Genomic DNA, 144179 nt, shown 5'->3' on the forward strand with positions numbered 1-144179 from the left:
ACCCACAACATAAGCAATCTTAAAGACACCGAGAAAAATATAAAAATAGATCCGATTGTTGGTTCTCTTAGAGGAAGCAAGATCTATTTAGGTTCGACTCCACCCCACTCCTTCTCAGGTGTATGACCTGAGGTGACACAGTTGACTTCTCTCAAACTCCATTTCCTTATTTATATTGGAAGAAGAATTACATCACCTCCCTTGCGAAGCCGTGGAGAGAATGAAAGAAGAGATGGTTTACAAAGTTTATAAAGATCGTTAAAGGGCGCATGTTCTAGTCACTTGAGGGCCGGTGGCTATCGCTGCATTTGTTACCAATCAAGGAGCCGGTTTTAACCACAAACAACTCATCATTCCTCCATGTGGACTCTCAACACCTGCTTTGAATAAATATTCTGAGAACTGACTAGAGCACCACGCACCTTGTACATGACGCCACATGGAATCAAAGCCTTTCCGGGGCAGCTGGCGGTTTCATCAGAGGCAGCAGTGATGCAAGGCACCCGTCAGATGGCACCCTGCGAGGCGAGGCCCGGCCAAGTGGTGACACTCTCTCGGAGGAGAGAAGACTCGCACGAAGGGCCCTGGACACGCCTCCTTGCGAATCTGGGGAAAGAGACAGAAGGGACCCAAGATGCGAACATCCCCAGGCACGTCCACCATGGGCACAACCACCCCTAACTGGTCCTGGAGGGAGCTAACGCCGGAGGATTTAGCCAAACCCAAAACATCAGGAGGGAAATAGGAAGAGGAAGGGAGGGAGGAAGAAAGCAAGCTCTTACCCTGCTTTCTTGCTTCACTAGGCTCCTGGAATCATATATACATATATGACGTACATGTCTGTGTGTGTGTGTGTGTGTATACATATATACAGAGTCAGTGTTTCACTCAAGGTATCAGTACTTTGATGCCTGCCCCCACCCCTCATCGTAATATCTCAAGCTGCTCCAATGTGAGTTCTCCAACCAAAGCAATGTTGAACAATGGGACCCTTGCAGTTGAAGAGGGCATCATGGAATCTCCAAACTCGCCACAGAGCCTGACCCGTCCTGGCCGCTGTAGCCCCAGACATTCCTCAGGGCGTGACTCAACACGTCCCTTTCAGACCCAGCCCTGGTGGCTGGCCGCTGCAGGGCTTTGCAGGAGCAGCCTGTAGGCACGGCATCATCCATCAACCTTAGGCTCCCTGGGACTAAGTCAGAGCTCCGGACAGAAATCAGGGCTGGTCAGGGTGAGCTGCAGGGCTGGGTGGGAGTGCTTCCAAAGATAACTTGGGCTTAAGAAGCTTTCCAAATACAACACATAAAGCAAACACAGAGACGGAAGAACCAAGACAGCAGCCTGACGAAGCTGAAATAAGCTAAGACTGTAGAAAGAGCGGCGTACATTGGAATATACCTATATATACATATATAAATATATAATTTTTTTCACAATAAATGGCACGTTTAAGTATATACATTGTATGAGAAAGGATCATCTTTTTATTTGTGCCATCAGCCCTTAATAAGCTTGTGACACCATTCTACTAGTTTCTGACCACTACAGGTGCATCTTCTACGTTGCAATTAAAGTGATCACGAAAAGTAAGCTACTGTTCCCTGAGGAAAGCACAATTCTGCAAAAATAAATTGTAATTTGTAGAAGGAAATCCATCCTCCCTCTTCACAGAAGCTGTTCATCTTTGTTAGCAGAATTATGATAAGCCACAGGGCATCTAGTTACTTGCCTAGAAACCAATTCAATAGAACATTTTCACTTTTTCCAACCTAGCTTGTGACAAAGAAGCACTAGAGTACTCGGTTTTGTTTTTTAAAGTGAAAGGGTGTCTTCTATCTTATGCACGAGATGTTTCTGAAGAGTGTGGAAAATAAAAGAAACGATTTGAACCACACGTTCACGTCCACCGGGAGCAGAAGTCCACCAGGTTCCCCAAAGCATCTCTTCTGCAATTGCCATGTGGTTTTGCCAGTTCAGCCGTGGTGAAGGGGGAACTCCCTGCCAGTACCTTGCTTCCTGTACGTGAACAAACTGGATTCTCTGCCAGGAGCCAGGCCCAGAGCTGCAGTAGCCGAAACAGGGCGAGGGAGACCTTCTCCACATATCTCTGCCCAAGGAAGTCTGACGCCTTCATCACCTCCATCTATGCGTTTGCTTATTTTTGCAGCAAATCTCTAGGAGGCTTCAAAACCCAAGCAACCCCCAGAGCTCTTTCAAGGAGCCAACTTTCTGTGACACAGAGATCAACTACACCTCCTAGGCTATCCCTGCCGTTTCAAATTCTTAGTCCTGGCACTGGAGCCTTTTCTCTTTTAAAAATACTCCTTTCAGGGGCCAGCCCGGTAGCGTAGTGGTTAAGTTCGTGTGCTCCACTTCGGCGCCCCGAGGTTCACACCCCAGGACCTGTGCACCGCTCATCAAGCCACGCTGTGGCGGCATCCCATATAGAAAATAGAGGAAGATGGGCACAGATGTTAGCTCAGGGCTAATCTTCCTCAGCAAAAAGAGGAGGACTGGCAATGGATGTTAGCTCAGAGCCAGTCTTCCTCACACACACAAAAAATAAAATAGCACTCCTTTTATCTAAAGAATCAACAGAATTGTGATGTCGTACAATGGGAAAGAAAAATAACTCTCTTGTTTGCGTATCCATTTGTTTCCAGAGAATGGAAAGAAAGTGGGAAGGAGAATTCTAATGACTCAAGCAGATAAGCACTGGCATACTGCAGGTGCCCCACCAATGTTTATGGAATCAATCTATCAACGGTTGAATTGTGTCCCCCCCTAAAAAGACGTGCTGGAGTCCTAACCCCTAGCACCTCAGAACGAGACCTTATTTGAAGACAGGGTCTTTACATAGGTAATCAAGTTAAAAGTCGGTGATTAGGGTGGGTAGCAATCCGATATGACTGGTGTCCTTATAGAAAGGGGAAATTTGGACACAGAAGTAGAGGCATAGAGAGAAGATGATAAAAACAGATAGAGGGATAAGATGGCCGTGTACAAGCCAAGGGGAAAGGCCTGGAACAGATTCTTTTCCTCACAGCCCTCAGAAGCCATTAACCCTGCTGATAGCTTGATCTTGAACTTTCCGCCTCCAGAACTGAAAGAGAATACATTTCTGTTGTGGAGGTCACTCAGTCTGTGGTCTTTTATTACAGCAGCCCAGCACATTGTGGGTCACAGTCCCCTCACTAACTGGTTGATGAATTGCCTTCTCTGAGGTCCAGTGTCCTCAAAAGGAAATCGTGACTGGAGTAAACAGAGGAAAGTCTCTTACAAGCAACAGCTCTAAAAAGACACCAATTAGCTGAACACATACTATTTGCTCATATTAAGAACATGACCTGCCTCCGCTCATTTGACACCTCCATTTTTCACACGAGGAAACTGAGGCACAGCGGTTCACTGCCTGTCATGGTGAATAAGCAGTCTTGCTGAATCCAGGCGTGTCCGCAGTATACAGTTTTCGCAATTCGCCAGAAAGACACCCTCACATTTTAAACTCTCTGGAACATTCTTATTTCTGCTTCTTGAAAGGTCCCATCCTTACGTTTAAACGTGCATATGCAACATCAACTAACATTAAATAGAAACAAGGGCAAAAGGTATTTCTGAGAGTGGAAAAAAAAAAAAAAGCTATTCTGGTTGCATTCAAAAAACTTGGAAGAGGAGTAAAACTCAGAGCAACCAAAGACAGATGAAACATAGGATGGAAAAAAACGGCAAGGCATTTAAAAAATCCTTACTATTTCAGCCCTCTCCTATCAGATTTCGGCCGGGAGGAGGTGGGGGGAGGGATGCTCCGGGAAATGCAGACGCCTAGGCTGCAGACCCGCGCGCCACTGCGCACGCGCCTGGTGGGGACCGCGGGGAGGCGGGCGGGCAAAACTGAAAGAGAAACTTGCTGAGGGTCCCGGGCCGCCAGTCCCCCCACCGGGGGACTCCGTGACTAAGGCCACCTGCCTGCACGTTTACCTGGTGGCTCGCAGAGATGCCACCCTGAGCATCTTTGCACCCCTCTCCCCAACAACCCCATGCACCGTCCTTGTAGGATGTCCCACTTTCCTCAGGCGCCTTTCCAGATTCAAGCCATGCATTTGCCGCGGCCCGGGAACTCGGCTCTGCGCGGCCCTTGAATGAGCATCCCGACCCGCTTACGGGTGTGCAGCGAGCCGGGGGGAATGTGGGCTAACTCGTCGCGCCCGCCCGCGCCGAACGCAGGCCCCGCGGCGGTGGGCGTCCCGGGCGCGCGTGCGCGGGGCCGGAGCGCGCGTGCGCAGCCGGCGGGCACCGGCGCGGCCCCAGGGCCCGCGGGCGCGCTTTTCTTCTCCGGCCGCACTCGGACCAGAACACAGCAGCATGGCAGCACGCGTGTCCCCGCTCCGGCCGGTCACCCACCTGCTCTTTGACATGGACGGCCTGCTTCTGGGTGGGTAGCGGCGGCCGCCTCCGCGGGGGCTTCCCGGGGAGGGCGCGCGCGGGGCGGGGGGCGCGGGCGCGCAGGGCCGTGTCCGGGACCCCCGGCGGGACAGCAGCGGGGACGGCGGGGCCCGGGTCCGGCCGGCCGCGCGCGGGACTGCGGCCTCCTCGCCGTCCGGGACGCCCACTTCCGGTGGCCGCGCCGCGCGTGGGGACGGAGAGCGTGGGGGCGGCGCGCGAGGGCGCGGCGTCGGGGACCCCCGCGCCGGCCGCGGGAGCGCAGCCCGGCCTCAGTTTCCCCGTGTGCGCGCGAGCCTCCAGGCTCCCTGCCGGCCTGCGCAGAGCTGCAAGCGCCTCGCCTGCAGCATCCTCCAGGGCGGCGGTCCTCAAGCCGTCCACCTGGGGACACGTGGCAACGTCTGGAGGCACCTGGGGTGTCCTCCCTGGGAGCGGGGGCAGTTATACTGGCATCTTGGAGGTAGAGGCCGGGAATGCTGCTGAACCCCCCGCAATGCACAGGGCGGCCCATACCACCGCACAGTATCCAGCGGCCACTGTCTGGAGTGCGCAGGTGGAAGAGCCCTGCTAAGGGGTCCGGCTGCCCAGAGGGACCCCGCAGCACGGGCATCTCCTGGGAGCTGCCTGGCCATGCAGAACCCCAGGCCCCATCCCACACCTGCTCAAATCAGAATCTGCCTTTTAACCTTAGTGCCTGAAAGTTTGAGAAGCGCGCGTGGTATGGGTTTGAAGGATTATCACTCTTTGTACATGCACTAAACAGTCTGATAGTCGATCGGGGTAGGCACGAGTTTCACCAGCAAAGACGGATTCAAAGAAGAAAACGCTCCATTTATGAACTCAGGAGGGAACTGTCCTGAGCGCTCCCCAAAGCCTGACCTCTTAGCCTCCAGAAGGCTGCATGCTTTATGTGGACTGCTGACCTGGTGGAGGTGTACATGCGTTATTGCTGCATCTCATAAAATCCTGCAAGGTAGGAGGAAATATTTGCATTGACTAATTAAAAACAAAAATACTGACACTCAGAGAGGTAGAGTTACTTGCCTCAGGTTGCACAGCTAATAAAGTGCAAAGCTGAGAAATGATTCTAGATCCATTTGATTCAAAATATAAGTGATGTTGTGCTCATAGTACGTGGTGAGTGTGACCTTTCCTCTGCTGATGGTGGCTCTGTGGTTCAGTAGTTACGAGACTGATTTTTTAAAAGGCACACAAAAAAGTGTCTTCATTTTAGGGACCCAAAGATAGAAACGCATGAATTCCTAAGGAAAAAAAAAATCCCTATAGAAATCACTAATTGGGGAGAACAGTGTATGCAGCTAATAAGTGTGAAATGACTCAATTTGGGAAAGCTTCTGGGGTTCCTCAGTATAGTTGGTAGACATGAATTTTCCTGCTCAGATGGCCAAGAAGTGAAATTGTCAAATAAATTCCTTACCCTCTAAGGAAAGGTCCAGAGAACCTGTTGTGGGAGTCTTAGTAATTTTAATGCAAACCGGGATGTCTCATTAAAATTAAATTTATTAAACTTCTCAATGAGCTTGACACTTACTCCTGACTCTAGATTCACACATAGCCGTTCCCTGAAGCGGTGAATGCTTGACTTATGTGATGGTACCTGCAGGGGAAGTTATCAGCCAGGATCTCCTCTTTACTAGTTAGGACAAATTTAATGGTTTAGCTCCTGGCAGTGTTACCCAACTCCCTGAAGCGTCACAGAACCAAGAATTAGTGGCATTTGGGGAGATAAGACTTAGCCCTCCCCCCTCCGCCATTTTCTCCTTTCTTCCCTAACTCTTCTTTGAGGGAGTAAGGCCTTGCAGAACTTTCTCAGAAATTCACCTTTGCTTATTCCATTCTTTTACAAAATGTCTTGTATAAAACACCGCTTTCCAAAATGTACGACTTGATCTCCCTTAATCTACCCAATTATGCCTACTCTAACTCCTCAGCACCTCGCTTCGAGACATCTGTTGTCTGCATCACAATATATCATCAATTTATAATGATTCTTTTGCAGTAGGCCTGCTTTTGGGAATTTCGAATGCGTTCCCCCAGGAAGTTCTGTTTGTCAATGTAGCCACAACGCTCCAGTTCTCGGGGAAGTGCAATTGGAAACAAATAGTTTCTTGGGGAATTCCTACGTTACAGGAGAAGCTTGTTTAATCAGAAGAGAATCAAGAAGTCAATGGAGATTTTTGCAGAAATGTTGACAAGAACACCCGGGCTCTTCCCAGTGCTTTTGAAATGTATGATGCTGTTACTTGTCCTTTCAAACAGAAAAGATGCCTTTGGGTTCTGTTTTTGTTGACACAAGGTAACAGTCAGCTCTGATCTAGGTAATAATTTTGGCTCGCAAAGGCCATTTAAGAGAAAAGGGGACTGAGGTTATTTATGGACTCGGACAAGATTTTGAGGGAAGAAGATGACAAGGATTAAACAGTATCCCCGCTCCTGGCTAGGGAAGATTATCTAGTTCGTAAATAACTGAAATTAGGAGCACAAGAGGTGGGCCCGTTCTCTCTAAAAGACAAGGAAGTTTGCTGTCCAGGGCAGTGCTGTCTAACAGAAGTAGGACCATATACAATTTTCTGGACGCGACACTAAAACAAAAAGATAAATTAACTTGACTGGTACATTTTTTTCTATCCTAACATATCCAAAATATTATTACTCAACACATAATCAGTATAAAAATCATCGAGGCAGTTTGCATTCGTTTTTGATACCCAGTCTTTGAAATCTGTGTGTATGTTATACTCACAGCAGCACAGCTCAGCTTAAAATAGCCACATTTCTAGTGTTCAGTAGCCACATTTGGGGAGTGCCCGCGTGTTGGACAACCCAGGCCCAGGGCTTTAGGAAGCAACCCATGATGCCTGCTGTTGATAACCAGGTGGAGGGTGGATGTTAAGAATATTCAGAATTAGGAATTTCAGTACATGTAAAACGTATTTTCTAGGAGTCTGATACAGTAATTACTTAAAATCCTTAAAAAGTCAGCAAAGAAAAGTAAGCTTATTTTCACATTCTTAAAACATCAGCAGGAAATAATACAATAGATCTGTGAGGAGAATATTCTTGGTGGTGATTATATTTTGTCATGTCTCCATAAATGCACACAGATTGCGGGATTTCAGTGGGTGACACGTGGCTTCTACTTTACCTTCACGTAGTGCAATAGATAACCTGTTCTGTACCTGGTCCCAGTCCCAGAGCTTCCGACTGGCCACGTAACAGCACTTGAGACTGTTTGGAGGTGCCTGTGTCTCTGTCTGGGGCCCAGGAGACCCCATAAGCTCTGGGACGGGCGGGAGCTCTGTGGTGCTCACTGAGCCCAGGACATCACTGGTCGCCTGAACAGGCATGCCCAGTCTGTGGTTGGAGTCCCGTCACACATGGTCATTCTCCCGTTCACTTCACCTGGGATAATTTCTTTAGACACTGGGACATCCGTGAAGCTGATGACAAAAATAGGATTTTCTTATATAACCTTAGCACGTGCCCTGGATTAATTTTCGGAAGAACCGACATACGTTGTCAGTTGACCCCACGTAACACATAAGAGGTTTACAAGTGGAGATAGGAGCCTTTCAGTGTCCATTGGTTCTGATCACCTAATGTTACAGTACCTGTGCATTCCCAAAGAGCCATGGCACCTTCTCAGGAAGCTAGAGCAGAGGAAGGATCGTTCAGGATGCCTCCATATGTGGTGGTTGTCTACCCTCAGAACTCAGAGATCCCAGTTGAGTGAGATAAACGTCGCATGCTCTTTGTTTGAGAGACCTCTCCGCACTTTGTTGCGTGCACTGGGGTCTCTTTCTGGATGTGGGGACAGCTATGCTGTGGTACGTTCACCTTCAGTCTGCCCTGGCCCCCCGCCGGGAGCTAACAGCACGTACTTGGGTTTTATGTCACTTTGTTGGGTGAAATTTAGGTTCCGCCCATGTTTGCAAACGAGTTGGCTGAAATTTGGAGGCCGCTCTGAGGCCTTGACACAGAGCAGAGCCCACACTTAACGGGGCCCTGGCTTCAGCTCTCATTGCAGTGTAATCGATGGGTGATCATCTCTTCTTGTGGAAACTGGAAAGGTGTCTGGAATGTGGCGAGCGTAGAACAGGGTCCAGAAAGATGTGGAGTAAGATGCTGGTGGGGGTCTGGGGAAGGTAAGGGTAGACTGTATTGTAGATTAGAGGAAATTCATCTGTAATAAAAAGCAATCCAGTTATAGACTGAAGTTGGTAAACTCCACTCTCATAGGTTCTGCTTCCTAGCAGACCTGAACCACATCAGCCTTGTTTGTTCTTGTCGTTCGAGGTTAGATGTCCACCACAGCTGCTCCTGTTTCTAGCATAATTGAGAAGGGAGTGAGATGTAAATTGCAAAATTCTGCTGATAAACCAGAGTTTTGTTCAGCTGGCAATAGGACTAAGTATTCAGCGGATTCCCGTCCGTGCGGGTGTGAGATGCCCTTTCCTTGTTTTCTCGCAGCTTCCTCACCCTCACTGCCTGGTTTTGTTCAGCATCTTAGCTGTGCAAACTGGTCATCATCGTGGGAGAGCAGTCATCCTCTTTTCCTATGACCCGGCCGTGCCTTGTTCTTCCTTCTCCTTCAAAAGCTGTGTGCTGGGGAGTCTTAGGTCCCTTTGTTCTTTCTGATTATTTGCTGTTTACTCTTGATTCTTTTTTTTTTTTTTTTCATTTTTAAACTACTATAATTTAAATACCAGTTCTGCTGTGTCATTTTTCAGGGGCAGATGGAGATTTACTGTAAAAGGGGAAATGATGCCCCCAAGAAAGCGCTCGTTATGTAGATAGCCAAGCGATGGTCAGACCTTTGGATGGGATGTTTGGAAAGTGATCGATACACAGCCCGTAGCTGGAAGGGACACTAGTGTGATACCAGAGTGGATTACATTTGAAAATAATTTCCTACTGTCAGGTGCCCGTGAATACCAATGACTAATCGTTACAGCATTGGATATATTTAAATCTTCACTTAATTTTTTTAAAATGGGGGCGGGCAGTCTTTGTTTTATGGTGCAGACATCTATAGTTTAAACTTGCCTTCAGGGCGTGTAATGAGGATTTTCTTGAAAACGTAATAACTAACACATACGTTTCTGCTTATGGAACTTTTCCCCTGTGGCTTTGCAGAGGAGGAGATCATTCTCACACTTGTTAACATACTCTTCTGAGCGTTTGGCAGATGCTTAACTCCCTTACATTTTTCTCTGACTCCCTCATGTCCTTTGCTGTAATGCCTACGGTTAGTAGGTAAGCGTGTACCAAGCGGCTGTGCGGAAAGGGCCCCAGCCTGGGATGAGGGTGGTCACCTCTGCATGCCCTTACCGCCAGTTCCGTCTGTGTGGCTCGTGGCACTGGGCTGGGCAGTTGACGGCCGTTGACTCTCCTCTCCTAGGCCTAGGAGCTAAGCCAACATATATGCCCTTTTGTGATCGACAATGCTCTATTTAAAAATCTCGCAGCTCACATGGCTAGTGAGGGACAGATCCGGGAGCAAACCAAAGTTTGTGCAGCTCTCAATAGATGTGTCCAGTCTGTACGTGAGATGAGAGCACACGGTCATAGTTTGCACATCTGAGCTTGTTTGAGGCCGTGGAGACAGAAGCTAGAATCAGCACCAGGCTTCCCTCCCTCTCCTGTGCCCTGCCCCATGCACGTGTCAGAGAAGTGGAGTGTCGTTCATGAGGACTGCGCACCTGTTTACTCTCTGGACCAGCACTGTCCATCCAGCAGAACCACCTGTCATGCTGGGAACGTTCTGTATCTGCGCTGTCCTGGACAGGAGCCACGGGTGGCACCTGGACATGTCCAGTGTGGTTAATGCACCTGAGGAACTGAACGTGTCACTTTATTTAGTTGTACTTTATTTACATTTAAGTAGCCACCATGGTGGACAGCACAGCTCTAGAGGTGTGAATTTACTAATTCCTTATCTGTTAGAAAAGATTGTCAGCGGCAGTAGGGGCTTCAAAATGAGTCTCTTCCCTTAGTCGTCTTAGTAGCCCAGCTGGGACACAAAACATGATGGGTGAAATGTGTGAGTAATCGTTGGTAATAAACATGGTGAGGACATGCTATGGACAGAGCAGTGTTTTGAGTTGAAATGAGGGGGGAAGCTGTGCTGTCAAGTATAGAGAGGAGCCAAGACGAGAAACGGATATTTCAGACCAGGAGAAGACATGGCTGAGCAATAAACATGTTTTCTGAAGCAGAGAAGAGATTATTTTTGTCAAGCAGAGAGTTTGTGTTAAAAAAAGATGACTTCTTATTAATGATCATTTTAATATGATCATTAATCGTTTTAATCATTAATCGTGGAGGCAAGGATGGCCTCTTTGTGGGGCTGAGCTCACCCTAGTGTTTTCCAAACTGGGGTCCAGATGGTAGTTATGTCCCGTTAGCCTGGTTTAAACTAGAAAACCTCGTCCCATCTTCCAACCACATAACCTGTGTTTTCCCCCATGATGGTGACTTTTGGAAGACTCCAGGCCAGTTATCTTAGAGAACGTCCTACATTCTGGATTTGTCGGGTTTCCACATGGTGCCATCTTACTTGTTCCTCCATCCCCTGTATTTCCTCTGATCTGGAAGTTACGCCTAGTGCCTCCGTTGGGCTCAGCCATTCGTTTGTGGCAAGAACATCCTGCACTACCTCATCGCCTATTTGGGGAGATGTTACAGATGGTCAGTGTGTGGTCGGTGCCCTCACTCCAGTCCCAGCCCCACTGAGAAGTCTTGTCATCAGGAAAGCTGTCAAGTTGACTCTTGTCTTCCGTGCTGGTGTTTGGGACATTTTGCTGAGAAGTCAGTCCGGAGCCTGAGAGACCAGGTATAGGTGGTAGCCGTAATGCCTGTGTGTCTCAAAGGCCTGAACCATTAGGCAGAAGAATGGGCAGGGTGTGGTTGCAGGGGAAGCCGCAGCGCCCACTCTGAAGAGAGGGTGCTCCCAGGAACCTGGGGGAGGTCTGTCTGGACGGGTTCCTCTGCAGCCCTGCAGATCACACTGCTTCTACCTCTGCCTAACGCAGACCACATACCCTGATCTCTCTGAGTGGTGTTTGATGGTGAGGTCCAAGGGTGTTCAGACCTTTGCCGTCAGACTCCTTAGAAAGCATAGGTGCATTAAAAGCAAGTACAGTTGCCTGCGCTGTATCCACTTTTAAAGGGTAAGCTTAATATTTGAGACAGAGGTGCATAGTTTTCAATGTAGTTTTACATTCCACACCCCACAGAGCAATGTTCATGGGTACTTAAAGTGATTAAGTTCTTGATTTCTAAATACCATACCCAAGGAAAGGAACCAAGGCCAAGGAGAAGTGGCAGATTCCAGTCTGTGGCCCATAAAATACAAGATGAGCCTAGGGCACCTTCTTATGCCAGAATGCAAGGAAGGGCCCCACTGCCAGAATGCAGGATGGTTTGAAATCAAAAGAATAGTGACTGTAGCAGATTATAGTATTCTAAATTAAAAAAAGAAGAAATCCGTGTGTCATGATCCTCAAAAGAGAGAGAGAGAGACAGGGGTGTGGTGGGAAGGAGGACAGCTGCTTTACAGAAGAATGCCAGTTAACAAATACAGAACGAATGGTAGAATTAGTCCATTCACCATTTTGCAATCCCCAGCATAGATGGTTCAGACAAGCGTCACAAGTGGAAGCCAAGACCGTTGGGTTCAATGTGGAGGGGGGTGAGGGTGTCCAGATAGTGCCCGAGTGCCACGCCACAGGGTGCTGACAAATAGCACAGGCAGACGTACCTTCGCAATGGACAGTTCCAGGGGCCACTGCTTAACCGATGGTTCCCACTTAACTGTGCCAATGGTGGAGCGCCTTGTCACTGTGTGCCTTCCGAAGGGATGCCACAATGGTTAAGCTGAATCAGTCGAGCCTCTGGGAGTAGTTTCCGGTTCAGAGGGATACAGGAACAAGTCAGGTGACACCATGTGGAAACTACCAGACAAATCCAGAGTGTAGGACATTCTACACGGTCACTGGGCTGGACTCTTGAAAATGTCAGAGAGGCGACAGGGACGTAAGTGCAAAGCTCACTGGATATTAGATTGAGGGAAAACCTCGATGAGATACATTTTTGTGACAGTTGGAGAACAGTGATATGCACTGGATATTTACTTGATGTTCTCCCATTATTGTTAATTTGCCAGGGTTTGGTGGTACCCCAATGGCACAGCATTTTGGCTGTGTAGAAGAGGGTCCTTATTTTTTAGAGAAGCATGCAGAGGCATACAGGAATGAAGTGTCATGTTGTCTGCAGATTTTGTTTGTTGCATAAGGTGTAGGTTGTGTGGGTCTCTCCTGTACTACTTTCGACTTTTCTGTCTACTTGAAAAGTAAAACAAAAAAGGAATGGGAGGATTAAGCCTTAAGCATGAACCACTGAAAAGCAAAAATAAAAACAAATTATTAGGTAGGAATCAGTAGAGTCTATTTAAAGAGACAAGAATGTGAAACATACATCTTTAGAAGATTCACATTAGAACCCTAAAATGAACAGTTCCAGAACCTTTACCTCTCTGGAAAATTCAGTTGGCTGCGCAGTCCGTGATGTGTATGTCACTAGAGGACGTTCAGAAAGGAAGAGACCCCCTCACTGTTCTCATTCTCCAGCTCCTCGTCTTTTCCTCACAGTGCGGTTGGAGCCAGCCCTCAGGATTTGTAAAGACCATTTTGCACCGCATTTCCTGTGGGTGGTGTCTTAAAAGGAAGCTGATATTTTGTCAGGAGGTCACACTCAGGAAAGAGAGAGTAGCAGCCTCCTAAATTTCTTCCAAAAGTCGCCACCGACCCATACCTGCGTTTCACATGGTGTGGTGTGCTGATTAGACCTGATGATAGCGTTTCCTATTAACCTGACAGCTGAGTCCCTGAGCTCTCGTGACCAATCTCAGTGCACCGCTCAGCTGACTTCTGCAGCTCTAGGCATGCGTTTATTTCATCGCTTACTACCCGTGGGCTACCAAGGTTTAAGGGGACTCTGTGGAGCTAGAACTTGAGTGCAATAATGGGATGGTTCTTTTTTTTTTTTTTTTTAAGATTTTATTTATTTTATTTTTCCCCCCAAAGCCCCAGTGGATAGTTGTGTATCGTAGCTGCACATCCTTCTAGTTGCTGTATGTGGGACTCGGCCTCAGGATGAACGGAGAAGTGGTGCCTCGATGCGCACCCGGGATCCGAACCCGGGTCACCAGCATCGCAGTGCGCGCACTTAACCACCAAGCCACAGGGCCGGCCCTGGGATGGTTCTTAAAGGGATGCCCACGTGAAGGTAATACCTGCATGTCGTTTTCGTTCCGTTGGGCCCAGTGTTGTCCCTGGAGTCAGGGTCCTGGGGGTTACCTGTGCGTACGCATTCAGAGTTCTCTTTGTCTTGTTTACCTCCATTTCAATAGCTTAGAAACCCTTTAGCTCTCTCTTGCTTTTTAAAAAAATCACTTGGTTATTAAAGAAATTTTTTGCAGCAAGGCATTACTCATTTTTCTTCTGGCTACAAATAATCATAGATTTCATTAAATACTCAACGTTTTGCTGATTTCAGTATAGTCCTCTAGTGTGTTCCTATTTTCTTTCTGCATCTTGCTTCCCTCATTTATCTTATAAAGCATTTCCTTTGATTAAATTGATAACATTTTTTTTGTATGATTATTTTGGTTAAATCGATAACATTTTTTTTGTATGATGATTACATGTAATCAAGGTAAACTTTACGTCCGCCTGAGTTACTAACTTTTGCCACCTGATATTTTGACCTTTGCACGGACATTTTGGTGACTACACATTAGTATTTAGGTGACTGGCATTATAAAGTGGAATTAGAATTGAATTTGAGATTTGGAATTGAAGCATCTCATCCTCTCTACAAAGAAACTGACACAGGACCACCTGGTTAGCTAGTGGAAGAGCCCAGTGCAAGTCTGGCCCCCTGACTCCTACTTGGGCACCTCATCATGTGTCTCTGTGGGCAGTCTTGGAGCCACACATTGGAACCCATGGACGTGTCTGTTGCTGTGCCAACCCTCACTGGTACAGACGCAGGTGGAGGTCCTTCCTCAAAGATCAGCAAACTGATGTCTAGCGTTTCAGTCTTATCTCATAAAGGATCTATCGAGACGGCCGCCCAAGACCACTCTTGCTTATGAAACACTAGCTGCAGTCTCAGATGAAGCCCTGCCCATCTCAACGCCTATTTACGTGCTCTATGGGTTTGGTAAAATTACCCATCCCGGTGTTCCCACAGACCCCTGCACACTCCTCATCTTCAGCCTTTGTGCATGTCACAGGCAGCACGTGACATCTCCTAGGCCTCCAGAGGCGTATCAGGATATGAAAACAATCAGATTGAAGACCATGTTAATATCTAACCCAGGGCCCTTACTGCACTGTTGAACCTGATTTTGCAGAAGAGATTTAATCATCTGAATATATTGTGCAGCCCTTCTTTATGGCCATAGCGTCTATTATTAGATCGAGTAAAATAATGTCCCCGCTTAGTGAGGGGATGGCACTTCTGTGAAGTAGCCTAAAGGACTTTACCATCTTTATCTAATCAACTCTATAAAAATAAACGCAATGTACCTGTCTCGATAGTTACAATTAATTGTTTCTACTATTGGGTTGGGAATAGAGTTGGGGTCCTGATTTTGAGGGTGTACTTTAAAAGTGTCTCTTCATCAGTGTCCTAGATTGGGGTACGTTGACAGGAATCTGCAGGCATCATTTCCTCTTTCCCTTTGGGATGAAATGGTCCTCCTCCTGTTGAAGCTGGTGCCTCTGCCTCAGCTGGGGTCCTGGCCCTTCCTTCCTCAAGGATCTTTCTCTAAAATGCAAGCTTCTTGCTCCTTTTTTTCTGAATGTTAAGCTGATGCTCTTTCTTCTTGTTTCATGCTTATATACCTCTCATAAAGTATGTTAAGTCTGTCATTTAAACAGACGCGGAAACACTGCTTCAGCCTGGTGGTCCCGCCGTAGCCACAGCATAACTCCCTGTTTGCATCCTCGGCCAAGCTTCATGAAAAGGCAGACCACGTTCTCTGCCCCTGCTCGCTCATCGACCCAGCTTCCTGCAAACTCCTTTCCTCCCCACTGGCCACAGAAGTTGTGCTGACAAAGGGAGCAGTGATTTCCGTGCAGCCAGATCCAGTAGGCACTCTTTTCTTAGATTTCCAGAACTTTCTGCTTCGTTTCCTGCTTCCCCACTCTGCCCCTGGGAGTCTGCCTCATTGGCATCACTGCCTGTCCCTCTTCTGTCTTCCTCGTGGCTCTCTCTCCCTCCTCTCTTCTGTTTGGGGCCCCTGTGACTTGCCCTTGGACCCCTTCTCTCTGTGGAGATCTCTTGTGCACGCCTGGCTTCAGCGAATGCTCTTGCTCTCAAGACTCGACCTCTGTCGACTGCCCTCACCTCTCTCTCGAGCTCCAGCGACACTTCACAGGAACCACCGGGTGTTCTGACCTGAGCTGCCCAGAGGCAGCGCCGAACCCCGTATTTCAAACGGAGCCTAGAATTCTCTGCCAGATCTGCTCCTCTCCTGCATTCCCGGGGAGCCGCACACGTCAGAGACCAGAGTAGCCTTCGAATCTTCCATTCCTCACCCTCCCCAGTCCCCAACGTTCCAAGTACCTACTTATTTCTAAATATTTCAGAGTTGTTATTGTGTCATTCCAGCTGCCACTGCCTTTCTTTAGGCTCTCTGTCTTTTTCCTCATCTAATAACAGCTAATATTCGTCAAGAGCCTTTCCCGTGTGTCCAGAGCCATTGCGAGCACTGTGCCTGTGTCACCTCTTTTAACTCTCAGGGGGCCGAGGGTGCACGGTTAATGCCGTCATTGCCCATGTTGCAAAGGAGGGAAGCGAGGCTTCATGAGATCAAGCGGCTTAACTTCAGAGGCAGTGACTGTGACGGTTACCACCTCGTGCCTCTTCTCACAGCTTGAGGAAAAGAGGCAACAATTCAACAGACTCAGGTGTTCTCAAGGGCGGTTCTGTCACTTCCAGAAAGATCACTGGTGGTGGTTGGATTTTGGTGCCCGTGTGGGTGAACCTACAAACAGAGTGCTGGGGCCCAGGCATATTCGGATGGAGAAGGCTTTGGTGAGAAGGTAGACCTCACCAGGGGTTTTTTGCTAAAATGTCCCAAATTCCTTTGTCAGAGGAATTTGGCCATAAACCGGTCCCTAAATTCTTTCCAAGAGAAAGATCGTGTCTGCGGGTAAAAATAACCCTCAGCTCTGCCTGCGGTGTATCGGATGCCCTCTCCCGTCCCGTGTGCTGGGTTTTTGTGCTTGGATGTGTGGTTATAACACAGTTAAGTCATCTCTGGGTTTGCCGGGTGTAGCCCGATGAACTTGCTCCTTTCTGAAAGCTCCAGCCGTAACTCAGCACCCATCTTGTTAAACCAGTTGTGCTCACCTTGGCCAGCTGAGAGCAGCCCAATAAAAGCATTTACAGTCGCCCACTGGGTCATTTGAGCAATACAGGTAGCCAGGCATCTGAGGCAGCTAAAGAGGCTTAAGGCTGCCAGCCTGTAGGTGGGTCCATCCGGATGGCTGAAGACAGATGGTGTTTTCTGCTGTTGAGAGTTTGTTTCGGGGGAGAGCTTTTAAGTCCAAAAGGAATTGAAGAAAAGCATGATAGAACAGGTCCACGAGGGCTCTTGAGGAGAGAGAGAAATGCTCGGGGTGTTCCTTCAATTCATGAATCCCACAGCGTTTTATAGCATGCCCCCCAAATGCGCGGTACTGACACTGGTGCAGGGAGTGGGTACAACGCCGTCCCTGCGCTTCCCGGGACTAGAGCTGTGGGAGTTGGTTAGGTGGAGAAGGAAGTGCCAGGACTATTCCAGGCCAGGAGGGCACTGTGCAAATGTAACAGAGCAGACAGAGGTTGAGAAAAGGCGGCTCTTGCGTGACCAGAAAAGAGGTTACTCCCGTCGATGATGGGAGCAGAGGCAGGAAGGTATGCCCAGGACAGGGTACGGCGAGCCCTTGTGCCATACTCAGGAATTCAGATTCTACCTCACAGCTGTGGGGCAACCTTGTAGGCAGAGGATGCTGCAGACAGGTCTCTTTGATGATGTGTACGACTAAAGCTTGGACACTGGGAGTCTGGCTAGGAGGCTATTGTGATCGTCAGGGTGACTGAGATAAGGACTGTGTTAGCTTCCTAGGGCTGCTGTAGCAAGTTACCACAAACTGGCTGGCTGAAAGCAACAGAAATTTATTTTCTCACAGTTCTGGAGGCCAGAAGTCCAAAATCAGTGACAGCAGGGCTGTGCTCCCTCTGGAGGCTCTAGGGGAGGGTCCTTCCTGCCTCTTCCAGCTTCTGAGGGCTCCAGGAGTCCCGGGGCTTGTGGCCGCCTGCCTCTAGTTTCTCCTTCCTTCTTCACGTGGCTTCTCGCTTCTCTCTTATGAGGACCCCTGTCATTGGATTCAGGACCCTCCAGGATAATGCAGGAGGATGTCATCTCAAGACCCTTAACTTAATCACACCTGCAAAGACCCTTCCTCCAAATCAGGTCACATTCACAGGTACCAGGGGGTTACAATGTGGATGCATCTTTTGGGGGGCCACCACTACAAGGGCACAAAGGGTTGCATGAAAGAGGAGATGCCTGATTCAGAGCCTGTTAAGTTGACCTCTGGGTTTCAGGGACTGAGGGAGAAGGAGCTGGCGAAGATTCCCCTCTGGCTTGGGTGAATAGTACTGGCTTGTTCTGAAGTAGAGACCAGAGAGGGCAACAAGTGTTTAGACAAGTGATGAGTTCTGTTCCGGGCATGTGGACATGTTGAGTCTGAGTCGCCTGCAAGTCTGGGCAACTTTGTAGGTTGACATCATGGATGAAAACTACCATCGTTTCCCATTGAAAGCAAACAAAACCCTGGGTGCTGTCACCCTACAAAGAAACCTGAAATAGATGGCTATCAACCTAGACCCATCTTTGGATGGTGGTGGTACCTATAAGACATTTTAAATTTACGTTTTGAAGTCCCTCTTCCCACATATAATGCACACACTCATAGAGGTGGAGAGTTAGTCAAGGAAGGAAGGATCTAGAAGTTTAGCTCCATTGGCTTACGTGCCCACTGTGTTTTGCTGTATGTTTTGTTTTGTTTTCCATGGAAATAGAGAAAAGAAAGGGATTTGGAAGCCAGGAGGAGAACGTGCTACTCTGGTACGGAGGGAGCAGGTCGGATCCTTCCTCATTCTCAGGCTGCCCTTTAGCCCTCTGATTCCTCCTTAACCCCTGTGTGAAAGCCTGCCCTTGGGGGTTCAGTCTGTGGGATGTGTCGACGTGGGGGAGTTTTCACGACGTTGAAGTCTTCTCGTTCCCTCCCTTCCTTCTTGCTGCAGCTTGGCTGCGAACATCAGAGAGATGCTCTATTTTGTCACTCATAGCTTTACACCCAAAGTAATTCTTCACACTAGTCGATGCTTGCTACATCAGAAGGGCACAGCCTATGCTCTGTGCTGTCCAAATAAGACGTTTCCACTGGTAAGGAGGTTAGGATGGCACCTTCCTTTGCCTTCACCAAAGCTGTCTTACCAGAGGTGGGGTCTTGAAAGAGTTGGAGCCCTTGAAAAAGGAAGGAGATCATATTCTGAACTAAAAGTCCAGGCTGTTCTATGATGCAGTAATAAATAAGTGGTACTTCCCAAAGAGGCAGTCATTGCTGGCGACAGTGTTTGCATCCAGCTCCTCTTTTGCGGTGGGGACTTGGGGTAGGGAGAATGCTTACAGCCCTCTGAAGGCACGGAAGAGCTCCGCCTGACTCTCTTGAGGCTGGGAGCAGATCCGTGAGCAAAACATTGGCTTCCATACTATGTTCTCCATGAAGGTTGGATCTGGGTCAGTTCTGTAGACTGCTCGAGTCTGAGCACTTAGAACAGTGCGCAGACATGGTGTGTTTATCGTTGGAGAAACCCCAATTGGTGAACACCTGTTTGTTCGCGTGGATGGGTAAATGTTATATGACACGGCAGGGACGAGCTGGCTCCAATATAGGAGACCACTCCCATCTCTCCACATTTCATTTTCGGTACAGCACAGGCAGTACAAGAACAGAAACTAGAAGAGAACCAGGGAGGTCATTTGGTGTGTGCCCTGTGATCTGTACGTGTTGTTAATGAAATATCGGGGTATAACTAATGACATCCTGTCTCCTCCTTTGCACGTCCTTGGTTTCCCCAATTACGTTCAAAGCAGTGGTTGCCAGATCTGCCAAAGGCTAAGGCCTCTGTCCTGTCTTCCCACGTAAGAACTGGGCTCATCTTCTCATTTCACCTGCAAGAGCTCCAAGTCCAGCTGCATTTAAGTGTAATTATACTTAATAAAGAGTTGCCAATTACAGAAAAGAGGTGGTGGGGGCTTGGGCTGGGAACTTAGGATCTAATTATACATATTCTTGATTATTCGTGAGTGATCACCTTGGGCCCTGCTCTTTCATCTGACGGCTGTCTGAATATTGTCCATGTCGTCATTCATTTGCATCGACATTAGCCTGTAAACAAAGGGCCTAAAATAATTCAAGCGTGAGGTACGTGGATAATAGGAACACGTTTCCCAAAGAGAAATGTTGGAAATAGAAACTAGATACCCAGACCCATGTTCAGAAAACCCTTCCCATACCCGTGGAGCTGTCTTATTTCCAGATGTGCCTGGCCACCTGTTATAGATTAGAGGAAACTCCATTCTGGGTACCAGCATGGAGTGCCAGGAGCATAGTTCTGCCCCAGGGCAGTGACGCTGTGCCTGTGGTGCCGTTGGGTTCCAGCCCTTTCTCCCTCTCTGCTCTTCTCCTGTAGCTGACACACACACACGGGTGGGGCATCATGGGTGCGTAACATTACTGATGGAATTCTGTGTTCTGAGTTGGCTGCTGTACGCTTTGGTTTAAAAAATTTATCAGCTATTAACGTTAGAGGTTCAAAAACGTACCTGTTCCTTACACATTTAATTTCTGCTTATTCTGTTTACAAATCGCGTAGATTTTAACCCTACCTGTTAAGAGGCCATAACAGTATTTGACTCTATTGACAAATTTTTGATAATGCTAAACACCTTTGTGCTCGTTAAGCCACATTTATAAAACTAATATATTTTATTTCCTTGTTGAGTACTTTCCTCATCTGAATTAACAACCGAAACCTTTTTGTATAGCCAGTGATCACTTTAAGCCTAATAAATGAAGTTTACAAAAATGATAAACATAAAGTTCACTTGACTGTCCCAATAGAGTTCCCTAATGTCGTCTTAAATTGTGAGTGAAAATTAGTAATATAAGTGTGCGTTTAAAAGTTTGTTTACAGCAAGGTTGCCCCAATTCGCTTGAAGAGTACAAGTAATAAAATAATAAATAGCACACAAAAATTTATTCAGTTGCCGTCCTTCTCTTAAACATCTCTGAATGTTTGAGGAGTTGAGAGGTGCCTGTCCATTAGGGAAAACCAGTGCCCTCCCACGTACCTTCCATTCCCTTCCAGCTGACTAGATTTTCCATTTCTTAACGTATGTAAATGTATTTCTACCTAAATCCAATACTCTTTGAACCTGACAAGAATTCTGCATTCTTTTATTGTACTTCCCAGGTCCATGCCAATCCTAGAGAGGGCTATTGAAATATCTGATGGAATGCTGGAGATCTTTCATGTACTCTGTCTGACTTACGGTAGCAACTCATGAGGTCATATACCAACACGACTTGGAAAACGGACACGGAGCCACCCTTAATTCTGTGTCTGAGGAGCCTCTACATGTTCACAGAGAAGGCAACCTCATTCCATAAGAATATAAATTACCGACATTCACTAAAGGGAGGTGTCATGGTGTGTCCATACGAAATGGAGGGAAAAAAACCCCAGTGATTAATAAGATTTATGCATGTGCAGTAGGACAAGCCGAGGCTATGGTGTCCTTTAACGGCTGGTGGGTGGCCTCTGGGAAGTTGTCACATGTAGTTCTGTGAGCTGTCTGTATGTAGCCTGGACCTTTGGTTGTCAAGGCACTTGTGAATGAAATGTTAAGAAAGGTTTATTCTTATGTTGTGTTTTTGATCTGTTTGAGAGTCATTGAGAGAAGCCCAGTTAGCCAAAGAAAAAGAGATGGCTGAGAAAGTTTCCTTTTTTTTTTTTTTTTTTTTTTGTGAGAAGGATCAACCCTGACCTAACATGGTTGCCAATCCTCCTCTTTTTGCTGAGGAAGACTGGCCCTGGGCTAACATCTGTGCCCATCTTCCTCTGCATTATAGGGGACACCTGCCACAGCACGGCTTGATGAGCGGTGTGTAGGTCCGCGCCCGGGATCTGAACCTGCAAACCCCAGGTGGCCAAAGTGGAGCGTGCAAACTTAACCACAACACCACCGGACTGGCCCGGAAAGTTTCTTATTGTCTTAGTTTCTGTTGCTGCAGCAAGTTACCACAAACTGAGTGGCTTAAGACAGCACAGATGTATAATGTGTATAATGTTGCAGTTCTGAAGGTCAGAAATCCCTCATCAGTCTCATGGAGTTAAAATCAAGGCATTGGCAGGGCTGCTTCCTTCTGGAGGCTCTAGGGGAGAATCTGTTTCCTTGTCTTTTCCAGCTCCTAGAGGCTGCCCCCATTGCTTGGCCCACGGCCCCTTCCTCGTCTTCATACACATCAATGTTTCCCCTCTCTGACCATTCTTTTTTAATAGAGGCATTTTTAGCCATCAACTTCCCTCTAAGCACTGCTTTTGTTGCATTCCTTAGGTTTTGGTGTGCTGTGTTTTCATTTTCATCCATCCCAAAATATCTTCTAATTTCCCTTGTAATTTCTTCTCTGACCATTGAATATTTAGGCGTGTGTTGCTTAATTTCCACATGTATATGAATTTCCCCCATTTTTTTTCTGCTACTGATTTCTGATTTCATTCCACTGTTGATTGGGGATATGTTTCGGATGGTTTCAAGCCTTTGTAAATTTACTGAGACTTGTTTTCTGGCCTAGCAGATCGTCTTTCCTGGAGAATGGTCCACGTGTACTTGAGAAGAATGTGTGTTTTATTATGGTTGGGTGGGGTGTTCCATAAATGTCTGTTAAGTCTAGTTGGTTTATGGTGTTTAAATAGTTAAGTGTTTTAAATCAAGTCTTGTATTTCCCTGTTAATTTTCAGTCTAGTTTTTCTATCCATTATTGAAAGTATGGTATCGAAGTCTCCAACTACTATTGTTGAATCATTTATTTCTCCCTTCAATTTTGCCAGTTTTTGTTCCCTGTAGTTTGGGGCTCTGTTATAAGGTTCATATATGTTTATAATTGTTGCATCTTCTTGAGGGAATGAACTCTCCTTATAAAATGTTTCTATTAAATTTCTTTGTTTTGTTTCTAGTAAAAATGTTTGTCTTAAGTCTGTCTTATGTGACATATCCCTCTTTTGGTTACTGTTTGCATGGGATATCTTTTCCATCCTTTTACTTACAACCTTTTCCCACTTTTCAATCTAAAGTGTGTGTTGTAGACAGCATATGGTTGGAGCATGTTGTTTTTCTTTTTTTAATCCATTCTGCTAGTCTTTACCTTTTAATTGGGGTTCTGACCATTTACATGTAACACCATTATTGATTAGATAGGGTTTCTATATGGCATTTTGTTATTTGTTTTCTGTATGTCTTATTTTGTTGTTGTTGTTCCTTATATTCCTCCATTATTGCCTTCTTTTACATTAACTAGATATTTTCTATTGTACTATTTTAATTCTCTTGTCGTTTCTTTTGTTATATATATTTCAGTTACATTCTTAATGTTGCTCTGAGGATTACAGTTAACATCTTAACTTATAACAATCTCGTTTGCATTAATAGCAACTTAGTTTAAATAGTATACAAAACTTTGCTTCTATATAGCTCCATTCCCACCCCCCTCCTTTGTGCTGTTTTTGTCATAAAGATTACATCTTTATACATTATGTGCACATCAACAGAGATTTATAATTATTGCTTTATGCAGTTATCTTTTAAATTACATAGGAGAAAAATGATTTACAAACCAAAACACATGTATCTTGTCTTTTATGTCTGCTAGTGGACAAAATCATCCCCCATTTGTGAACCACTGCTTTAAGTTATAAAAAAAAAGTGCCAGAGTATCACTATTCTTCATCTCATTTTAAAGCAATTTAGCATGATTTAGAAAGGTGGCCAAAGAAATTTTTGAATTGGTCCTTGGATAGTGAACCAAAAAACAAACATTCATGTATAAAGGGTATTGCATTTTTTAGTGTTTCCAAACCTTGCTTGATGAAATTTTCCAAAACAAAAAATAAAGTAACGATCTATAATAATTCTTGGATTCATGCCACCTTCAGTTAGAACATTTTTTGGTTTGGTGAGCCCCGTTCAAAGACTGAAGTCATGTTGATTGAGAAGGAAATACATACCCAGTCATAGGGTGACTCGGGTAATAGTCTCGAGTAAATTTGACCTAGGGAGAATTCTTTTTGGAGACAGGCATTGAGTATGCCTTTACCCTGACATATTATCGCTGTTCCATGTGGGTTCCACGGTAAGGGAGCATTACGTACTCTCTGAATACGCTCTCTTACATTATCCCTTCTAATATACTTTGGTTTGCAAGTGGGTGATCAGAATGTGAATCCAAACGTGCTGTGTTGGCACAGTCTTTATAAATCATCCCGAGTGGAAAAGAGGAGGAAGATCTCCCGGAGTCCTGTACCCGCACCCTCAGTGGTGCTCGGGTGGTATTGGCCCCAGACAGAATCTGCAGCAGCATGACTCCTGCTGATGGAGCCCAGATTCAAAAAAAGGGGGGAGATAAATATCCTATTCTATAAAACATCTGCTGCCTCCTTACAGGAAATAGGAAAGCAAGCTTCAGTCAGCATCTGTACCTTCTGAGGTTCCGCTTTGAAAAATCCATGTAGGAAAAGTGAGAAGGCAAAAGATATAAAAAAGGGAGAGGTCATCAATATCTGGGACTAGAAAAAACTGATTTAAAAAGCCTGTTTTGTGCATGCAGACTCCTGCTAAAAGTATGCTTTTAGAAAGAGGAGAACAACATGCGTGTATATAGCATATAGTGAGTCATAGGGTTCAGTATCCATCGGGGCTCTTTCCTCTTTATTATGTATATCAGCTTTTTGCACAAATGAATGTAAAAACATTATTTTGATTCCAATATTTGCAGGATATAAGACTCACTCTCCTTTGGACAACTCAGCTTAAGATCTTGTAGCTCTCTTGAATTTGTAAATCCAGACCAACAACTCTTGATCCTCCCACCACCACCATTAAGGCTGCAGAAGGGCCCATCACAGAGCCAACCGCAGAGAAAGCCCTCGGAGCACAACAAGTCCCATCGTTCTGTCACCAGCAGGGAACCTCCACTGGCCCCAGCTCCTTCCACACCCCAGTCTCCCCCATCCCAGGCCACCTACTTGTGTGTCCTTTCTGTCTGAGGAGCCTCACTGTTTCCGTGGTTGGGCCAGGCCGTCACCCGTGGGAGCCAGGGTACCTGCTCTTCTCTTAAATTATCCCTTCCAGCCTACCTCCCCCATAATTAAAAGTAACAGAGGAGCGGAACCTGCTTTTAGCCAGGACGATATGGGCGTGGAGGGATGACTCCTGCAGCTCCCCAGGGTAAGGGGCGCCGTCCTGTGTTCCTGCTCCTCTGCGCCCTGTGCCCATCTGGGGAAGGCTGGGACTGGGGACAGGAGCTCCACAGGAGCTCCACATGTCTGAGGGGGGCATGCCCTCCCTCAGACAAGGCCCAGCCGGGGTCCCCTTCTCCTGTCACTTGACGTGTGTTTTCATTAGTGAATCTTCTCCTCCGTAGATTTTTACATGCACCCTCTTGAGACCCTCTCAGGAGCAGCACTGTCTCACCGTGGGCTTTCTTTCCAACCTCACTTGGGATAATCACCGTGTATCGAGCACGTGGTCTGTCTGGACAGTTTACTCCCAATACCATACCTCCTCCATGGGCAGAGCTTCCCGAAGCTTCCCCAGCGCTCACCCTCAACCCTCCCGTGCTTGATAAGGCACCTCTCACACTGAAGGAGGTTCAGCCAATGAAACCATTCCCCTTCCACACCTGGCTCTCACCCCTGATTCCCCACCAAGACAGAATGCGCTAACGTAACAAGGCAAGCTTGCCATAGTCTCAGATGCGAGAGTGATTTTTAAGTAGCCTCCATGGGGGGCAGACACCATCACGAGCGGGCATAACCCACTGTCACCTAGACAGGTGATGGGCATGGGAAAATCAAAGGCCCCCCTCATTGATTTCCTGGTGTTGAACGATGTGTTCCTTGTGGTTTTCAGATTCTAAACCTTTGTCACCCGTTTCTTAAGCGACTCTACCATATAGGAGTGAACACATTAGCTCCTTTCACTTTGTCAGTCATGGGTCCCATTAGATTTTGCTCGGCGCTGTTGCTTGTATTTATTCCACTAGGTGGAGGGGCTGAGGGCCGTGCTTGTAGAATTTTTTGGTGTAGAGTGAGGTGGGGCGGATAAAAGGAAAATGAGCCTTTGGGGAGAGAGGTTCTCTGTAGGAAAGGAATAGATGACTGTCTGTGAGCCGCTGGTCCCTGTCGGACTCAGTGATTTCATGGAACCCTCTGTGCTCAAATGCTGTCGCTTCTGCTCCAGGTCTGAAGAGAAATCTTAGAGAGAACTTCCTCTTGGGGAGCCCTGGGCTCACAGCTCGCTGGTTGCAAGACCCTGGTAATCATTTCACTTAATTCAGTTGCATAAGTTATCTTCAAATTCAGGGACTACCATACCAAAGCGTGACTGCTATAAGCTTCTAGATTAGTCTTTTCCACTGAGATGGAATTAAACAGGGACGAATGTGAAACCCAGAGTCTAGGTTTGCAAACTGAGGAAGTATAGGGTTTTTTGTTGTCGTTAGTGCCGTGGAGTGGATTCCGACTTCTGGTGCCCCCGTGGACAGCAGAGCAGAACCCTGCCTGAGATTTTTCTGCCATCCTCTCTCCTTCTGGCACTCGATCATACAGTGCTCTGCTGCTATTCATAGGGTTTTCCTGGCCAGTTTTTTTGGAAATGGGTGGCCAGGTCCTTCTTCTTATTCTGTCTCAGTGTGGAAGCTCCGCTAACACCTGTCCACCATGGGTGACCTGCTGGAAATACTGGTGGCATAGCTTTCAGCATCCCAGCAACATGCAGCCGCCACGGTATGACAACTGACAGACAGGTGGTGTGGTTCCCTGACTGGGAAACAAACCCGGGCCGCGGCAGTGAGAGCCCCGAATCTTAACCACTAGACCACCAGGGCTGGCCAGTAGAGGATTAAGGAGGTGAAAATCTCCAACACACGTGAAAATCTAGGTGTTGGCTAACGTGAGATATTCTTAGGAGCTATAAACCTATGCAAAACAGGTGTGCATAGTGACAGAGTAGGAGTTAGGACGTCAGAAGAAAGTAGGTTGACCTTCTACCTTCTATATGATCTTAGTGTACCCTGAAACATTCTATATCATGTAATTGCCACGGATGCTAATGAAATTTTAGTCCCGTGGTTCTCACACGTGAGCAGGCATTGGAGTCTTCTGGAGGGCTTGCTAAGACACAGATTGCTGGGGCCCCATGCTCACTGGTTCAGTAGGTCTGGAGTGGATCTGAGAATTTGCATTTCCCATAAGCTCCCAGGGGACACCAATGCTGCTGGTCTTGGTACCACACCTGGAGAACCACTGCTGTAGTCCCAGTGTGTGGAATTGATGAGGGATAAGGGGTGTGTGCAGAGGCCATGCCTTAAAATGAGAGCTTGTGGGATTTGTGTATACAAGTCTCAGTTTCAATCCTGCATGGTCCATAGATGAGCTCGGTGACCTGGAGTAAATCATCAGAACTCACTAAGCCTTGTTTTCTTATTTTTAAACTGGCCTAATCGCATTTATGTATCAGTGATGTATTGTTCAACATCAGAAAGTAATTGATAAATTTTAAAGGTTCTTCATGGATGAGTTTGGGAGATTTTTAACTTGAAAAGCACTTAATCATCACTACCACATTCCATACTTATTTTCCTCCCATTTTAGAGAATATTTGTCTCCTAATGTTGCATTTTGTCAGGGCTCAGTAAACGTCACACTCTCTGCTATTTGCCCCTCCGCCTCTGATTTCCCACTCACAGCTCCCTTCTGTTTCTTGGGACCCGTCTGTCTTCCCTCCCCTGCCTCTGGCTGCAGAGCCAGCGGTTGCCAGTATCTGCCCTTTCCCCATCACTTTTAGTCTCTCTCTGACCACTGGAAGAAGAGCAGTGGGTCGTGGTAGGTGATCAGACAGCAGAAGACAGTGAGCAAGGGGAGGCTGAGATGCAGGGAACACATCACCAGTTTTTGTTGGAAAAAGAACCATTTTGGAAAAAGAGCCGCATGGTATTCCTCTGTTACCTTGCCGCAGTCTGCTAAGTCATAATCTTCTCTTAAAGAAAAGCATGAGTTGCTATTCTTTATCTTCATGGTCCATGTTTTACCCTTTCTTTAAAAAAAACAAGGGGGGTATCATTTAGTTGCACCCTCTGGCTACCTGGGGACACCTGTGCTCAACCTGGTGGGTGTCCAGGGGCATCTGGGATTTACCTGGGAAGACTGTGATCATCATACACAGCCTCGTGCGTCCAGGGCCCGGGAACTGTTAGATGCTCTAAGCTACTCCAAGAGATCTCATCCTTCTTGACTGCTCCCTGCATGAGAGAGTGCCCACCTGCCCTCCTCTAATGCTCTTGTGTGTGAGTGAGTCCTGGCATCGCCACTGTCACCAGCACATTTGGTGTCTGGTGAGGGCCCGCTTCCTGATCCCCCCAAGAGACGGCTGTCTTTTCACTGTGTCCTCGTGTGGTGGAAGAGGGTGAGGGAGCTCTCTGGGGTCTCTTTATAAAGGCACTAATCCCATTCATTTGGTCTCCACCTTCATGACCTAATCACCTCCCCAAGGCCCCACCTCCAAATCCCATTACACTGGACATTAGCAATTAACATGGACTTTGGGGGGACATAAACATTGCAACTTCCCTGCTCCCCCATCTGTGCCCCCCAGTAGAGGACATGATGAGCATCGTCTTGTCGGCTTTCTTGGGACTGTCTTCCTGGCCTGTATCACTTGAGTAGAAGGGGCCTACGGACCTCCCACTGTGGCCTGCGGCCTTCTCATTTGCTTCAGTACTGAGGACAGAAGTAGGAGTGTTTCTGGTCTTATTTTTAAGAGGCCATTATTCACATCCACCAAGATAGTGTCTCCCCAGGGAAAGCCCATTTTACTGCTTAAATCCTGAGAAAGTCTTTGTTTCTGCCTAGGCCAAAGATACAAGGCAACTAATCTTTGTCCTTGGGCACAAATGTCATGGTTTCCAAGACAACTTTGATTTTCGTTGACAGAGAACCATCTTCATGCAACCTGTCATTTGTCCCCCACATTCTCGTCCTGATAGCCGTGGGCTGGCCGCAGGGACATCTACAAACCCTAGTTGTCAGTGTCTGTTCTACACAAGGGAAATCTTAATTTGTTTGTCTAGTCATACCACAGCTGGGCTTTTAATGCAGCTCTGAAATCGATGGCAAGGGCCGTGTTTTACATGTGGGGTGATCTTCGAAGTGTGTGAAACATCCCTCTCGACAGTGCTTCAGATTGCCTCCAGTCCTGGAGGGGCAGTCAGCTTTGTGCAAGATTGCCTATGTTTTGAGGACATAAAGATACGATTTTGATAGAATCAGCAGACTTCCTCTGCAACAATATAGAAATGACATTTTATGAAGGGAATGTGAGAAATCCCAGGAAGCTTTCATTCCACACTCCAAATAATGTTTCCACAACTCCTCCAATTTTCCTTGTGCCCTTCTGCACTTCCTCTCTCCTTCCGCCCCATCCCAAGGTAACTCCCAGTCTGCTTCTGAAACTACAGGTCAGTTTCCACTTCATAGAATTTTATATGGAATCGGACAGTATGTACTCCTTTTTCATCTGACTTCTTTCACTGGGCATAATTTTTTTGAAACACATTCATGTGATTGTGTGTACCAATAGTTCTTTTCGTTTTTATTGCTAGTGGTTGCACGGTAGGCACATACTTAACTTTTTAAGAAACTGTTTTCCAAAGTGGTTTTTATGTTGGGTTCTGTATTAGTTTCTTATTGCGGCTGTAAAAAATTATGACAAATAGTGGCTTAAAACAGCAACGTTTATGATCTTATAGTTGGGGCGCCACAAGTCCAAAATCAGTCTTGATGGGCTCAAGTCAAGGTGTTGACAGGGCTGCTTTCCTTCTGGAGGCTTTAGAGGAAAATCTGTTCTCCTGCCTTTCCAGCTTCTAGAGGCCCCCCACGTTCCTTGGCTTGCGGCCTCACATCACCCAACCTCTGCTTCTGTCCTCACACCTCCTCTGATTCTGACCTTCTGCCTCCCTCTTAGAAAGACTGTTGTGATGACTTTGGGCCCACCCACATAATCCAGGATCGTCTCGCCATCTCAAGATCCTTAACTTAATCACACCTGCAAAGTTCATTTTGCCGTGTGGGGTAGATGGTCACAGGTTCTGGGGGTTGGGGTGCGGGCATCTTTGAGGGACTGTTATTCCATATACTACACCTTGTTCATCTCATCATTGAGTTGTCAAGTTTGGTTCTTTATTCTGGATACAAGTTGTGTGTGTTGCAAATACTTTCTCTCAATCAGTGGCTTGCCTTTTGTTTTCTTACCGGTGTCTTTAAATTTTGACGAAAGCCCCTTTATCCAGATGTTCTCCAAGGCTCTTGGTTTTTGTGGTCTGTGTATGAAAACTTCATATAACCCACCATTACCAAGATGTTCTCCTACATTTTCTTCTAGAAGTTTTACAATTATGGTTTTGATGTCCACAACATCTAGGTTTATGGTACTAAGGGTTGAAGTTCTTTTTTTTTGTCCAGTCTTTTACATTCCTAAACAAAGGAAGCACTGCCTTTTACATGCAGGCCTACTTGTAAAGGTTCAACAGCTGCAGTGAAGACAATGAAAGGCTCGCTCCCGTGTGCATGAAGCACGGGGAGTGTTAGTGGCTGTGGGGGAGAGCACTTGAGTGCTGTCAGCGGGTCAGATCCTGCAGCGTTTGCTACAGAACCCGTCACCGCCCTTCTCATCATCTCAGGTCCGCATCCTCTTGTTTTCTTTCTCCTCCCCATACTGCTAGGACCGAGTGCGGCTCTGACATCCCTCTGCCTGACTTCTGTTTTCATGTCTGGGGAGTTTCTTGGACACCAGGTGGTCCGGGTTAGCAGAGGATGACATTTCAGTAGGTCTTCAGCTGGGAAAAACATTCTGGTTTATGTACTGGCATTTTCTTTCTTTTCTTTTTTTTTTTTTTTTTGGTGAGGAAGATTGGCCCTGAGCTAACATCTGTTGCCAATCCTCCTCTTTTTGCTTGAGGAAGATGGGCCGTGAGCTAATGTCTGTGCCAGCCTTCCTCCATTTTGTATGTGGGACACCACCACAGCATGGCTTGATGAGTGCTGTAGGTCCGTGCCCGGGATTCGAACCCACGGACTCTGCGCTACCAAAGCAGAGACTGCAAACTCAACCACTATGCCACTGGGCTGGCCCCTATACCGACATTTTCTTAATCACTCTTTTTGTAAAGTGTCCCTCTGTAGGTATTTGACTGTAGGTAAAGTTTCCCTTACCTTTACAGGTATTTGACTGTTCCTTTGTGTATTTTTTCAGCAAATGTTAATGAGCTTTTCAGTTCTGATCACTGATTCATTTAACTCAGCAAAGCCTGTTTTGGTCTCATTCCTGATGCTGCTGATCCATGGACCACACTTTGAGAACCAGGGGGTTAAGGAAATCAGTGGTAGACTATCTTAGAAGAACAAAATCAGTGAATTAAAAAAAAAAATCTATTCACCAATTACCAGTTACCTACCGTGTACTATCAAGATGGCTTAGAAAAATGACACCAGCCCTTTCATCAAAATGTACTGTATGCTCGGTTTTTATTATTGAAGCCATTGCACATTTAAAATATGTGGTTTTCACTGCATTCAGAAACACTGCTATATTTCTGGGTGAGAGAAGGCATGCAGTCTATACTATGTCTTCACTTCTGCCAGGTTGTGATCATTTGATTTTAGCTCAAGATGGGCCTTTCCCTGTGAAAACGTATTCTGTATCTTTACGGAACTAACTTGTCTGTTAACAACAAAACACTGGCTTTACATCAGCCCCTCCCATTATTTTTTTATAAGTGGAAATAATAAAAGTAAGACTATTTTCAAGATATACTAAGTTTTGAAAAGCATTAAATTGCTTTATTCAAGATATGCAAGGTATGACTTGACTAGGAAGCCGTAACCAATGTGGGTTCAGATTCCCTTTTCTGAAACCTGTGGAGGCAGTTGTATTTAGATTTTTTTAATTGTTGTTTTAAAGAGGTATTAGAATGAATATGTTCTGTGATGTATACAGTCTCGGGGGGTGGGGTCTGGGGCAGCACCCGTAATCAAACCCATTGGTATTTCTGTAGAGAAGTCTGTGAAGATTCACACACGGTGTGGTAAATATTAAACATTAAAACCACCACGTGCTAGTCCAAGTCAGGTTTTGCTGCTACATGAAAACTTATGTTTCCAGAAGTTTATGGATTATGGAACTGGGGACAAGGAATTATGTTCCTGTACCAGGCCGGACAGTTAACCAGCATTTATGAAGCTAGTCCCATGTGCCTGGAAGGTGCGATTTTTTTTTTTTTTCTTTTTTTGGTGAGGAAGATCAGCCCTGAGCTAACATCCATGCCAACTCTCCTCTTTTTGCTGAGGAAGACTGGCCCTGGGCTAACATCTGTGCCCATCTTCCTCTACTTTACATGGGACGCTGCCACAGCATGGCTTGACAAGCGGTGCGTCAGTGCGCGCCCAGGATCCGAACCCGAGCATGTGCACTTAACCGCCGTGCCACCGGGCCGGCTCCTGGCAGGTGCAATACTTTTGTGAATGAATTCCAAATAGTTAATAGTTTGGGTGTTTTTTTTTTGTTGTTGTTAAGTAAAATATTTGGTACAGGCACTTTAATTTGCCAGATTAAAGCTGTCTTTGCCGTTATTGGAGCCTGGGGGTACACAGAGAAAGCAGATCTTCTAACTTTCTCTTAACTCACAAATGACAACTAAGAGCGTTCCGCGGAGCAGCTACCAGGCAGATGCCCCCTGATAATTTCACACGCTGGAGCTAGGGGTTCACTCTGGCCAGGCACGGTGCTCAGGTCTCTGCATAGATGATGCCACTTAATTGACACAACTGCCTAGAAGGTGTGTGAGGGTATTCGTATTCCCACTTTACGGATAGGTAAACCGAGGCCCAGCAAGGGGCTGAGCACGTTTCAGCAGATGTCAGCAGCTGGTCAGCTGCAGAGCAGGGCCTCAAACCCAGGCCACCTGGCTTCAGAGCACCTGCTGCCCCACTACACCTAGTCTTCTGACCCCCCTCTTCTGCAGCCCAGTGGCTGCCATAGTTCCCCCGACAGAAACTACAAGTCAGAGAGGTTAAGAAACTCGTCCCAGGACACACAGCTAAAAAGTGGCTGAGCTGGAACTTCACTGCTCATCCCTCAGATTCCCGACACCTTGCTTTCTCCCAGTACCTCATTCTAGGCCTTGTATGGAAACAAAAACGGGAGTCGCCTGGAAAATCAGGTGTCATAACAGATGCTCGCTAGTGACAGGTTGATTTAAGGTGTTTTCCTATTAAATAATGTAACGGTTTTTCAAATTGGAATTAGGTGCCTGTGTGCACGGTCAGGGAGTACAGTTTCCTGCAAGGGAGACGTGGGGAAATGCCCTCACCCCTTGCTCTTTATGGGGTGACACGCAAACTGATGCCGTCCTCCGAGAGCCAGGGATGGACTCAGCAAACATTTAAATACGTGCTCAATGATAAAAGATGGTACTAATTACATTACAATTACAGAACCTCAGCCTTAGACAAAACTTAGCGGCCCCAGGCGTAGCCTGCCTCCAGGTGCAATGATGCCTTCTCTAATAGTTCAGTGAATTTAAACTCGAAAGCCTTACATTTCCCACCTGGGCACCACGCGTGCTGCTCATGATGAAAATGTCAACGTTGCGGCGTCTGGGCCCGGGTGGCCGAGTTTCCGTCTCGCATCTGATGCCCTCCCATCACCACCCACCTGATGGCTTCACCTGCAGCAGCTGCCCAGACTTCTGCCTGGGTTCCGTCAAGGTGTGAGGTTTGCCTTTACGCGGAATATTATTCTAACACGCCTAAGGAAGGTAGTTCTTATGTGGCTGTCGCATGTTCAAAACCATGTTGAGTTTCCTGTGAAAAATAACACTGAGGCAAGCTGAAAAGCCTGAAGCTCGTGAGCAAGGGAGCATATGCATTTGATAGCTTGGCACGGCTATTTTATCCTCCTTCATTTTAGCTTCTGGAGACTTGTTTCCTTTTAAAATGCTGTCCCTTTAATTCCAAGTTTGCTGTCATCAGCTGGCATAGCCAGCCTCGGATCTGAGGACCTTAATTGCTTGTTTAGATCCTTGCTTATTCGCTGAGGATTTGGGATGATTTTATCTAAATTGTGAAGAAAAGTGGCCGTCTGTGCAGTCTCCCACAGATTTAGAATCCCTCCAGTCTGTGTCTTTTAAATTAAAAGCTCTGTGACTTTCTAAGCTTCAGATAAACACTGTTTAAATCATTTTAAAAGGATATAGTTATTTCTCTGCCTTTGGAATTAGTATTTTTTCATGCCCCTTTCTTCTTCCTCAGCCACTTGCTTTAGCAAGGGGCCCGGAATACTACGTGCGTCTTCCTGCCTGGCCTCTGCTCCTTTTCCTCGCCCTCTTGTCTTTCAGACCTGACACTAGTTTCTCACTCGCTTGGTGCCTACGGTTTCCTTTTGTCAGCATCTTCCTCTGTCACCTACTAGAAGAAAAAGCGTTCAAGGGAAGAAAGGGAAACATCCTGCCTCACCGCCAGTCTGTCCGTGTCCGTGCCCTGCGAGCCTCACTCCTTCCCCCTCCCAGGGAAGACGAACAGAGAAGGAGCGTGCATTACGGGCGACCCTCCACCCTAGATGGCTTTTTCACCAGTGAGGACAAGTGTGGGCTGGCCCTTCCCTCCAGTGTGTGACTAAGTGCAGGGTCCTTTCTAGAGAACCCTGAGCCACTCTGGTTATTATCCAAACACTGGCTTCTTCTACAGATGTCTCCAGGAAGGCTTTTCCTCAAGTCCTACCATCTTTTGTACCAAAAAACCAAACAGAACAAAGGGCAGGCACTTATCCTCCAATCCAGGGGTCATGCCGGAGCAGTTTCAAGTACCCATGAGGGTGGAGATTCTGAGATCTGTTTGTTTTGTGTGTTTTACTGTGTCCAGTAAAATCCAGCCTGTGGTCGAAAAACAAGGATCGAAATAGTTCAAGTGCTAACGATGAAGTTGTACCTGATACGCAGCTGTGGGTGGTTTTGCCTCGAAAAGCAGAGGGAAAAGAAAAGTTCTTTCTGTTTCTGGTCGCTGTCGAGGCCAAAGCATCCCACCATGGGGCTGAGGGTCCACGGGTGACATTCAGAGGGGCAGTGAAAGGAGAAGCAGAGTCAGCAGCTGGGAGAAGCAGGCAAGGGGCGCGGCCCGCCCTGAAAGTTGAGGGAAGAGCCAGGTTCACAGGGAGCATGGTCCCCAGAGTTCACAGGGGAGGGAGCGAGGGTGCCTGCTTCAGCCTGTGCAGCCAGCAAGAGCCAGATTCCCCAGTACCTGCGGTGAGCCAGGGACTAGGAGGGTCGCTAACGCTGGGCGACACCCACAGAGCTGGCGGCCAGAGCATCCTTGCTGAATTTATGAGCCTAGCTAGTCCTGTGAGCACAGAGCCATGGAAACTGCAGCAGACACCCCTGGTTAGAGATGCCACCTAAGGTAGAGGTGGTAGCCACCAATGTGGGAGACTTGCACTTGCAGAAGAACTGCCTTTCACCTGGGGTCATGGATTTGGCCAAAAGGTGGTGGGTGTGGTCTATTGCTCCGGGGCCCCTTCACCTTCCCTGAGAAGAATGCAAATGATACAGCCCAGGTGACACCAGAGTTGCAATGGCTCCGAAGAGACAGCCCTCTGCCTTCCGTTGTCCGCAGACTCGGGGTGCCGCCAGTGCTGCAGGTAGCCCTCAGACTGGGTGTCTGGGGAGGAGCAGATGCTCCAGGGTTAAACTACCATAGCTCTCTCATTCCTGAGCAGTTCATACCCTGACAACTTTCTAAATGGATTCGGGCAGTCGTAGATAAGTGTGTAAACTTGTGTGCACATAAATCTATGAACATGTGTATCACCGTAAATATATATAGACACATCTGTTGATTCATTGGTTCAGAACATAGGTTCATAGGTTCACACACACCCCACTCCCTTCTCTTTCTGTCTACCTTTTCTTCACCACATGCTGGGTTTCCCAAATATTATCTTAAAGGAAACAGAAGTAGTATTTAGGCACCAGGATTGTATGTTTCCATCTGCTTGTGGGAAAACCAGTTAAAAGCCATTGAAGTCACTCAGCTCTTTTCAGGAACCGTTATTGGGTGAAACTGCACAAATTCAGTACAGAATAGGTACCATTAATGTTGCTTCTTGACCCATATGTGACCTTAATGCTAAAGTTAGGGTGGTTGACCTCATAGCTAATTAGAACTGGAATTTCCATTCTGAGAACGTTACATCCAGCCTCTGAAGTGGTTAGTTCTCACAAGAGTACTACTGTACTTTCATAGTACTAGTATCAGTAATAGTATCAGTACCATTAATACTGTATATTAAATATAAATATATAAAAACATTAAATATAAATATAGATGGTACTATATATTATATTGTATATAATTTGCTCTATATTTATTGTGTATAATTAACTATACTGTATGTTAGTAGTATCAGTACTGTTATTACCAGTAGTCTTGTTCACCTCCTGTTAATGTGAGAGGGAGGCCCCTGGAGGTTAAGTAAGTTGCCTGAGGCTTTACCCCTAGAAAGTGCCACTCTGGGATCTAATTCGCAGGCCAAGTTTTCACCGTTACCTGGTAAGACCTTGTGAGATAATAGGAGATAGATATATTTTGGTCTCTGCCCCTGGTTGCTGGCACAGAGCTCCCCAAACCCCTGTAATTCCCTAAGTGGTAAGAGCACGAGGAGCATCTTTTGTTCTGATGTTTGGTCTTTGACCCTGGTTCCTGACATCCAGCTTCTAAATCCCTTGGAATTTCCTGGCTGATCAGAGTGTCTTTTGTGCTAATGAGGCAACTCTGGGTGGGCTTCTGGATGAGGCTGGTCACCAGAAAAACCAAGCTGTAATCGGTAGCTTGGACCTTTCAGCCCCATCTCCTATCCTCCCAGGAAGGGGAGAGGGGCTGGAAATGGAGTTTATGATCCATCATGCCTATGTGAGGGATCCTCCATAAAAATCTCCTAGAGTACGGGGGTTGGAGAACTTCCAGGAGGTGCCATGGGAATGGTGCGCTGGGAGAGGGCACAGAAGCTCCATGCCCCCTCCCACATACCTTGCCCTACGCATCTCTTCCCTCTGGATGTTCATCCATATCCTTTATCATATCCTTTTATAATAAACCAGTGATCTAGTAAGTAAAATATTTCTCTGAGTTCTGTGAGCAGCTCTAGCAAATTAATTGAACATCTGACTTAGAGCCAAGCGATCAGAAGCACAGGTGACAGCCTGGCCTTGCAATTGGCGTCTGAAGTGTGTGTTTTGGGGAGGAGGAGCAGTGTTGTGGGACTGCGCCCTTAACCTGTGGGATCTGATGCTAACTCCGGGTAGATGGTGTCAGAATTGAGTTGAATTATGGGACACCCAGCACAATTGCTTGGTCTGAGACAAACCCCCCCACATCTGGTGACAGGAGTGTTGTGAGTGTGGATTAGTGTGAGAGCAAAGGGGAAACACAGGAGGTGTGTTTTCCCTACTCAGGCCTATACAGAAGGGTCCGTTCTCAGGCGGGGCTTCACAGCAGCACACACCACCAGGCACTCCTGTTGGGAGGAGTCTCTCAGGGCCGTGAAAGTGTCCCTAACAGCAGAGGGCCACACACACAGGCCCTTGTGCATGTCTGTCTCTAGGCACGCTTGGAAATACCAGGTGACGAGCTCATGTAGCCTCGGATGGAGTTCATGATCCCAAGTGCATATTTAGACTCAGATACATACATGTTAAATAAAAGACAATTTAACCATCAGATAGACTTATTTCTCTCCCACTTTTTCACTTTCTGGATCGCAGCTCCGAAGATAGCCCAGCAGACTGAGGAGGCCGCCCAAGGCCTTATTTAGTCCTAATGACCTGCGAACGTTCCACCATTTCTACAGGTCTCTGCAGAAAGCTTTTTTCCTGCATGTGACCTACACGGTGTATATAGACGCTTTATCTGATAGAGACTTCATGTGAATATAGTGTGCACCCTGAAAATCTCAATGTCTTTGTCTTGTCTTTGTTTCTGCAGATACCGAACCGCTGTATTCAGTGGTGTTTCAAGAAGTGTGTGCTCGCTATGAGAAGGATTTCACCTGGGATGTGAAGGCCCTCGTTATGGGCAAGAAGGCATTCGAGGTGGCCCAGATCGTCATCGATGTCCTGCAGCTCCCCATATCCACGGAGGAGCTGGTGGAAGAGACCCAGGCGAAGTTAACTGCATTGTTCCCCACGGCCGGTCTGATGCCAGGTGCCGTCCCCTCGCTGTTTTCAGGATTATGTTTGTGACTATTAGCAATGTTGTTGTCAGTCTAGATTACTAAAGTCTAATGCGGGGCGTGCTTAGTCTGTTCTTTTGTCTTGATAACTTCTCAGAGAATTCTCTTCTTGTTTGAGGCTCAGAGGTACTCCAGAGAGAGTGTGGTTGACCCTGTTGTGGGCTGTGATTCAATCTTGTCTTTAAGGGCTCTTAAAATCGTATACATTCCTTTCACTGACTCTGAGGTCCAAAAATGTTTGAATTTTGTTTGTATCAATATTATGTAAAGATTGGATTCATGACAGAATTGCTTCCAAGTTTAACTTTAATAGATGGCTTTGCCTTTCTCTTTTCAAAATCTGATACAGGATTAATGTTTCAGCAACTATTCAAACTTTAACAAATTGACAATAGGCAAGCAGATAAATCTCCCTAAAGAAGCTTACATTTTTAAAAAAAGTCAAAGGCATAATTCATTTTCAGCATGTCTGTTTCTATGCCCTTTACCCTTTCTTTACTTGTTTTCCTTTAACGGTAAGATGACTTTTCTCCCTTGGGGCTTGTTAGCTGAAGATCGATCAGAACTGAATTGCCTGCTGTTTCTTGCTAAAAGGGAGAAGATCAAGAATGTTCTAGATTACGGGGCCAAAAAATGCTTAAAAATGGAGTACTATTTTAAGATTCTTTCAGGAAGAAAGTGAATACTCGGGCTTTAGAATTCCTGGTGCGAGGGGAGAAAAAATTTACAGTTATAGCAGTAATTTTAGATTGAAAATTGTGTTAATATGACTCACAGTCATTTTTGAAACTTGTGTTATTTATATTTATACATAAATCCAAAGGTGCAGGTTGAATGTTACCTGGAACTGGAGAATTTCCTGTAAAGGGCCCTGCTAATAAGTCACATAGAAACCATGTGGGCTGTTCTTAGATTACACACACATACACACGAACACACACGTGTGCACACATGTGGATGTGTGACCCTCAGATGTGGGTACAAGCACCATGATACACACTCGCTGCATCTGCTGCCTTTCTGCATTGTGTTACCCTGGCAAGCCTTAATGATGGAAACACATCCATACAGCTAAGTTTTTTTAATCAGGGTAAGAAACACATAGCTTAAAACTTACCATCTTATCTGTTTTTAAGTGTACAGTTCAGTAATGTTAACTGTGTTCACTTTGTTGTGTAACCATCACTACCATCCATCTCTAAAACGTTTTTATCTTGCAAAACTGAAACTGTCCCCGTGAAACACTCACACCCTGTTCCTCCCTCCCTCTGGCCCCTGGTAACACCATTCTACTTTCTGTCTCTGTGAATTTGACTCCTCTGGGGACCTCATATAAATGGACTCATATATTTGTCCTTTTGTGACTGACTTTTTGAACTTAGCATAACGTACTCAAGGTTCATACATGTTGTAGCACGTGTCAGCATTTTCTGCCTTTTTAAGACTGAATAATATTCCATTGTTTGGATAGACCACATTTTGTTTATCCATTCATTTGTCGATAGACACTTGACTTATTTCCTCTTCTTGGCTATTGTGAATAATGCTATGAACCTGGGAGTGCAGGTACCTCTTTGAGATCCTGTTCTCTTTTGGGTATATATCCAGAAGTGGTATTATTGGATTATCTGATAATTCTATTTTTAATCTTTTAAGAAACCACCGTAGTGTTTTCCATCATGGCTGCACCATTTTGTTTTCCCTCCACGAGTCCACAAGGGTTCCAGTTTCTCCACATTTTCACCAACACTTGTTATTTTCTGTGTTTTTGTGATAGTAGCCATCATAATGTGTGTGAAGTGGTATCGTTGTGGTTTTGATTTGTGTTTCTCTATTGGTTAGTCATGTGGAGCATCATTTCAGATGCTGTTGGCCATTTGTGTATCTTCTCTGGAGAAATGTCAATTCAAGTCCTTTGCTCATTTTTTAATAGCGTCATTTGGTTTTTTCTTGTTGAGTTCTAGGAATTCTTTGTATATTCTGCATATAAAATCTTTGTCAGATATATGATTTGCAAATATTTTCTCCCGTTCCATACGTTGCCTTTTCACTCTGGATTATGACCTTTGATGCGCAGAACTTTTTAGGTTTGATTCAGTCCCGTTGGCTGTTTTTGGTCTTTCCTGAGCTTTCAGTGTCATATCCAAGACGTCATTACAAAATCCAATGTCATAAAGCTTTCTCCCTCTGTTTTCCTTTGGGAATTGTATAGTTTTATGTCTTATGTCTAGCTCTTTAATGGATTTTGAGTTAATTTTTTGTATATGGTATAGGGTGAAGGTCCAGCTTCATTCTTTTGCATGTGGAGATTCATTTTTCCCAACACCATTTGTTCAGGAGACTGTCCTTTCCCCATTCAAAGGTGTTGGCACCCTTGTTGAAGATCTTCGACCCTATATGTGAGGGTTTATTTCTGCACTCACTATTCTATTCCACTGGTCTATAGGTCTTTCTGTATGCCAGCACCACATTGTTTTGATTAATTTAGTTTGTAATATGTTTTGAAATCAGAAAGTGTGAGACCTCCAACTTTGTTGTTCTTTTTCAATATTCTTTTGGCTATTCTGGGTCCCTTGAGAGTCCATATAAATTTTAGGATGGATTTCTATATTTCTGTAGCAAACGCATTGGAGTTTTGATAGAGATGCTTTGAATCTATATGCCTTTTTGGGTAGTATGGACATTTTAATAATATCAAATCTTCCAGTGCATGAACATGGGATGTGTTTTCATTTATTGGTGTCTTCTTCTTTAATTTCTTTCAGCAATGTCTTGTAGTTTCAGTGTACAAGTCTTTCACCTTTTTGATTAAGCTTGTTTCTTTTTGATGCTATTGTAAATGGAATTTTTATTTTCTTTTCAGATTGTTCATTGTTACCGTATAGAAACGCAACTGATTTTTGCATGTTGATTTTTGTATTCTGCAGTGTTGCTGAATTTGTTTACTAATTCTGACAGTTGTGTGTGTGTGTGTGGAATCTTTAGGGTTTTCTACATATAAGATTGTGTCATCTGTGAACAGAGACAACTTTACTTCTTCCTTTTCAATTTGAATACTTTTATTTCTTTTTTTTGCCTAAATGCTCTGGCTAGGACTTCCAGTACTCTGTTGAATAGAAGTGGCAAGAGAAAGCATTGTCATCTCATTCCTGATCACAGAGGAAAAGCTTTTAGCCTTTTTCTATTGAGTATGATGTCAGCTGTGGGCTTTTCATATATGGCCCTTTATTATGTTGAGGTAGTTTTCTTCTATTCCTAGTTTGAGTGTTTAGAAACGGTGTTGAGTTTTGTCAGATGCTTTTTCTGCATCACTTGGGATGATCTGTGGTTTTTGTCCATCATTTTGTTAATATAGTGTCTCACGTTGATTTTAATGTGTCAAACCATCCTTGCATTCCAGGAACAAATCCCACCTGATCGTGGTGTATAATCCTTTTAATGTGCTGTTGAAATCAGTTTGCTGGTATTTTGTTGAGTATTTTTACATCAATATTCATCAGAGATTACTGATCTGTACTTTTCTTATAGTGTCTTTGTCTGGCTTTGGTGTCAGGGTAACACTGGCCTCACAGAATGAGTTTTGGAGTGTACCCTCCTATTCAGTTTTTTGGAAAAGTTTGAGGGGTATTGGTGTTAATTCTTCTTTAAATGTTTGGTAAAGTTCTCCAGTGAGGCCATCTGGTCCTGGACTTTTCTGATTACTGAGCCAATCTCCTTACTAGTTATAGGTGTGACCAGGCTTTCTATTTTTTCCTGATTTAATCTTGGTAGTTTGTATGTTTCTATGAGTTTATCTATTTCTTCTTGGTTGGCCAATTTGTTGGCATATACATTTGCATATTATTCTCCTTCAATCTTTTTTTATTTCTGTGGCCTTGGTTTTAATGTCTCCTCTTTCATTTCTGATTTTACTTATTTGAGTCTTCTCTCTCTTTTTCTTAATCTAGCTAAGGATTTGTCCATACAGTTAATATTTGACCTGGAGTCTCTTTCATGGTTTAACCTACAAACCTACAAACCTACATGGTTTAACCTACAAGGTTAAACCTAGGGTTAAACCATGAAAGAGACTCCTGACACACAAGGCACCCATAATGTATCAGGCACACAAATATCCTTTTTCTTCCTTATCCACCCTAGCCTTTGAAGTGGTTTTCCTTCTAGAATTTTTGCCCTATATTCTAAGATATACTTGAGATATATTTTACTGTAATTCCAAAAAAATAATCCTCTTCATGGGGGCTCCACCCTCATGACCTCATCACCTCCCAAAGACCCTCCTAATACCATCACATTGGGGATAGGATTCAACATAGGAATTTGGGGGACACAAACATTCAGTCCATAGCACTAGTGACCTTAGAAGAGAAGAAGAGGAGGGACATAGACACAGAGGAGAAGCCATGTGAAGACAGAGGCAGAGATCAGAGTGATGGGGCCACAAGCCAAGGGATGCCTGGAGCCCCCAGAAGCTGGAAGAGGCAGGAAGGATGCTCCCCTAGACTGTCAGCTTAGGGCACAGGTGGGAGCCTTGAACAAGTGAAATCTATTACCCGGAGTTCACCTTTTCACTGGTGGGCCTAACGTTGGTATTTGAGTCTTTGTCATAAGGTAACTTACATCTCAGGAGAAGAGGCGCCAGTATCTTGCTGGTTATGCATAAAAAGGAGGTGAGGTGAGGTGAAGAGGCTCTCAGTGGGCAGATGTTCCCTTCGTCCCCAATTTTCTCTGCATCCTCCATGCACCTGATCATTCGAGATCTGAAGTCTCTCTGTTTCGTTTGTAAACGTTACATCCAGCAGAGTGCTAGATTTTGCTTTATTCTTCACAAAGTTTTAGCTTTGTCCTGGTGTGGAGTTGAGATCCACACCTTCCTCCCAGCATCTCCTAGGCCTGTTTCCCTAAAGCGTCAGGCACTCACAGTATCTGTTGCCTTCCTGAGTGGTTTCCGGTGTTTGAGAAAATGACCAGGTCAGTCTTTTCTGCAGCAATTGAGAAAGCAGGGACATTGTCTCACGTGATGATTAAAACAGTCATGATTATGTGATTATTTAAAATAGTATTTTTAGATAGCCATAGCACTGTGTGTGTATTTAGATGTTACTGTTTCCATACTCAGCCTTCCTGACTCACGTTTCTGATGACCAGCCCTCTCTTCATTGGCTCTATGGAGAACTGTTAACCTGTGTGTTCCCTGTACTTAACCCTCTTAGTTAATGAGAACGTGGGAAATGTTCCTTTCAGGGGTGGTTGTTGCTCAGCTGCCTCCAGTGAGGTTTATTGTACTCTCTGATTGCTTATTACTTAGCGCCACAGCTTTCCCTCAGCTGTGGCCTTCCCTCAGCCTCTGGTGGAAGCTGTTTCTTGATTCCGTCTCTCTAGCAGCCTGAGGAACCATTCATTGAATGGCTTTCTGTAGAATACAGGGTTGTCTCAGAAAACATGCAAAGCATAGTCCTTGCATATTCATTGCTTCAGAACACAAACCTGACCCGGGGCCGGCCTGGTGGCATAGTGGTTAAGTTCACGTGCTCTGCTTTGGCGGTCCGGGGTTCGCAAGTTCACATCCCAGGCTCAGACCGATGCACCTCTCATCAAGCCATGCTATGGCGGCGTCCCGTATAAAGCAGAGGAAGGTAGAGGGCTGGCCCCGTGGCTTAGCGGTTAAGTGTGCACGCTCCGCTACCGGCAACCCGGGTTCAGATCCCGGGCGTGCACCGACGCACCGCTTCTCCAGCCATGCTGAGGCTGCGTCCCACATACAGCAACTAGAAGGATGTGCAACTATGTCATACAACTATCTACTGGGGCTTTGGGGAAAAAAAAAAAGGAGGAGGATTGGCAATAGATGTTAGCTCAGGGCTGGTCTTCCTCAGCAAAAAGAGGACGATTAGCATGGATGTTAGCTCAGGGCTGGTCTTCCTCAGCAAAAAGAGGAGGATTGGCATGGATGTTAGCTCAGGGCTGATCTTCCTCACACAAAAAAAAAAAGCAGAGGAAGGTGGGCACAGATGTTAGCTCAGAGCCAATCTTCCTCAGCAAAAAGAAGAAGATTGGCAAGAGATGTTAGCTCAGGGCCAATCTTGCTCACCAAAAAAAAAAAAAGAACACACACCTGGCTCACTGAGGCCCCGCTGGGACCATGGCCTTCCCCTAGCCCCAGGTTTCCACATTTCAGCAAGAGAGGATCAGCAACAAAGCAACGTTTCTTTCCGGGAAAATCGCCCTCTGCATCTTTGGGAAATGCTATTGCGAAGCCTTGCCTTGCTTTTTTGACTTTTGTTTAGAGTAGGGGTGTTCTAGAGCTGGTAACCCCTCTTAAGACAAGATGTCTCAGCTCAGATAATTCCTGAGAAGAGGGAGCAAGAGTCAGGGCTTACAGAGCTAGGTGGGGAGTCCTTGTGGCCCGCTGTCTCCTCCACCTCACTGAATGCTGGTCCCTCCTCCTCTCTAGGGGCCGAGAAGCTGATCCACCACCTGCGGAAGCACAGCGTGCCCTTCGCACTCGCCACCAGCTCGGGGTCCGTGCCATTCGAGCTGAAGACCAGCAGGCACAAGGAGTTCTTTGGCCTGTTCGACCACGCCGTCTTGGGCGATGACCCCGACGTGAAGAAGGGGAAGCCAGAGCCAGACATATTTCTCACCTGTGCCAAGAGGTTTTCTCCTCCTCCTCCCTTAGAGAAGGTGAGTCCAGCGGTGATGAGAAACGGCAGCAGCAGGCCGCCTGCATTAACACAATTTGTCAAATGCTAGTGCTCTTGGTGGTCCCTGTGGACGGGGACCGCAGAGTGCTCCTTAGACCTGGAGACAAGGGCCGTGGGGCCCCTGGGTGGGAGGAGCACAGTGAGATCACTCCAGTCTGGTGGGGAGCGTAGCCACCCCAAGTCACCAGGACGGTGAGCCCTGGCCGAAATCTTCTGGGATGCACAATCGTATCTAACAAAGCTCACCTTTCACAGAATGCTGCCTGACGGACATTCACAGGGAAGGGGGGCCGGCGTTCGCTCACGTGGGGCTGCACCAGCCTTATATGTAATGAGCAGACGGGAAGGCACATGTCCATTGCAGTGCAGACAGAAATCATCAAACTCACTACCCCGCACCCCAAATGCTTCTCAGGTGTTATATTGTGACTGCAAAGCTTTTGCTCACAGTGATCTCTGCTTTCCAGCGCAAAGTTTCCAGGCTTCTATGTGTTTCTCCACTGGAAAGAGGCCGCTGGTGGGGCTTTGTGCTGAAGGACCCCCTCTGGCCTCCGTGGGCTGCTTCGTTATGTAGGGTCCGCAGTGGAGATGGGGCAAGTGGTTTCTGCAACTTAGAAGAGCATTTAGAGTGAGTCGACAGTGGCTGTTCACCATTGCTCCGCACTCTGCTCACGTGCTGTGACGGCCGAGATGGAGGGCTTAGCCTGGAGTCTCTGCAGAGGCAGATTCCAGAACAGCAGGAGACGTTCTTGAAAGGGAGGTTCCTGCTGGTGACATAAGTGTGTTAGCAGCAGGAGGGCATTCCTCGGGGTGACACTGTGTTCCCTGATGCTTCCTGTCTTTGAAGAATTCGTGCTATGCTGGGGCGTTAGTTCAGAGAAGAGCATTTCCACGAAAGGTTTTTTCAAGGTTTGCCTGTCATCGCCAACCAGTGGGCAACAGATGGGACGCTGCCATTTACTATACTCATCACAAGCGTAGGGATCGTTGCTCAAAAACATCCTTCCAAACGCAGCTGAATGACTGGGGCATTTTTGTATGATCTGCTTTGTTGGCCCAGGGTCCAACTTACTATATTGACTCTGTAACGGCCGAAATATGTCGACACACATACCTCAAGTGTTGTTCTGTTTCTCCGACCCCAGCTAGGCTTCCCACAGTTCAGTTTAATTCTGACATTAACTACCTGGGGTTAGCACAGAGCCCATGGGGTAAAGGATCAGTCCCACAAGTCTGCCCCCAACTCAGACACCAGCCGCACATGGGGTACCCAGGCCACCCACACTTCTGCCCAGGTGACTACAAATTTGGGAGTTCCTACAACCCCTTTCCCAGGTTCAGTAATTCACTAGAACAACTCACAGAACTCAGCATAACACTACTTGCATTTCCTGGTCTGTTATAAAGGATACAACTCAGGAAAGCCCAATGGAACAGGTGCATAAGGCAGGGGGTGGGGGTGGGAGGGGCGCAGAGCTTCCGTGCCCTCTCTGGGCGTGCCACCCTCCCTGCACCTCCGTATGTGCACAGCCCAGAAGCTCCAAGAACCCTGTTTTTTGTGGAGGCTCTATTACATGGGCATGATTGATGAAATCATTGGCCTTTGAGGATTGAACTCAATCTCCAGCCCCTCTCCCCTCCCTGGACGTGGGAGTAGGGCGCAAAGTACCAACCCCCTAATCATGCCTGGTCTTTGTTACCAGCCCCCATCCTGAAGCCATCTAGGGGCCCGCCAAGGGTACCCTCATTAGCAAAGACTTAAGCATGATTGAAAGAGGCTTATTACAAAGAACACAAGACACTCTAATCGCTTAGGAAATTCCCAGCATTTTAGGAACTGTGTGCCAGGAGCTGGGGACAAAGACCAAATATATGTTTTTTATTGTTTCACAGCCGTAAAGAATCATTGAGTGACAGTGGCAACGCATTCGTAGGGATACACATAGATGGGCTGATTGAAACCTCATTGTTGAATCCAACTCAACAGCAATTGTATGTCAAAGGACGAGCCTGAGGTGGCCCAGCCACTAAGCCATAGGGGCAAAGCTGAGCCCTCAGGGGCGGCCTAAACCTGTGTCTGCTTCTCATATCAGGACATCTGTGGTTGGCGCGCTTGGCATCTTACTCTAAATTCCGTAGAAATCTGTTCTTTTCTCCTAAGAACTTTTCCCTGTCTCCTAAAGAATTTTTCCATACCTTCGGGTTATAAAGCCTTCCTCGTAGAAATGCTCTTTTCTTTGTTTGGGGCAGCTTGCTGTTTATCTATTCACGAGTAAAGTAAAGGTACCCAGAGAAGTTTAGAGTAGGTAGGCGCCCGCTCTCAGTACCGTCTTTATAGCTGGTAAAGACTGGAAGTTTGCTGTGAGTGTCCTCTGTGTGTAGGGCTGAGACCATCAAAGGAAAAAGATACTCCATTTCTTTCAACTACAAGCGGTCCTTCTTTTGCAAGGCACCGTGTTTTAAAGTACGTATGGAAACAAAGTTTACATGGAAACCACATGTTCTCTTTGCAAGAGACCAGTTTCAATGAAACCCTGCAAAGCAGGACACAGCCCCACGGCGCCCATACACATAAGAGTTTCCCTTAACAAGGCACCCCGCAATAGAGGCCAGGTCAGTGGGGTTTTAACATCCCAGCATTATCCTCATTGACGATGTTCGTTTCAGACTTGTCAAAGAAAGATGAGTAATTGCACATCTTATGAATAATTTAGCTCTTCAAGGGTTGTAGACATGACCCTTGTTGCTAATCCACATTTATTTATGGGTGTATTTGTCTTGCAGAGAGGAAACCTTTCTTTGTCATATTTCTTAGGCAAATATAGTGAAGACTTTTCGGGTTTTTCCTCGTGTGATGTGCTTATTGTAATACTGAAGGAGGATTTTAACGTGCCCCTGCGGGGGGAGGCACTGCTAATTTCGTACTTGCTTATGTCTCCCTGATACATGAAGCAGTGGCACAGTGGCTCGTTGAAATGTGAGGTAGCTCAAAATTGTTGAAATATGATATGGCTCTCAGATGGTAACCTGCTGCTCTCTCTGTGATGCGGTGCAGGTGCGAGCATAGATGGGCGTAGTGCACCTCCAGAGTTCAGTGGCATTTCAGGCAATTATTAAGTCCCTAGAGAGACTCATGGGGCCGTCAGGAATTTATTATGCTGGGAGTGTCACCAAATTCATTAGGTACAGTAGTAATAGTAGGAGAGTAGTACACCAGTAGTGTTTGAGGGAGATGATATTAAAATATTAAGTACTATTGGGGCCGGCCTGGTGGCGTAACGGTTAAGTGCATGCGCTCCGCTGAGGCGGCCCGGGCTTCACAGGTTCGGATCCCGGGCATGCACCGACGCACCGCTTGTCAAGCCATGCTGTGGCAGCGTCCCGTATAGAGTAGAGGAAGATGGGCACAGATGTTAGCTCTGGGCCAGTCTCCCTCAGCAAAAGGAGGAGGATTGGCATGGGATGTTAGCTCAGGGCTGATCTTCCTCACAAAATAAATAAATATTAAGTACTATTTTACTAGGAGAAAATGCCCAATACAGTCGGCATTCAGTAATTAAGTTTTCATTGACAATATGTTCCTCTAAGTTACTTGTGCATCACTCTTTTGTGCTAAAAGTAACGCCACCTTGAAAAGTCTGCTTAACTCTTCCTGACGCTAATGAGCGCTCATTGAGTGCCTGCTGTATGCCAGGGAGGCATTCTGCAGGTGGCAGTGCCCACAGACTCACAGAGACCCTGTGGGGCAGAGGTGATCATTGCTCCAGCTTCTACAGCACAGGAGCTTCTGGAGACCTGCAGGGGTGAGCGAGGGGGCTCGACTCCTGTGGCAGGTGGGGGGACTAGCCGGGAGTCACTCCTGGGCCCTGTGGGCGTCTGAGTTCCTGAGTCTGCCACTTGCTCTCCTAGCCACAAAAACGCACGTCTCTGTTGTAAAATAAAAACGATGGCATCATTGACACATGATTTCTTGGGAACATTACAAGTAAAACCTGAAATCAGTTTTAAAAAGCATAGCTATCACTGCTTTTCATGCTTTAGTTTTCTTGTTAATGTGAAAAGCTGAGTTTCAGGGTTTTGTTTTTTAAATTACTTGTTTTCTTTTTAAGAAAGTTCTGCACATTAAGCTTTTGTACACCTAAAGAGTAAAAAAAGGAATGACAAATGCGTTTTAACTGGCGAGTTCCGATGAACTGGATGAGATCTTTATCGTAAAACTCAGAGCGTTCCCTCAGGTACAGAAGCAGTCACCTGAGTCAACTTCTCGATACGTGAAACAGCAATCAATGTGTCTTACATAATCTCCCGACAAGGAAATGTGTTAATGTAACGGTCCCTCTCTACGCCTCTTCTTAGCCTACCTTGTACACATCCCCAAGTCTGCAGACAGCCTACAGACGGCTGTGGGCTGTCAGCCTGTTGCTGCTGCTTAATCCTGTCTCTGAAGAACTTCTCCTGACCTCCCAGAACACTGGAAAACAAGTGGCTGCATTGCTTGTGACAGAGGGAAAGTTCACAGTTGCAGTCAGGGGAGCTGTGCTGGGCCTCTGTCTGGTGGGTGGTTGGATGAACGTTCCTTAGTCAGTCTAACCTGCCTCTACATCCCGTTGCGGGCACAGCCACACTGGAGCTCCTCCTGGGGTGAAGAGAGTTCCTGTACCATAGTTGGCCACCTCCAGGGGTCTCAGGGACCTGGCAGCCCCAGCCATCACTGCCGAAGCCTCAAGGCCACCTTCTCCTGTCACTCACAACCTCTGAGCAAAACACAGGGGCCTCTGGTCATCAGTCTTCAGTCTTATTTCATATTTCTATCTCTTGCAACCTGATTTACCAGGCCCTCCCTTATTTCGTAAAAAAACATCTCGGCCATCTCAACCGTTACCTTCGCAGACAGTCACCTTCTCTGTCAGTGAACCTGCCCGTGCTCGGTGTCCCCACTGAGTTTCTGTGGGTGAGATCGCTTGCTTTCCCAAATTCCACCATCCGGGAGAAAAAACATCTCCCACACTCTCTTAGGATTGGTGACTGGGGGCCTGTAAATTAAACTGACAAAAGACATACGAGCAAGAGAAAAGACGGATTTTTATTCACGTAGGTATGCGGCAGAAAAATGTGATTCGCAGAAAAATGTGATTCAAGGAGACAGTTAGAATCTGCGCTTATCTTAATAGGGGTTGTGGAGACTCAGAGGGGCACTTCTGGGAGAACAAATGACTTTTAGGAAAAATAAATGAGTTCTTAGGAGAACCGATGGGGGAGATGATAGTTTTATGACAGTGTCTGTTAGGCGATTTCTTATCCAGGTGCTCACCTGTGCTGACCTGTCTGCAGAGATACGAATCGGCTCCCCTGGTTGTGAAACTCCCTTCCCAGGAGGGGATTTAGGACAGTTGAATTCTTTACGGAGCCTTTGCTTTTAGGAAGATAAGGAGAGTTCAGAAAAAGCCTCTTCCTGCAGCTGTTGATTCTCAGATGTTTTCAGGTCCTAACTCTGAAGCCACTGTGCCACGTTCCGGGCCCCCTTCACCACCGCGGGGTCCCTGTTTTCCTTTCCCCAACACCCCCTTGTCACTTTCCCGCCCCCTCCTCTGAATGCTCGGCATCTGGCCGGCCAAACGCAAGGCGCTCTCGTCATTTCTGAATGACGCTGCCTCTGGTTCTCAAGCCCTGCCCTCACCCCTGGCCTCTGGTTCCCCATGGCCAGCCCCCAGGACCTCTGGACTGCTGTGTCAGGGGCCGTGATCCCCATCTCACGCTGCACCTTAGCCTTCTCTCCCTCTCAGCCCACCCACTCTCCAGCTCGTCCAGGCCTCTCATCCAGGACCTGCACTTTGCTCCCACGTCCTCAGCACCTGCGTGGCTCTGCTGTGCTGTGTATCCCGTCCAGACCTCCCGCCTGGTGAGGTCCTCAACGCTAAGGACCTCAGACATTTTCCTCCTCATCCTTCTCATCTTGCCAGACCTTCTGCTGCATCTCCCCCTCTGGCAGCGCCCTTGAATAAAGACCATAGTACGTGATCGTCTTGGTGACGCAAAGAGTTAGACAGCCATACATAGAATTTTCCAGTTGTCATTAAGAAATGAGATATGCAGTAATCCATAGGCCTAGAATACAGTCTAATAATACTACATTTGCATTTGATTGCCTGGTATTCCCTGTAGCTATTGGAATGAAGGGAGAGACTTAATCTCCCCGGACAGCAAATGCGGTATTCTTCCTACACACCCTTCTTCCCAGATTCATTGAATGGGTGTTCATCCTCATTTTAAAATCAAGTCTGGTTAGTAATTGCTGTTGCCGTTTTCCCAGCCCCTTCAGATCCAATGAATTGAGTAAACAAAAAGGACGGCAGCACCATCTTCCTTTGCAGTTACAAAGACAGGAGCTCTATGCTGTATCCATTTGTGATGTCTTTGTTTGGTCTTACTCAGCGTAATTCCTGGAAAATAGATCGCTAAGCAATTAATTTTTTCCCATTCTTCAGATTTGTATACACAGACACATGTCACACAGAACGTAAGTTGCTGAAACAATATGCTGGCAGCAACTTCTGTTACTGTGATTGGTGTCGTTACTCGAGGGGCTCCTTTAGATTTTCTTCTTACAATGTGGCTGGACCAGTACCGTTTTGTGTATATTTGTACACAAGGCTATGAAATCGTCACATATCAGCAATTTGGAAGAATGATGGTTCTCATTAGGCCGTTGTAATAGCATGTAGCATGTAACCTATCTTGTTAAGCCACCACCACAGAATGAAAAATTGGACACCACTCCACATATTTAAAAGGATGAATCGTATCTTGGATTTCCAAAAAAATTAACTACACGACCGTGCCCTCAAATAATCTTCTTAGACAATAACTAAACAATACTGCTAGAATAGGGAGCTGTGACATTTAACCAAGAGTGGGAAGGATTTCTTGGTAAATCATTGGTTTTGCCTTTTGAATGTTTCTGAAACAGTAATGTGATAGCCTTGTTGCTCCCTGAGTCCATCTCACCTTCCCAGCCATCACAGCTACCCCTGCTACCCCATAAGGTGTAAACCCCTTGGCCTGGCTACCTTCTCCCTTGCTGGTCACTCCAGGATTCTGTTTTAGCCTTCTCCTCTGTGTTATTAGCATATTGGGAGGGGGGCCTATTGGGGAAAAAAAAGGCTCCTTGGGGACAGGGGTGATAATGAATGAAATGGTTGAGAAACACTGGATTAGTCACATTCTAGGTTAAATAAATACTGATTTAATAGTCCCAAATAATTTCCAAGGATGGTATTTAACAAATTCAAGGGTGATTTTCTGGATTTTTTTTATTTTTTTTGGTGTGTAAGTTTGGCCCTGAGCTAACATCTGTTGCCAACCCTCCTCCTTTTGCTGAGGAATATCAGCCTTGGGCTGACATCCATGCCCATCTTCCTCTACTTTATATGGGACGCCGCCACAGCATGGCTTGATAAGTGGTGCATAGGTCCACGCCAGAGATCCGAACCTGCAAATCCTGGGCCACCGAAGCAGAGTGCACGAACCTAACCACCATGCCACCGGGCTGGCCCCTGATTTTCTGTTTTTTAAAGGATGTCCAGAATAGAATGTGCCCCCATCACTTTATCTGTTTAAACCAGGGTGACTAAGTCATCTGGATTGCCCGGGGACTGTCGTTTATGTTACCAGCAGGTAAAGTGACTGTGGCATCTGATCTGTCAGGCATGTGTTGGAGGAAGAGGAGGACCACCAGGAGCCCCCAGTCCTGGGCAGTTTCTGTGGTCCTCACTCCACCGTGCTGAGCGTCCGCCAGCCAGTCTCCGAGAAGCAGCAAACCCTGAGTGTGGTTCTGAGGTCATACAGGGATCCATGAGGGTGCAGAAGGTTTGGGTCCACCTGGAACCTGAGTGAACAGATAGTCCCACATTTGCAAACCCCAAGAAGAACCTTGGAACCTGTAGTGACTTTGTGTCAAATTTTGTGTGTCACTAAGCAAAAGGAGAAGCTTTATTCCCTAGAGACAATGTAGTTGCATTTGAAAAGTTCGCTAGTTCCAGAAAAGCATAGAACTTAAAATGGACACTTGTGATTGTTGAAAACATAGAATTAGTGACCAAGTGTCATCTGAGCTCCGTCTGGACAGTGTGCCCCTCCCTGTCGTTCCCCTTTCTCTCTTCCTAGTCACGCTCGACACCTGGCCACACCTCCAGCTCACACCCGTGACACCTGCAGGCCCCTCATCTCTCTGCTTGAAGCTCCCACAGTGGCCTCACACCCAGCTTGTCACAAATGCATGCTCTCCATCCCTCCAGCAGAACTTCGGCCCCCACGCCCTCCGCATCAGAAAGTTTGGGATCATCTTTTCCTTCATGTCCAGCACACCATCAAGCTCCCTTTTGCTTCTGAAGCATTTCCCTAATCCCATCCACTTCTGTCCATTCCCCCGCCACTAGCAGACAAAGGTTCTATTACATGGAACTTCTTAGCTATAAAGTGGAGCATCTTATTTATATGATACTTTAAAAAATTGAAGTGCAAAGGCATTTTAACTGCCCCAGAGGTGCTGATGAGCAGCCCGGGTGAAGAACGCGGACGTAGGCTGTCTGGGGTGTTGCTGAGCTCACACATCTTCAGAGAAGTAAGTTCAGCTCCCCCGGCTGATAAACCCCAGAAATGCTTCACCTCCCCGGTACTTGGAAATGTCACTCTTTCTAAATTAAACCCCTCAAGCTACGGTTTAATTAAGCTCATCTCCTCTCCTAGAGATGGAATTCAGATATGTTTTAGCCTTCAGCCCGCTAAAGTGGAAAGAACATTGGATTCCGGAGAGCCGGGCTCTCTCCCTAAATTCTGTCACCTGCGTGCCTGTGTGACCTTCACATTCCCTCTGAACTTCCCTTGGCCCAGATCCCTCCCCCAGGACAGGAGAGGGTTGCACCAGCCGCTGTGCTACAGCTCGGACACCCGGTGGCCCCTTTGTTGCTTTAAGTCCTGTACGAAGACGCTTCACCATCTCCCAGAATTTAGCAGGCGTTCAGCAGATGCTCACGGTTTGCCTGGTGCCCTGAGAAGGTCTGTTTAATCCAGCCCCACCTAGTTACAGCCAAGTGTATCAGTGTCGGCACCCGCTACTAGAAGAATGTTCTTCCTGCCCAGAAACTTCCTTGAATTCATGGAAGTGTGTCCTGAGTACACACTACGTGTGCCATGCTACAAAAACCACTAAATTAATCAAAGTTGTATGCAACATGCGTATCCACACACGTTGGCATGAATCTCATGGCAGGGGGCTGAAATGTGGGGCAGAGGAGGGGGTGGGGGTTTTGCTCCCCCAGCCTCTCCCACATGCTGGCAGTAGCTAAAGACCCTTTCCTTAGAGGGAAGAGCTTCTTTCCTCGGAGACAGAGTGCAATTACATAATTCTCATCTTACGAGTAGGTACCAATGAGTGTGAGGTCAAGTGTACTCAATCAATGCACAGTGGGAAGGGCTGGGCCCGTGCTAAGGAAGGAAGAAGTCCTTAGAAAGGAGGCAAAGTTCAACAGGGTGGAACTCTTTTTCACGGTAGCTGGGTGAGGCACATAGAAACTGCACCAAAATATTTGGCTGTTTGAATGAAAAAACAGACTTCCTCCTTTTATTTGTGCAAGACCTAAGCTATATTATTTTAACTTATATCTTCCAACGGTTTTATGACCCTTGAGTCTTGTGATTAATAGGCACAGTCTTTGCAGGTAACTTTTAAAGATTTATTGTCTGGTTTCGATAGAGGGACGAGCCGTGCTGTGAATATTCATCAGATGTCTAGGTTATTAGGTGCTCTTCTCCTGCGAGTGGTCCTCAGAAGCACGTTAGATCTTAGGAATCAAGACATGGAGAGTAATGAAGACGTAACACCTTTTGAGACATTTTTATAGTTGCTTCAAAATATAGTAGTTGTTCTGCTTTGTAATTCTACTGCTTCTAAGAAGAAGAAGGAAGAAACCTGCAATTCCAGATGCTGTCAGATCACTAAGAGTCCAGTCCTGTGCGCGGGTGGTTCTCGGCAGGATTCGTGTTTGGTGTCTGTTTTCTGCCCCGCATAAATGGCTGCTCTGTTTAATTTGTGCAACGACAATGCCCGGGCGTCAAGGTCCAGCATTTTTCTTTTCCTATAAGCTGCACATTCCCACACCACCCCCTGAGTTTCCCTGCCAGATTCTCATCAGACACCCCCTCCATCCAGTGGACTGGCTGATTAGCTTTTAAAAACCTCAAATACTGTTTTCACATCTCCACATTTCTCAGATTATTTTAGCTGATGTGAAATGTGCAAGTCAAGCTAACGTCCGTGAAAAGCGTGTTTTGATGGCTACTAAGTGAATGGAGGAAAAAGAAAGGAATTCTGGTTCCATTCACACAATGTGCACAATCAGGGTTTTCTTGTTTTTTTTTGTTTTTTTTTTTTTTTTGGCTAAAATACAATCACTTTTGACCTTTCAAGATAGTCAGCCTTACAAGTGGCTTAGTTGAAGAAACCCGCGCCAACTGGCCCGTCTCCCTGGCTTTTGCCTGATGCTCAGGAGGAAGGGAAGGGCTGTCTTCCTCTGTCGTGTTCATCTCATCCATTATGTCTCAGATCTCAGTGCTATATTTGGATTATTAATTCTCAAATGAGCTCAGGACACATTATGAATTGAAAACAGAAACCAATAAAATGTGTACACCTTGGGAACCAGTGAAAATTTCAGAGGGAGGATGTGTCAGTTCCTCTCCCTCTGTCGGTGCTATAAATACCTGTAAAACTTTTCCTCATCACTCTGACATCCCTCCTTTCATTTCCTGGAACATAAACACGTGGAAAGAGCTGTCAGGTGTGCACAGACTCCACAGTGTTCTCAGGTGAGGACAGATGTATCGGGGCCCCTTGTTTTGTGAGTGCCATAGTTTCTGAGCAACCAGTTTTCCCTGACACCCGCCCGCCATGCTCTTCGGAAGGAACCTCACACGGATACAGAATAAAACCTGCTTTTGTGACTTCAGCCAGGCACAGCTACCCCAAGGGATCCACAGAATCTCTTCCTCTGCCCCCACTGAAATTTCACAGGTGGACTGCACAGACCTTCCAGATCCCCACAGAACACGAGGGGTATTGCAAAAGCAAAATGTCACCTGACATTTAAGGGCGTCTCTATGGTCCCGGATAAAACAGTTGGGACGTTTAGAATACCATCGGGTCATAACTTTATAAAGTCAGGGACGGAAATATCACCACCAGGAGGTCTCCGAGTCAGATATCTAAGAAAACAAACCCTGATGGTCGAAGGAGTCATTTCTCCCCTCAGGTGGAAGCCAGCGTCTCACAGTAGAAGCAGAGCGCTTGAGAAAATCGGGGGCTTCAAAAGTCCTCGGAGGAGGGCAGTGGGCCTGTTTGCCCAGGACTGCCAGGTTTTAGCTCTCAAGTCCTGTCTCCTGGGCAGACCAGTTCAGTCTGTGACGGTGGCCTAGCACTGGCCTGTTACAATGTGTGGTGACTAGTTTAGTCCTTGGCTGGGCCCCGTGGGGGAGTCCGCTAATGAAGTGTCTCAGCCCCAGACTGAAGGAAAGAAGGGAGGAAGGGAGTGTGTGTGTGTGTCTGTGTGTGAGTGAGTGAGTGTGTGTGTGTGAGTGTCTGTGTGTCTGTCCCACTGACCTGAAGGCATCAGAGGATGCAGAACTTCTGGTGTCAGACCACACCTGCAGCCAGCATCCCTGAGCCCCTTCCAGGTCACCAGCACGTGGCCTGCTGCCACACGGGCTGATGAGTCAGGGAGAGAGTTATCGTGATAGAAGGCAGGAGGACACGGGCTGGGAGCAGAGGTGAGGGGAGACTGGAGGCGTACCATCAGCAATCCTGGGGGTTCTCAGGACTTTTGGAGAAGAGTGGGGACAGGAGGCCGTCCCACTTGACAGATATCTGGCCCCTACAGAATCTCAATCAAAAAGAATTAATGAAGCCACTTGCACATTCAGTGTGTGGGATTCCAGGAACTCAGGGGAACTTTCTAGGTGCATGTTTTCCTGGGATAGAGGGTGATAGCATGATAACGGGTGGGCTGGCCTGGTGGCATAGTGGTTAAGTTCATGCACTCTGCTTCGGTGGCCCACGGTTTGCAGGTTCGGATCCCAGCTGCAGACCTACATACCATTCATGAAGCCATGCTCTGGCAGGCATCCTATGTACAAAATAGAGGAAGACTGGCACAGATGTTAGCTCAGCGACAGTCTTCCTCAAGCAAAAAGAGGAAGATTGGCAACAGATGTTAGCTCAGGGCCAGTCTTCATCACCAAAAAAAAGAAAAAGCAAGATGACACGTTGACTTACCATTGGATAGACTTCGGGCCTCTCATTTTGAGCGAGTCCTGACGTGCAACTTGCCATAGCGTTGTTCCCACAATGGCACCTTTAGGAGTTCCCTGATAAATTCGGTGCATAGACTCCCCGTTTTACATGTGGGCATCTGAATGAGCATGGGCCATCCCAACAATAAGTGGGTTTACACGATAAACCCAAAGAGATTCCGCATGTAGCACTAGATCTTTGTGCTAATGAGTTTTTCGTTGTGTAACACTGGCACACACAGGGACTGAATTTTTCACCAAAACACCCTAACCATTTAATTTCCAAAGTGCAGCATGTAAAACATGACCAGCTCTGAAATTCCTTTACATTTTAAAAGCATGTTGGTTTGTTTTTCACAATTTCCTCTCATGGTCCAAATGTTCAGTTATTGATTGATCAGGTGTTTATGATCTGAATCAAATTCCCCCAGCTACACTACGTTTTGATAATGCTTTGGCAGCAGCGACGGGAACCCTTCCTCTCTAAGGTAGCGGTGGTGGGAAGGCCCCGGGACCCTAGAAGAGACGGCCCGCTCTCCTCACCGCAGGTCGTAAAGTGGGAAGGCTCCACTTCTGTCTCGCTTTGACGGTAGCACAGCTGACAGTGATGACAATAATGAAAGCCCAGTCTAGATGTCTGGTTACGGAGAAGGCCATCTCAACCTTCTTTTTCTCCCTCACCCTACAGTGCCTTGTCTTTGAAGATGCTCCCAACGGGGTGGAGGCCGCCCTCGCAGCCGGGATGCAGGTGGTCATGGTTCCGGATAGAAACTTGCACCGAGACCTGACGACCAAGGCCACCCTCGTGCTGGATTCCCTGCAGGACTTCCAGCCCGAGCTCTTTGGCTTGCCACCCTACGAATGAGGGGTCCTCGATGCCTCTCGGGGCACCACGCCCCCCCCCCGCGCTCACTGGGGTGACCCACCCTGCACAGAAATCACAACTCCCACATCTCCACGTAAACGGTCATTCCAGCCTGTGACGTCAGCCTTCTCATCCCCAGTGGGCCTGGCCCACTCTCTAAAGTGGGGAAAATCTGTACCTTGACAGTTGAGAAATCAACAGAGACAGCCCAGAACAGAGGTCAAAATTGTGATTTGAATAGTTATATAGTATTTGAATAATCATATATAATATTTGAAGAATCCTATGATTGTATTTGAATAATCATACAATAATCATATACAGTGAATCTACTTACATACATACATGTATGTGAGTACGCGTATGCGTGTACGTGTATGTATGTATACATACTTTTCTAAGACAAAATGAAATTATATTTGTGCTCAATTCTTTTTCTTTTTAGTTTTTCTAAACCCTGGCTGGAAAATGTAAAATATGTATACATATATGTATATACTTTTATGTATATATATGTATATACATATATATTATATTTATATACATTTTGTACTGCTTCACTCTTTCCAAAAAGTGTTGATCTTAATGTGCGATAGCACCTCATACACGTGAGATGGTAATTCTGTTTGGTTTGTAGTCTGAGTGGGAAAGCCATGTTACGGATGAGCCCTTGAGACATCATGCTCCTTATTGGAAAACACTGATATTCTTTTTTGTGTCCTCAAAATATCTCTGTGGACCTCTGCTCAGAAACTACCTCTGAACCATGTGTCATCAATAGTTTCTTTTTAGTGTGAACAAGATGGTAGCCTGTATCTTGCATCTAGGTGCATATACACCTCTGAGAATGTTTTCTACCTCAAAGAAATGATTTCTGTCTTGTCAGAACAGTTATTTTTCTAACACAGTCTCTGATGCAAATATAATTTTATTTCGGAATGCATACTTGCTACGACTAGACCCATAGCACATTTTCGGAGTAATTTACCAGACATTACACTTTAGTGATTAACGCTTTTTAATAGAGTTACTCAGCCTTTTGTAATGGGAAAATTGTGAAAGTCGTCAAAATGGGAAAAATGCAATCACGGGGTATTCCTGCTTGGGGGACCCTTTCTCTGTCATTGTCATTGAAGTAATCGTCAACTCTGTGAGTTATAGAAAAACCACAGTAATGTAAGAGATTATCTGGTGGGATGATTGTTTGTCGATGATTGCCTCTGGCTATTGACCAGTTTTTCATCAGTTCAGCGTTCTTGATTGCCTGTATACGTGTCTGTTCTTTGAATTGCCCTTCAAACCGATTGTAACATCTTACTGGTTCCCTCACCAATTAATTTAATTGAATAAAATTTTTGGCACTTGTTTACATTATATTTGTATGGGAGTGTGATTTTATCTTTTTTTGAAAAACATTATCCTCTAACAAATGTAAAACACAAATGTGACTAATTGGCTTGTTTTTTTTTTTAGCCTAAACAGTACTCATACTGTTTATGTGTGAGTGGCATTTATGTATTTTAAGTGAACCAGAGTGCCTTTGCATCCAGGAAATAAGGGCTCTTGATGAAATGGTCGCCTGTTGGATTTATCTGCTTCTTCCAAAATATGTATGTTGATTTTTTTTTAATCCTTAAGCCAGTTTGCACAAATAAGACAAAGAGGTTTAATACCTCTCTCAGGGATACAGATCTAGATCAGGGTAAGTTTCTCTCCAGGATAAATTTGATCTCAAGTATGATGGTGTTTTTGTTGTTTAAACAAGTCTGCAGCCAAACTCGTATATTTTGGTACAAAGGACAAATACTGATCCTTGGTCAAAGCACACATTTTTTCTTATTCTTCTACGTCAGCCCAATTGCTTCAGTACATTTCAGTAATATTCCGCTGAATAACTCATCGATTTTGCAGAGGTATGATAATGAAAATTTACACCAGAATGAATCCTGCCAAGAAACTTTAAAGAGTAGTTGTACTTTCTTGGCTCATTTTAAGTGCGTTCTGTTAGGGACATGCAGATTTTAATAGAAGTCATGCAGTTTTGTGGCCTAACCAGCAGCTAATGTTTGCCCCTAAGTTCAGAAGGATTTGTGGTACCAGTGACAGCCCCCAAGAAATGGCACTAACAGTCTGTCCTTAATTCCACTTAAAGGAAACATATGCAACACTTTTAAGAACTTGCTCATTACTGCTTACTAGAGTTTTTTCCACCTAATAAGTCGGAATTCAATGATTTATATGAAAGAAAAAGGGTCTGGAAGACATCTGCTTCACACGTGAGAGAATAGACTTGATAAGGAATCGAAACTGTTTCTGCTGTGCAATAGTCAGTGTTTAGATACTGCGGTCCACATTTTTTGGAATATATCCGACGGTCTGATGCTAAATTTGGCCTCCTTTGAATGGCATGTCCAAATTTTAAAAACAAATTTGCACAGGGTAACGAGTTTTATAACCAAACATAATGAGTGTTAGCCTATCTGTATTAACTCCTCTGCTTAACATTGTCTACACTCGACTACTTCACAGGATCAAGTCCAAACCTCATTGGCCTTATATGATGGCTTTCTGACCAAAGTCCGTCACCAGCAGTCTTTAGGATTATTATCTTCTGTACAGAGAAAATAAAGTGTTAAAACGCAAAGGATTTCAAATTAGACTTCAATTCAGAGCCCAGCTCTGCTACTAAATAGTTGTATCGCCTTATTTTGCCCCTTTGCACCTCAGACTCCTTCCCTGTGAAATGGGGGTAATCAATAGTTTATAGTGTTGCTGTGAAGATTTGATTGAAGTCACACATGGGGTGAAAAAACATAACACGTGAATGGTTTATAAAATGGCAGCTACAATTACTATTTCAGAGGCTGTATAGCATTCCCCAGTCATTTTTGTTGGCTGAAGATACCTGGTTTACAAAGGGTGTTTGTAAGGATATTTGTTGATTGAAGAGCAGGTCTTCAGAATTATCTCTGAAAGCAGATCTTCAAGATGCCTCAAACTATGCTGGTTTCTCTTGAGTCTCTTTAACAGATAGTATCTTGTACACATAAGCGCTTGATTTTTATCTCCTTCGTTAGTCACAGGATGTTTTCCTCGACTGTAATTCTTTTCATCAGAAAAACGGTCCTCCAGATTGAATTAATTGAAGAAAAGTTGTTTACCTGTTATAGACCAGGCACTCTAGACATACAAAACCAAATAAGGACACATCTTAGGGTATTTATCTTGTTAAACTTGAGTCATATAACTATGGTGAGTTGGTTTCTAGATTTTTTTCAGGACCAGGGTTAGCATCAGGTCAGCATGACAAGGGGCTGGTAGAAATGTGAGACTTTCAGCCCCCAGATCATCGTGTAGCCTGGTCTGATTTAATTGCTCCTCAAATCAACTAAACTTTTCTGGGTGTCTTCTGACCCAAGTGGCTTTTGAAGGATTAGGTAGTTACCTCTCTTTTCCTGGTTCTCCACTGAATGGCTGGTACCTGATGAACACAAAGTTGTTTTGAAAACTGTGAAACAGTCCCCTTAGAATTAAAATATTGTAATTAAAGCATTCCTTTTTGTTGACTGCAAACACCTATGATTCCCAAGTTCTACATGGGTTATCGCCAACACTGCATATGAAATGAGTATTTTTACATTAAAATATTTCCAGTGATTTACCATCACATTGATAATATATTTCTTTTGGGCATGAAAATTATAAAGAACTATTTAAGAATCCTAATATTCTGCAATCTCTTAACAAGCATGAGGCCTTGGGAAACGTGTCATATACATTTACTTATTAAAAACCTTTCAAAGTCATGGTGAGTTCATATATTATGCAAAGTCACTTCAAATGGTATGTTTTAAAATCCACTTTAGGAAACAATTGACATATATTTTATATTAAAACTCTTAATAAATTAAGGATGTTTAATATCAAGAAGACCAATTTATCTGTAAATCAAGTCAGTACTGTCCTTGGTGGTAAAATAGACATTCCATTTAAAAGTCAGAAGCAAACAAAAAAGGGGTCTATCGGTAAACTTTTATCATTGTCCTAGGAATTTCAGTCAATGAATAACTCCATTTAATGTTTACATACATAGGTCTGATGAGGACAGATTCTCTCACTGTTGTGTGTCTAAACATGTCTTTATGTCACCACTCTTTAATGATGTTTTCACGGGATATTAAATTCTGGTTTGAGATTAATTTTTTTTCACCTTTTAAAGATAGTCTTCTTGTTATTCACCTTTCATAGTTTTTATTAAACAACCAGCTATTTTTCTGCCTTTTGAAGCCAATCTGTCTCTTTTCTCAAGCTGCTGTTAAGATTTTGTTCTTCATCTTTGGTCTTCCGAAGAATGGCTTGCTTTGTTTTGATCTTGCTTGGACTCAGTAGTTCTCCCTGAGGCTGTGGTTTGCTTTATGTATCCCTACACTTCTTGGCCATTATCTCTTCCAGTATTCCCAGGCTCACCTCTTGGGGTCACATTCATATAAGCAAATAGATAACGGTGAACTCTTAGCAGTCTGTCTAATCAGTGGCTCATGTCCAGGTGTGGGTTGTGCCACCAAAGGAGGGGGCTCAGGGAGTGAGAAGGTTGAGCGAGCTGTCAGGACAGATGAGAAGTCAGTGCCAGCCGGGCCATAGGAATGACTTGGAGTCAGAGCACACACACCTAAAAAGGATTAGATTTCTTTTTTTTTTTTCCTGTGAGGAAGATAGCCCTGAGCTGACATGCATGCTAATCCTCCTCTTTTGTTTTTTGCTGAGGAAGACCGGTTCTGAGCTAACATCTATTGCCAATCCTCCTCCTTTTTTTTCCCAAAGCTCCAGTAGATAGTTGTATGTCATAGTTGCACATCCTTCTAGTTGCTGTATGTGGGATGTGGCCTCAGCATGGTGGGAGAACCGGTACGTCAGTGTGCGCCCAGGATCCAAACCCGGGTCGCCAGTAGCGGAGCATGCGCACTTAACTGCTAAGCCACAGGGCCGGCCCAGGATTAGATTTCTTAATTAGCTCAGAAGCCGGGCGTACTGATACCAACCAGGAGGAGACCAACCCCCTAGAATCAAGTGTACCAGTAGTCAGAAATCCAGAGAACCAAGACAGCCAAGATCCAGGGGATGTGCAGAAGGCCCAGGACAGAACACCGGCAGAACCCGTGTCCCTGGAGCGAAGCTTTGCTTCACCTCTGCCCAGGGTGCAGGCTCTGTGTCCTCTGGGAAGGCGAAACCAAGAACTGCTCATACAGACGGACCGTCCCTGAAATATGAAAAACTCAGAGAAAACACTTTTAATTAGTATAAAGTATTCACATATGCTGATCACTTGAAAATTGCAAAGTACTCTCAATTTCTGCATAAGTCGTCATCTAACAGAGGGGCAATTGGGTTAGTTAACTTGTCAGGCCCCTCCTTTAGGAAGTGGTGGAGCTGTGGGTTAGGCACGCTCCAGAAAACTTAATCATTCCCAACATTATTGCCTTTAACCATAGGGAAAGAAGTACATCTTCTTGGTAATCAGAGTAAAAGGTTGTTTGGTGTCCCATTGTCACTTTCCTGACATAGACCGGACCCATGTGGGTCCTGCCTGGGAGCCTGCTGCAAATCCTGCATTTGAACATCTCCCCATGCTGCATAAGGCAGCACGCAGAGCACATTCCTGCCTTAGCTGCGTCATCAGCTTTTGTCAAAAAGAATAGTTTCCTTAAACATGTTTGAGATGCCCACCAATTGGGAAAATATTAAGCTCCGTGAAAGCGACCGCTTGTCTGTGCGTGAGACAGCTCCCTCGTTACTTTGGTCCTCAGTATTCTCAACCTACCTCCGGAAGACACCGCAAAATGTCGTTCTCGAGTGCTCTCTCTCTGCAGACACTTATCAGGCCTGTGTGATGAGCTGTTTATTCTCTGCTGAGTTCCTGACTAATGTACAGCGTGTTAATGAAGCCGGTTGCTAGCCAGTTCAAGGTCAGATCTGAGTCGACAATGATCTGCACGTGTTTTCAGCTACAGTGCAGTTTCCTGAAAGTCGTCATATCTATGGGCTCAACGTTTCTAAAGAAGAGCATGTAGTTACTATTAGGGAGGGGTTTTCTTTAAGCCTCTCAAGGATTAAGTTCTGAGGTTTTCATCAATCATGCCCTTCCCATAGACTATTTCCAACATCAGTTCTTTCATTTCTCTACCATGTTGTCTTCTCTTCAAACGGCAATTCTCCATACTACCCATCCCCACCACCACCCTCACAACACCGATGAGAACTCGCTGCCTGACCTCCAAGTTGATGAAAGTCAGCCTTGAACCCATCACCTGCATTGTCCCCGGTGTCCTGGTGAAGGTCTCAGAGACAGGCAGATCCAGCCTTCTGATAGTCCCTGCAGATCCATGTGCCGTCCACTCCCTCATGTTAGCTGTGAACAGTCACCTGCCTTTCTCTGGCCAGAATTTCCTTGAAGGAATAGCTCAAGATGTCTCCCAAGTGTTCTTGGGGGAAAAAACAGAGTACCACCCAATCCCCTTGACTGTTTTGTTTCCCAGCAATGGTAAACCAGATGGACACAGCCCTGACTTCCATTCAACATGTAATTTACTGTGGGAGACACAGTAAGGAATCACACACATAAAGATACAATTGTAAAGTGTTATAAACACTGCAAAATCAAACAACACTGTCCAAGAAAGAATAACAATGGGCTCCTAATTTAATTTGGGGCTTGTAGGGTCAAGGAGGGGGCCTCACCACAGCAGTGGCATTTAAGGTGAAATCTGACAGTGGTAAAAAAGCATGACCAGTTTCTTAAAAAATGAAACATAGATTGACCATTCCACTGAGCATTTCTACTCTTAGGTATCTACCCAAGAGAAATGAAAACATATGTCCACACAAAACTTGTACACAAATGTTCATAGCAAGGAGGACATTATAGAAGCCATCCAAAGAGAAGGGCTTGGTGGAAGTTGGCTCTGTGATGAATCCTACAAATTCCAATGTTATCGGTATCTTTTACCAACACCCAAACACATTCCTCTAATTAGCTCATGTGAAAGGATCTTCCTGTATTTCTAATAAGTTATGTAATTTAGATAAGAGATGGTCGAAGATCTCCGTGGGGATTTAGAGGATGCCAAATGAATCAATGGACTCAGTCCATTTTCTAGTGTAAAATGTGTGCGTTTTTAAGTGTCATTAGCCTGCTTAGCAATATATGACATTGGTGAGAAGAACCAACAGAGGTGACAGAAAGTAGAAGGCAAGGAGCTTACATCACTTCATAGTTTATATTACACCTCCATTGATTTCGTGGTTGCAGTTTGTCAAGATAAGCCAACCCCTGGCTTAATGGAAAATGTACAGCTTTAGGAAAGTCTGGGTCTTAATAGATGAGAAGGTGTTCAATGAAAACAGGTGGGAGGGAATTGATTGTGGAGGATCATAAAAGTGAAAGCCAACTTCCAAGTGCTGCTAAGAGACCAAGCAAGATAAGGACAGATACGTGGACATAAGGTTCCATTAACTGTGGTTGGATAGGATCAGTTCAGGGGACCAGTGGGGATCAAGGACAGATTGGAGAAGATTAAGGTGAAGGAGTGGAGACCATGAATGGAGAAGACCCTTGAGTCTTTTGTCTTTGTTGCAGTTTGGTGTGGACTGAACCGTTCAAAGTGGGTAGAAAGAGGAGCAGACACTTCTAAGCTCCAGATGGTCAAGAGTGCTGTAAAGTAACCTTACCTTTATTCTAAAGGTAGTGAGGACCCATTGGAGGTGGACAGCATTGAAATTTCTCTTTCAAGAAATGAGAACTTAGGGCCGGCCCCGTGGCTTAGCGGTTAAGTGCGCTCACTCCGCTGCTGGCGGCCCGGGTTGGGATCCCGGGCACGCACCAACGCACCGCTTCTCCGGCCATGCTGAGGCCACGTCACACATACAGCAACTAGAAGGATGTGCAACTATGACATACAACTATCTACTGGGGCTTTGGGGAGAAAAGAAAAAAAGGAGGAGGATTGGCAATAGATGTTAGCTCAGAGTCGGTCTTCCTCAGCAAAAAAAAGAGGAGGATTAGCATGGATGTTAGCTCAGGGCTGATCTTCCTCACAAAAAAAAAAATATATATTTAAAAAAAAAAAAGAAATGAGAACTTAGAGAGAAAGGGAAGGAGAGAACAGGCTGAGAGGCTGGCCAGTTGGAGGGAAAGCATTGAGCAAAGAACTCCCCATGAGTTGTATCGGCATTTTCCGCCTAAAGTCCACTTAATCCCACAAATCTAACTCAGCCTCGTAACTAAAGGTCTCTTGGATCACTGATTTCTCTAGCTCTTCAGATCCCACTCATCAGAAGAGATGTTTGTTTACAGCTCTGCCAAGGAAGCAGCCATGTGCTTGTCGGTTTAACCTCCCCCAAAATATTTCTGATCCCAAATCTCACTTCCTGCACCGAACAGAGCTCATTCCTGCTCTCCATGGCTCTGCACAAAGTTCTCTGGTGACATTGTCAAATATGTCCGTTAATCCCCATGTAAAAATGTAAATGCCCCTAAGAACGTGACTCCCCTCTTAATCTCCTTAATCAGATCGCTTCCTCCTCATTTTTAGCTGAGAACTGCTTATAAGAGGGAATCAAATTTTGATGCAGGGAGAGAAGAGGAGGGTTAAGAGTGAAGGGGTTTGAATAAGAAGCTCGGCAGGAGAGGAAGTAGGTTTGAGTGGGTACTTCATGGGACGTTGGAGAGGTTGACGGTAGCAGGAGGCCAGGAGGAAAGGACGGATAGGAAATGGGGTATCACAAGGTCATAGGAAGGGGATGACTGTGGGCTTCCATGATCTCCCTGATCTCGCTCCTGTTATTTCATTATTGGGTGCAAGAGGTGAATGGGCACACAGGGGCTCAACAAAGCTCCCACCGTGGGCAACACAAACGCAGCAAGATCAGGTTGGGAGAGCAGCATGCCCCGAACTCTCCAGGAAAGAGTGCAGGGAGGCACATCACTATGATCTTTTCTTTTTTTTTTTTTTTTTGGAGCCCTTTTGTGGGGCTGCCTCCCCAGGGCAGCGTGTCCCTCTGTGTCCAGTCCTGCAGCTGCAGACATTCAGCTGGCTCTTCTCAATGATGGGCGTAGATTAGGTCAGGGCCTCCTGGCCAAAACCACTTCCTAGAGCATGATCCAAGCTCTGGGATGGCACAGATGCCCACGTCTGGGGGTCTGAAATGAGAGTGATGCTGTGCTGGGCCAGTTTTCCTGGAGGAGTAGAGATGGGGCTATTTCTGCAGCCCTAGTGCATAAAAACCTCTGTCTCCAGATGGATGCCCACAGTGGGGGTGCAGCAGGGAGCACAGATGATCAGCACCCTGAGATTCCCTCCATGCTGAGTGTTCAGCCTTTTTTGGATAAAATATTAAAATGGCAGATGTCTGTGTGATGTTCTATGCTGTGTCTCACCTCCTCTCCTTACCTATGATGTTCAGAGGGGGCGAGCTCACAGAAAGAGATCTATATATACTCTTTAGGATTGGAATGGCTTGTCTTCCTAATCATAGCCCAAACCAGAGAGTGGCTTGGAGAAAATGTAGAAAAGAAACATCATTCTGTGCCATTTTTTCCACTTACTAGACTCAGAATTTTTCAGGATGAATGCCAGTATTATACCCCCAAAGTATATACTTAGCCACAGCAGCACCCATGGAGATAAAGTGTTTGCTCTGACCACTGATTGTTAGGCATTATTTCAAGAAAGTCCTGTTCCAAAATAAACCTATAAAGACCAGATTAATTCTCAAATAAGCCTTGGTGAGGGCTGACTCAAATCGACCATCCTTAAAAATATATCTATTGTGAAATATTGAAAAGAAAACCTTCCTGCATTAGAAAAGAAGGAAAAATCAGAGCAAAGAACCACATTCATCCCAATGGGATATAGAGCTCTGAGTTAAACATAGGATTTTTTTCTCCTTTAAGTGTATGACTTTTTCCCTAACGTTGCCTTATTTTTAGTTCATTATAAATCCATCGTAACATGAAATTACTAAATAAGATGTATTAATTTCCACTCAACCATAATGGAATAATTTTAAGAATTATATTGGTTTATTTTTCAATTTTGAATATTTTCCCTACCCATTGAACAGTAGTCATGAGAAGAACCTTCTCTCCTTTAAAACCTTCTATTTTGTTGAAATAAGTCAACTGTTACAAGCAAGAGATATCAAAACTAACATGTTTCTTTAATCTCCTCTCAAAAATGCACATACCTAACCTAATTTTAACTGTGTTTAAAAGGTGATCTTAAACACTGTGAAAATAAAAAGAAGCCCCTACGTGTTCACTCTTGGGGCCTCTGAGGGTGATTTATACAGCAAATTGGAATCCTTCTTTTATGTATTGCCAACATAAGTCACGCACCCCAGATGGATCCTTCCCTGCTGTTTCGTGTAAATATCTATTGTGCTCATCTGGGCCAACAGACTCTTTGCACACCAGCACGTCGAGCTCAAACAGGGAAAAGGCACTCAGACAAAATCAGAAGGAAAAGGAGAAAATAGAACTTAAAGTAAAAAGAGGGAAAAAAATATCTCCTTCGGTACGTTTCAATCAAAATAGCTTAGAGAACATTGAATGTGGCTATCTATATATGCAATCTAATTGTTTTGAATTAAAGAAAAAAATTACTATGGCTATATACCATTGCTCTGATAAAATTAAAATTCTCCATCAGGTTTGTTCCTGTAGCTCTTCATCTTCGTTAATAGTATTTTTCACAGACTGTGTACACATAGCCTTAAAAAGTGAATCATATCCTCACAGAATGTTCTGTGCCCTATACCTGTGACTTTTTGAATATGAGTACGTTAGACATACTCTTCAAGTCCTCTCTCTCTGTCTGGTATTGAATTTATTGAGAAGAAAAAAAGGTGGATTTGAAGGAAGGAATTGCCCTTTCAATTTCAAATGGTTGTGTAAACATATGTCTGTCCCATTTCCTCTATGGAACCAACCCAAAAAAGAGAATAAGAAACAAAGAAATGGGGCCTGGCCCCATGGTGTAGTGGTTAAGTCCAGTGCACTCTGCTTCAGCGTCCAGCGTTTGCAGGTTCGGATCCCGGGTGCGGACCTATACTCCTGATCAAGCCATGCTGTGGCTGCGACCCACATACAAAATAGAGGAAGATGGACACAGATGTTAACTCAGGGCCACTCTTCCTCAAGCAAAAATAGAGGAAAATTGGCAACAGATGTTAGCTCAGGGCCAATCTCCCTCACCAAAAAAAAAAAGAAAGAAACAAATGTTATCTTTGATGAAACTAGGGATCCCCTAGGACCCTGGGTCACAATACATGCAGAAAGATGGCCAAGATGCGTGAGAAATCAGATGAAGGTGATGGGGGACATGAGGAGAAGGCATTTTTTTCTGTGTGACTCTGGCAGAGATGGCCAAGCTTAGAGCTGTCCAAAGTGGGCGGCATCCATTCCAAGGAAAATCAGTGACTCTTTGCTTGGGAGAGAAAGGTCCAGACCTATGGGCTGGTCTTGGAAGCCTCCTTACCTCATGCTTCGTCATGGCACAGGATGGGGGGAAGAGTCAAGAAAAAAGCCAACAGGCCATCTTTGCCCAAAGCAGATTGTTGGTTTGGCAAAGTGGAGGAGAAATCAAGAGGGGTCGCATAGCCACGCAACTACTGATCTTCACCTGGTGAAGATAAAGTCAAGGTAAAAAAAGCACATTGAAACATTCAGTGTGAGCCCAGACCATTTGCTGTTAGCCTGGAGAAGCCTTGCCCCCAGTCCTGGCACAGTTAAGAAACCCTGCGAGATAACAGCCTGAAACTCAAGCTGCCCACCACTTTAGCTCATTCTTCCGTCCATTCCCCCAGATTTTGCTCAAGTACCTGGTCCCCATAGACACCTCCTCTTTCAAATATGAGAAACAATACCACTTAAAAGAGTGGTAGCCAGCCAGGGACCTTTAAAAAGATGCTGCAAGGGAAAAAAAAAAAGAACAGAACGTGATCAATGAAGACACTACCGGAAAGATTATACCACAGAGCAGCCAAAAACCTGAACAAAGAGAGGTCCAAGAAATCAAAGCAATTAGAGAGAATATTGTTTCTCTGCAACGAGAATTTAAAGAAGAGATATAAGGCTTTAAGGAGAATTTAAAGAAGAGATATAAGGCTTTAAGGGGGAACTGATAATACATTAGATGAGAATGATAAGTGACTCAGCAGAGCCTCAGAAATAAATGAGGATGAAAAGTATGAGAGAGAGAGAGACAGAGAGACAGAGAGACAGAGGGACAGAGAGAAGTGATAGAGCACTTGCATAACTGGTGCCCTGCTGAAGTTAAAAATGAATGGAACAGAAAAAACATATTCGAAGACAGAATTCAAGGTAAAATTCCTGAAATACTGGGAAATTTGAATCTGCTGACAGAAACACAACACTGAAACCCAAGGCTGTGTTTATATAGATTGGGTAGTAAAGAAATATCCTAGTAAATTACTGGTATTTTAAGTTATGGAAAGACCCCCATGGATATTCAGAAAAAATCTAGGAAGCTAAGATTTCTCTACGTCAGACATGAAATGCTAGAAGACAGTAGAGCAATCTATAAAAAGTCCCCAAGGAAAGAAATTGTGTCCCAAGAATGCAACCAAAACTATCCATAAATTTTAAAGGATACAAATAGATATGTCCATAGATACACCAGTTCAGGGAATGTATTTTCGTGAAGAAAACAAACAAACTGAGGCTAAATTCTCACTGACCAAGAGAAGCTGTGTCTGAAAGATTCATTGCAAACTCAAAGGATGCATTCAAGTGTACAACTGTGGGTAAACGTGTGGGAATTATGGTTACAGAGAAGAAAATAAATGCCATCCACCATGACAATATATAGATAATGTAACTACTTAAAAACCATGCCAGCAAATGCAGTGGAAAGTGAAAGTAAGAGGTAGAGAATGCTAATTTTTCTCATTTTTAATTTCACGCTTTCTATAGCTATTGTTTTTAAACTCATAACAAGTAAAAGCAATTTAAGTGTACTTAAGTGTATGGAGGTAACCAGCAGAAAAACTAAAAGTGGAGTGCTTTCAAAATTTTTAAAGGAAAACCCAGTAATTCAAACCGAATATACACCATGCTTATTCATTTCATAAAAATAATTGCAATAAATGGCTAATGATGCCAGTAAACCTAATTTTTGCAGACTATATGTATTACCTCAAAATAAGAATTGTAAAGTATTTTATCCATTTTCAATCAAATATATATCCTGTAGAAAGTTTCAGTAGATTTTATTTCAATACAGTAAAAATCACCAATATTACTCTGGCAAATCCTATACAAAGGTGGAGTCCAAGAATTCTTAGTAACAGCCTCAGAAAAAGTCCCAGACTGAGGAACTTACCGTCTTTTTTGTGGTACAACACATGGGCACAGGGAACACTAAACAATTCTGTAGGGTATAAGCCAAAGTCCAATAAAGAAAGAGGCTCTGTAATAGGAGGTGTGTTTAAACACGGAATGAAGTGCAGAGTTGTGTGGCAGTAACAGGGTGGGGTCAGAAGCAGTCACGTTGGGTGGACGTAGAAGGCTCCTTAAAGAAGCCTCTGAGCGGGGTCTCATAAGATGTGAGAACCAGACAGGCAGTGAGGACATATGACATGCTCCAGGGGCCATGGTGGATGAAAACACAGATGTGCGAACGTACAAGGATGCGTCAGAGCCGGTGAGGAAGACCGTCTTTGAGAACAGGGTACTCACTAAGGTGAGAACAGAAGAGAAGGGTGCAGCCAATTTTCACGCCACAAAGTGTTTGGACCTTATGTGTTAGGCAAGGAGGATCCTGGGAAGGGTTTTCAGCTTCTAATGGGTAAAATCCAATTATTAGGAAGATGAATCGGCTTATAAGATTCTGGTAACCCAATAATTTTGGCTCACTTCTTCATGTTGCTACTTGAACCTAACTTTAAAGTTCTGGTCAAGTGACATAAGCACACTTCGAAAAGCCGTGGGGTGCTAGAAGGCACGATGACCCAAGTGTCACTTGTGAGAGTGGGAATAAACTAACAGCACTTCTGGGTGTTAGTTCATTGCAGCCCGCTGAAGACCCAGGGGCACGGGCTGCTGAGCATGGAGGACATAAAGGGTGAGGATTTTTTTTTTAATTTATTTAATAGACTTTATTTTTTTTTTAAAGTTTTAGGTTTATAGAAAACTTGAGTGAAAGCACAGAAAGTTTCCCTATACGTCCTCTGTCCTAGTTTCCCTTATTGTTAACATCTTGCATTAGTCTGGTGCATTTGTTACAATCGATGAGCCAATATTGTTACATTATTATTAACTAAAGGCTGTAGTTTACATTAGGGTTCACTCTTGGTGTTGTACATTCTGTAGGTTTTGACAAATGTATAGTGACATGTATCCAACATTATAGTACCATACAGAATAATTTCACTGCCCTAAAAATCCTCTGTGCTCTGTCTATTCATCCCTACCCTCCCCCTCAATCCCTGGCAATCACTGATATTCTTACTGTCTCCATAGTTTTGCGTTTTTCTAGAATGTCATATAGTTGGAATCACACAGTATGTAGCCTTTTCAGATTGGCTTCTTTTACTTAATAATATGCATTTAAGGTTCTAAGAATTTTTAAAATAAAAGATAAATATTAGATTTAAACCAACAATAAATCAGGAATCATATATGTTTTCCCTAACTTTAAAATGGAGTCACTTGATTTTTCTAATGTTGAACATTAGAGCACTAGTCCTTTAAACAATATGCATAAATGTGGATATATTTGATATTTAATGCCAGACTCACTTCACACATGCATTATGTGCATTTTCAAACACGTATTTTTCATGAATTCATTCAACAGTTACCTGTTCATAAAGCCCTTGCTTGAAAGTAGCTTATAAGCATGTTTATTACAAATAGTAGCTCATATATGCCTTTTTATCTGAGGAAGTGAAAAAAGTCGACATGCCAATGAACTCTAATCAGAATCAAAAAATGGTGATGTATTAGGAGGTTTTATGCGTTATATTTTATATGCATTAACATTCAAAGAGTTTTTTATTCTCAATATATTTAATCATGACATTTATCTCAATAGGTTTCAACTGCGAGGTTATATTGTCTTAAGGAAGTTTACATCCTTTAATTCAAACTTTCAAAGTAACGTGCAAGGAACAAAAATGTTATCACCCTTAAATTGAAAATACTTGTGCCCATAAACATAACCTACTGGAATCCGTCAAGAGATCATTATATTTTGATATCTAATAATTTCCTAACCAGAAAAAGGATTTATTCCTTAATAAAATTAAAATACCCTCTATGATAATGGAGAATTAGGCCTGCTGATATAAAAAATGAAAAACCCAGTTGGATGTTGCAGGTTTTCATGAGCAGCAGAGTGTGGACCCATCAGACATGAGCTGTTTCATTTTGTCTCACAGCCCTGGGTCCCGAAATTTGATTTTGAAGATATTAAAAAAAGGAGAGAGACATAGGCCAGTATTGTAATTTTTATAGTTCTGCATATATATGTGTGTATTTCTTTTGTATATGTATTTCTTTTGCATAAATTGAAACTATCTATAAGAAATACCCACATGACCCAGTAATAATTAGACCCAAATCTGTAAGAGATATATGTCTTCACATTCTGGGCTGGAAATGACATTCTCTCTCTCCCTCTCTCTCTTTTTTTTCCTATAGATTACATCTCCATGACTTATTTTTATTTTATAGCTGGACATTTGTACCAAAGGCAGAAATGACATTCTTTTCTCTTTTGAATACCTTTCCTAGAAACAGTTGCATTACCTCTTTAGGATATCACTGAAAAATCTCCAAATAGAAATTTGAACTTTTTGTGCAAAAAAAGGTTATGCAGATGAGTCCAGAAAATATTTTCCTTTTGCTTACTGGCTGCGTATCACCACTCATATTGCTTGGGGTAGCTCAACTTCAAGTAACATTTCTTTGTATATTCTGGACACAAATACTTGGTCTCAAAGTGTGTGAATTGCCTTTTCATCTATCTTGAAGAGCATTTATTTTTGATGAAGTGCTATTTATGAATGTTTTCTTTGATGTTTAGTGCTAGGTATTTGTCTAGGAAGTCTTTGTCTACCTTTGTTTTCTTCTAGAATCTTCATAGTTTTAGATTTTAAATTTAGGTCAAATCTCAATCTCAATTTAATTTCCATATAAAGCATGAGGTAGGAAATCAAAGTTTATTTTTATCCATATGGATATCCAGCCGTTCCAATTCCATTTGTTGAAAAAGACTATTCTTTTCCACTGAATTGTCTTGACAGCTTTATTGAAAATCGATGGACTGCTTAAGTGTCAAGTACTTTATTTTAAACATAATTGGCCCTTAAAAAAGAATCAGTCTTAACCCAATGCAGGATTGCTAGCTTGTTGACCTTTTAGAGAGGAGGGTGGAACACATTTAGAAGCTTTAAGAAAGCTCATCGTGAAGTTTGAAGGGGAAAGCTGGTGATGTTCTTTATACCCAGAGATAAATGTCAATTAATCCTGTTTCAGATTGTATTGCCTCAGAAGCCAGTGGGTGGGTGTGAACTTCCACGTCCACCATAGTTGTTTCTTTTTGCCAAGAATGTCAGAGTTGGATGGCATCAGAGAGGTCAGCTTCCAGTTCAAAACCCCGGCAAAGAATGTGAGGAAAAGTGGTTTACAGAGAGACTAAGTGAATCCCCCAGCATCACTCATCAGTCTGTGTCAGAGCCAGGACCACACCCATGCTGAAGAGTAGCATGACCTCATTCCAGTGTCTTCCCGTAGTATGTTCCACACATGCTCAGTCCCACAGGTGGCCTGAACAGGGGTGTTTATGCAGCCCGATAAGTCTGGTAGACAAAGGACACTTCTCCTGGAAGCTCCCTATGCATGTTATCAGCATCGTGCAGGATGTGAGAACCTTCAGCACAGAAGCCTGTTTCATTTTGCTTAGCTCAGCGCTTCCAATTGCATTTCATCATGGAACCCTTTTATCAAGCAGCTTGTGTTAACTTACTTTGGGATACACATCGAGAGACGTGGATTGCTAAGATGCTGTGGGGCAGGCGTCATTAGTTTTGTTGTCATTCTCGTCATCTTGCTGGCAAACATTTGCACGAAATATCTGGTAGGTGGTGTTGGTAGCAATGACTCTGAAACTCCTGGTAAGTCTTGGGATTTCCTAAAGATGATTTATTTAGATTCCAGTAGTAAAGAAGGATGAGAGACAAAGATGGAAATAACCAGTGTTTTGGTGAGGACTGCTAAGCTATCTGACACAATGATAGATAAAAAACAACAACAACAATAAAAATACGTTACCTGATTCAGCATTGAATCCTCCATCCTCCTTAGCATGGGGATGGGGAATTGAAGAGGGGCCAACACACACACACACACAAAGAAATAGGTCTTAATATTCATTTCAGCTTGGCTTAGAACAGCTTTTCAGAAGCCTGTTCTGAGTCTCCATCATCCCTCCAGCCAATGATTACTGGGAAATTTGAATGAGACTAAATTGCCAACAAAGAATCTAAATGGAGGCTATTGGTTTATTTGATGGCAGTGAAAAGGTTATCCTCAGAAGGTGGCCAGTAAAATGCCCCATCAAATTCCGCAAATAAATAAGAGAGTTTCTCCCCACCACTGTATTCCCTCAAGTGCAAGTGTCTGGAGAGATATTTTCCTTTAGGACATACTAAATGAAAGTCTGTCATGAGATTGAAAACTGCACTGGTAAGTGAGCATCCATCACCCCCATCACCTCGTGCTCAGTGACAGGCATTGATAGATACAGTTCCCACCCTACCATGGTGTGCCTGGGAGGAACCCACTACCCTGGCAGGACCCCACTACTTCTATCGTGTCCTTTCCACTTGTCATTCTTCAGGTGTCACCCTGCCTCCAAACAACCCTATGGAGCCACCACTGGACGTATGCTATTGTGGGATATCAAAATTACCACCCTGAAATATGTCTCTTTACCTTGATTATTTTCTCTGATGGACATTTGACCTCCCCCACTAACTGCCTAAAGGAATTTAACTCTGGGTGTGGACAGACTGGCAGGGTCCTCATGCATTCTTATCAAAGTTTTGTTTACCAACCATTTACATTTGTAAAGGTATCTCCCTCTCTGTACTGGGAAGAGGGGGGGATGGCCTTATCTCTGGAAACTCTTATCAGTATGCAGGGAAATGACTTAAATCTGCATACTCTTGATTACTGAGATTTCTGTCTCCCTCCTGTCTCCTTCCCCACCCCCAACATCCTTCTTTGTCTACCTGAATATGCTATTTAAGGTGAAAAACCTTCACCATTTGTCGAGAAACTCAGTTTCCCTGGTTTCTCCCATGTAAACATGTTATTGAACTTTGTATTATTTTCTCCTGCTAACCTGTCTTTTAATTATTGGGCCAGCCATAAGAACCTTAAGGGAAAGGGTGAAAGGGGATTCTCCCTCTTCTCCAACACTATTCTAGGCTGAATTGTGTCCCCCCAAAGTTCCTGTTAAAGCCCTCACCCCCAGGACCTCAGAATGTGACTGTATTTGGAGATAGGGTCTTTAAAGAGGTTATTAAGTGAAAATGAGGTCATTAGGGTGGCCCTAATCCAATCTGACCACTGTCCTTTTAAGAAGAGGAGATGAGGACACAGCCACACACAGAGGGACAGCCATGTGAGGACACAGGGAGAAGACGGTGTCTACAAGCCAAGGAGAGAGGCCTCGGGAGAAACCAACCCTGCCAACACCTTGATCTCCGATTTCCAGCCTCCAGAACTGTGAGAAATAAATGTCTGTTGTTTAAGCCACCCAGAGTCTGTAGTTCTTGTTATGGCATCCCTAGCAAGCTAATGCAGATGCTTGTGGAATCTTCCCAGTCGTGGGAGGTCTGTACATTTCAGTGTCCTTTCTTACCAATTGCATTAGGTGGCTGGCAGCAGCTAAGTGCCGCTTAGGTCCTGTGATCGTAGAACTAAGCACCATTAACTACCTTGTTGCCATCTTTCTCCAGTAAATCTTATTTCTCTAGTACCATTCTTCCTGTCTTGAATCAGAACTTTCTTCTTGCATCTCTGCATAGACCAGCTACTCCAGCATCCCTTGTTCTGACTTGATTGTCTTGCCTCCTGGATAGGTTGAAGCCTCTCATTCCAGTCTATAGGGCTCACATGTCTGTAGGATCTTGTGATTACTCTAAGTAATTTGATGAGGGGGCAACAAAGCCAGATTTTTGTTATAATTGTGTAGTTACTTTGCCAGTATTTTGAGTCTTCTTGTCTCTGTTGAGGTGTCTTTGCTCAATAATATGTTTATGGATTTCACCTTGGACAAAAAGTGAGCTATATATCTTCCTCCTTCAGAAGATATACATAATTTTCCTGCTTTGCAAATGAAGTGTGACAAAGTTCTCTTAGGATTGGCTGGGAGATATCAGCAAAAATATTAGCTGACACCTGCATGCATGGTTGGTTCTGCAGCAAAGGTTTATTTAGTCAGTTGATGGCAGGCAGCATTTGAGAGGACTTCTGAAACTGGCCTGGTTACATGTTGGCTCCTGGCCAAAGGTGCATCCCAGTGAAGGAAGCTAAGGTCGAAGACCTTCTTGGAACAGAGGATGTGGGAGCAGGGCTGGGATGGACGATGAGCTAAAGGCAAGTCTGCTGGGAATGATTCTGACATGACAAACTGTGCAACCTAAACACAGCCTGCCACACTCATGCATGGTTGGGGCAACATGGATACCTGAGGGAATGAAGGAAGGGGCTTCCAGAAAACCAATAAAAACATGAAGTCAGCTTCCAGCTGGTGAGCATCAGCAGGATAATCAGATTTCCTGAGGAAAGGCTAGGAAGATTTAGGTATCAAAATCCCAGTTGTGTAGATAGTTTGGGGACAGAGCCCAATCCTAGAGGAGAGAGAATCTCAGGTTTCCTTGTCAGAAAGACCAGGGTTTCTCCACCTGGGTGCTATTGACATTTGGACAAGATTACTCTTTGTCGTGGAGGCTGTCTTGTGCATTGTAGGATGTTGAGCAACATCCCTGGCTTCCAGCCCCTAGATGCCAGTTGCACCCACACCCTGTTGTGGAAAACAAAAATTGTCTCTGTACATTGCCAAATGTTCCTGGGGGGACCACGTCATCCACAGTGGAGAACCACTGCGGCAGACGGAAGGAATGGGTGCCATGCAGAATCTCAGCACCATGGACAAGACCAAGGAAGGTGAACTGAGGTTGTGCTGTGTCCAGTTCCCAAAATGTAACAGTGGAGCTGGATACCTGACACACCGTGTAAGAAGGATTTGAGGCCAATCTTCAGGGAGAAAGGATTTAATCTTCAATTAATGATGTCTCTCTAATGAAGCAAAGGATTAGGGGAAGACGGCACTTCTGCCATCTATCTGTCATTCGAAGACAATGGGAGAGCAGGGAAGTGTTCTGACTCTGTGGCCTCAGATAATGGGTCTGCTTTCTAATAGGACTTACCACCTTTTCCTCTAATCAGGGGACACTGAGCCTGCTGATTTTTTCGCCTTCACTATGCTGCCACGATTGACGCAGGGGCTAGGATGGCCTTGGCAGGCTGGCGGGGCCGTTGGAAGGTCCAGCTGGAGAGAACAAATATGCATTTATAGTTCTGAGAGGTTATGCAATATAGACCCCTCTAATTCAATATAAGAATAAACAGTCTCTGTTCTCTAAGAATCCAAAGACTTATGGGGGAGGCCGACACACACTAATTTAGAACTTAGAAATCCCTGTGAGGTGTGCCTGGTCTACCTTCTTTTTCACATTTAACTAAATGATGTGGCTACCATCATGCAGATTGATATCTGATGATATAAAACAATTTAGCAAAAGCATCTACTTGCTTACCTAAGAAATCTGAAGTTTTTATAGTGAAAAGTGCTAAATCAATTTTCAAGATTGACACAGTATATTTATCACTTTATGCCTAATGGTCTTTCTATGATGAATTGACTTAAATGCTGTGCACTGGAGAATTACCACAAATTACCTTTTTAAATAAGGGGAAGGCTGAAATGACAAGCTTGTCTCCTCTGGGGTTCACCTATGCAGTTCTCTCTTAGAACAGAGCAGTTTAAAGTTGGGAGACGTCTGAAAGCTCAAAGTTCACCCCAACTGCAAGATACCCCATTCACCAAAGAGTTAAGGATCAGAGAAGTCAGGCTCAGTTGGATGAAGTGATGTGTCCAAGGCTTCGCAGAGGGGAGTTTTCAGTACATCCCCACAATGGTAACCATTGGCTGTCTTCCACAATCACTTTTTGTACATCTGAATTTTATGCCATCACACTCAGTGTCATGGCAGAACCTTGGAGTATCTTTACAATCTCTGAAGGGTGCATGAAAAATGTAGGGAGAATCCTTGCTTAGAAAAGACTTCAAGGTGGAAGTGGACTTTTGGAAAATGAAAGTTCTGGTGAGTGGCATTAATATATAGAGCAGACCAAGAAAAGGCTAACAGCTAGCAGGGTGAATAGACCCAGTGAGTAAGTGAACGCTGAATACGTGCCAAAGAAGAGGATGAGTCTCACAGGCTGACCATGGCTGCTAAGTAAAAAAAGAGTAAGAAGAACCACTATAACAGTCAGCTGAGTAACAGGAAAGACTACCTTCCTCCTTCGAGGAGGCTCTGAAGAAATCATCCCAGTGAATAATATCCTAGGACACAAACTGGAATCACACAACCATGAGAGAGAGCCTTTCCTACTTGGGCAAATTTACTCCTATTCTATTCAACTGCCTCTGAAGACATTGCTCAGACCCAGGTGCTACCCAGATGCTCAAGGTCTATAACGCAGTCATGTGAGTCATAATAGAACAGAATATTGTTGCTATTTAATAATTCACACATAGCCAGAGCAAGCTAGGTTATGTCACAGAAGTAAGCTACAATATAATTTTGTTTCGAAACATTTGAAAATGAATCAATGCAATCCACAACATTATTGAACTACAAAAAAAGAAAGAAAGAAAAGGACCATCTCAACAGATGTAGAAAAAGGATTTTAAAAAAATCCAACATCCAGTACTGATTAAAACCCTGCGGCAAACTAGGAATAGAAAGGAAATTTCTCAACCTGATAAAGGGCATCTACTAAAAATCTAAAGCTAACATCATAGTTAATGGTCAAACTGAATACTTTCCACTTAAGCCAAGGAGCAAAATAGAGATGTCCACTCTCACTACTTCTGTTTAATATTGTACTAGAGACTCAAACCAGTGCAACAAAAAAGGAAAAACAAATAAAAGGCACCCAGATTGGAAAGGAAGAAGTAAACTGGCTTTATGTACAGACACATGATCAAAAATCCAATGGAATATACAAAATAGTTACTAGAACTATTAGTTGAGTTAAGCAGAGATCAATATACAAAAAAATCAACTACTATATATACCAGCAATAATCAAAAATTTAAATTAAAAATCAATACTATTTATAGTAGCATCAAAAATATGAAATATTCAGGAATAAATTTGAGAAAAGATGTGTAAAACATGTACACTGAAAACTACAAAACATTCTTGAGAGGAACAAAAGAAAAATTAAATAAATGGAGAGATAAATCTTGTTCATAGTTTGGAAGACTCAATATTGTTGAGACATCAGTCTTCCACAAATTGATCTATAGGTTCGACACGATCCCTATCAAAATCCTAATAGGGTTCTTTCTAAAAATTATCCAGCTGGTTCTAAACTCATAGGGAAATTCAAAAGACCAAGAATAGCCGAATCCACTTTGAAAAAGAAGAACAAATTTGGAGGACTAACACTACCTGATTTCAAGATTTTCTATAAAGCTGTAGTAATCAAGACAGTGTAGTATTGGCATAAAGATAGACAAGCAGATCAATGGAATGGAATAGACCCACATATATATGGACAACTGATTTTGGCAAAAATACAAGGGCAATTCACTGAAGAAAGGATTTTCAGCAAATGGTGCTGGAACAATTGGATATCCATATGCAAAAAAATGAACTTCGTTCTATGCCTACAAACAATACATACAAACAAAATACATCATAGTCCTACATGTAAAACCTAAAACCATAACACTTCTAGAAGAAAACAAAGGGCAAAATCTGTGAGACCTAAAAGCATGATCTAACCTCTGCATCAATTCTGAGTCAGTCTCAGTTGTTGTTGTTGTTTTTTTTTATCATGCTTAACTTTTTCCTGCTTCTTTGCATGCCTAGAAAGTTGTGATTGGATGCTAGACATTGTGTGTTTAACCTTTTAGATGCCAGATATTTTTGTATTCCTATAAACCTTCTCAAGCTGTATTATTTTCCGTTAAGTTACTTGGAAACAATTTGCAACTTTTAAGTCTTTCTTTTATGATTGTGTAGGAAGGTTCAGAGCAATGCTCAGTCTGGGGTTAATTATTCCACACTACTAATGCAAGACCATTCTGAGTACTCTACCCAATGCCCCAAGAATTGTAAGTTTTTTTCAGTCTGGCTGGTGGAAACAGGTACTCTTCCCAGCCCTGTGTAAGCACTGAGCACTATTCCCTCCAATTATTTCAGATGATTCTTTCCTTGGCCTCGTGTAGTTTTCTCACACTTATGCACTGATTGGAACTCTGCTGAATACTCTTGAGGACCCTCTGAAAATCTCTGGGGGACTACCTCTTTGTACAACTCTCTCCTCTGCAGTGATCTGTCCTGCTCACTCCAGCCACATTGGTCTCCCTGGACTTTCAGCTCCATCACCTCCACTCAGAGAGTCTGCCAAGTTCTGCCTCAGTTCCCCCTCTCTGCACTGCATCTGGAAACTCTTTCAAGGCAGCAAGCTTCAACAATCATGGCACTCACCGTCTGTGTTTCCTGTCTTGTAGAGATCACTGCCCATTGTCTGCTGTCCAAGGTCATGAAAAGCACTGTTTCATACATTTTGTTTGTTTTTCTGGTTGTTTCAGGTGGGAGAGTTAATCCAGTCCCTGTTATTTCTTCTTGTCCAATAGTGGAAATCCCTCCGCCACTCCTCTTTAATCCCCCAGAAGCAATAGTACACAATGAATACCCTCATTTAAAAGAGGAAGAAATGGAAGCACAGACATCTCAGACTCCTCAGAGACATTAAGGAGAGCTCTGAAATAATCATGTCGTATGTCATCTTTGCACTCTGGACTTCTTTTGGTAGGGATAAACCATTTGTAGATTTTGCACCCTGCTTTCCAGATATAAGTCTGCACAGATTCATAAAATAGTATGGAAGATTTCTCCTTTATCACGGTACCAATAGTAGGAAGGTAGAAGAATGTACTGAAGTTGAAGAGATGGTACCCATAGTCCAATTTGTTAATGATGTGGATGAAGTGTTTTGAATGATGATGATAAGCCAAAGGATGCTGACAATGTTAGGGGAGAAAATGATTTTGCAGGTGGATGAAAACCACTTGGGCAAAGAATGCTTCAATCTTTAATTCTGTAATTAATTTTGCATAAAATCAGCCATATTATATCGTCCTGAAAATTAGGTAGCAGCCTATCCTGCACTTGTTTTTATGAGTTTGCAGCAAGTATCAAAAAGTGAGGTATCACAGGCATTTTGTGCATGCCATGTTCCAGCAAATGTCTCCCAAATAATACCCGGCTATTGCTGGTTCCACTCTCAGAGCCAATATGCACTTCTACATCTATGTGTCTAGTTTTGACAATATGGGTATAAAATTGACATCCATAATGATAAATCACTAAGACATAATTACATAGATATCCGAGAGCCTCACCCATAAATGTTTGGATGTGTATAATATTAAGCAGACGTGCAACAAAAAAATGTTTACTTAGACTTTTCAAAGAATAAAGCTTAAGTAGTTGTTCATGACAATTATACAGAACATGGCCTCCCTGACACTCTTAAGTAATTGGAATGGCGATGTGATACAAAATAAGGGATGAGGGGGTTTAAAGACGTTTGTGGGAGAAGACTGTGTTTGTTTTTGGTCCCTGAGGGTCTCTAGTCTATAGCATAGCCCTCCCATTCAATTATTTCTAGGTTGCTAAGGAATTAGGTCACAGTCCAGGTGGCCCATTGGGTTGATTTTTCTTCCTTATGATTTTTCCCCAAAGCAAAAATAACATTCCTGTACAGCTGCCATTGAAATAAAAGGTAATGCATTACTTTTATAAAAAGAGGATGCTTATTTGAGCAGAATGCCATTTGCAGCTAGAAAAGATGAAATACTGGCCATGGTATATGCAATAGACCCTCAGAGCCTCATCAAGCACCTCCATGTCCTCACGACCTCTCTAGAGATGTTGAAGGTGAGGAGAGGAGCCAGGAAGCCCCTGCCTTGACAACCTCACCAGACAACGTCATGTAGGATGGCTGCGTGGTTTCCCACAAACCATCAGGCTGCCACTCCAAATGGCTCCAGGCCACCTTTCCCTGGCCAGTCCGAGCTGGTGGTAGGATTCCATGGCCAGTTGCTAATATACAGGGATGTGTGAGCTAGCCAGCTCTGGGCTGGATTTTAGGCACTGGGTTTGTCGACTCACTTTGCTACTTTGGCTGGCACCTGAGAATGCACAGTGCCAGCCATGAGCGTGATGTTAAGCATTCAAACAGCAGAAGGGCCCAGAGGAACAACACCACATCCCTAATTTACCGGAGCATCTCTTTAATATCGCTTTGGGTAAGGAACTCTCCCCTGGTGGCAAAGAGAGTTTAATGTGGAAAATAGTAGGGAGAATGAATATATCATCTTAAGCCTTCATAAGGGGAGTGCCACGTGTGTGTGTCATAGGCCCTATTAGCATCTAAACCAGCCTTGCAGATTGCTACTGTGATGCTGAAACAATTTGAGATATCCGTCACCTTTTGGTGTTAGTGATAACGGGGAGCTTAGGTATCAAACCATCTAAAATGGGAGACAAGGGACAAAGGTGATGTGGTGAGTACAGCTGTGACTTATGATTGACACATAATCGCTGTTCTGGAGAGAAACACCTGAAGCCTTTGTTTAGTTGAATGCAAACTCAGTGTGTATCAGTTGACTGGCAGTTTTTTTTGAAAAGGCTGATGAACCATTAGGCAACTTGAAGGTAAAGCCGGGCAGCCCTATTTCCTATCTCAGCATGGCATCACATTCAAGTGGAAACCATCTCCAATACCCAGAGAAGCTCTGAAAAGTAATTTAATTTTGTCTCTAGAGTCTATCAAACAAGCACACAGCAGACCATTTAAACGCATATTCCTCCAGTTAGTCTTCTCAATATCTCTCCTGCATGTCAGATGTGTTCAAACCCTCCTTCCACCTTCCCCAGACACACTCTCTCTCTCTCTCTGTCAATCTCTCTCTCTCTCTGGCTTTCTTCTTGTAATCCCTCCTTCTGGTACTATTCCCTTTTTTATTTCTAAGAGTAATCCTTGTGTCATTAAACAGATAAATCTGCCCAGTCTTTCAGGACTTTTTCATAATGCATCTGAATTCGTTATCCTGATAAGCATAATAGCTGCCCCCCGAAAGTGACCAGGTGGATACAACATCCTTCTTGGAAAGCAAGAGAGGGGGAAGGCATGTGGACTCTCATAAGTTAACATTAATCACCATGTTTGCCTTTGTAAAATAAATACAGTTTCAAGGTAGAAGAAGATTACACTCCTTTTGTGCTCTGCAGTTAATCAAACACATCGCCAATGCAGAAATGAACACTGGTCTGCAAAACATGAAGTTTTGTTTTCTTTAGTTATTCTGCAGCAATTGGTGTTTTCCAAAATGCTAATATATCAAAATTTTATTTGTTCAGTTTCTCAAAATTATCTTTGATTTGCAATACCTAAAAGACATTTAGCCCCAAGACATCAAAAGTGTGCTCCCCATGAGAGACATTTGGGGTTATGAGTAAAAGTACAATTATATATCATTTTTCTTATTCATAATTATATACAGTTAAAATGATGATCAAAGGTAAAATGAATTTTTCACATTTACTCCTGTTACTTTTCTTTTGGGGGAAAAAAATGGGTGGATTTGTACCATGAGAGTGAATCAGGCCCTGGTGTGTGTGCAGATGGGTGTGTGTAAAATAGATCGTATGTAACATCCAATTTTAAGAAGAACTCTAAGAAATCTCAGCCACCAAGAGAAAATAAAGACTTGCTTTTTCTGTGGTTGCACAGCAGGTAAAATGAAACGTATTGTCATTTCCTGCCGTCCTGCCAGCAAAGGCTATTCTAACGGTGGGCAAACTAAAATTATGATTGCAACTGGAACATAGAGCTGGGGACTTGCAATCTGCCCCACTACAGTGGGGTTTGTGGGCCTGAGAAGGGAGCTTTGGCAATAACATCTTGGGGAGCCTCTGCAGTGGTGAGATACACTAATTTTATGCTCGTAACAGCCTTCAAAGCAAGGACCTTTGGTTCTTAATTGTTCTCTGGACCTTCCCGAAATAGAGTGAGAACAGAGCCCTTTAAATGTACCTCAGGCTCTTGGTGCATTCTATTAGTTTAAATTTCAGGAAAAATGCTCTCCTCAATCCTCAAAAAATAATAATGCATCCAAAATAGTATAAAATGAAAACCTTTGATATCGCAGTCTTTGACTGAAGTGGGAGCTAATGAAGGGTTTGAGGCGGGAGAGCAAAGCTACGTGACATATATTCAAGAGGACTCATGGCTGTGGGGGCAACACAGAAGCTAGGTTACCAATTAAGGGGTTTGGGCAGAGCTTAAAGTGAGAGGTGATGGTGGATGGGACCAGACCTGTATCACTGCAGGTGGTGGACAGACCCTTGGTAACCCCTATCCCCAGTCATGGAAGCCTTGCACCAGGAACATTTGGCTATCCAAGTATGGGCGTTGGACACGGATGAGGCTATAGAACCACTCTCTGTTATATTGTATCAATTATGAAGTTCTGGGAAGCTTTCAGATTGGAATCCAACCCATTTTGATCTGATTATTGAAATAGGAGGATGAGGGAAGAGGAGGACTTTTAACCTGTGCTCAATCTTTTTTTTTCAGCTTTATTGAGCTATAATTGATATATAACATTATGTAAGTTTAAGGTGTACAGCATGATGATTCAATACACTTGTATATTGTGAAATGATTACCACAGTAGTGTTAGTGAACACCTCACGTAATTACCATTTTTTTTTTTTTTGTGGTGAGAACACTTAAGATCTACTCTCTTAGCAACTTTCAAGTATACAATACAGCATTGTTAGTTACAGTCACCATGCTGTATATTACATCCCTGGAACTTATTCATCTTATCACTGGAAGTTTGTACCCTTTGACCAACATCTCCCCATTTCCCTCAGCCCCTGGCAACCACCATTTTACTCTCTGTTTTTTACAGGTTTGACTTTTTTGGATTCCACATATAAGTGATATTATACAGTACATGTCTATCTCTGTCTAACTTATTTCACTAGATATAATGTCCTCAAGGATCATCCATGTTGTTGAAAAAGGCAGGATTTCCTTCTTTCTCATGGCTGAATAATATTTGTATATATATATGTGTGTATATATATGTATATATATCACAACTTCTTTATTCATCTGTTGACAGACACTTAGGTTGTTTCTATAGCTTGGCTATTGTGAATAATGCTGCAATGAACATGGGAGTGCCAATATCTCTTTGATATCATATTTTCGTTTCCTTCGGATAGATACTCAGAAGTGGGATTGCTGGATCACATGGTAGTTCTATTTTTAATTTTTTGAGGAACCCCCATACTGTTTTCCATACTGGCTGCACCAATTTACATTCCCACTGTGGGGGATCAGAAGTGGTCACCCCAAAATGTGTCTCTTTTGCATGAGGATTGTTTGGGGCTAATGAGGATTATTACTTTTAAAATCTAGGAAAAGCTCTGAAAAGTAGAATTTACTCTTTGTAAGAGACATTTACATTCATAAGAGAAATCTCTATCTGTAAAGGTATTTCCCTCTCTGTACTAGAAAGAAGGGGGGATGACCTTATTTCTAGAAACTCTTATTAGTGTGGAAGGTGGAAGGTGAGGACTTAACTCTGCATAATAACTTTACTCTGATTTACTGTGCTTTTCTGGTAATCTCCCATAGCTGACTCCCCCCACCCCCAACATCCTCCTTTGTCTTTAGCTGAAGATAGTATTTATGATGAGAACCCCTGCCATTTTGGCAAGTTACCCAGTTTCCTGGGTCTCTCCCATGTATACATGTTATAAAGCTTTGTTTGATTTTCTCCTGTTCTTCTGTCTCATGTTAATTTAATTTGTACGCCAGCCGGAAGGACCCAGAGTGGGTAGAGGATATGTCTTCCTCCCCTACACCACCAACAGTGCACAATGGTTCCCTTTTCTCTAGGTCTCTCACCAGCATTTATTATCTCTTGTCTTTTTGATAATAGCCATTCTAACAGGTGTGAGGTGATATCTCATTGTGGTTTGGGTTTGCATCTCCCCAATGATTAGTGATGTTGAGCATCTTTTCATATATCTATATGTCTTTTTTGGAACTCAATCTCTTTTCCTGTCCCAATCACCAAAGGTGTATGACAGGCTTATGGGTAAGAGCACCTACTAGTGGAGGGCTTGGGAATTACACGAGCATCTTCAGGGTGGGGAAGTTTTATAGTTAAAAAGTAAAGATTTAGATATATACTTCCTTTAAGATTCGTTACTGTAGAGCAATGACCTTAATGTTGATTCTAGTCAAGAATTTGAAATGACTCCTTTAATTTTGCCTTGTGAGAACTAAGAAGGAAAGGGGTAAATTATACATATTCTGTGTCACCCCAGAGGATAGAAATGGGACCAGTGGGTAAGTTATATGAAGGCAGATTTTGATTTACTATTAGAAAACATGTTTTACAAATTGATGTTTGTTACTAGTAGAATGCTACAATTTGTAAATTGTGACTTCCCTTCCCTGGACATATTCTACCCTTCCTGGGTACTCCAGGTTGCCTTAAATGCCTCAAGGTTAAATCTCTCTCCTGTGTGCTCCACCCTGTTTCTAGAATGTTCTAGAAAAGATATCTATACTTCTGCTGTCTTCCAAACTAGGTTGTCACCTTTTTTTTTTTAATTTTATTTATGTTTTAATGGTTTCTAACATTGTGAAATTTTGGGTTGTACACTTTTGTTTGTCCATCACCATATACATGACTCCCTTCACCCCTTGTGCCCACCCCCCACCCCCACTGCCCCTGGTAACCACAGTCCCATTTTCTCTGTCCATGTGTTGGTTTATATTCCACATATGAGTGAGATCATACAGTGTTTGTCTTTCTCTTTCTCGCTTATTTCACTTAACATAATACGCTCCAGGCCCATCCATGTTGTTGCAAATGGGACGATTTTGTCTTTTTTTATGGCTGAGTAGTATTCCATTGTATATATATACCACATTTTCTTAATCCAATCGTCAGTCGAGGGACACTTAGGTTGCTTCCACTTCTTGGCTATGGTGAATAATGCTGCAATGAACATAGGGGTGCATAAGCCTGGTTGTAACCTTTTTAAGGACAGAGATTAATCATGTCATACTCGTCTTTGTATTTCTAGCATCTAACAGAACTTTCGAGTACATCAGAGTTACTGAAAAAATAATCCTTGATTTGAAATAGGGGCTGTGATGTTGTGGAGGTAATTATACTGGTTGAGAAATAGTATTTGATTAATTTAAAAATCCTTCTAAATTTTAAGATTCTGACTCTGCTCCCCACCAAAGATTCTAATGCTAAGCCATCGTTACCAAATTAGATGCTTTGAACTGACACTACAGTAGATTTGCAAGACTCACTCCTGCTTTCCAATTCTCAAATTCTTGATTCATGTTTTGACCAGACATTTATGAAATGGCTAGTTGTGGGTATGGATTAGAGCTTAAATATCCTGGAAGAGACCACAGCCAGTGCTACGTTTTAACTACCTTAGCTTGCTGGTGACACCCCACAAAGCTGAGGAAACAGAAATTATTCCCATGAAAAAAATTCCCCAAATCAGTATTACCAAATTACCACTTTTGCCATAAAATGATAGCAAGGAAAACCAACACAGGCTTGCTATCCTAATTATTGTCCTGTAATTTCATTTCTGGCTGTTGGCTATTCCCTTGAAATTTATGTTGGATTGACTGGATCCCACATTCTAGGAGTAGAAATTTTTAAAAAATCACTTGATTATGTAGTTCTGAAAATCAGTCTGAATCTCAGCCATCATTTTGCAGAACCACTGAGTGACATACGTGCTTTGCTAAGCCAGTTTTCATGAGGCAGAGGAAGATTTTGTTATCACTGGATTAGAGAATTTACTGTCTTATTTGTACCTCCCTGTGCCTACACACATCTTGAAAACCAATCAAGAAAAGATCTTATGAATTCTTTTATTTTCATCTTTATGCACTTTAATTGCATTCTTCATTTAATTCTATGCCCTCTTGATAATTCAGTCCTCATTTACAAAATTGAAGAGAAAAATTAGGGGTGAATACTACTCATATAGCAAGAAAATTTATCCTTCTTTCCCTCCCTCTCTCTCCCTCTCCTCTCCCCCCCCTTCTCTGACATTTCTATCTTCATAAATGATCTTTCCCCATGTGGCTGAATGGATAACACTTTTAACAGAAGCAAATGCCTTGAAGATCAACAGAGGGAATTATGTTGGGAGTTAAGAGCTGGGCTCCTTCTGTGGAATAATCACTCCATCCAGGGTCAACCCACTTGTAGGGAGGAATAACAAGACCTTCACTGACTGCTTAGGTCCGAATTACTATCATTTGTCCCCTTCAACACGTAACATGAGTTCCATCAACTTTGCACACTTTCTGTACTCTCCTCCCCAGTGTGTCCCTCCAGGTCGACTGTCATCTCCAGAGGAGGATCTCTTTTCTTCCTAATCCCTTCCTACCACCTGGATCTTCTTGCTGGCAGCAGCACCTTGTCTACTACTGACTCCACGAAGTGGAAAGTCATTCCTTGGACGCTCAGTAGCAACTCTCTGAGCGAAAAAGCGTGGCTACTTTGTGGAGCGAAGTGGACATCTGTAAAGAGAGAGCTATCAGGAACATGTGTCCAGGGGCTAAAGATATGAGGTTTTAGAAGAAAAATACTTGTCAGTTTCAAAAGATAACATCTCTGGAGGTTGCTAGTAATATTTATGGAGCACCTCACTGCCAGGAGCTCAAAGCTTTTTTCTCACATAATCACATAATGGCTAGCATCAAACCTTATTCCGAAATGGCTAAGGGGTGTCTGTTATCCCCATTTTCCCACAAAGGAAACCGAGATAAAAGGTTTAAGTGGTTTTGCCCCAGAGGGACAGAGAAGAATTAGAGGTAGCATCAGAAATAGAAGAGAACTGCTCAATTTATACTCTAGACTGTGTTATATTTTACAACCGTGTAAAATAAATAAATACTTTGACACGTATATTTGTATGCATAAGTCATACACACACACACACACACACTTCTATTTCCCAACTGGTAGAGTATGCTTGATGTTGCAATATTCACCTTCAAAACACAAATTACCTAAATGAAAATACCTATATTCTAGTCTGAGTGCTAATTGTCATATAAGTCACAGATTCTTATGAATCAGACCATAGCAATCAAGTCTTTTCTATGACTCTTGTTCCCAAAAGGTAGGTCCCTACTCAATTTCTTTTGAAATCATGTATTTAGTTTTTTGAGCCATTGAAGGATCAAAAGAATCTACTCTAGATACGGTTAGAGAGAACATGCTGTAAGGAGGAGCAGCCACAGAGAAGCCAAGGAGGGAAAGGCAGTGAGCAAATAGTGCATGATGCCTGCCCGCTCCTCCTCACCCCACATGCCTCCTGCCATGTCTTCATGTGTTAGAAAGTCTTCTGTTGATGGAGTGAGGATAATGATGTTGATGAGTAAAAGCATTCTTTACTAGAGAAAAGAATGGCTAAGAAGCTGTGCTTTCACTAGAAAGAAAGAGAAGGAGAGACAGCAAGGGAGGAAGAGCGAGAGAGGGAGTGACAGAGGAAGAGAGAGAGAAAGATAGAGAGAAAGGAAGAGAAAGCAAGCAAGCCAACAGAGTAGCCAGGCACTATTTGTCCAAAGGCAACAATAGTGTCCGTGTACAACAAGCTGTTGGGTATTTTCAACTGCCAGACACTGAAGGAAGTAAAACTGGTATTAAAAATTAAAAAGTTACTACCTTAGAGACAGGCACCTCCACGCCCTAAAGATTCCTGGTATAGGGGGAAACGTTTATCGATCCTGACTGACTCTATTCATGAAAGACCCACCCTAAACTGTTCGGGGAAGAATTGAGAACAAGAGAGTGCTCCAGAGGGATAAGTTTGGGAGGGTCGGGGTGGAGGGGGTCCAGATGGGGACGCGTGTGTGTAACCTGATAATCGCTTCGCGCCATAGCAATTCGCGCCATAAAATGTAACTGTTTAAATGTTTTAAATTAGCCAATCATGTAAGACCGCGCCAACCTTTTCCCGCTTTGTGCTTCCAAACCCTATATAAGAATTTGCCCTTTAAGGTCCGGGGTCGACTCCTCTGTCTCCTGCGAGAGATACGTGTCGACCCGGAGCTCCGCTTAATAAACCTCTTGCGTTTGCATCAAGCTCGGTCTTCTGTGTCTGTGGGCCCGCGCCTTCCCGAGACTGGAGTTGGGGTTTCCTTTTTGGGATCCTACAACACAATGCCTGAAAAGGTCTTTCTCATCGACCATCCTTGGTCAATATTTTGAATCTCGAAAACCAAATCCAAAAACCAAACAGGCTGCTTTCTAACTGATGCTCACGATTTCATTGAGAAGGATCTGTTGTTTCATGGGCAATAAAACTGGAGGGAAGTAAAGATTTTGGAAGAAAACTAGGCAGTTCCTCTCACTCATGAGGATGTCCTCAGTATCTGTATGCATTTGGTGTGGTCTCCAATGGTGTTCTTACAAACAAGACGGAGAAGTGCACTCAACGTCTATACAATTAGGTTAATTAAGAACCATGTTAACCAAATCCAAAAGGCTCTTTTGACTGCACCATTATCAACCTGGTGAGAGCTTTCTAATGAGGAGTCTTCATAACCAGGGTTGAAAGAACAGATAATCATTGAATTGCTCATTTGGCACTGGTTTTGTTTAAAATATGTCGTCAGATCCGATTTCAGTTTCTCTATGACATCGGCACTCACCATCTTGGATTGGGCTGTGCTCTATTGAATAAAAGAAAGGGCTGAGTTAGCATCCCAGCATCCTACATCCATTAGAGGGTGCAGGGAGTAGCTGGTGTGCACTTTGCTGGAGGGCAGTGGGCTTCAGGCTTGGATGCACATCAGACGAGCCTGGCAAGATTTAGAAAATCCTGATGTCCAGGTCCGACAGCACAGCATTAAGTGTGAGTCTTGGTGGGTGGGATCCAGCGTTGGTGTTATTTAAAGCTCTCCAGCAGGTTTGAGAAACTGCTACAAGGATTCTGTTCTGCCTTTTGTTTCTGTCGCATCTTTTGGATGAAGATTTAAGGTCATCCACATTGAATCACATGAGACAACAGCTATTTTTTCTGGGACAGAATGAGGCTCTACACAACTGTTGACAGAGCAATTGGTCAAATTTAACAATTTTAATGTGCTTGAACATAACAGTTTGCTCTTGAATTCAAACCTCTTGGTGCAGAATCGACATTGGGGGGCTGTAGGTTGGCAACAGCATCCATAACATGGTGTGTGAGCAAGATGGTGGAGAGTCTTGGCAGTTGAATCCCATGAGGAAGGGATGAAGAAATGGAGGATATTGAGTGTTGGGACAGAAGATTTGAGTGGGATGACTATCCTGGGACATGTAAAGGGTACCACATGAAACAGGGGTTGGCTATCTTCTCCCACACTGGACTATGAGCATCGTGAGTTGTTTTCTGATGCTCTAAAAATGCCAATGGGTCCTCACCAAATCTGTCTTCAATGATTGTTTGAGAGGAGAGATTGCTGGAAATAACTGTAGCTATGAAAATGTAAGTGTAGCGCATGACTTGGGGGAATTTAAGATTTCTTGTAAGTCTGTCACTCAGTGTTTAAATATGAGGAGGGGCCCAATCCGTGCTGATGACTTTGCTCTAGTGCTTTCAGAGCTTGTCTACCATCAATGCATTCTCACTTTGTATTTGCTCTTTGCCTCACCTGTTTGTGTGGACACTGGGGAAGGGGGAAGGGAAAGACAAAATTCAATAAGATTTTTTTTCCATTATCCCAAATATTTGAGCATCCATACAAAGACATGTTAAAATTTGACCTTGGCCCATCCTGGGGCCAAAATTCTTCTAGCTTGAATTCTACACATCTAGAATGTCCTCTTTTTTTTTTAATTTGGAGATTGTTTTCACCCACCCTAAATAAATGTCGTGAAAGATGGAGCTTGCTCATGTCTAGGTCCCCTCCAAAGTAGGTAATGTCACCACACCAGTGATATTCCAAACTAGAAAGTTAATTATATGCTCACTTTGGTTCTCCATCACACACTCACTAGAGTAATTCATCTATTTTGGAATCCATTGCATTCAGTCTTGCCATTCTGTCTGTATGGCCACAGAATTAATTGGTCTATCCTGTACAGTTAAAACAAAACCATCTTTGTTGTAATTCCTTTTAACTGATAGATGATGCTGATGTTTTCTTCAAACTCTCTTTGCATTACAGAGGGAATAAAAAAAATTTCTTCTCCCTCCTAAGTGTCTACCCACCCTGGATTACCCTCCCTCCCTCCTTCCTCAAATTGTCAAAATTGTCTCATGTCCTTCATGACTTAGGATCATGACACTGTATTCTTTAGAATCACAGGAAGAATATTCCAAATCCCCTTCCACTAAGGAAAGTTCTCCCAATGCCTACTTCAGAGACACCTAATGCCCAACATTTACACAATGTAAATATCTTTATTTCTGCCTGTATCAGATATTGGTTGAATATCCTAAGTATTTTTCTTGGCTTTGCATTTTTCTGAAGTTATTTATTTCACATGTGATAGAGATTCTATTTTTCTTAATTAGATCAGATATGATTTTATAAAAATCTCTGTTTCATTATTTTCAAGCACTCTTATTTCTGATTTTATCTCCCTCTCAACGACTTCATGGAACCAAGCGTTAAAAAATATACATAGTTATATAATGATTTTTCTTGACCTGACTGATATTAGGCTACATTGTAAAGTTCCCAATAAAAGTTCAAATAGTTTTATTCCTTCTAAATTATTTATACCTACTTCCCAAGTGTTATTTTCAATGTTTTATAACCACGAAGTCAGATTGTTTGGGCAATAACCTTTGAATATACGACTTTTCCTTAGGCAGAATTTATTTTATGATTGTCATTTTTAGGCATGGGTTTATTTTACATTATTTTAAAGCATGGGTTCTGGTGAAGAAAGAACACCATCTTAATGATATTTATGTCCCTTTTGGTTACTTGAGGGACCAAGGAATTTGCAAGAAACAACCATATAAATAAAGAAGTTAGGTAAGCATTTTTCTACCCCCAGTGAAAAATCACAGATTAAAAATTCCTTTTAGGGGGCTGGCCCTGTGAAGTTTGGCATGCTCCACTTTGGTGACCCAGGTTCAGTTCCTGGGCGTGGACCTACACCACTTGTCAGCGGCCATGCTGCGGCGGTGACCCACATACAAAATAGAGGAAGATTGGCACAAATGTTAGCTAGGGGACAATCTTCCTCAAGCAAAAAGAGGAAGACCTGCAACAGATGTTAGGTCAGGGCCAATCTTCCTCAGCAAAAAAAAAAAAAAAAAAAAAAGCTTTTAATGTGAGGGCCTAGGGTGCAGAGAAAGAATGTACCCTTAGAGTAGCCACCTGGTTTTGGCCACAGAATAGGGCCACCTACTGCTGAGGGTTTCCAAATCTTGCAAGGATCATGTAAATGTGTAAATGTTACTTGAACTAACTTTAAGTCATGCCAACATTAAGGCAACATCAGATGAGATAGGAAATACTTGGTTTAGAGGTGATTCATTACCTCGGGCTTATATTCGAAAGAGAGTGCATTTTTTTTTTCACTTTTTGATTGAGCGTACTTTAAAACTTCATTGTACATAATGTAGCCCTTGTGGACCGATAAGACTCTAGCATTAAATGGCTTTCTTGAGGTTTCAAAGAATAAGATAATCATTAATTAAAGATAAAAATCTCCACAATCCTTTTACATCGAGTCGCTTCATTTAATCCAGAATGGAGATTAAAGAACTAATCCTGAAGTCGTTCTGCAAAGTCAATCGCAAAGCTGGCATCAGGTCTTGGACCTCCGCACCTGTTTCTCTGCAAAATGATTTGCCGGCAAGGGAAAAATGAGGAACAATTTAAGCTAAGCCCCCACTTGTCACACTTATATGGCTGGATCTACGGAAATAAATGGGGGATGGGTAGCAGAGGTGGTATCTTCAGAGTTGTCTCATCATCGTTGTGAAGCTATTAAGTAAAGAAAGAGAGTTTGCCAAGTAGCCATTTACCTTCACAACCATGGGTGTGGACCCCAGTACATATGAGCATATGGCAGCTTATGTCATAATAGCTGAGGCCAGCTCAGCAATGTATGTCTTTTCTCTTGTGTTTTCCATGTATTACATCATCCCTTACAGTGGCACTGTGGGGAAACTGAGACACACTGTTATATAACAGAGCTGGGATTTGAACCTCAGATTCTGGAGTATTCTGTCTTGACCATTCCTCCACTTTTCTGCTGGCCAGCTCCTGAAGGTTAACCACTGGCATGTTAGAGTCACCTTTCCCCAATTTAAGGCACCATCTCTCCTCTCAGCCTGTTCCTGTGTCTGACCCCTGTAGAGCCTTCTCACTGGCATTAGACTGAAATTCCTGAGTCAAAGAACAGCCAGGACATGGTCTTGCCCTCAGAATTTCTGTGGCTTCTGATGAAATCCACACTCCATTTTGAACAAGACATTCAAATCCATCCATGATCTGAATCAGATGCACATTCCCAAATTTAATGCCTGACACAGCTCCTCGTGGAGTCAATGACCCAGCCCTACTGAAACATCATTAGTATTCAAAGATTGTCCCCCACTCAACAACAAAAAAACAAACAACTCGATTAAAACGGGCAAAGGATTTGAATAGACATTTCACCAAAGAAACTATACAAATGGCCAGCAAGCACATGAAAAGATGCTCAACATCACTAATCATTAGGAAAATGCAAATCAGAACCACAATGAGGTACCAACTCACACCCATTTAGCTATTACTAAAAAAACAGCAATAACAGCAAGTGTTGCCAGGGACGTGGAGAAATTGGAATCCTCATGCACTATTGGTGGGAATGTATAACAGTGCAGCTGCTGTGGAAAACAATTTGGCAGTTCCTCAAAAAATTAAAATAAAATTACTGTATGATCCAGCAATTCCACTTCCGAGTATATATCCAAAAGAATTGAAAACAGGATCTTGAAGAGATATTTGTACATTCATGTTCATAGTAGAATTATTCACCATAACCAAAAGGTGAAAGCAACCCAAGTGTCCATTGATGGATGAGTGGATAAGCAAAATGTGGTATATACATACAATGGAATATTATCCTTAAAAGAGAAAGAAATTCTGACACATGCTACAACATGGATGAACTTTGAGGACATTATGCTAAATGAAATAGCCAGTCACAAAAAGACAAATACTGTGTGAATCCACTTATATGAGGTCCCTAGAGTAGTCAAATCCATTGAGACAGAAAGTAAAATGGTGGTTGCCAGGGGCTGGGGGAGGAGGAATCAGGAGTTAATGTTTAATGGGGACAGAGTTTCAGTTTTGCAAGATGAAAAGAGTTTTGGAGGTGGATGGTGGTGCTGGTTGCACAATAATGTGAACGTACTTAATACTTCTGAACTACATACTTAAAAACGATTAAGATAATAGATTGTATGATATGGGTATTTTACCACAATTAAAAAATAAAAAAGAACACCTCTTCTGCCTCACTTCTGATTCCTCTCATTCTGAACCTTCCCTATTTAATTCCCTTCCTTTTAAAAACCTAACTCCTAACAGTCTAGTTCAAATGTGACCACCTTCAAGGAATAGTCTTTTTTTCACACAGCTGAATTGAACACTGCTTTCTTTGAATGACCATCAGCTTATTTAGGTTTTGATCACAGCACTTGACACAGAAGTCCGTGCATTATTAGTGCTGGTCCAAGCAGGTCACCCTGACTACCCGCTACTGGCCCTGGCAAGACCATATACTCCATGGGGATGAGAGTCATGATTTTCTCCACTTTGTATCTAGCACAGTGACATCCAGAATAAGTACTCAAATTGAACATTTGACAGCTCTTTTCTTTTTTTCTTTTGGCCAGAACTTCAGGGAAGATATTGGAATTATCTCCAGTGCTTATGAGATTTTGCATTCTTTCAGCGTTCTGCCACATATGGTCTTTCATTTAGCAATTTAAATTTTGCGGAAGGACCTCAAACTGGTGTGAAGCTCTTTGAATGAATTGAGATAAGCTCCTTTCTGAAGAAAGAACCTTCTGACCTCTTAATACTTCTTTCATACTCTAATCTTTAAATAATGTTTCTAGCAATAATTCCATTTTCCACATATGTAGTAGAAGATCTGGGTATCATCTAAATATGAAATCATCATTCTTCAAATATTATTAGATTTCTGTTTAATGTGGAGTAATGGCTCTGTGAGTAGACCAGATAAAAATGTATGGTCATTAAAGGAAATGAAAGGCAAACACTTATTAATGATCTTTATGTTATGGTACATTGTATACGTGGTAAAGGCAATTGTGAAAAATGACTTAAATGTTGGGGATGGATGAACAATTTCATCTCAGTCTTTGTTTATAAGTCTTTGTCTATTAGTTGTTAAGAAGGCAGAAGCAGCCTTCTCAATAATTCTGCCTGGCTCCAACTTGATAGATCTGGCTCAGAGTAAATATTGTTCTATTTTTTTTTTTTTGGTATTGATTTTAGAGTTATTAAACAATGTCTTTTTCTCTACTTTTTTTCCACTGTCATTATTTTTTTAAAAAATTGGTTCAACTCTCCAAATAGATTATCATGAATTTCCTGCATTTCCCCCCTGCTATTAATTCATTTTCAAACTGATCCAAGGAAAATGTTCCTGCACAGACCTGCCACACCCAAGCTCATATTTGAACATGTTCTTTAAATTGCGTTCCCCTTTATTCTTTAGCTTTGCATTGTCTCATCCTTGTTCCAAAATGAGATATTAGTTGCTAATTTGGATCATTTGCAGACATGTTCTAAGTCCCATGACTGGCTTTCTTCAACCCTTGTCTCTCCCTTCAAGTATATGGTGGTTTTCCTTTCAGCTGAGTCCTTCTGCACCTGTGTTGTCTACCTAATAGGACCCTGTCCAAGGCTGACATCTTTTCTACTTCTCAGGAAGTAAAGTTCTGCAGCCATTTGTCAGTAAAATGAGATCCCTTCATGGCAGTTGTTAGCCAAAAAAGAGTGTAAGAAAGAAGATCAATGCTTCAACACAAAACATGGAAGTGGAAATACTGATGTCTGAGGCTGGCTGGAACACCTATCACTTCTTCAAAGAAAATTAGTAAGAATGTTCTTCTTGTTCTTAACTTTTTTGGGAATCATGGTGATTGTTCAAAGCTTTGAGGAAGTAACACGTGTGAAGTTAGGGTTGGTTATAAATATTCCATTGGTTTACGGTCTACTTCCTTTTTTCCCCCAAGCAAATCAATATGTTTGATGTTGAAAATATTAATGTTTGTATAGTGACTCTAATTTACCATCAAAATGAAGACAAGTAGAGAGTGAAAGGGGGCATCATTAATAATTAGCAGGAAAGCAGGGATAAACCAGAATGCTCCCTCGCAAACCAGTCCGCATAGTTTCCTTAGCTATGCCCTAATGAGGCTCCCCAGAGATCAGTTTCTAGATATTCTAACTAAGTAGCTAGAAAAGTCATAAACATCTATGGGGAAAAGAAGCTATCAATCTTCACTATAATGACTTTATCTCTACAGGGATACCAAGAAGCTGCTTGAAAATAAAAATTTTGGTTAGCTTTTTACACCCTACAAAGTTAATTGAACCCAATTTCAACCAGTGGAGAAATGCAAGAATCGACACAAGAATAAGTACATTCATTCATTCACTCATTCTTCTACAAACATGCCAATCCACCCCTATCTTCTAGGAGTTCCCAATCAAGAGAGGGAGAAAGGTCAGCCAGCAATTACAATATCCTATGATGAGGTTCATGATGAAGACATGCCCAGTGGGCTATGGGCACGCAGATGAGAGACACTAGCTCAGAAGGAGAAAGTGATGATGGGGGCTTGTGGTAGGCAAAATAATGCCCCCTCTCCAAAAAGAAGGCCATATCTTAATCCTGGGAGCCTGTAAATATATTACCTCATGTGGCAAAAGGGACTTTGCGGATGTGATCAAGTCAAAGATCTTGAGGTGGGAAGATGATCCTGGACCTAGGTGGGCCCAATGTAATCACAACGGACTTTATGAGAGGGAGGAAGGAATGTCAGAGAAGAGGATGTGATGGTGGGATCAGAGGTCTGAATGATGAGTCCATGAGTGAAGGAATGAGGGTAACCTCTAGAACCCGGAAAAGGCAAGAAATGGACTCTTGTCTAGAACCTCCAGAAGGAACACAGCCCTGCCGACAGCTTGATTTTAGCCTAGTGAGACCCATGTTAGACTTCTGACCTCTAGAACTGTAAGGTAATTAATATGTGTTGTTTTAAGCCAGTGTTTGTGGGAATTTGTTACAACAGCAAGAGGAAACTAATACGGGGTTGATGAAAGCTTTCCCTAGAATCTGTGCTTTGGTGAGCAACATAGAGATGGGCCAGTTGGGAACAGTCAGGAATTCCAGGAGGACCCAGCATGGACTTCTGCCCAAAATAGAGTGGAGAGGGCTGAGATTAAATCAGCAAGGTGAGTTAGGAGGCTATTGCAGTCATTGAAGTCATAAATGTAAAGGCTTTAACCAGCCCAAGTGACGAGGCTAGAGAGAGGACTGGAAAACTATTTACATTGACACAATGGCTTCCCTGCAGCATAAACCCTGCATCCCTCCAGGCGGGTTATAAATAATAGTGACTTGTTATACTTTAACGAGACCTTAGAATTTTTTAAAAATATATATTTGGATAGAGTTAAAACAGCTGAAAATCTAGTAATGTACTCGCAAATAATTTCTATTCATTTATTTTTTATTAACAAGTTGTTCATCTCATTGTAAAAAGCTTGGAACCAATAGGACATCTTGTAAAACTAGAAATCACCAATAACTCAACCATCTGGAGATAATCACTGTTAACAAGTGTGGATACATTTGAAGTCTTAGTGAAGTTTTCAGCCTCCCCACAAATCCTCTTTTCCATGCCCACACCCGTATCCCACTTTCAAAAAACCCGGCAAGTATGTGCTCATTGCCTGGGGCAGAGAAATATAAAAGAATGGCATGCAGAGAAAAAATTTCTTCCTTTGCTTTTAGAAGCCTGAAAGCATCACGGACCTGCACCACTACTGTCATAAAAAGTACATTTCAGATCGGGGACCTGAGAATAGGAAAAATAATAAGAATAAAAGAATTTCTTGGTCAAGTACATAGGCACATATGTTGTCTTCTAGTTTTTTATGGTTTCCCTTTAAATGTTGTGTTACATTCAATATTGAATCCTTGCAAAAGTATGTGTAACAAATGATTAAGGAATCGAGATAAGAACACATTGACCACGTGCACCCACCACCTCAGAGCACAGAAGATTGCCAGCATCTCCGTGGCTCTGATGTGCCCCTTCCTGAATTCCACCCTGCTCCCTCTACCTCCCATCATTAACAGTCTCCCTGATTTTTGTTTTTTATCATTCTCTGGCTTTTCCTTATAGTCTTAACACCTTTGAAACCAATATAGCACCAGAATGTTAACCAAGTATGGTGACTATATCTTAGTCTCTAACCACCCTTTTTAAACACTTGTAGACACTGACCACGTTCAAAACATAAAATATCCTCCTGTCACTTTGGGGCATAAAACTGTTGGGTTTCAGTAATTAGAATACCAGTCCCGTGTAACAGCCCAAACTCCAAAACTGACTTGGCATTACTCCTCTCTCATCCCCACCTGGACCACAGAAGTGTGGGATAAGTAGACAGGTCTTTCTGTGTCCTTGGATAGGCTGCAGAGGACTGAAGCTGACTCTTTTCTTCATGGAAGCTTTTTAGGGCAATTTGTGGTTTTCAGTGGGGCTCCTGGACAGAGGATGAGGGAGAATGTCTCCATTCTGGGTGGCTGCCCACTCATTAGGCTTGGGAGAAGATGGCAGCTTTCAAAGGGTGGGGTTGCACCCAGCATAGCAACAGATTTCTCCAAAGAAAGCTCCTCTCCAGTCTCAGATTTGACCCAGTTTTTGTATTCTCAAAGTAGGTGAGAATGCTTAACAGTCTTGGATTGGATTCTAGAGCCTTCTGGTAAATTCTCAGCATTTCCTATGAAAACCCGCCATATGCAATTTTGCTCCACATTCACCTTGGTAGCTGATATGGGTACCTCAGCTGATATTTTTAGATTCTTCAGTTTTTGCCAATGTGATGTATGTAAAACGATACAGTATCTCATTTCCCTGATAACTAATGAGATTGGACATCTTTTCATATGTTTTGGTGTTTCCTCCTCTGTGAAATTCTGCTCAAGTCTTTTCTCATTTCTGTTTTTCTGTTGAGTGGTTTATCTTTTTTATATCAACTTGTAGGAGTTATTTATGTATTCCGGATGCTAAGCTTTTGTGAGTTATATGTTACAAGTATTGTCTTTTATTTATGCCTTAATGTTTTCCCTCCATGGTATCTTTTCACAAACAGGAATTCATGGAATGTAGTCAAGTATGTGTTTCTTCTCCTTTATAGCTAATGATTTTTTTTTCTCCTTAAGAAATTTTTTCCTATCCTAAGGATATCAGATAGTCTCCTAAATTGTCTTGTAAAGTGTTATAGCTTTGCCTTTGGCATTTGAGTTTTTCAACCATCTGGATTTGACTGTTGTATAAACAGTGAAGTGGAGTTTCAGTTCTGTTTTTTTCCATGTGTATAAATAACCACCTGTCCCAGCACCCTTTATTCCATGTTTGCCCACACATCTAAAAGCCCTCTTTGTTATGTATGAAAATTCCATGAACTTAAGGTCTGTTTCTGGGGTCTTGACTCTTTTCATTGGCCATTGTGTCTATTCTAGTCACAATTCCACCTGGGTTTACCCGTCATAAATTTATACTAATTCTGAATAGAATAAGTTTTTTTCCTTCTCCCCTTCTTCTTGGGGAGTGTCTTGCTTATTCATGACTCTTCGTTCTTCCATATACATTTTGGAATCAACTTGTAACATCCTCCCCAAAATATCTGTTGACATTTTGATTGAAACTCCATTAAATCTATAGATTGGCTAGAAGAGTAGATAATAAAGTTGTGGGTGAGCTTTCTTTTACGGAAAATGCTGCCATTTTTGTTTTTAAAATTCATCTTCTGATGGATGGAATGATGGGTCAGTCTATGGCCCCAGAAAATTAATAAGAAAAAAATTATGATTGCAGATGTAATAATAGAGATTGGAAAGTGCATTCCCTCGAACTCCCTGAGCTCTGTTGCCATTTGTCTAGTAAGTGTTCTCCAAGACTTGGAGTATCCCATCTCCATTACTACCAGCTGCCATGCCAGCATGGCAGTCTCAGCCTTCCTTCAAGAACAGGGTTAAACCAGCTTTTATGGCTGAATGTTTGTGGCTCCCCCCCCCCCCATTTCGTATGTTGAAGCTCTAACTCCCAGTGGGATGGTATTTGGAGTTGGAGCCTTTGGGAAGTATTAGGTTTAGATGGGGTCATGAGAATGGGACCCCTATGATGGGATGAATGTCCTTATAAGAAGAGGAAGAGACCAGAGCTCTCTCTTTCTCTGCATTATGTGGGGACACAGCAAGAGGAGACGAACATCTGCAAGTTAGGAAAAGAGCTCTCACCAGGAACCAAATCTGCCAGCACCTTGATCTTGGACTTCCAGTCTCCAGAACTGCGAGAAATGAATGTCTGTTGTTTAAGCCCCTCAGTCTGTGGTATTATTTTACAGCCACCTGAGCTAGGACACCAATTCTTGGGCATGAAGGACGGTTCCAGATCTGACAGGGTGATATCATCAAGGAACACCAAGAGTTAAAGTGCCTGAAATAAAGGTTCAAGACTTTGCTCAGCTCATGTACATCAAAAAGCACCTCAAAGCCAGGAGACTCTGAGAGCTGAAGCAGGATGGCAGTGTTTCCAGGGTGAGAATACAGGGAAACGTGACCAGAGTTGCTCAGGTAGCAGATTTCTTTATCAGTCTCATTGCAAATGAGTGGTTGGAACTGTTAGAGATCATTGCAGATTTTCATGCCTCTTGCTCAAGATTGTTGGTGCAATCTCTTCGCCTGCGGCTGTCAGAATGGTTCTTGAGGACTCTGTTTTGATAAGCCTTGCAGTTTGTTAAGGTTTAGGGAGATAGCAGATAAAAGGAGAGAAGGAAGATAAGGTTTAAAAAAAAAGAAAAAGAGGCAAGGATCTAAGTAAGGACAATCCCGGTTGGTTTTACTCCTTTTACAATCTTAACTTCTTGGGTGTTGATCAATAGCACTTCAAATGAAAGCTCAATTACAGGTCATGTGGACTCAGTTTGTATCCTCTCCTTCGCGTGGGTCTTTCTCTTCCACTAGAGAAAGTCTGAAGGACAGAGCTGTGTCTGCTCATCCTCACATCCCTGCTCTGCCCAGCGAGAGAGAGACGAAAGCCCAAGGCTCCATCACTTGATGTAGAATTAGATTAAAGGTGAGATTCACCTTAAACTGAATTCCAGTCTTTACTAGAATCCTATGTATTGCTGAAATGTTGATGGAGAAAATGGAATGATGTCCGGGAATTGCTTCAAAATAACCCAGTCCTAGAGGGGGAGGTGTACTTGAAACAAGATGGGTCAGCACTTGACAATGGTTTGAGGTAGGGGATAAGTACATGGCGTTCATTGCTGTTACTTTCTCTACACTCTATGTGTTTCATTTTTTTCATTGAAAAAGATTTGAAAAAACCCTAATGTTTTAAAATTGGCATGAGTTTAATAAAACTTTCTCTATATACCTATTACCCTTGCTATGCACTTATAACTGCTTATTAATGTGATTATTCCCATACTCTTAAATTACCAGCAGAAATAGCATCTTTAGGGAAATTGTTAATATAGAAAAATGTAAAAAGTTTCACCACAGGGCCTCACCTGAAAAATACCTCCTATTTCAAGAGTGAGAAATAATTATGTGGTCTCTCCTTTAACCCATGAATCTCAAACACAATTAAAAATATTCTTGTTCATTCTTCCCCATGTTCTAAGGAAAAACTGTCCCAACCCTATCCTTTCATATATTTTATTTCTTGAGCCACCTTAGAAATCATCAATTCCAGTCCAAATTTTTATAGATGTGAAATTGAGGTCAAGAAACATTTTTACCTTTCCCCAAATTATAGAGTTAATAAAGAAAAAAGCCAAGACTAGAACCCAGGTTTTTGGACCATGTTTTTTCCATTCATTTATTCATTCAACAAGAATTTGTTGAGTATCTCTTGTAAGCCAGGCAGAATAAACAATGCAGACAAAATTCCAGGTGCTCTTGGAGGAGCCTCCATTACAGTGGGAGAGCAGACAACACGGAAAACAAGAGCTAAACCATGTGACCCAGCAACTCCATTCCTAGGTATATGCCCAAGAGAAACGAAAACGTGCACAAAAAAACTTGTACGTGAATGTTCATAGCAGCATTATCCACAATAGCCAAAAGGTGGAAACAACCCAAATGTCTATCCATGGATGACTGGATAAACAAAATGTGGTCCACACACACAATGGAATACTACTCAGTCATGAAAAGGAATGAAACACTGACATATCCTACAGTGTAGATGAAGTTTGAAAACATTGTGCCAAGTAAAAGAAACCAGACATAAAAGAACACATATTGTATGATTCTATTTATTTGTAATGTCTAGAATAGGAAAATCCACAGAGAGCTAAATTAGATTAATGGCTATCTAGGGCTGGAGGCATAGACAGGTTGGAGGGTGATGGCTATAGGGTGCAGAGTTTTTTTATGGGGTGATGAAAATGTTCTAAAATTGACTGTGGTGATGGTTGCACAACTCTGTGAACATATTAGAAATCATTGAATTGTATACTTGAAATGAGTGAATTGCGTGATATGTGTATTATATCTCAATAAAGCTGTTAATTTTTTTTAAGAAAAGTGATATATATGGTGCCATAAGCGCTATGCAGAAAAATTAAATGGGAAAAGCGTTAAGGAGCGCCAGTGGGGTAAAATTTCAGTTCAGTGTTTTCCTAACATTCTCTAAATTCCTATAAATAAGTAAATGATAAAAGATTCCCCAAATCAGCATCAACTAATGACATGCCGGGAGCTGTTCACCGCCCTCCTGCTACATAATTAAATTATATCACCACAGGCTTAAAAAACATCCAAATGCTTTTTGCCCCCAGGAAGCCCAGATTTGACCAGGAAAATGCTGTGGGTAAATCTACGGAAAATCTCATCTCAAGGACCAGAATTCTATCTACGGACTAATTGGGTTTCACACTATTTGCACACCCGGGGCTCTGCTTTGCAGGCATAATCCCAGAAACACTTGGACAAAAATTGAGTGGTTTAATAGCAACGGACCCCCTGAATCCATAGAGCAAAGAAATCAGTGCCTTTCTGGCCGTTATATCATAGTACATAGCATCACTTTCTGGCTATTATAGGGTCAGTGTTTTTAAAAACGAATGCACTTGTTATTTCTACAAGTTCTGTTGTTTGAGAGTGCTTTTAGGTTTGTCAGAAGCCGTCAGAAAGTTTTCCCACTCTGGAGGCAGCGTCGTCCCCCATAAAGATTCTGGGAGTGCCCATCTTGCTGGAGCAGCGACTCAGCTGCCCCTGTGAGCTGGCCTCAGCTTGTCTGCCCGCTGTCACTTTGCTTTTCACATCCAGAACACAGCGGCCGCCTCCCACCCTGGACAGCCCAGGTGCCCAGCACATGATCTCACCAGTTACAGTTTCATGACAGTGAAAACCCACAGTGGATTACAAACACCCCTTGAGACCAGAGAGGCCTGAGACAGCCCTGTACTCTCATAAAGATGTAATAAATTGTACCCCGAAGAACGGACACCCTTGAAAGCATTTTAAACGCATCACTTGACCATGAAGTAGAAAACTCAGGAAGTTGCCGGGGCCTCTGGTCTGACCTTCACCTTCACTTTTTGCTATTTCTGCGGTTACGTTTGACTCTGAATTTAGAGTCCTCTCTTGGGCTTCCAAAAAAATGCACGTCCTGGACGGCTGCCAGCCCTAGAGGGTGATAAAGACTAGCAAATATGAAATATAGATTTAGAGGTGTCAGAAGAAAATAAATTGGGTTCACATCGCGTTTTCTTCTGCATCCAAATGTCCCGAAAGCAGACTTTCATTTCCAGTCTCAGACCTGAGGCTGAGATGTCCTGTTGAGCCCCTACAAATCAGAAAATTTGCACACCACCTTCTCCTGCAGCTGCCAAGACCGCTGTTTCATCTGTTCTTCAACCTAAATAAAATTAAGGCCTGGGGAGCCTGCTCTGGGGCAGTAACCACTTAGGCAGGGAAACTTGAAAAACTGGAAATCACTAGCAAAGAGAATAAAAACGGGTGAGCATCATGCAGGTAGGAGCGTGAGCATCATGCAGGTAGGACATGATGGATTCGCACAGAATAGAGGAGAGAAACCCCAGAGGCATGCATTGAAAGAGGCTGCAAAGAAAAATGCAAAATCTTGTTTCCTCAAAGATCATCAGCATCATCAAGGAACATTGATCACCAAGCTGGGAAGGAAACGCCATGTCAGAACCAGGAAAAGCCATGAGGGAACCAGCTCTGGGTCACGGAAGTTAAAGATGCCAGGGTTTCATTTCCCAGCTCGTGTTGATCACGTGAATTTCAGTGCATCACTGGGCTTTCATTGTGAAAAGAAAGACAGTTAATACCTACCTCGCAGGATTGTTGGATTGATGTTATATGTGTGACAGCAACTTTATGTTTTATGTTTACGAACATAAATCAGCAATCAGGAACCATGGACAATGTTCTAGAATGGGAGTTAGCAAACTATGTCCATGCGCCAAATGCAGCCCACTGCCTATATTTGTCAGTCAAGTTTCATTGGAACACAGTCATGCCCATTCATTACATATTGTCCACGGTTCTGTTCCTGCTACAGCTGCAGAATTGAGTAGTTGAAACAGAGACCATATGGCCCTAAAAGCTGAATATATTTGCTATCTAGCTCTTTACAGAAAAATCTCACTGACCCTTGGTCTAGAACATCAGTTTATCGTCATTCACTTGGGAACAGCAATAAGCTTCCATTTGTTGATCACCTGTTATGTCTGGTCGTGATGATTTCATTTAATCTTATGAGATAGGCATTGTTACCTCCACTTTCTTTTTGAGACAATGGAGGCTCTCAGGTATTGAGTTATTTCCCCAAAGTCACATGGTGAAAAGTAGTGGAGCCAAATTCTGATTTCAAGGTCAATTCTGCATCATTTCTCAGTGGCGTTTTTATTTAAAAAAAAAAAAAAAAAAAGACTACAACGCAGGAGGAGAAGAAAAAAGTCCTGGATTAAAATAAGGTTGATGTAAGGTAGAGCACTGGCCAAGAGAAGCAGCCCGCCTTTGGTGGTGGTTGTGTTCAGAGCTGGCAGAAGACCCTGGCAAGGCCCCCCATTTCCTCCAGGACTCAGGACAGGTGAGTGAGGGAGGACTTTGGTGTCTTAGTCCCTTCTGACCTCTTCAACCACACTTCCTACCCTGCCTAGCTTTGCACCTTATAATCCACTAACTCCCAATGAAAGGATGCTTTCCTATAAACTCACATCCTAAGTTCACACATGCGCATCACGTTATTTCATGTCTTTGTTCTTTCTTCTTCCTGAGAGATGCTTAGACAGGAGTCTAAATCCTGAATTCCTTCAAGGGGTCGCTTCTTTAAGAGCCCATCCCTAAGCCATGATTGAAGCAAATGCTCCCCTCTGGGCTCTCGGTGCATTCCAGTGCTTGTCATTTAATGCCCCTACGCTGAGCACACCTGTCTATTTGCCCATCTATCCCAATTGTCTGGGGGCACCTCAAGAGCAAGCACCATGTCTTTTCTCAGCATAAGTTGCTCAGCGTAGTCTCTAATTAAGAAAAATTCAGTTATTTGAACCGACTTTGGCAGTCTCAAATCAAAGAATAGAAAATTCTAAAAATTCTAATCTATTTCTCCAATCCAAAAACACTCTCTTCGGTTTGACTCTTCCCCCTCTCCCCAGCTAACTGTTTCTAATGCCTCCATCAAGACAAGGGAAGAGCTTTCCAAGTTCCACAGAGGGAGACGGTACCCACTGGATCTCTTCTCAGCAGCTGAGTGATGGGGAGGAGGAGGAAGAAGGAGAGCTCACCTAGATGGAAATGCCAATGCCTCAGGGGTGGGGAACTGCAAGCAAGGCTTGTCCTCCTGATGGTGTGAAGTTAGAAAATCGGGATTTGTAATCCTCCAAAAAGGAGTGGACTATTAGGTAGGAGAAATGGAGGATGGGGCTGTGCCGGGCTTCTGAACGCCAAGTATTAAGAATGTAAGAAGAGAAATCTCCTTTGTCAGTTACTAAACCCTGGTTTGTGGGCACTCCTGATGGAAAACCCCTATTGACAGGTTTATTGCCTCTGTCGCTTGTTTTATTCACATTGGAGCATGCCTCTATGTCCCATGCTTGGCTTTTCTCTTTTCTGCTTTGCTGACAAAGATGTCAAGCTTGGGTTTGTGGTATTGCCTAAAATTCATGAGTCCCTTACCTTTTTGAAATTATGCTTCTTCAATACACAGCTTGCCAGTACTCCTGCCCTCAAGGAAAATCCTTTTCTCTCTGACTCACACAGATGGAGTTAGTTGCATTTTTTGCTATTGTTATCCAATTGACCACTCAAACACCAATCACTTGACTTGAGTTTTGATCTGTCTTTAAGAATTTTTTTCTTGCCTGCCCTGCAGGGAAGTGTCTTGTTTGTGACCGCCAAAATCAGCTGCTTAGATAACCCGCTACGGCCCATTATTTTCACCATTTACTTGATATACTTAAAAAAATCATTTAAAAGAGAAAAAAGTGGATGAGAAAGTAAAAATATTCTGATTATACTATCTTGTTGGGAAGAGAGGAGTTTGAAACTGTGGTAAACATGAAGAAAGGACATCAATGTGAAAGAAAAAAGATGAAATGTGAAGTCTCCACCTGCCCGGAATTTACCTAAATGTCATATTTATGCTAATAACATACTTTATATTTTATTTTTACTTAGAGGTAAAGCTGAAGTTTGGGTAGCTGCCAAGTTGTTGAGCTTGAGGATGATGCTATATATTTCCAAGGACATAATTGCAGTGGCATCGGTTGTACTTGTCTACTCAGCTGACGTTCAAGTTCAAAATAAAGGCAGTGGGACGTAGTAGAAGGAATGAGGCTTGATCTCAGGAAAATTAGCTCTACTGTTCACCAGCTACAAGAACTTGTGTGTGTCTGTCAGCATCTTGGCCTCAGTTCCTCAACCTGTAAAGTAAGGCAGCTAGAGTAGACGGATTGTAGGATTACTTCCTGTTCCAAAATTCCCTGACATTATTTATCTACAGGAAGACAGAAAAGAATGAAGCAAGATATTACCAAGCAGGTCTTTTCACTGCCAAGCAGATATCTCTGGGTTTGTGAAAATGTGGAAGAGGATGGGAAAGAAATAGTTCCATGAAAAGGGAAACAAAGGAAATCCAAGGTCTGTCCTAGAACCTGAGAAAGCTGTGCTCATTTTGTCATGTGCACTTTTTTATGTTCAGATAGAGTCAATCTGAAGTAGATTTGATAGCAGCTCATTTTGAAAATAAAGGGGGAAAACAGCCATATAGAATGATGTCAATCATCCTAAGATTGTCAGTCTTGTATATAAAAATAAACGTGATCAAATTTATATTGCTCCTTCTACCCCGAGGACTATTATATTTTTGTATGAAAGGAACAGAGCATAAGACCATTTCTCTAATTGGGCCAATTCAACTGAGCTCAACCAACATGTGCTGGATGAATCAATATTCACTAGTAGGGGTGATGGACCACAAAGTAGAATACTAAAAACATATAAGCAATAGACATGAAATTCTATGACAATTACAGTAGAGACAATTAGCATGTTATATTTGTGTTATACTTCATAATTGTAGAAACAAACAAAAAAATGTCTTCCCATTGATAAGCTTAGTTATAGGCCTCTCTCCTTTCTCGAGCAAAGCAAAGCAAAACAGTGAAGACAAGGAAAAAAAAGTTAAAGTTAAATTCCATCTTTGGTGACGTGAAGAACCATGCAAATGCTGAACCACAATGTATGAAGAAAGGCTACCAATTTAAGTAAAAGTTGGACGATGTGGGGGGGAGATAGTAAGAGAACGGGAACACCTCTGATATAGGCTTCAGAGTAGGTGGCAAAGCCCAAAAGTCAAAATCTTGCTTGGAAAGGCAAAGTGGTGATGAAAGGGCAGGATACATGAAGGAATAAGGAAAGCAGATTTCATCAAGGAAACATTCAGACACAATACCATAGTGAGGTGCAGGCTACAGACATGGTGTGATAGAAGAGAACTGACAGATGGTAGCAGCCCTGCAGTGCTGATCTTGGGGAGCAAAAAGAGTGATAGTTTTTACCCTTCAAAAAAAAATAGTGGAATTTTGAGGAGACCCACTGCTAACTATGAGCAAGGGCATATTATAATGCAAAGTACTGATGAGGAAAAATGCTAGGAGATGACAAAGACGGGCATAGAGTGTCAAAGGAATGTATAATTGGCACTCTTGTAAACAGAAGGGGAAAATACTACAGGAAAAAATTAAAATATGGAAAAGAAGAAGATTTGACAGGAATGACAGGAGGGCCCCATAACCAGGGAGGAATCCAAAATCTTTTCACGGGCTTGTAAGAATGTTTCGGGGAAGTTGCAGTTTCAGAGAGAGGTGTGGCTTTCTTTAAAAAAATGCTTAAGGTGATTCTCAAAAAGAAGTCATGTATTTATATGTGGAACAAGCACAGAGAATGGACGGGCAACTCTCAAAAATGAAAACATGACAGTGCAATGGCAAATAATCCTAATGAATACAAGAAGGCTGACATTTCAACAGAAATCATGGTGACCACAAAGAAGCCCTCTAAATGAGCTCAGACATCACATCAACATGGATCAAATATGACAGGATGCGCACATAACCAACCAAGGAATATAGTATTTGCAGAAATTTGTAAGAAAAGTATTAGGAAGTCTTAAGCCCAGAATGAGGGAAGGCATCTAAAAATATGAAAGGCATTGAATATTAACCTTTGAGTTAATATTACAGCTAGAACAAAGAAAGAAGAAGACCTCACCTTGTGTTCTACAGGATCAGCTAGCCAAATATGTGAGGTCTTCACAGGTGCTTCTCAAGTCTGGCTGAAAATTATTCTATAAATTTTTCTTCCATAGGGCCCAAGTAGTTACAATTCTCATTTACTATTTATAGATGCTACTGTCCTTTCCATCTCCTGATGTTTCTCTTGCTTTCTTTTCCCCAAAGCCAAGCTATGGTTTGAAGTCATTCTTGATTGCCAATTCCGTGATACTCCTTAAGAAAAGGATATACAATCTTTCATTATTTAAGGGTTTTAGTGATAATCAATAAGGGTAAATATGTAGGCAATAATAAACTTGGGAAATCAAAAAATGTTTCCATCCTGTGGCATCTAAATACCTCTCCTTTGCTTTGGACCGCCTCATATCTGTCCACCTTCTAGAAAAATTTGTCCATTTATCTTTCTTTAGGCGAAGCTGGCACTGTCTTTAATCCTTTTATGAAATAAGAGACGGAGGGGTATGAGAAACAGGTAATGGTTTTTACTGACTTCCTCCTTCAAAAGGGCCGCTAATCCCAAGGTTGAACAATAGGTGGGAACTAGCTGCACTCAAACTCCTTGTCTCCAGTAGATTCTGGACATTTTTGGGACCCTCCCAACTTCCTAACACCCAGCTTAATACGTGCCCTGTACAACACCAAGTTTTCCTTGGATCCTTGCTTCTTATATTACATGATGGCTGTGGTCTTTTCACAACTTGCTAAAATTAACCGGAGTAACAAATTAGTTTCAATTTTAAATATTTCCTCCTATAATTCTTTTTCCTAATGGTTTGGCTTCTTCTGCCTTCCCTGATGGTTAAGTACTAGTGTCTTCCCCCTGAAAAAAAAAATAAACAAGAAGCAAGCAATTATTAGCAGAAAACCCCAGAATGGAGTACTTTGATAACTTGTTCTGGGAGAGTTGTGTATTTGTTCATAGTGGTAGTTTTGTATGTTTTTTAGACTGTTTGTCATATATAATAGCTTTGGCTGGCCAAATTGATCATGAGATGAAAATAGCTACCAGTAATCATAGTCTTTTACAATATCAAGGTGTTCCACAGACAGAACTTTAAATTCTAGGTGTTCCATCACCTAAATAATTTAAGAACCATTGACTAGTTCTTCCATAGCAAGACAGAGTATCTCTTGGACTTTCATTTTGCTTCCTCTACCCTGTCTTTGAGAATAACTTGCAGACAGGTAATTGTGAAATTAACACTTAGAGAACATTAAAATCCTAAGACCACAAGGAGATTATAAGCAGAACCCAGTTGAGGGAAAAACATTTCCTAGCCTGGATAAGCAGCTTCTCAAATTCATGAAAGAGTTTACCAAAATCTGGACTAATCGTCATTAGCAATGTTGAGAAATCATTTACAAGACAGAAGAGATTTCCATCCAGAAAACTGAAAATGAACAAGTGTTCTGATTTTTAAAAGACCAAGGAGAAGATGAATTGCACAAATGTGTGAGCAAGAAAGATGGGGTGGTCAACAATGCCAAATTCCACGAAGAGGTCTAGAGGGATAGCAGAGAAGAGGACATTGGATTTGGTGATTAGGACTCACTTGAGATCACTGAGAAAGCAATTTAGCTTTGAGAGAACACGAGCTTGATGTCATCCCTGAGGATAATTTGGAAATGGATTATGTTAAAGCATGGCTGGTGAGCACTTAAATAAGAAAGTGGAGGTCGCTATGAGTCAGAATGGGCTCATTAAGAACAAGTCATGCCAGACTAAACTCGTTTCACTGGACTGATAAATGCGAGAAATGTAGTAGACTTGAAGGACAGTATCTCCGTTTGAGCAAAATTTTGACAAAGTTTTTCAATCCTAGCTTGGAGGACTGGGTGAGGACACAATTAAGATCAGCTTAAAATTATTGAAATTAATGACTAAGGGATGGATATCCACCTGGAGGGGTATTTCTCATGGTCTCTCCCAGGCTCTCACATTGGTCCTCTCCTGTTGACCGTTTTAATTAATGACTTGGATGAAGAAAAGGAGAGCCTGCTGATGGTGGTTGCAAAGTAGGGGAAGCTGGGATGATTAGCTAACACACTGAATGACACAACCGAGACCAGGAATGAAAAAGAGAAAAGAAGAAAGAAACTCCAAAAGAGACTTGCTGCGCTGGATCAATGGAATGGATCTAACAAGAGGGAGATTGACAGCAGCAAACTAATTTAGTCAAATATGCCAGCCACTCAAGTACCAACTCAGGGGGACGGAGCTGAACAACTGTATAATAAATATAACCAGACATTTTAATTGACTATCAGGGAAATACAAATCTTCACTGTAATCAGCCTAACAACAACAACAACAACAAAAAACCTCATATAACTTCACACAATTACAATATAAATGAAATGTTGAACATGATGAAAGTAACCTTAGTTTGGACCTCACTTTGGATGATTGCATTCATTAGAATAATAGAGCATGATAACTACTTAAAAATATTCTTTGATATGTATATATGCATGTTCCCAATTAAGAACAAAACTTGATTAGCCATGTAACTTTTAGACTGCAAAAACCAATTTATGGAGTGTGAGTGGCATCGGAGACTCTACTGAACAGAGCACACCCACAAAGTTGTGGAGTTTTGTCCCTAGTGCCCAATAACATGTTTTCACAGAAAGACAACTAAGGTGGTAAGGAACCAAAAAACAGATGGATGGATGAGTGGAAGGAAAGGAAAAGAGGGAAAGTTGTGAGGAACCGGTGGAGATGGGGAGGGGAATGTGGATGAAAGATGGAGCAGGGTAGAGGGATAGACCTGTACTTGAACCTTTCTTGATTCATATACCTGGGTGACTTTTCTATATTCTGTGTCCAGACTTCTGAGAAAACTAGGGGTGATTGGCATGCTGTAGCCACAGTGCCTGATCTGAGGCAGGACCTTCCTCATCATACACTGTACTTTCCCTTTGTGGCATTTAACACAATAATAATTAAATAACGACATGAGTACTTATCTCTCTTCCCCTCTAGATGCTAAGGTAAGTCCACAGGAACAAGCACACTGTTGGTCTCTTTCATCACTGTTTTTAATACCTAGTATATAGCCGTATGTAAGCATACGCTAAGCACTCTATAAACGTACTTGAATGAATTTGTGAACATTGCTCAGCAATTCAATAACTTTTCTACAGAGTAGAAATTTTAAAAACAGAAAATACAGTGAAAAGAAATACATTTCATGTTAGCGTACGAACGTTGCAGCTCGCAAAGGAAAAATGCCATCTCTCAATACAAAACATGAAACATTTATGAAAATTGAACACTTAGTTCATAAAGCAGATTATCAATAAATCTCATCAGGCTGATACCATATAAGTCACAGTCTCTCCCCATAATGCATTAAGTTAGAAATCAAGAACAAAGAGATAAGTAGAAAACCTCCTTACAGGAATTTTAAAGCACACATTTTAAAAAGTCCATGGGTCAAAATAGAAATCATAATGGAAATAGAAAATATAGATCAACAATAATAACACTATATACTTTAAAGGGGGGTATACTATAGAGCAATAGCTAGAGGGAAATTTAAAGTCTTAAATGTTGATATTAGAAAATAGGATAGAAATCAATGAGTTGAGCATCTAACACAGGGAGTTAGGAAAAGAACAACAGATTAAACTCGCCCAAAGCAGAAAGAATAAAATAGTAAGACTGAAAAACCTCTGGCAAGATTGGAGAGGAGAGAGATAAAGAAATGGGGGTTGGGGAGGAGAAAATAAATATACACTATTAGGATAAAAAAAGAAAAAAGTATAGATGCTGCAGAGATCAAGAAGATAATAAAATGGTAACATTAACAGCTTTACAGCAATAAATTTGAAAACTTAAATGTTCAAAATCCTAGAAAAATATAACTGACTCAAGAAGAAACAGATAAGCTAAAAAAACGGTCAGTAGTTTAATAAATCTTTCCACAAAGAAAAGCCTATGCCCAGATGATTTTATACGTTAATTCTAGTAATCAACAAATAATTCCAAACCAATATAACTCTTATAGAGAACAGAAAAATAAGAAACTTAACTCATTTTATGAGACTAGCTAACTTTAGTAACCAAATTATCCAAGGAGAGTAAATCTTATTAAATATTGGAGAAAACGTCTTAAAATATAAACAAAACAATATAGCAATGTACAAAGAATAATAATCACATAATGAAAAAATTGGGTTTATCCTGGAAATACCAAGCTGGATTAACATTAGAAAGATCAATCCATTAATCACTGGAGGAAAACCTATGTGATCATTTTAATAGATTAAGAAAAAGCATTTGATAAAGTCAGCATCTATTCCCGACTTAAAAAATTCCTTAGCGATTAGGGATAGAAAATAACTTCCCTACTCAGATTGATAATACCTATTTTAAAAACTGAGTTGAAACATCCTATTTAATGGTGAAAAGGTAAAAGTATTCCTGTTTAAGATGAGGAATAAGACTGCTTTCCCTTACCACCTCCATTCAGCTTTGTATTGGAGGTACTAAAGGCCAACTCAATAAAATAAGAAAAAATTAAAATAAAATATAGGAAGATTTTAAAGGAAGGAGCTCTTATCCTTCAGAGCTCATTCATTGTCTACCTAGAAAACCTCAAACCTCAAAGAATATTTAGATAAATTGTTAGAATCAATGAGGTTTTGTGAAGGTTGCTGGATACAACATAGATAGTCACAATCACTTGTATATCTATATTCCGGCAATAATTAGAACAAAAATTATTAGAAAATATCTTTCACAAAAGTCACAAAAATATAAATAATTAGTAATAAATATAATAATGAAAAGACTTTATGTGGAAAAAATATATTGAAAAATAATAAGCAAGATAAAAATAAATGAAGAGTTATAACATAACAGTGATACCAATGTTAGAAAGTGCCTTTAATCCTGAAATCATTGGTGAGGACCAGCTTGAACTGCCAGGAGCCAACCTTCACTTAAGTCCTGGTCTCTCAGTAACTCCTGGTTTTCCAGGAGGGGACCAAGCAGGGACCAATCATCAATTTCCATCGCTACCCTGATGACTCATGGATTCAATCATATCTCTCACCTGGAAATGCTCAAGTCTGTCCCTAAGAAGGTCTATAGATCAGGAGATCAGATGCCCAGTTTCGTTTTTCAATAAAAGAGTTCTAAGAGCGTGTGCATTTTAAAACACATTTGAAACAATTATATGCAGGCACTACTTGCAGGATCCCAGCTACACAATCAATTTTTTAAGCAAAATGGTATCTCACTGATGATGAATACGGTGATCTTATTTTTCATTAATACATATTTCCCCCCTTGTATTCCATTCCTTTATTTATTTTTTTTTATTGCAGTAACATTGGTTTATAACATTGCAAAAATTTCAGGTGTACATCATTGTACTTCTATTTCTGCATGGACTACATCATGTTCACCAAAATACTAATTACAACCCATCACCACACACATGTACCGAATTATCCCTTTCACCCTCCACCCTCCCCCCTTCCCCTCTGGTAACCACCAATCCAATCTCTGTCCCTATGTGTTTGTTTATTGTTGTTATTATCTACTACTTAATGAAGGAAATCATACGGTATTTGACCTTCTCCCTCTGACTTATTTCACTTTGCATTATACCCTCAATGTCCATCCATGTTGTCACAAATGGCTGGATTTCGTCGTTTCTTATGGCTGAGTAGTATTCCATTGTGTATATATACCACAGCTTCTTTATCCATTCGTCCCTTGATGGGCACTTAGGTTGCTTCCAAGTCTTGGCTATTGTGAATAAGGCTGCAATGAACACAGGGGTGCATGTACCTTTGCAAATTGGTGTTTTCAAGTTCTTTGGATAAATACCCAACAGTGGAATAGCTGGATCATATGGTAGTTCTATCGTTGATTTTTTGAGGAATCTCCATACTGTTTTCCATAGTGGCTGCACCAGTTTGCACTCCCACCAGCAGTGTATGAGAGTTCCCTTCTCTCCACATCCTCTCCAACACATGTTGTTTCCTGTCTTGTTAATTATAGCCATTCTGACAGGCGTGAGGTGATATCTCATTGTAGTTTAAAAAAAAACTATTCCATTCCTTAAATATGCCTTTTGTGCCTATAAAGCAACCCCCATTACAATTGTCTGCCTCTGTCTTTATTTCCAAAGTGGTAGCAGGTTATTTTTCACTTGTATTTTTTATCTACAAGGATTTTGTGGAACAAACTTACCCAGGATCTAGAACCCTATAATTTGCCATTTCACTCAATTTCCTTTACCAGTATGTCCAGGAAAGAGTAACTCATGGAGAGCATCTTTTTGCTGAGTGTTATCTAGATGTGGGGGGCTGAGCAGTAACCAACTATGATTGAAGAACAAAACGAAATAAAAGAAGTCACGCTCCAAAGATCCTGCACTGTATATATTGAAGTATTATAATCACAGTAGATTGATCTGTGCCATCAAATGCCTGCTGATTTAGCTGCAAGGAGACACACTTTGGGAGATAACATACTGTTATATAGTATATAAATTGTTATAACATGTTTTATATGATCTTACATTACATAACACTAAATATTAAATAACGTAATATTAATCTAGAAGCAAATCTCAACCATGAATCTTGAGTCTTTTTCTTGTCTAAAGATGCTTATCCTCTCCCTGTTCCTTGATATGTGATCATGGAGGTATCTGCTTTGAGCCGCTTCAGATCTTTAACAAGCAATCCTATTTAGCAGTTGTTTTGAGGTCCAATCCTGGACATCTAAAATTCAGAGGACATGAGGTTGGTGAATGGATTTGGGAATGGATTAAAATGCAGGCAGTTTTATTAAGAAACACAGGAAACCAAGAATGTGAAACGCAATTCAGTTTCTGCTATACCAGAAGTCTTACTTTTTGCTCTTGGTGACTTCTTAGTATTGCCATGACTGACCATCCCAATCTGTAAAAATTTTCCTTGGCTAAGATGGCCGAAAATTGATTCTTGAAAGGCTTTATTTTCCTTTTGTTTTGTTACATCTTTTTTTTTTCCCTAATCTGACAGGATCACTGCCATTCATTTTTTTGTTAAATAATCTGCCTTATATGAAACATCATTACCAACATTTGACCTAAGTTGAGTCAATTATTGTTGTTTTCTCATTCCTTAGTGGTGAGTTCAATCTGGACAATGATACAAATTTATCAAAAACAAATTAAAACTAAAATTAAACTCACAGCTACTTTATTTATTCCAATAGTGTCAATGACACTGGGAAAAACAAATACACATTTCCATGTTGATTTTGGTTCTTCTCTCTTTTCATTTAGAAAGAACTTTACATGGTATTGATCAATAAAGATGAAATTCAGCATAAAGACCATCTTGGACTCCATCAAAGAGATAGCTGCAGCACCAAAAGGCCTCCAGGTTGTGGCATCTTGTGATATACAGAGGGTCACAGTGCGCTCTACAGAATTGGGTTTGAAAAATACGGAAAGTGGAGGGAGTTCATAGTCAATTTCTGTCTTAACTGAAATGCTCTTGAATCCATGGCCGTGGGTCTTCTCCGAATGCTACACATCCTGTAAGTACCATTGAATCGTCACCTCCTGCATGAGGACTCATTAGGGAAGCCCCTCTTCATGACAACCTGGGACTCTGACCCCAAACTCCAGTGTTCAGGCTAGTGAGGCTGAAATCATTTTACCAGGACAGGAGGTCACCAGGGCCTGGAACCCAAAGAGGTTCCCAGGAGTTCGTCACCATCTTCCCACCAAGTCCATGGTCACCATTTTGCAAAATGGTGGGGCAGAGCTTCCGATTCTCTTACAGATCCCATGCCTGTTCCGTTGTGTTGACTTTCTTTGCCATGGTGGAGATTTTTTTAGCCTGGCCTGATAAGGGTCTCAGTATTTCATCCCCAGATGATAGAGACTCTGCCTGCCTTTCATTCATTAAGTCACTGACCTGGGTGCAGCCTCACATGGAGCCACAAGCAGAAGTCCCAGGTGGCAATCCCTGGGCTGCTCTGGCTTTGGTGCTGCTGAGAGTTTGTTAATAGGTTTATATCTCTTACCTTAATGATCAAGGTGTCCAAAGTCACAAAAGCAAACTGCAATGGAAGAAAATAATAATTTGTCCCACAACTGTAATAAATGTAGTCTAACATCTCAAATTTAGTCCATTGATTATTCTTTAAACTAGAAAGGATGTATGTCAACATAGAAACAGTCTTTATTATGGGGAACAAATTCCATGGATGTGTGTACTATTGATTCTCCAAGGTGCTATTTTCCTATTTGTGGGACAACCATGTTTTACACAAAGCTGTCTCCTCTTAGATAATTGCACCCGACAGGTTAGTGTCTACATCCTGAAGCCTTGATGCTAAAGGTTCTACTCCTCAAAGATGAGGGGGCAGCCCGTAGTCTCCATGATGAGATCTCGTTCTTTCTGCCCATTCATGGAGTGACTTGGAGAACAGAGGGCTATGTGCGGAAGGACCGCTCTGTAGAGAGGTAAAAAACTCCTCATTTGTTTCAATGCAAGCTTAACTATGGCAAATATAGAAGAACTTGTGGGAGGATTTCTTTTACAGAGCACATTTCTGTTGCCTAGGATATGAATCCTTAAAGTCTCTCTGAGTAGTGATCGGAATTTACAAACAGGAATCTTCCCTGTTTTGCATGGTTACATGTTAGCTAATGTTTGAAATGCCCTTTGAGTTGCTAATTGTTTTGTTTGTACTCCATGCTCAAACAATTAGAGGGGATGGTTTTCACCTTCATATTTTGGCTCCTAGAATCGTAGGTACATGAAAGCTTTAATTCTCATCCAAGGGGTGTAGTGTAGGGTTGAAATCTCCAAATAAGCAGTAGTAGGATGCCCTTCTGTTGCTGTATTGTTCTTTTAACGGAAGCCACATTCAGAATTCTCTAAGGAAGTAGCTGAGAAAATGATGCTGAACCTTACTTCAAAAGGGCTAGTCTCAAGTCTCCTTGAGCATATTCATGCCCAGTATTGTACCAGGAGCTGCTGTGCCCATCTCCAGGGGCACCATCTATTGTAGCCTGTGTAAATGAATCTACCAAGTGGTGCCAGTAACTTTGACCACCATCTTGTCAGCAGTGCAAACTTTGACCCTAGGGGTGCAAAACATTGGCCTGATCTAGAAGTTTCTCTGACATCTATTGACCCCATCCATCATAAAAGTTGTTCTCTCTTTTCCTCTAGTCTAACTTTATGGATAAAAAGCTGAGCTTGTTAAGTTACTGTGTCTAAATTAGATTCTGAAAATTTGAGTTTGGAGCTACCTGCGGAGCAATGGTTATTCCCTTCTTTGAAAAGATGAATAATTATTCTCTGGGGCAATTTCATTTTGGGAGGTGAATGCAAAGAGGCCCAACATATATGGCCAAGTAGAAGCCCAGTCTATTCTGCATGCTGCCATATCTCATCCCAGATATATTCTTTCCACTCTCAAGTGTCCTTGAACAAAGTGTCAGTCCATCTACCATCCATAGCCCAGTCCCCTACCCATAGGGGACTCCAAAATTATTTTTTCTGCCAAAAGGAAATATTTAAGCCCTCTGCAGGTACCTTCGTGCATTCTACAATGTTATACAACACCAAGTAATTATTGTATAAACTTTTAGTTTTAAATTACAACATACCTTCCATAAACTAATTTTACAAAATGGCTAAATGATTGATGAATGCCAGCTCCGTTGCTATGTTGTGTTAGTCAAAATCTATTTTCTAGACCTATAATTATTTAGTAGAAACTTATTAAATGATATAGTTTTTTCATTCTGATTTGCTTAGACAGAGGAAAGTACCCTGTGCTTAGAAGCGTGATTACACCTGCAATGTTATCAGATACAATAGATTGTGTCCCATTGTTTTTACTGGGGCTTAGAGGCTGATTAGGTTTTGCAAAGACATTGGTTCCAAGGAGCAGGCAAGATCTGCCTTTATTCCTAGAATGGACCTCCTGTGGGGACATTTCTTCATACCCACTTTTTTGTTCACTAGGATAGAGTCAGCCTTGATGCAGCTGCCAAGAGACAAGCACACATGTGGGTTTGGTGGAGGTGGTGCACCAGGCTGTCCTACTTTCTGTGGACAATGAGATGCAATGCCCACACCCATTTCAAGATGAAATGTCTTTAGGGGGAGTTGATGTGAGCAGCAAGGTTTGTAATCACATATCTCATCCTTAGCGTGTTTTTGGAGCCATTCACACCCACTCTGCTCACATGGACTCCATTGCCTTTTTTTCACAGATGCTTTAGGAACAAAACTGTTTGTTGGATCCCTGCATTGGGTTTAAGAAAGGAGGTCAATGTACATAGGGAGCTGCTGGTCTCAGTGAATCCTGGGAGTGAGTCAATGACGTTGGCCAACACTGATATATGAGCAAGATTTTAGTGATGATGAAGGATAGTCTACTGGACATATAAGGCATGAAGGAGACAGAACCTAATCACCATTTACCCCCAACACCTTAGACACAGCCCCATGTTAAAGTCAGCAAGCCCCAGCCTTAAGTTTGATGGATAAAACCAAGCCTCCTTCCCCTGAGGATGGGTTAGCACCACCACCATTGATCCAAACATCAGAGACTCTAAGCCATGGTCAAGAGAGTTATTCACACCTGCCTTCCCCCACTTGTCAAAACCATGTCACAAATATGGAGCTCTGTAGTCCAGAGGAGGGGGAAGTGAAGTCCCTTCAAATGTGGGGGGATCTTCATGGGAAGATTTTCCTTCACACTCTACTGCCAGACAAACCACATGGGGCAGCCAAGTAAAACCCATGCTTCCAACATCAGTTAAGCTTCTCTCTTTCTTTATCCACTACTAAAACAAATTTCAGGCTGGATTCTAGAATTAATGCATATATCCTTAATTTTGGAGATAAACAAGAACTCAGGTCTCGGCTTCTTGTGGGGGACAGACTTCTAAGATAGCCCCCAATGACCCCAGCCTCCCTGTATTCCTGCCCTTTACAACTCTCTCCCCTTGAATGTGGGCTGGACAGAATTTGACAAAAATGATGGATATCACTTCTGTGATTAGGTTATAAAAGACTCTGACTTCTGTCTTACTAGCAGGCTCTCTCTGTTGCCTTCTAAGCCTGTACGCTTTGATGAAGCAAGCTGCCATATGGGGGAGGTCCACATACTGAAGAACTGAGGGCAACCTCTGGCCAAAAAACAGGGAGTACATAAGGCCTAGATTCCAGACCCACAGAAATTGTGAGATAATAAATGTGTGTTGTTTTAAGCTGTTAAGATTTGGGATAATTTGTTATGCAGCAATAGATAACCAGTACACTGTTTAGCTTACTAGATGCATAACCTGGGGGCAGTTTGCTTTTCCTCTCTACTTGTTGGTTTCCTCATCTTTAAAATGAAGATAATAATGGCTACCTCATGGATTATGGAAGATTCCTTCTGGAAATTCTGGAATCCCCAAAATACTAGAGTCTACAGCTCTCTCAAGTATATAGTGAGAGTTCTATAATCTGACTTTCCCTGGGGACTCAGGAAAAGGGCCCTTTGCCTGAGAGCTTTCATGCCACTGGTCTGGAATCTAGAGGTTTTCCATGGCTCCAAGGTAAAGCAACCCAGACTTCAGAGGACCCCATCTGGAATACAGAGTCTATTCATCTACAGATGTTGGAACACACTCAGAATTACTATTATCCCAGGCCAAGGTGGACATCTTCCCAAGCATCTACAATTGCCCTAATGCAAGGGGATGCAGCTATTTTCCATTAAGTGTGAGAGTCCTGGGAAGCAGAGCTCTCCTAACCTGCAATTGGACTGGGACAGTTCTCACACTTGACTGTATATTAGCACGACCTGGGCAGACTTTTCTTAACTTTCTTACCTTGAGGCTGCACCCCACGGCTAGTAACAACAGCATTTCTGGAGTGCCATCCTGGCAACAGTATTTGTAAAGCTCCCTGGGTGATTCCAACGTGCAGCTGAGGCTGAGATCACTGGACTAGGACTTCCTGCAGCCCTGCCTAAGAGATGAGCCCATTTGGTCATCAAAACTGCATCTCTTGAGCTCTGGTTCCACACTGCCCTGGTCCTCCTGACCCAGCCTCTCACTGCTCTTCTACCTCTGGGGCACCTGTTTCACAATGATGAAACACCTCCATTTTCTCAGCCTCTTCACTGAACATTTCTTCCACCTTCTGGAGCTTCCTTAAGTCCACCGTTGTCCTGCAGTGCTCTCCAGTGGACAGTCATTGATCTGTACACTGAGTGCCTCAGAGGAGCAGAACTCCTTGAGTCCTTGGTCTTCTCATTTCAGGACCATCTTCATTCCACTCCCACCGCCGCCATGGCCATGCCCTGTGTCTCATCTTCATGCCCACCTGAAATCCCAAGTGCAAATATCCCACCCTCTAACTTACACTCCCTGTAGTATTCCCATCGGATGAACTGTTCGCTTTGGAAAGCTTGTCCTCCTTGTCTTTCATGACCTCACACATCACACTGTCTTGCTTATCTTGTTAATCCTCGAACCATCCCTCACCTGTGTCCTTGTGAGTGCTTCCCCTTGTGCCCATCCACTAAAGGCTGTCGTTCTCATTTTGAACCGTCTTCTTGGGCAGCTTCATCCAATCCACCCCTCAAAGACAGAGTTAACTGGCTCTTGTTCTATACATTCCCAAAACACCTTATGCTATGGGAAGACCCATCACAGACCACTCAAATTGCCTATTTACTTGTCTGTCCCCCGACCTGAATTAGTCAGGTTCTCTAGAGAAACAGAACCAATAGAAGATAGATAGTTAGATAGATGGATAGACAGATAGATAGATAGATAGATAAATAGATAGATAGACGGATAGATAGATGTGTCCAATAGATGTATCCAATAGATACTGAGACACAGATCTCTTGGTAGGTAGATCCAATAAATCTCTATCCATACAACAGATAATTGTAATTCTATTGGATACATGGATAGATGATAACTATCTATCATCTATCTATCTATCATCTATCCATCTGTCTATCTGTCTATCTGTCTATCTATCTATCTATCTATCTATCTATCTATCTATCTATCTATCATGTTTCTATATATAGAGAGATTTATTTTAAGGAATTGGCTCATGTGATTGTGGGGGCTGGCAAGTCCAAAATCTGTAGGGCAGTCCAGCAGGCTGGAAATTCAGACAGGGAGTCTATGTTGCAGTCTTGAGACGGAATTGCTTCTCCTTTGGAAATCTTCAGTCTTTGCTCTCAAGGCCCTCAACTGATTGGATAAAAGCCACCCATCCCAACTCAATCCTCACCCAACCACATTATGGAGGGTAACCTGCTTTATTCAAAGTCTACTGATTTAAATGTAAGCACTTCTAAAAAATACCTTCATGGTAACTAGACTAGTGTTTAACCAAACAACTAGGCACCATAGCCCAGCCAAGTGACACATAAAATTAACCATCACATCACAGCAGTTATGTCAAGTACCAAGCACTGTACCTGGCACTTTGTACATAATTATTTTGTATAACTCCTAGGTAACAATAACAATAACAATGGTCAGTATAGTTTATTGAGTTTATACTCTGTACCAGGCTTTGGTCCTACGCCTTTGCAGAAAATATTGTTTTCAATCCTCACAACCATCTTTGAGGCAGGTAGTTTTGCTTTATATGAGGTGACTGAGCTCAAAAAGTTTAATTTATAAACCAAAAGGATACAATCAATGAGAGACAAGGCTGGGATTTGAATCCAGGTCTCTTGGATTCTAGTCTTAACCCCGATATTATAGTGCCTTCTACTCTTTTTTCTTATTTGTATTGTTGTATAGGTTATAATTGTGTCTTCAGATGTCAGAGGAATGTATCTTTTCTGTGTCTCTTGAACTGTTTCTCTAAATGAGTATTTACAAACAATCTTTCTCCTCTCAAGTGTGTAAAAAGAAATTTCTAGGGTTGCATTAAGCCTGTTATCATAACCCGGAGCCTCTCTCTTGACCTCCAGCTGCCTCTTGTTTTAAAACAATACTTGGAAGGAAATAAACTACTAGTTCTCAATGGCAGAACCCTTACGCCAGGCTTTGGGGGATCATTACCATAATATTATGCGCCAGGAAGCAATTTTCCAAATGACACTTTAGTGACCCCAAAGAGCCTTAAATCAAAGAAGAGAGCCTTGGGTTGTGACTATTTAGTGAAAAAACAGTCATCGACTTACGGTTTTTAGGATAATCGAGCAAATACCACACAGAGGACAAAGTTATTTAGCTTTCGATTCTTTGGACTGTTGTCTGGGTCCAAGTAGATATCGTTGTTTTCTTGGTCAGGCGTTGAATTTGGACACTATTAGGAGGGAAAAAAAAAAAAACCCAAAACTTACAAATGTGTCATCCTCTGGCATTGAGAGTTGGGAATGCTTGACTGGAGTATTTGTAGCAGCAGATTATAAATGTTTTGGGAGAAGGGACAGTATCTTATTCAATGTTTTATCCCTGGCTGCTCGAACAGTGCCTCATGGCAAACACAAAAGAGCCCAAGACCCGTTTCTTGAATTGAGTTATCGAACCTCCTCAAAGTGAGGAATCAGGTCTTTCAATAACCACTTCGGTTTCCTCTTTATTCAATAGCTTAGTTCTCCCAAACACGCATTGAATGTGCCTTTCTCCTGCAGTTTCCAATACATTTTCCAGAAAATAAGATGCATGCTAAATGCCATTCAATCGAAAGAGCTTTTGACTAGGCGTATTATGGTCACTTTAAAATAATAGCTTGCTATTTGTATTATGCAAAAGACTTTGTCTAAAGCACTTTGTTTGTAAATAAAGCTCTCCATTGCCTAAAATATAGATGTAGGTCCACTGTGCACCTCCTAGAACACAGTTCTTGAAAAAGTACCAGAATAGGCACGCTAATGCGAGCCACTTAACCCTGTATGGTTGGGACAACTGTGTTTTTTGTAGGAAAATGTGACAGGTGAAGAACCTGCAAAGCATCACTGAATATTCAATTCCCCCCTCAGGCATAGAGTCAGTTTTCGGAAGACTGAAGCGATGGCTGTAGAACCTGTTTCTTTCCTTAGAGTAGCCCACAAAATGTTGGACATAAAGGGATTAAAACCAACAACCCAAATGACTCCCCTGGGGGAACATTTATGCATATGATACAAAGAACTCGTTGTGGTCTGCTTGCCCCTGCGTTGTGGACAATCACTCCTCATGTCCAACTTTGAGCAGGAAGGAACTGTGCCCTGTGGGGAAAATTTGGTCCTCGCCTCTCAGACCACCTCATCTAGTCTTCTGAGGGTCCGGGTGACACAAACAGACTGCCACAGCATCTCTCAGCAACAGCCAATGTATTTCACCAAGCTGGCTACAAATATGTTGATAAATACTCAGCATTTCAAGACAGTGCTAAGTAAAAACTAAGTCAGTAAAAAGGAGGAGTTCTGGGCACAGGTCAGCTGGTGAAAGAGAAGAAAGGAGCAAGAGAAGAATCCAGTCCAGATGGGACATGGTTCCCTAAGCGCCTTCCTTAAGCATCACTCAGCAGGCATGGGAAAATCTATGCTGTATCCTTTGTAATCCATGTGTTTACAGACGGCCATAGTTCTCATTACGCACATAGGCCCCGTCATCACCAAAACGTCCTCTTGCCTTCCTCAGAATGTTCCAAGTTAAAGACTTCTCCAAGGATTGCTGTGTTTTAAGAATCTGCTTATTAGGGTGAGTAATTAAACCTACTAAAATAGCAGCAGAGAGCATGAAGGGAGCTCAGCAGATGAAGCAAGAAGATGTATTGACAAATGGGCCCCATCAGGGTGGAGGAAAAGCAGAACTGGGTAGGAACTAGTGGTGGCGTTGGAAGGAACCACTTGTGAATTTAATCCCAAAAGTCCCACGCGGGTTTGGAGTGTCAAAACAAAAAACCAAAAAATATATCTGGGCTTAGTAAGGAGAGACTTTTATTCAAAAGGGATTATTGCAAGGGAGAAAGGAGACTATTACGACAAGGGCAGGGTGACTGTTGGGTCTGGGAGACTGCCTTGTCTCTAAAGTCAGCAAGCAGCAGTAGGGCTAAAGAAGATTTTCTTTTATGGAGAGGACCAAGCATGACTCTCGTGACCTATGATTCTAAAAAGAACTGGGCATGGGCAAGTGCGATGAAAGGGTGGCGTGATCCGATAGTGGACCAGAGAATATTTTTCCCTGAGGCCAGCCTGTCCTGGGGGCGGAGGGGAGGCTGTACGCTGGCTCAGGCTGAGGGTAGACCAAAGGTCAGAGTCCTGGGGGGAAAGAGAGAAGCTGAACCAAAGTGTGGTTAACAAGCATTTTGTTCTAATTGATCAGTGGGGACAAGCCGTTCAGTGAATCATTTATGAGACAAAGAAGCAGAATCCGGGGGATGTGTGTCTGGCCTTGTCCTAGATGAACAAGGGAGGCATCTGTGAGTCTTACTACCTCTCACGAGGAAGGGAGGTTCTTTGCAGTCAGCAGTTTTCCAGAACACAGAGGGTGGGGTGATTCCATGACCTTTGCTATTTTCAAAGACATAAGGGTTCGGGTCGAGTTCAGCATTATCCCTGGTGAACCCTGTGGACAGGTCTTGGTGGAAACCTTGATACAAACGCTCAGCCTCCTGGGTGCCCTGGATCCGTGCACACGGCATATAACGGAGGAAGCTAAGGACATACAAAGAGATGTTTTGTGGAATCCTGTTCCGTGGAATGTCATTGGTGTCATGATTATGCGGCTGCAACTTTTCTTAGCGGATGTTGCTGTGGGAATCCGGCGTCTCCAGGAAGAAGCCCCACAGATCTCCTCCTTGAGCCCACTGGCACAAGCTCATTGCATGCCCCATATAAAGGACTTCATTCCTTTTCTTTATAACAGCTTCACTGAAATATAATTCACACTCTGTACAATTCACCCACTTAAATTTTACAACTCAATTGTTTTTACAGATTGACAGAGTTGTGCATCCATCACCACAAACAATTTTAGAACACTTCTGCTCTCCCCAAAAGAAGCCCCATACCCATTAGCAGTCACTCTGTATTCCACCCTCCCCCAGCACCAGGCAGCTACCAATCTGACTTCTGTCTCTATACATTTGGCTTTTCTGGACATTTCATGTAAACGGAATCTACAACTGTGACCTTTTGTGTCCAGCTTCTTTCACTCTGTATGGTGTTTTTGAGGTTCACCCACATTGTAGCATGTGTCAGAGCTTCATTCCTTTTTACTGCCGAATAATGTTCCATTGTGCGGATGGACCACGTTTTGTTCATTCATCAGTTGGTGGACGTTTGGGTTGTTTCTGCATTTTCGCTGTTACGAAGAACGCTTCTATGAAAATGCATGTATGAGTTTTTGTGTGGACAGATGTTTTTATTTCTCTTGGACAAAAGCCTTCATTTCTGCATAGCTCTTATGACCTACAGAGGCCACCACTCTTAGAGGCTGAGTCCCAGTAGATACCTACTAACAAGTACCTCCGAGGCTTAGGAACCTAGGCTGGGTGTAATCTGTCCAGGATTCTGATGCTGGGAACCCTGGGCAAGACCAAATAAACAGCACCTCCCAAACCCTTTACACTCTTGACATGGTTCATTCTGTCTCTGTGTCCTGTAGCTTAGACTTCCACTGGAAATCTTACCCCTTTGGGATCAATCACCTTCTCAAGAGAGAAAGAGCCCATTTTCTTCTGGACAAAATATTGACAGGCAAAGTGTTGGCCTGAACATAGCAATGGCTGTATCCTCTTTCAAAACACATTTGCAATGAGGAAAATGTCCATTTGATCCAGTGGTACTTGAATTAAACCTGGCCAAAGGGCATTCAGGCAGTGAGGGATAGAGACAAGATACGGGATCTATGGTCAGAAGAACTTGGTTTAGTCCTCTTCAGGCTCTTTCTCGCCTGTAAGAGAGACTGCTTGCCCAATCCTTTTTCTGTATGCCCAGTCATGCCCATTTCCAGCCTCCCTCGTGGTTAGGTGTGCCCACGTGAACAAATCTTTCAAAGAAGAAGATGAGCAGAAGTGAAATGAGCCCAGCCTGACTATGGAAGTCTCTCGCAAGATTCCCTCCCTGCTTTTCCTTTTGGCTGCTTGCAGTGCTGATGCCTGTAGGGGCTCTGCAGGGAGTGAGTTGAAGATGGCAGAAGCGTGACAACTTGGATCTCCAAATTACTGTGAGGAGCAGAGGCTTCCACTGCCCTGCAGCACAAGTTCTACAACGCAGATGAGAGTGACTACGTCTGAGCCAGAATACATTCGATCTGCCTGTTACCGCAGCTGAGCCTGCTCTGACGCCCTACCTCTGGTAGGTAACATTTCTCCTTCAAACCTCATCTGTCAGTTAGGGATGATAACAGTGCCAACGTTTTCTGTTCTGCTGAGAATATGAAACAATGCATGTAAAAACTTTGAAACTAAATTGTTGGACAAACATCTATTGTTAGAGTTAAGATGGGTATGAGAAATCATGGCTTATCAGTTTCAGTCATAGCTGAAACTCTAGACTTATTTACATAGAGTGGGGCTAGAATGTAGGTTTTAGAAAATGTAGAAAGAGAGCAACAATAGCCATATAAAGCAAATTTTCAACACTCTAAATATCAGCTTTCTACAGAGCTGAAATAAGGAAAAATAAAATCAAAACAGTTGTTTGCAACGGACATGAGAAAATTGAAAGAAACTTTTCTGCTAGCAGAATTTCATGGCCTAAAAGTTTGTATTTTCGAGGGACTGTAATTACTTAGACATACGCTCAGGGACACATTTAACAGAATAAGAACTTTCCTAAGTGACTGTGTTATACAGAACACGAGTTCGTGTGGCAGAAATAATAGAATCTAATCCCAGCATTGGACTTTCTGGAATTATCTTCTATTTTATACAGCAGAGCTGACTGAAAACTAGACAGAGCTATGAGACATTAATACGTACAATTGTGAGTGCCTTGAATTTATTGTGTGTGAATGTTCTTATAGACTCAAACACGGGGGTATAGAATTTCAATCAAACACATTTTATGGAATTAGGCAACCTAATGAGAGTGTGTGTGTTACGTCATTTGATATTTTTTTTTGATCTCTCTGACGCAGACCCTGCCAAATTAAAACAGTGGTCCAACAATGGCTACTGACGGCTACCACTGGTTAAAATTACACCTCCCTACCATACGGAATGGATTTTGTGAGCCTGACAGTGAAAATGTTATGGGTTCTCAATACATGCAAAATTATAATAATTTTTTCTACTTGCCCTCTCTTTCAGAAGCATTAATTGATTTTCCTTTTTGCATTCAAATTATGGAGTGCATTTAAAAATATTGTATTAATTCCTAGCATACTTCGGATCCCCTGAAAATAGGTTTCCACTCTGCAGATGCAGTTGCTTGTTTGTGTACTTTTAAGGAAGGGTATGTTTATTCTTTTTTAGCATAAAGAACTCTTCTTCCCAGTGCTGTATTGCTCTCAGGGATAATGATGCTGCATTGATATGGAGAAGTGGTGCAATGGTTAGGCTGTGGGCGTCAGACTGCTGGATCCATTCTTGGGTCTTCCACTTACGAGCTGTGTTGACTTGGGAACTTGACTTAAAGCCTCTGTGTGTCATTTTGCTCATTTACAGAATGGAAATGGTGATCAGAATGTCTCCCTCATGGGGTTGCTGTGAGATTAAGAAGATTAACAGAACAGCGCTTGGCTCTTCAAAAACATTCAATACTTGTGAGTTATTTTCATTGTTAACTGTTGTTTCTTAGCTGATATGTTCCTTTATTCGTGAATGATTATTTAGCATCTCCCATGTGCTAGGGATGGTACTGGTTTCTTGCAAATACAGAGATAAATCCAAGGAAGCTTTGGTGGACTTCATGGTTGAGGGAAGATAGCAACACATGGGTTATGTGTTGTGGTTATGGCTGAAATAAGTTCAAGGAATGGTAGGGACAAAGTAAGGAGTTCTCAGTTAAGACTGACAAGGAACACATAAGGTAAGACTTCACAGAGGAGTTGCTTCCATTTTTTGTACATTTTTTTCCAGTTGTACCCTTTCCCTCTCATGAAATTTCAATAGCACTGTTATACTGTACATCTGTTTATGTATTGCATGCATATCTGTGCTTTATATGTAAAAGCAGTATGATTTTTTCACCCCTAAGAACCAATCTTTGCCCACTTGGGGTGTTATTTTCTCCATGGAGAATGCATGCTGTAGTGAGAAATAGCAGCATTGAATGGGCACAAAAGAAATTTAGACAAGACAGAAGGATGTATTCCCATTATCATACTGGCTGAAGAGTCTCATGTATTCCTGAGTGACACAATCAACACAATCTGTCTATATCTACATCTATATCTAATTATTTTTATTTATATATGTGCCTTGTATGTGCTAATATGGTGAAGGTGTGTATATTTAGATTGTTACACTTTAAAACAGACATAGTTCTAATTAATGAGTAGAATTTAAATTATCCTTAACATATCTTTTTTAGTCATTTTGCACATAATTCAGAGGGGGGGAAAGCATACAGTCCTCCAAATATTATTTTATATAAATGACTTATTGAGTGGACAAATCCTGGGGCTCATAGTAAGCAACACTGTTGAGAAATATTTTAAAACAAGCCTCTTTAAAATCTGTTTTCCATCCTAATTATAGAGGTACCCATTTTTGTAGAAAATATGGATATAGTAGAAAAGCACAAATGAGAAACTGAAAAACATTGTCCATGGTTCTAGCACCAAGGAAATATCCTTGTCAACATTTCGATGTCTGTGTACACACACATACTCTGCTTATGGTAAGAAACACATACAGAGCTACATGTTGAAAAAGAAGATGAAAGTCCCCAAGGTAGTAAGAGATGCCTAACTGTGTAATCAAGAATTTAATCTTGTTCAATCTGAGATCTGGCATTTGCACCTTGGCTTCTAGGAGGGGACCTCTAAGTCCTTTGAATGTCATGGCTGATTGGGGTATCTTTGTTTGCCTGGGACCTTGAGTCACTGGATAGTGTAACAATGTGATTTAGGGTAGGGGGCTTGCCAAGCCAGAAAACCTAGCAATGTGACATAGGGCAGTGGCTTTGGGTCATGTGGTATCAATTTGTCTTCCTGAGTGGCTAGAGACTGACGTCAGCCATGTGGTCAGTTAATCACACGTGATGGAACCCCAATAAAAACTCAGGACACTAATTATCAGGAGAGCTTTCCTGGTTGGCCGTACTCACTGTGTATTGTCACACATCAAAGCAGGGAAAGTAACACTGTGCATGACTGCATAGGGAGAGGACGTCCAGAAGCTCCAAGTTTGCAACATTCTTGGATGCTTCTCTGTACATCTTTTCCCTTAGCTGATTTCCATCTGTACCCTTTAGCTGTAGTAAACCATAACCACTAGTCCTTCTAGTGAATTCTTAAACCTGAGGGTTGTTTGGGGAAAGTCCCCGGAGGTTGCAGCTGGGGTCAGAAGTGTGCATAGTTTTGAGGACTGCTCCCTCCAACTTTGTGGTTGGCTATGGGCACATAGCCAAATGCAAGGGGAGGCCACAGGAGAAGGTCAAAACCAGGAGCTGGGATGTGATGAGAAGGACATAAGGCATGATTCCAGCCAGGAAGCTGGAGAGCTCTCCTGGGGGGGGTTCCTAGCACAGGCCCTGTGAATCAGGGCTGGACCTTGTGTATTCTCCATGGCATGTGCATGGATGGGCTAACCCCATAACAAGCTGGAGGCACAGATCATCATCCAGGGCCACTGAATGCTAGAGACACCACATTTAGCTCAAGGGGGAAAAGTTGTTATGGGGTTTCACAGTCAGGGAGAACTTACTGGAGGAGGTGGGCTTTAGCTAGGCTTGGAGGATGGCTGATAGTTGGGGAGGCCACCTGGAGAATAGGGGCTGCAGGAGTGAATGTTCAAGGTGCTGATGTTTAGGAAATATTTCAGCTGCAGGGCATAGACCTGTCCTTTTTGGGGGGTGGGTCCATATAGTAGAGTGGCAGGGGTCAAATTTGAAAAGTTTATGGGTGATCTTGAACCTCTGGCTAAAGAATTTGGGTTCTATCCTACCTGTTTTATTACTTATTGTCTTTAACTATGGCCTTGGGAGAATTTGTTTCTTCATTTGAAAAAACGGTCTGTTAATATTTAATTTAGAGGGCTCCTGTGAAATGTAAGTAGGAAATGTATATAAAATATTTATATATTTGCTTATACCTTGGAGATACACAAAATATGGGTTTCCTTTTATCCCAACCAAGAATAGCCTCCAGGTTTAAGCAGGAAAGTTCCATGAGGAATATGGTGTTTAAGTCTTTTTTTTTTTTTCCCCTGGAAGAAAATAACAAAGACGAAATTGAATTAAGAATAAATTGAAAACAGAAAAAAAAAACCCAATAAAAATAAGAAATACATATAACTTAGGTATTTTGAAAACTAATACAGTTTTTAAAATCCCATGGTCATACTAAGCAAGGAGTGATTAACAGTGGAGAAACCCAACAGACACTATCTTGACCAGGTGACTATGGTTAACGTCATTAGTGATGACTCGTATGGAAATGGAAATCATGGACCTCCGATATGACGTGATGAGACGGGTGACTCGCCTATGAAGACTTCTTCCCCAAAACCCATAACTCCAATTTAATCATCAGACAAACACAGAATGAGGGACATTCTAGAAAACATCAAACTGTCAAGGTCATGAAAAACAAGGAAATTATGAGAAACTGTCACAGTGCAGAGGAGGCTAAGAAGCATAATAAATGCAATTTGGGATCCTGGAACAGGAAAATATCATTATTGGAAAAACTGGGAGAAACAGAAAATCCTCATGAAGCCTGTAATACAGTTAATAGTAATGTCCCAAGGTTGGTTTCAAAGTTGTGACAAATGTGCCACGGTTATGTAAGATGTTAACATTAGGGGAAACTGGGTGAATCAATATATGGGAAATCTCTATACTATCTTTATAACTTTTCTGTAAATCTAAAATTATTCCAAAATAAAAGTTTACTAAAAAGTACTGAACAAGAAGAAAAGTGTCAAGGAAAGAAAAATTGTTCCTAATTCACTGTGGGCTGGACAAATAAATTTACAGCCAGGTAAATCACTATACTCCCCTTAACATTTCATATTCTCAACAATGGGTATCTTCATGGCTGCATTGAACAGAGTAAGAGATGAGGTCACTGGGTATCTGAATAAAACCTTGATCTAGAATATTCTAGGGTGACTCCAGTCATATCTCCTGTATAGAAGACTCACTAAGAGTGAAATTAACTGCCCAGGTTTCGAGCTGTATCCTCTCCCACAGAGAATCCAAATGCTTCCCATTAAGTTATTGGTGCTTCAAACCTTTTTTTCTCCTCTAACAAATTAAGAGTAAACAGAATTTCTTGACATTTTTAGTGACTGTTATATACAGGAAGTATGACTGAAGTCAGGCAGGAGGAATTCCTCCTTGGGGGAAGGTCAGCCTTTTGTTCTATTTAGGCCTTCAGCTGATCTGATGAGGCCCACCTACATCAGAGAGGGTAGTCAGCTTTACTCTGTCTACCTATTTAAATGTTAATCTCATCCAAAAACATCCTCACAGAAACACTTGGAATATTGTTTGACCAATAGAATATGGCAAAGGATAGGAAGTCACTTTCATGACTAGGTTATAAAACTGGGACTCCATCTTTCTAGCAGACTCTCTCTATTAGAGACAAGTGGCCATGTTGGATACATGGCAAGGTTCCAGTTCTGTGTGGCAAGGAACTGAGGGATCTCTGGCTGATAGCCTACAAGGAACTGAATCCTCCCAACAGCCATGTGAGTAAGCCTAGATGTGGATCCTTCCCTATTGGAGCCTTCAGACGAAATCCCAGCCCAGGCTGGCACCGTGACTGTAGCTTTATGAAAGATCCTGAAGCAGAAGACTTAGCCAACCCCTGCCCAGAATCCTGTCCCGGAGAAACCGTGATATAATAAACGTGTGTTGTGTTAAACAGTTAAAGTCTGGGGAAAATTTGTTATTTAGTAGTAGACAACTAATCCATGGACTTTGGACATTTATATCCTAAGGGGAACAGAAAGCAATATCTGTAAACAAAAAATATATGAAAGAAAATTTTGTTTAAAAGTGTTCTATGTAGGGAGACTATCGCAAGCAAGTAGCAACTTGGGGTGGGAGATGAGAACTTACCAACTGTATTAGTCAGGCTTCTCCAGAGAAGCAGAACCAATAGGCTATAGATAGATAGATAGATAGATAGATAGATAGATAGATAGATAGATAGATATAGATATAGATATAGATATAGATATAGATATAAACTTATGTAAGAGGAGATTTATTATAGGAATACACTCACATGGTTATGGAGGCTGAGAAGTCCCACAATTTTCTGTCTGCAAGCTGGAGAACCAAGAAAACTGGTTCAGGCCTGAGAACCAGGGGAGCCAATGGTTTAATTCCCAGCCTGAGACCAAAGGCTTGAGAACCAGGGGGCTGTTGGTGTAAGTCTCAGAGTCCAAAGGCCCAAGAATCAGGAGCTCCGTTATCCAAGGACAGGAGCAGATGGACATGCCAGCTCAAGAAGAGAGAGAGAGAATTTGCCCCTTCTCTGCCTCTTTGTTCCATTCAAGCGCTCAATGGATGGGATGAGGCCCATTCGCATTGGTGAAGGCTGATCTTCTTTACTCAGGCTACAGATTCAAATACTAATCTCTTCCAGAAACACCCTCACAGACACACCCAGAAATAATGTTTTACCAGCTATCTGGGCATCTTTTAGCCCAGTCAAGTTGACACATAAAATTAACCATCACATCAACATTCAAGAGGAACAATACGTGATCACTAAATAGCCACTTAAAGGGGAGCAGCACCATTTGGTTTTGTGGGGCATGGAGTTTGGTAGGGCATATGGATTTAATGGCCTTGCTTCATTGTGGAGATATAGATCATCGAAGGAGGAAAGAGACAAGAAGAGAGAATGGGAGAGAGGCGTCTTGGAAAGTCACACAAGGTGATAAAGATCTGGAGGATTATAAGCTGTGAAATGTGTGAAGTTTAGCCCCCTCCATCTTACTTATGATATCTTTAATAAAGTCTGCAAAACAAACTCACAAAATACCCTATGTGGATGGGTTTCTTGTAGAAATTGTTGAGGGAGACAAATTCTGCATGCCATTTGCATTGGGTGACTCAGATGAAGGAGTGTCTTCTGGGTTATTGAAAGGTCGCATATATCTAGAATGAGTGGTCCTTGGTTTATACATTCCTATTATATCATGGTATCATGGGTTGACTTAATGTATCACAGTTTTTGACTTCTGTGCAATGAAGAAGGATTGATCTAGGAAACACTAGTATTGTGTGCCTCCATCACTAACACCAGGTTGGTTGGTGTCACTGTGTTTTTAAATCATTTTTCTGTCCGACCTCCTTGCAGGGCATGATGCCAGCTTAGTTGCTGTTTTAATTTCTATGCAAGTAGACAATTTCCTCAAGTTCCAGACCTACCAGATTCCAACAACCTGGAACATCTCTTTCTTTATTGTTTTATCCATTTCAGGGCTGTCTCATTCTGTTGGAATTACCCAATCTAAATTCTGGGGCAAAAAATAAGTACACCCAGAAACATTGCCTGAGTTGAACATATGACATGCAAACTTTGAAGAATTCTCATAGGCAAGAAAATGTTCTTTCTTCTAGCCTTGTCAGAAAGCTTCAATTCAGGCATGGTCTGGGACTGGCAGCATTGGTTCACCTAGGAGCTTGTAGGAAATGTAGAATCTCAGGTCCCCCACAAGACCTGCAGAATCAGAATGTGTAATTTTAACAAGACCCCTGGTGGATTTGTGTCCTCATTAAAGTTTGAGAAGCTCTGCTCCAAAATGTGAAAGATGAAATCTCAGTTGCCCTTACCAGTGAAGTGAGAAGGGAGCAAAGAAGAGCAGAGTTGGCCCTTAGGGGTCTGACCCTGGGGTTGGAAGAGCAGATTCCCAGCCTCCCAGCGTCTTCGTTGTCTGAGAGCCTCAGAGGAGTTCCATTCTAAGACCAAGATGCCAGTTTAACATAAGGACCCTTATTCAAACACTGATTGAGAAAGGCGATTATTTCCTCTCCTTTTCTAGAGCCTGCAAATAGCTGTCAGAACCAAAGCATAATTTTTTTAGGTGAGCTCTTTCCTGAGTCAATATAAAAACAGTCTTTTTGTGTGCTAGCAGAAAGGGCTTTGCTCTGTCTGGGATCTCTTCATTTGTTTTATCTACAGTCATAAGTCATGGAGATGTGGAGGGCAGGGAATCACGTACGATGTCTAATTTTCCTCTTTTTCTTTTTTCCTTTCAAGAGGCTGGCTGTGAAAGCTAGTATCATTTGAAAGCCCAAAGGAGAATATTGGGGTTAGAGCTTGTTCTGTTTGAAGGACAAATGGAATCACCCACATCTTAGCATTTCTCTATAACTTGAACCACTGTCAAATTGAGAATGATATGGTCCATAATTTTCACTGGGTTTACATTCAATTAAAGTGACAATATTTTTAAAAGCCCATTTTGTGTGGTTATTACTTGGATTAATAGCTTTTGAATCCACCTTAATGATAAAATGTGATAACAATCTGTATGTGTTGGTTCTCATCTGTAGCCACCCCACTCTCAACTATGCTGTCTTGTGTTTGCTGACTTTAGACCAAGTCTATATGTTGCAACTCTTAAAATATCTTCTCTGTTTCAAAGTATCAGATTACTATGTGTTCATTTCAAACCTAGAAAATACCTGTAAGCATAAAGAACACAACGAAAATCAACAACAATCCCATCAGTGGAATGACTGATGTTTACATTTTATCATAAAACTTGCCATACTCTGTTCTGTGTAGCAGGACCTGGAGAATGCTTTTCCACAAAATAGGATCATTATGTAAAACCGCTTTGTGAATTGTTTTAATATTTTATATATCACTCACATCTTTCTGTACAATCTGTAATATCCTTTGATATCATTTTTATTGGCTGGACATTACTCCATTTGTGAATATTGCACATTTTGTCCCACCAATTTGACATTATTGGGCATTTAAGTTGTCGTCAGTTCTACAAAAACTACCTTGTAGTTAAATTATTCTTTATATCCCTGTGTCTCTCATTAGGATAAATTCCTAGAGGTGGAGTTTCCAAGTGCAAGGGTATATATAACTTTCTGATTTTTATGTTTCCACGTTTCTCTTTAAGTTTTTCCAATCTATGCTTTCTCCAGTTGCATATAAAAGTTCTCACAGCTGCGCTCTCCTGACAACCCTTGGGAACCCTCATAAAAACATTCTTGAAATCTTCATAGAGCTTAATTTTTAAATTTACATCTTTTTTTTTTTTTTTAGTTTTACAGGTTTGTTTTTTATTGATGTTTTAATAGTTTATAACATTGTGAAATTTGTTTGTCCATCACCATATATATGTCTCCCTTCACCCCTTGTGCCCACCCCCCACCCTCACCCCCACCCCCACCCCCATAGCCCTTGGTAACCACAACACAGTTTTCTCTGTCCATGTGTTGGTTTATATTCCACATATGAGTGAGATCATACAGTGTTTGTCTTTCTCCTTCTGGCTTACTTCACTTAACATAATACCCTCCAGGCCCATCCATGTTGTTGCAAATGGGACGATTTTGTCTTTTTTTTATGGCTGAGTAGTATTCCATTATACATATATACCACACCTTCTTGATCCAGTCGTCAGTCGAGGGACAGTTAGGTTGCTTCCACTTCTTGGCTATGGTGAATAATGCTGCAATGAACATAGGGATGCATAAGCCTCTTTGGATTGTTGATTTCAGGTTTGTTGGATAGATTCCCAGTAGTGGGATGGCTGGATCATAGGGCATCTCTATTTTTAATTCTTTGAGGAATCTCCATACCATTTTCCATAGAGGCTATACCAGTTTGCATTCCCACCAGCTGTGTATGAGGGTTCCTGTTTCTCCACATCCTCTCCAACATTTGTTGTTTTTGTCTTGGTGATTATAGCCATTCTAACGGGCGTGAGGTGGTATCTTAGTGTTGTTTTGATTTGCACTTCCCTGATGATTAGTGATGTTGAACATCTTTTCATGTGCCTATTGGCCATCTGTATATCTTCTTTGGAGAAGTGTCTGTTCATTTTTTCTGCCCATTTTCTGATTGGGTTGTTTGTTTTGTTGTTGTTCAGTTGTGTGAGTTCTTTATATATTATGGAGATCAACCCCTTGTCAGATGTATGTTTTGCAAATATCCTCTCCCAGCTCGTAGGTTGTCTGTTCATCTTGATTCTGGTTTCGCTTATCTTATAGAAGCTCTTTAATCTGATAAACTCCCACTTGTTCATTTTTTCTTTAGTTTCCCTAGTCTGGGTAGGCATGTCATCTGAAAAGATTCCTTTGTGACCACTGTCAAATAGTGTGTTGCCTATATTTCCTTCTATGAGTTTTATAGTTTCAGGTCTCACCTTCAGGTCTTTGATCCTAAATTTTTGTCTTTTTAATAGGCATTTCTTTGATTTTCTTGTGTTACTGACCATTTAGATTTCCTTCCTCAATTGTTGCTTCATCTTCTTTGCTCACTTTTTAGTTAATGTTTCCTAGTATTTATAGTCTAAAAAACAAGTCAAATATAAATGTATCTGATTTTAAAGCACATTAAGAAAAATATTAAAATATTTGTTTTTAATGACAAAAAAATGGAAAAAATACAGAAGTGTATTTTGTAATAATTTAAATTGGAGATGTAAATTGGAAATCACTGTCTCCTCATTCCTAGCCTTTGTCCAAGTCCTTCCTCCAAATTTCTGCCTTGCTGGGATCATAGCCAAGCTGGGTCTGTGTTCTTCCAGACCCTTTAATATGCACATACAATATACTATCAGCACATAGAATGTATTTTTCAAATAATGTGGTGTCATCCCAAATATTCTGTTGTGCCTACATCTTACATGTCTTTCCTATCAGTGCACACAGGCTGGGTTACCATATAGTGACCTTACTTCAATGCCCTTGGAAATGGGAGCCCTGGACCCATATCATTACATAGCTTTTGTGCATTTCACTATTGGACACATCCTAACTGCTCTTGGAGAGTGCTAGGAGTCCCTCACAATCGGTTGCTTCACGTGCATGCAGAAGGTGGCCAGCTGAACACAAGCAGAGATGTGTGTCTGGGCCATATTTCTGCTTTGAAGAACAGAAACCCCCTTTTCTGACCTAATCCCAGAATTTAAGAGCTTAATTCCACATGCTTGAGAAGGAGAGAAGATAGGGGCAGCGAAACTGGCATCTTGGAGCTATAGTCAGTGGTGGTAAATAAGAATGGAGGTGGGTTCCAGAAGATCACGTCAATCAGAGAACCGAAATCCAGAATTCATCATTGGCAGCTCTTTGCCCAAGATGCTCTACGTCGCTGTTGAATCAACTTAATCAAGGGAAAGAAGAAAAATGTGCAGAACAGTAGCAGTAGCCTGGAATTTAAATGACACACGCACTCCACGAAAATGACCAAATCGAAGGAAGTGAATTTGGATTTCTTTCTCTTTTATTTTTTTCCATCTCTGTTCTTTTTAAATTGTGTAGCCATGGCCTTAGGTCATAAACTCTTAAATGGCGGAGAATGGATGTGTTAAACTGTTTTATTGAGGGAGAATAAAATATTCATGTTTGCCCCAAGTGGCAGTGTGTTTGATGCTTTGTGAAGTGTTGAAAATGTGGTACCATTTAAGAGAGCTTAAAACTCATGCTGAAAGGCAGTTTCTCTTTACTAATGAAATTCTAACTTACTCTTGAGTTTTACATATTGTGAGCAGAGATAACAACTACCCAGTGAATATTTCTGGTACTAATAAAAACTTGGTTTTCCAGAATGTCAAGGTTTTATTCCTCACCTATCTCTCTGAATGTCTAATATTTAGGGTGACTGTTGCCTGCTTTCTCAACACCTTATACTGGATAAAGTGTTTTGGTAAAATTTTTATCCAGTTCTAAGTCTGTGAACCACAATAACAAAAACCCGAATAACAAAAATCTGGGGGCTGGCCCCGTGGCTTAGCGGTTAAGTGCGCGCGCTCTGCTGCTGGTGGCCCAGGTTCGGATCCCGGGTGTGCACCAACGCACCGCTTCTCCGGCCATGCTGAGGCCGCGTCCCATGTACAGCAACTAGAAGGATGTGCAACTATGACATACAACTATCCACTGGGGCTTTGGGGAAAAATAAATAAATAAATAAAATTATAAAAAAAGAAAGAAAAAATCTAGGATAGTAAATTAAGTGGTTTTGCCTCTGAGCTGAAATACATCTTTGAGTCACAGCTCCCTGGGTGAAAAGACTTTCTGCCAAGATGAAAGAAACCTTTAAAATATTTTAGATATTAAAGTAACTGCTGGAATGTTAATTGGCAAAGGAGGAAATGTTCTATTATTCTATTAAATATTTTAGAAGTCCTGGTGATTAGAATATCTGGAGATGTGTAGGTGGTAGCACAGTTTGGAAATACGTATGAAACTCTTGAAATGTACGTACCATAAAAAGCCCCTCATAGCACCCAGTGTATGTTAAGGGTTCAAGACGTCAATAAATGGTACATAATAGTAGTGATATTAAGGCACTGTGTGGGGAATTTAGGGGCACACAGAGATAAATGTGAGCATACAATTACTAAAAGATGTTGATGACGGGTTTGTTAATGTGTATTGGTTTCCTTTGGCTGCTAGAACAAAGTGGGTGGCTGACAATGACAGGAATTTATTGTCTCATAGTTCAGGAGGCCAAAAGTCCCCAAATCCAGGAGTCAGCAGGGTTGTGCCCCCTCTGAAGGCTCTAAGAAATAATCCTTCCTTGCCTCTTCCGGCTTCAGGTGGCCGCATCCTTGGCTCCTTGGCCTATGGCAGCATCACTCCAATCTCTGCCTCTATCTTCACATAGCCCTCTTCCCTGTGCGCCTCTGTGTCCTCTCCTCTTCTTATAAGGACACCAGTCACTGGATTTGGAACCCACCCTAAATCCAGGATGACGTCCTCTCCAGATCCCGAACTAATTACATCTGCAAAGATCTTGATGCCAAATAACGTCACTTTCTAAGATTCTGGGTGGAGATCAGTTTTTAGGAAACACTATTCATCCTTACGGCAGCTGAGGGGGATCAGAATATTGCCACCACCAAATATGCCACTTTGGCTTAAGGATTATTTTTAGCTGATGGCAATTAAGGAGCAGCAAAGGCAGCAAGAGCTCTGTGCCCTTCCACGATCTGCTCAAAAACAGGGCCTAAATGTCCCTTCGTGAAGGTGCGCCCCCTGCCGTACCAGGAGGAGAACAACCCTTATCACTGGAGACAGAAGGTTAGCACTGAGGAGGGTCTGCACACATGAACCTTACTAAAATAACCTTTATCTGCAATTAGTCTCTCTCATATATTTACCTCCCCACAATTTACTGCACCCAGAAGCCCAAGCCTCTTTTCCTTTTCTTGCCACTTATCTACAATTTATTGCCCTTTGTCAAAACAGCATATAAGCTCCTGAATCTAACTGCTTCTTTAGTGTCTTTACTTCTCTTCTATGAAGGCCTCCATGTGCACAAATAAAGCCTTTCTACTGTTAATCTGTCTTTTATCAGTTAAATTCTACGCCCTCATTTACATAACCTAAGAGGGTAAAGGAAAATATTGTCCTCCACTACATATCCAAGGATGCTAAAGGGACTCTTCGGCTTCTCCCCACAAAACAGAAGCACAGAAATCAGTGGCTGGAGAGTGAGTCCTCTTTATAACCATTCACCCCAAACCCCACCATGGAGTCCTAATGGACCACACCCAAGTCACACATGCCACTCTTACAGCCCAGCCTAGAGGAGACCTTGAGTTGGGACCAAAGCAAGTTGCCCAGGTTTCTCTCCCTCCAAATCCCACACTTAAGACTTGGATAGTCCCCCTGATGGAAAAGAAAGACCTTCTTCCATGGAGAGAAGAATTGGCCCCAGAGTCTAGGACGATCAGGCTAAGAGCTTCTTCACTGCAGGCTGGTACAGGCAGCTTGGAGTAAAGTGGGGAGGAGGACAGTGCCAAGCAGCCTTTATTCACCAGGGCAGCCAAGTGAGAGAGAAAGAATCCAAAAGAAAAAAAGAGTGGCACCCCTTGCCACCCCAGCTTTATGGAAGGAGAAATTGAGAGAGGGATACTTGCTCTTACAAGAATCCTCCCAACAACCGCCAAAGAGGAAATTGTTCCTCTATGATATGACAAGCATGCCAGTAGCTATACAAAAACTATTTAACAAAACGATTGCTCATTCAAATAGACTTCTTCAAGTTTGCTCACTTATGACTAGCATATCTCTTTCCCCTCCCCTGCTACACAAAAGATAATTCTCTGATGGCGCTTAGATTATATAAAAAAAAGTTTGTAATTTCAATGTTTTAGGAAACTAGAGCCTGCGGTGGTCCCCAGATTTTGTCTGATAAGCAATTTCTT

General features: G+C 42.8%; 1 protein-coding gene across 2 annotated transcripts; it reads left to right on the plus strand.

The window, feature by feature from the left end:
* Positions 1 to 3982: 3982 nt before the first annotated feature.
* LOC101405024 (pseudouridine-5'-phosphatase) lies at positions 3983 to 59485 on the plus strand. Of its 2 annotated transcripts, none has more exons than XM_087426644.1 (4): positions 3983 to 4432; positions 37954 to 38172; positions 44655 to 44884; positions 57935 to 59485. In XM_087426644.1, exons 1-4 carry the CDS (start codon positions 4363 to 4365, stop codon positions 58109 to 58111), a joined length of 696 nt encoding a protein of 231 aa, XP_087282770.1. In that variant the 5' UTR covers positions 3983 to 4362; the 3' UTR covers positions 58112 to 59485. The 2 variants fall into 2 exon arrangements, with proteins under 2 accessions (XP_087282770.1, XP_087282769.1); XM_087426643.1 differs by lacking the exon at positions 3983 to 4432 and adding an exon at positions 5041 to 5413.
* The last annotated feature ends 84694 nt before the right edge of the window (positions 59486 to 144179 follow it).

The sequence above is a fragment of the Ceratotherium simum genome, chromosome X (assembly GCF_057802395.1).
Source record: "Ceratotherium simum simum isolate JZ-2026a chromosome X, ASM5780239v1, whole genome shotgun sequence".
Classification (NCBI taxonomy): Eukaryota; Metazoa; Chordata; class Mammalia; order Perissodactyla; family Rhinocerotidae; genus Ceratotherium; species Ceratotherium simum.

Bases quoted from the DNA above. Each gene is read 5' to 3' on its own strand.
- LOC101405024 (XM_087426643.1), top strand. From the start codon at position 5,275: ATGAACTCAGGAGGGAACTGTCCTGAGCGCTCCCCAAAGCCTGACCTC. The intron at 5,414-37,953 runs GTAGGAGGAAAT...TTGTTTCTGCAG, and splicing joins ATCTCATAAAATCCTGCAAG to ATACCGAACCGCTGTATTCA. The intron at 38,173-44,654 runs GTGCCGTCCCCT...CCTCCTCTCTAG, and splicing joins CACGGCCGGTCTGATGCCAG to GGGCCGAGAAGCTGATCCAC.